The sequence below is a fragment of the Oryza glaberrima genome, chromosome 11 (genome assembly GCF_000147395.1).
Source record: "Oryza glaberrima chromosome 11, OglaRS2, whole genome shotgun sequence".
In the NCBI taxonomy this organism is placed as follows: Eukaryota; Viridiplantae; Streptophyta; class Magnoliopsida; order Poales; family Poaceae; genus Oryza; species Oryza glaberrima.
This window is the reverse complement of record NC_068336.1, coordinates 6,802,704-6,946,882: the sequence shown is the minus strand read 5'-3', so window position 1 is coordinate 6,946,882 and position 144,179 is coordinate 6,802,704. Positions and strand designations below refer to the sequence as shown.

General features: G+C 41.1%; 8 protein-coding genes, 2 long non-coding RNA genes and 1 pseudogene across 14 annotated transcripts; 8 read left to right on the top strand and 3 right to left on the bottom strand.

The window, feature by feature from the left end:
* Nucleotides 1–3,396: 3,396 nt before the first annotated feature.
* LOC127755217 (disease resistance protein RGA5-like) lies at nt 3,397–7,529 on the bottom strand. The gene is made up of 3 exons (XM_052280876.1): nt 7,279–7,529; nt 5,871–7,180; nt 3,397–5,591 (listed from the first exon to the last, which is right to left on the bottom strand). Exons 2-3 carry the CDS (start codon nt 6,779–6,781, stop codon nt 3,533–3,535), a joined length of 2,970 nt encoding a protein of 989 aa, XP_052136836.1. The 5' UTR covers nt 6,782–7,180; nt 7,279–7,529; the 3' UTR covers nt 3,397–3,532.
* A 12,512-nt stretch (nt 7,530–20,041) lies between these two features.
* LOC127755200 (disease resistance protein RGA5-like) lies at nt 20,042–26,549 on the bottom strand. Of its 2 annotated transcripts, none has more exons than XM_052280859.1 (2): nt 25,541–26,549; nt 20,042–22,118 (listed from the first exon to the last, which is right to left on the bottom strand). In XM_052280859.1, exon 1 carries the CDS (start codon nt 26,374–26,376, stop codon nt 25,753–25,755), a length of 624 nt encoding a protein of 207 aa, XP_052136819.1. In that variant the 5' UTR covers nt 26,377–26,549; the 3' UTR covers nt 20,042–22,118; nt 25,541–25,752. The 2 variants fall into 2 exon arrangements, with proteins under 2 accessions (XP_052136819.1, XP_052136818.1); XM_052280858.1 differs by having other exon boundaries at nt 25,541–25,756.
* A 24,675-nt stretch (nt 26,550–51,224) lies between these two features.
* LOC127754972 (probable sucrose-phosphate synthase 5) lies at nt 51,225–59,010 on the top strand. Of its 4 annotated transcripts, none has more exons than XM_052280583.1 (10): nt 51,225–51,969; nt 52,070–52,159; nt 54,340–54,707; nt 54,853–54,916; nt 55,028–56,041; nt 56,156–56,332; nt 56,436–56,489; nt 57,142–58,110; nt 58,201–58,328; nt 58,409–59,010. In XM_052280583.1, exons 1-10 carry the CDS (start codon nt 51,736–51,738, stop codon nt 58,677–58,679), a joined length of 3,369 nt encoding a protein of 1,122 aa, XP_052136543.1. In that variant the 5' UTR covers nt 51,225–51,735; the 3' UTR covers nt 58,680–59,010. The 4 variants fall into 4 exon arrangements, with proteins under 4 accessions (XP_052136543.1, XP_052136544.1, XP_052136546.1 ...); XM_052280584.1 differs by having other exon boundaries at nt 51,226–51,969; nt 54,391–54,707; XM_052280586.1 differs by lacking the exons at nt 51,225–51,969; nt 52,070–52,159 and adding an exon at nt 54,031–54,156.
* A 1,221-nt stretch (nt 59,011–60,231) lies between these two features.
* On the top strand, nt 60,232–64,337 carry LOC127753968 (glycerophosphodiester phosphodiesterase GDPD4). Its single transcript, XM_052279418.1, has 9 exons — nt 60,232–60,486; nt 60,597–60,683; nt 60,808–60,905; nt 61,878–61,938; nt 62,186–62,266; nt 62,459–62,551; nt 63,382–63,471; nt 63,583–63,710; nt 63,806–64,337. Exons 1-9 carry the CDS (start codon nt 60,253–60,255, stop codon nt 63,969–63,971), a joined length of 1,038 nt encoding a protein of 345 aa, XP_052135378.1. The 5' UTR covers nt 60,232–60,252; the 3' UTR covers nt 63,972–64,337.
* A 3,344-nt stretch (nt 64,338–67,681) lies between these two features.
* Nucleotides 67,682–71,305, top strand: LOC127755458 (uncharacterized). The gene is made up of 3 exons (XM_052281138.1): nt 67,682–67,970; nt 69,297–69,383; nt 70,465–71,305. The coding sequence occupies exon 3, from the start codon at nt 70,495–70,497 to the stop codon at nt 70,987–70,989; it is 495 nt and encodes a 164-aa protein (XP_052137098.1). The 5' UTR covers nt 67,682–67,970; nt 69,297–69,383; nt 70,465–70,494; the 3' UTR covers nt 70,990–71,305.
* A 2,610-nt stretch (nt 71,306–73,915) lies between these two features.
* LOC127754732 (xyloglucan endotransglucosylase protein 6-like) lies at nt 73,916–74,542 on the top strand (annotated as a pseudogene).
* A 12,199-nt stretch (nt 74,543–86,741) lies between these two features.
* Nucleotides 86,742–88,841, top strand: LOC127754816 (flavonoid O-methyltransferase-like protein Os11g0303600). Its single transcript, XM_052280414.1, has 2 exons — nt 86,742–87,780; nt 88,163–88,841. The coding sequence occupies exons 1-2, from the start codon at nt 86,944–86,946 to the stop codon at nt 88,460–88,462; spliced, it is 1,137 nt and encodes a 378-aa protein (XP_052136374.1). The 5' UTR covers nt 86,742–86,943; the 3' UTR covers nt 88,463–88,841.
* A 414-nt stretch (nt 88,842–89,255) lies between these two features.
* LOC127754817 (uncharacterized) lies at nt 89,256–104,108 on the top strand. The gene is made up of 6 exons (XR_008012898.1): nt 89,256–89,390; nt 89,745–89,809; nt 91,177–91,407; nt 95,877–95,933; nt 98,176–98,239; nt 103,365–104,108. It is a non-coding gene; the product is annotated as an uncharacterized LOC127754817 (long non-coding RNA).
* A 1,102-nt stretch (nt 104,109–105,210) lies between these two features.
* Nucleotides 105,211–110,552, top strand: LOC127754913 (protein NRT1/ PTR FAMILY 4.4-like). Its single transcript, XM_052280520.1, has 5 exons — nt 105,211–105,602; nt 105,731–105,948; nt 106,526–107,011; nt 108,743–108,867; nt 109,175–110,552. The coding sequence occupies exons 1-5, from the start codon at nt 105,470–105,472 to the stop codon at nt 110,085–110,087; spliced, it is 1,875 nt and encodes a 624-aa protein (XP_052136480.1). The 5' UTR covers nt 105,211–105,469; the 3' UTR covers nt 110,088–110,552.
* A 24,062-nt stretch (nt 110,553–134,614) lies between these two features.
* Nucleotides 134,615–138,261, top strand: LOC127754765 (PHD finger protein At1g33420-like). Its single transcript, XM_052280339.1, has 5 exons — nt 134,615–135,214; nt 136,035–136,155; nt 136,285–136,503; nt 136,626–137,213; nt 137,300–138,261. Exons 1-5 carry the CDS (start codon nt 134,794–134,796, stop codon nt 138,126–138,128), a joined length of 2,178 nt encoding a protein of 725 aa, XP_052136299.1. The 5' UTR covers nt 134,615–134,793; the 3' UTR covers nt 138,129–138,261.
* Nucleotides 135,693–141,722, bottom strand: LOC127754766 (uncharacterized). The gene is made up of 5 exons (XR_008012895.1): nt 141,557–141,722; nt 139,494–139,559; nt 138,783–138,842; nt 136,252–136,482; nt 135,693–136,113 (listed from the first exon to the last, which is right to left on the bottom strand). It is a non-coding gene; the product is annotated as an uncharacterized LOC127754766 (long non-coding RNA).
* Nucleotides 141,723–144,179: the final 2,457 nt, after the last annotated feature.

The following is a 144,179-nucleotide window of genomic DNA, read 5'->3' as shown; positions in this document are numbered from 1 at the left end:
AGTTAATTGCATATTAGACCGGCTTTCTTTACCATGGTCGCAGCTTGGACTAGGAACAAGCTATTATTTTCACTTTGGGCTAGTAATTTTTACAAAATGTTACACTTAGGACCTAGTGTTCTTCTTCCAGCTCTGCTTCCTCACTCTCTCTCTCTACCTTCAGATTGAGATTCACATACCTGGCTAGTTGGTTTTAGTAGAGATAGAGCTCAAGCTCTACCAGTACAGTCATGCTCGAGCTCTACTCAGCCAGTCAGCCTTCGCTGCCCCTGCCACATTCATTCGTGCTCAAGATTTAATGTGCAGCCTTGATTAAGTGCCCTAGCTCCAATTAAGCTAGTACTGCCATGGATGAACTTGGACTAGAATGGGACCTATTGACTAGTTGGTGGAGCATAAGTGTGGAGTGATAACATATGGTGTTAGAATTTCCCACCGTGCCACCGTGATTCATTGGCTATGTGCTTGAGCTCAAGCTGGAGATCTGCCGTGTGCCGTGTTGAGCTCAAGACGGAGACTACCACACACTCAAGCTCAGGCGCTGACGTAGGTCAAGCACGTAGATGGAACCTGAGGAAGTATGGTGAGCTCGAACCAAAACAGGGAAGAGAAGAGAAGAGGGGGAGATCTAGAGGAAGAACAAGACTGGTTCAATATGAAAATTTTTGCAAAGATTTCTGGTTCAAACTGAAAAGAATGTCCTACCTCTAGTCCAACATGCAACAATGGTCAATAAAAGTGGCCCAGGATGCAATTTTCTCTAATTATTATTGTGCTTTGATGAGGGCATCACTAGGTTAAATATGATAATGGCTAACTTATATATTCATTTCATCAACCAAAGTCTAAAGGTGTATGTTTTTTTACGTGAGATTTGCGTGCTATATATTTAAACAAATATTATTACACTTTAAGTTTTATCTGTTCTCGTTTGTAGAGGTATTTGCTTGAGTAAATAGACCAAGTGCAAGGACTACATTGGATGATAAAAAAGTTGAATGCTGACCAAAATAAAACCTTCCCTAAATCTACTCCAACATTATGACGTCATTTTTGTTCCATAGGGACCGGTTTAATTTATAACATAATGAGTGTTTTTGTATAGGTGTTTCCGTGTCGGATTTATTCCGGCTCATCAAAAGATGAAAACTATGTAACGGGCCGCAGGCCCTCGTCATAGATGTTGAGTTCTGTAGTAGTTCACGTGCAGACCACCAAATGCGACAGGGAGGGGGGAAGCTAGCGAGCAGATGAATTAACCGGCCGGCACCCAACAACGAATGATGCATTTGGGCGGTCACGCAGTGTGGTCGGCCCCACACACACACTACCACAGAACAGGCAATAGGTGCCGGTTGGGAACCCCACAAAGGTGCTGGATTTTCCAACCGGCACCACGAAGGCAGCATAGATTAGAAACACTCGTGTCGGTTTTGGAACCTGCACCTCTGTGGTATACGAATTGCAAAAAAAAAAAAAAAAAACCCAGCTCGGCTCAAATTGAGCTAAGCCGATGCATCATAGCAACCAAAAAAAAACATCCGCTGCTGTCGCCTCCTCCCTCCCGCCGCCGCGCACCGTTGCATGCTGCCGCCACCAACGCTCCGCCCGTTGCCGAGACCACCGCGCCACCGCCACCGCCGCCGACACCACCGCGCCATCGCCATCGCCGCCGGATCTTTGGGGGGGGAGGAAAGGAATCATCAGTTTCTGAAGATTAGGAAAGCAATCAGGTGAGAAAGAGAAAGAGCCTCCGCTGGGCCGCCACCTACCTCCTTCGGATCTGGTGGAGAAATTTGGAAGAGAGGGGAGAGAGGGGAGGGGGGATGAGTAGGAGGACCTTGACGACGTGGAGAGGCCATCCACGACGCCCGATGACGACGAAGGGTGGCGCATCGACAACGCCGCCATCAACGAGGCACTGACATGGCCGCGTCTGATGACACCCTTCTTGACCTTCCATGCCCGACGGCGCGGAAAAGGGCAGCGCGGCGCGGCGCAACGAGATCTGGGAGGTGGGAGGCCGGGAAAGGAGGTCTGGAGGGAGGAGAGGCTGAGAGAGAGAGATGCAAGAGAGAGGTGGGAGGCCGGGCAAAGTGGATATGGATCAATGTGCGGGCGAGTAGAGGAGACGATGATTGCGTGCTGGCGAGTGGGGCTCGCCGACTCGGCTCAATTTGTAGGTGTCGTTTTTTTAAAAAACCGACGCCTATATTATATTATAGGTGTCGATTTTTAATTAACTGACACAGATCTATAATTGATAGTATATCTATAGATCTAATAGTAGTGCACACCATACCATGTCCACTGTTCATCATCGTCTTCCTGCAAGCTGCATGAATGTACTGCTGCTGCTAACCATGCTGCAGCTTCTCACGGTGATTAGGGTTGCAAGCGGGCTTGCCCGCAAACCCGTTTATAGGTAAAATTAGTGGGTAACCCGTGGATTTGACTCGTGGATTACCTATTAATTTGACCTATAAATGAGTTTATATATTGACCCACTTACATCTCTAGATGCGGCAAACCGGACCACGACAAAAAAATCCATTAGTTATTATCTATTTGATCTATAAGTAAATTCGTGGATCGGCCCGCTTACATCCCTGCGTGATGCATTGGGGCTGCGTCTCCATTATTGCCGCGCAAGCAGGAGGAGGAGGATGCTCTGCTACAGGTTGCCGAGGCTGCAGTCGCCGACGGCAAACGCGTTCCAGAGGCCATTTCGTGATATACCCAACAATGTAAAGTCCGGCGGGAAGCCGACGACCAGCCATGACGACAGTTCACGAGTCCTACCATTGTCGTCGTACGAGTAGCTAATGAAATCCAGGTCCTTACCTTTTTTTTTTTTACATGTACTGTACTGCACTACTGCCGAGAGGCAAAATAAGTTCTCCCACAATTCCAAAATATAATAATTTTCAGATAAATAAGATATATATCCTATCACTATAAATCTGTACAGCAGGATATGTTTTATCAAAAAAATAATATATTTTGATTGTGGGCTATGTTATGTTGTGCTCAAAATCGCCCACGTCACTGAAATGTACTTGGAGACCTTATATAATTGTTAAATTTATTAATGTAACAATTTACTCTTGTTACACTATCGTAGGCCTCTCCTTATTCATTCGTGTTAAGTTCCTTTTTGTTCCTAAAAGCCTTTTTTTTTCGTCAACCGCGAAAGTTTATAGCACCCGGCCGGTGAATGAATGGCTAAAAATTAGCCGCCACAGCTGTAGGGAATTCTGAAACAGTTTCAAAGCACACTGTAAATATCGATCCGGTTTAAGCCCAAACTGAACTGAGGGAAAGCAACAGCCAAGAAGTCAACTATTAGTCTATTACGCATGCAGCACTAAACATGCTCAGTCCACAAATAAGAGAAGTGAGATAACAAGGTAATTTTGGATGGATGAACTGTTTAGTGATAACAAGGTAATTAATACCAAGGAGGATTATAGTACATTCCTTCCGGCTTCCAGTTGATTCCTCAAGCTCTTTGTGGTCGTCATTATCCATATCATGCATAATACATACAGGGATTTCTATTAAACTTCCTTTTAATCATAAACATTGGATGCTTGGGAAGAAGCTTGATCTCATTCTTGATGGCAGACTCTGCAACCTCCAACAAAAAGACAACTCTTTCATCTGTATAACAAATCTCGACATTGATACGACCGAGAGATGAAAGGTGTTGGAAACCGAAGTCAAAATCACCATATACCCGTACTGATTCGCATGCATGGAAACTGCATACAAGGACCTGAACGTTCGGCATAGCTCCTGCTTTAAACTTTATGCCTGGTCCATAACCATTATGCAAGTGAAACTCTGATAAATATTGGAATCCACCAGAGCTGACTGTGAATCCTTCTTCGGGAATTCTGTTTAAGAATAGATGGAGGACACGAAGAGAAGGCATGCCTCCAAGCATATTTAGCTCTTCCTCTGCGATCACCTTGACATCAATGTCCAAGTAGGAGAGCTCAGAGAGTGAGGAATTGATCCACTTTGGAAACCTAGAGAAGTAACAGAAACCATTCATCACAAATTTTTGGAGGAGACGTGGGGGAGGCCACCATGAATCCACCAAGAAATCTATTTCACCTGCATTGTGCTTAATATGCAGATACCGAAGGTTATGCTCTCCCAGTTTACAGAGGGATGACACCAAAGATTCTTGGTAGATTTCCTGACAATAGGAAAGAAATTGAGGATGCAAGATAATTTTCAGCACTCTTAAATTGCTCAAATTTCCCAAATCTTGTGCAAAGTTTCTAGAGATTTTACAGACATGAAGCCAGGATAGTTCCTGCAGAGCTGCCATGTTAGCAAACCCATCTGGAAGTTCAATCGAGTCTGATTCCAGACGCATCAATTGTTTAAGTTCAGTAATGCTTCCAGGCAGCTCTTGTACACAAGTACCTCTTATATCAATAGTCTGCAAAAACTCAAGCTTTCTGATTTGAACAGGGAGTATCTTGATATATGTCCGTCCGAGGCCCAGATACCTCAACTGACATAAATTTCCAATATCCTCAATATGATCATTCATCATATGGCGACAACCATGTAGATCTAATACTCGTAAAACATGTCGGTCCAACAGAGGGGGCATCCAGTTAACAGGACCGAAGAGAGTAAGAGACCTGAGATGAGAGAAGCTCATAGTTTCCTGTAGCAATGTACCTTCATCAAATTCAGTATCCCAGAAGAAACTGACCATGTCATTGTCATTAGTAAATATGGTTTCAACAATTCCTGGATCTACTATTTTTTTCTTCTTGCGTATTGAGAGCCTGCGAATCTTGCCACTTGAAGATGTTGAGAAGTCTTGACCATCCAATATTGTGACTAAATTTTCTTCAGTTGACTTGGTGATAATGAAGTCAAGAATTATATCATGAACTCGACAAGAGGTTGCCATTCCACCATATTCCATGTGCACTGGCTGGATCATGCTCCTGTTTATGAGCTCATTGAAGTAACTCTCCCCTAGTTCTTTCAAGCTATAACCATGTTTTGCTACAATAAAGCCTTCAGCTATCCATCTCCATATCAAACAATCTCTGCTGATTTCACTATCTTCCGGAAAAATACTGAGGTACAATAAGCAGGTCTTTATATTGCAAGGTAGATCACAATAACTGAGAGAAATTATCTTGTCTATCACTTCTAGTTCAATGTCCTTCTCACGCATAGAACCTATTGAATTCCGCACTCTTGTCCATTCTGCCTTTGTTTTTGGTTTATCGGCTAACAAACTTGCTATGGTAATTATAGCCAAAGGCAAACCATCACACTTCTGTAATATTTCATCCATAATCTGTTCCAGTTGAAGAGGGCATTTATCCTTGGAACCAAAAGTTCTTTTCAGGAACAAACTTTTGCAGTCTCTTTTATTAAGATGTTGCATTTTATAGACAAAATCTTCATCTGAAGAGCAACAACATTTAGCCACAGTATTGATGCGTGTGGTCATAATTATTATACTACCACAAGCATTCTTAGGAAATGCACATTGAATAGTTTCCCATGCTGACTTGCTCCAAATATCATCAATTACAATGAGGTACCTATTTTGCAAGCAAGAATTTACATGCATCAACATAGTTCAAACTTCTTAATACGATTATTCAACAAAAAAAAAGAACATAACAATATTTCTATTTACATATTCATGAACATTGTAAATACTACAAGTATCTTTACTAAATCTCTGTTAGTTAAATGTGTTTGCAACTCTGCATTTCATATACCAGAATAGTGTACCAGAACAGAATGGTAATAATGGTATAATTCAACACGTCTAGTCAAACATCCTACAAAGTTAAATAAGAACTTGAAACTGTCACCTTTTATTTACAAGGCATTCCCTCAATCTATTGATGAGTTGCCGGTCATTATATAACCCTGGCAACTGCCCGGTGCTGTCAACTTCAGATAACATTCCCCAAAGGAGACGATTCATGTCAGGCTTTCGTGATACAGAGACAAAAGCCGTACAATCAAATTGACCTTTTATTTGCTGGTAGACTTGATTAGCGAGAGTAGTTTTTCCCAAACCTCCAGGTCCAACAACAGAGACAACCCGGCATTGCTTCAATGGTCTGTTTCGCTTCTCAATAATCCGACTGATAATCTCTTCTGTGGGGCTCTCAATGCCCACAAGTTTGTCTTCTTCCACATAAAGAAACGCCAATCGGGGATCCACCTCCTTATGCATGGGAAAAGTAGTGCACTCATCAAGCCTGTATTTGATTCGCCGTTCATATACTTCATTTGCAAGGGTCTTCAGTTCCTGAATTTGATCAGCAAACTTATGTTTGTAGTGAAGTTTCTTCACCTTACGGATGTTCTTGCGGAGTAAACCCATGATGCTGGTGGCTTCACTAGATGTCTCATGGTTGATACGATAGGTGAAGATATCTATGCAGTCCTCGATATCATAGGCTAGTTCCTGCACCTCCTTCATCCATGCCTTCACCTGCATGTCTGGTTCCTCCATCTTCGTATATTTGTCTAGTGCGATGTCAATAGAGATCAACTCCTTGGTTAGCGATCTTGCCTGCTTCTGGACACCTTTGAGCTTGGCATACTCCTTGCATATCAGATCGGTGAGCTTGCTGATAAGATGGTTAAGTGGCCCTGCCAAAGAACCCATTATGACCCTGAGGCCGCCTCCTGCAAACTCTCTTGCACTCTTCTCTGCTGGCCTTTTCAAAGGATTAATGAACTTGCGCTGTAGTAAACATGAGCCATCCATTAATTATAAAGGGGATGGGATTGGCAAGACCAAGTGTAGTAACCAAAAGTGGTTTTGCATTCTAATTTTGTAATGGCCTCTTGCTTGATGTGTCATAGTATTCTGCATGGACTATCTCAACTGGATCCAATTACCTCTATTATGTAATCTATTTGTCTTCCTTGATTAGTTATGCCCAATCTTAACGTACGGACCGAGTCAGACTCCACCTAATTGGCTAATTCAACGAAAGCGCAAGCTAATTCACAATAATAGACAGCTTGAGGGCGAGGAGAAGGAAATCCCAAGAAATCCACGCATCATACTTCCCCCAAATGGCCAAATCAGCCTTTCGCCACTATCTTCTCCTACTATTTTGTTCGTGCTGATGCAGTAGTAGATGGAGATAGCTCCAATTTGCTGAAAAGAAAAAATTGGTCGCAACAAAGTAGGTAACAAATTGGCAGGAATCGCATCCGCAGGGAGGGTGTTGCAAGTTGAATAAACAGAATACTGACCAGGGCTTCGTCGGATGGCGCCGAGCGGAGCTGAAGCGAACGGCGGAGCGGGGAGGGAAGGGGAGGCTCGACGGGACGCCGTGCGGGGGAAGCCCGCGGCGGGGCAGGGCTGCGCCGGCGAGCGGCATCGCCGGTCTCGCACGCAGGCGGCAGGCGCAGGTCGTCTCTCCACGAAATCCTAACACCGGAAGCGACGACGCCGACGGAGCTCTCTCTCTCATTTCTTCTAATTTTTGGGGGCCCAGACGACGAGTGATGCGAGGAGCCAGGCTGAACTGAAGATGGCCCAAATGTCAGTTTGGTCGGCAAAGAGGAAATACGGCCCATAACACCAACAATGGAAGTTCGGAATTTTTCTTGGGAAATCATTCCTGTGAAAATTCTCCTTTTTTTTTTCAATAAGTACAGGACAAGATGGCACATCGCTACATACGTCACTGTATGCATACATTAGCAAACGTGCCCCCAAACACACACTCAACTAGATGGAGATCAACAGCACATCCTACATCACTAAAGTTCTTTTGAAACCCCAAACCACATGGGTGTAATATTAGTAGGCATCAAGATTTAAACCCTAATAAGTAAAGATTATTGAAAAGTTATGTATGACTTTTACATTAGATGGAAACCTTTAGAGCCCCCTTTGAAACACAGGATTAAGAAAACACAAGAATAGAAAAAACATAGTAATAAAATGTTATTCTTATTGGATTTCTATGGGATTTTGAAACAGGAAAGTCTCCAAACTATCATTTGATTAGCACATGGGAGAAACATAGGACTTAGGCACGTGAAGAGGAAAACATGAGATGATACCACATGCTTATTTTCCTCCAAAATTGCTCAAGCAAGGATCATTCTATGGGAATTTCAAAGGAATTGGTAAGAAACAATCCTTTCTACATGATTATTTCCCATAGGATAAAATCCTCTAGAATTCTTATGATTCTTCTTTTGTTTCAAAGGGGGCCTTAGAGTAAATTTCACAAAACCACAGGTTTTAGCATACCCCGTAACGCAAAACCCCATATATTTCAATTTGTTTCAAAGAACCCCAAGTTTTCGGGCAAATTATTCTAAGAAACCCGATGTTTAAGCTTATATTATTATTATTATTATTATTATTATTATTATTATTATTATTATTATTATTATTATTATTATTATTATTATTATTATTATTATTATGCAGACCAATTGCCAAAGAAAATAATATAAGATATGCCTACGTATATAAACGCGTTAGTCTCATTTTAACAAGCATTATTGCATCGATTATTGGTAGTATGATTAATGTTTATCTACATAACTAATCGGTTAATATATCGTTATTAGTAGGATGTGTTATATTTTTCAATAGTGCAATGTAAGGCTAAGGAAAAAGATGAAGTATACATGAGAGTTATGTAAAAAGGTTGGGGGTTTTTTAAACACTTTATCCCAAAACTTGGGGTTTTGTGTTACATGTGCTTTAAAACCTATAGTTTTTTGAAATTTACTCAAACCATTATTTTAAATGGAATGTATATTTCAATTCCAATGTAGATGAAAACCAAACACATTAATTATTAAAATCTAACCAAAGCAGATAATAAATATAAATGGGTTTGTTAAAAATATGGCGCTATATTTTTTCAGTTAATTTCAGTCTTTTTTTCCCGTCACTTTTTTTCATATGTAAGTATTCTCGCCTGTATGTTTCTATTTGTCATATCTCCTCTTACAAGTAGATATAAATTAACTTTTAATCCTAATTGTCTTATACATTATACATTGTGTGTTAGAAAAATTATCATGTAAATATTGAAACTTACGGTATAATTGTAAATTTACAAATTTACGTAAAAATGATATGACTTTCTTTATAGAAAAGGCGGCACTATAAAATATAGTTACTCCTGATATAAATACAGATGTAATGTACTTGTCATTAAAAAAAATCTATAGGTCGGATGCCCGCTCCTATCCTTTTGCAGGATGGTATATGAAGTGTGAAAGTTGCTTCTATCCCCTCTAACGACCTTTGTCAACACATATGGGCCGTCACTAAGGGGGAAACAAAGCAAATATTTGTTACGATGAGATGCATATGCAAGATGGACGATGTACTCCATCTCAAAATGCTAAGATAGTATGATTAATATATAAGTGAGTTAATTAGCACCATTTACACCCCTTCCAAACAATTTCCTATGCTAAACCCCTAAAGCACCGCAATCAACAACAAATCTGTGAATTCAAATGCCAAGATATATTTGAGCCCAGTGCTGAACTTTTCACATTTTGGACTTTCTGGTTCTTTTTGACTTGTGGGAGAAAGAGATGCTAAAGCCTAAGTGATGACATGCATATATACATATTAATAGAGATAAGTCAGTAATTGAGATTTGAGACTCTAAGGTTGCGTTCGTAAGTATAAGTTGGAAACTCATACCTCTTGGCACGCAAAATGATGGAATGTATTAGTGCATATTAATTATATATTAGAACAAACTAAAAATGGATTAGTATAAATTTTAAAACAACTTTCCTATAGTATTTTTTAAAAAAAACAATGTTAAGTAGTTTGAAAAATGTATGCGCAAAAAATAAGAACATAGTTGAAACATGGGTATAAGAATACAGCCTAGGCCTACAAGAGGGGTTGGTCCAATAGCTAGTGACCCAAGTTCGGCCCATAAAAATCAAATAAGTTGAATATGTGGTGATAGAAAGGCAAAAATACCCTGTAAAAAACGCTATCAAGAAGATAAGCATGCAAAATTATGTGTAAGCAAAACCCACGAGTTAGTTAGCAGGGTTGTAGAATTATAAAGGAAAAAGTACGAATTACCCCTGAACTATCGCGGTCGTCCGAATTACTCCCTTGAACCCGAAAACCAGGTATCACTCACCCTGAACTTCTTATACCAGACGAATTACCCCCCTGATTGTATCTGAAGTGGTTTTCGTCCCACGTGGTGTACATGTGGCAGTCTAGCCAGTATTTCTTTTTTTAAAAAAATAATCAGTGGGACCCACCTGTCAGCTTCTCTCCCCCCTCACCCCCTTTCTCTCTCTCTCCCATCATGCTCTCTCTCTCTCTCGGTGCGGCGAGGACGGTGGTGGACGGCGGTGTCGCGGGGAGGGCACGACGGCCGGTGGGCCGAGCCGAGGAGAACGATGGAGGCGACGGGCGGCGCCGAGGAGGATACTGGAGGCGGCGGGCGGCAGCGCTCGCAGGGAGGGCGGCGGCCGGTGGGCCGCGCCGAGAGGGACGGTGGGGGCAACAGCGGCGACGACTAGCTGGAGGAGGCGGGGTTCGAGGTGAGGGCGGCGGCCGGCGACGAGGCTTTGAATGGGGAAAGTGGCCGACGTCCAACCTTCACGTCCTGCGCCGCCGACCACCGCCTGCCCCCGCTCGCCGACCACTAGCGCCGCTCACCTGCGCTCGCGCTCGCCTCCTCCGCCACCATGCTCGCCTCGCCGCCGCCTCCTCCGCCTCCGCCTCGCCGCCGCGCTCGCCTCCTCCGCCGTCACCTCGCCTCCGTGGCGCGTGGCACGGCTCTCGATCCGCCTCTGCCACCGGTCGCCGTGGCGAGCTCCGCCTCCGTCCCAGCAGCCCGGTCCACCACCGGCCTCCGCCTCCGCCCCCTGCCGCCCGGGCATGCTCGGTCTCAGCCGCCGCCGCCACCGACCGCCCGCTCCGCCATTGGCCGCCAGACGCCTGGCGAATTTCCATCTCCGCCGCCAACCGCTCACTCCCACTGGCCGTCCACCGCCCAAGCGAGCTCCGCCACCTGCCGGTCCACCTCTGCCGTGCACGCCTGTTGCGCCCGATAGAGAGAGGAGAGAGAGGAATTGGGGAAGAGGAGAGGGAGGAATTAGGGAAAAGAAGGAATGACATGTGGGTCCCACCATTATTTTAAAAGAAAATGATGACTGGATTGCCACGTGTACGCCACGTAGGACGAAACCGCTCTAGATTCGGTCGAGGGGGTAATTCGTCCGGTATAACAAGTTCAAGGTGAGTGATACCTGGTTTTCGGGTTCGGGGGGGGGGGGTAATTCAGACGACCGCGATAGTTCAGGGGGGACATTCGTACTTTTTCCAATTATAAATGGACCTCAAGAGTTATTTGCTGAAACAGATTGTAAAAAAAATTTAATACTCCCTCCGTTTCAAAATGTTTGACACCGTTGACTTTTTAGTACGTGTTTGACCATTCGTCTTATTAAAAAATTTAAGTAATTATTTATTCTTTTCATATCATTTGATTCATTGTTAAATATACTCCCATGTACACATATAGTTTTACATATTTCACAAATTTTTTTAATAAGACGAATGGTCAAACATGTGCTAAAAAGTCAATGGTGTCAAATATTTTGAAATGGAGGGAGTATATCAGTTACTATTTTTATTAATATTTTGAAGCCAAGTGTTTGTCTTTAAACAACAAAGTTCTGACCATTGGCGAAGTGAGGCGTATAGTAGCTCAACGGCTAGGTGTTCGCATTTACGGATAATATCGCAGATTTGATATAGGTGATGCATTGCGGCGGCGCCATGGCCGCGCAAGCAGGAGGAGGAGGAGCATGAAAGGAGGATGCTCCGGGGAGGTGTGTACACGCTGGGGTCGCTTGAAATGTTCGATTCCACCAATCAAATTTCGTTGATCGTCGCTATGCTCCACCTTACGTCTATGTCCATCCCTAGACATCCTGTGTTAGTCGCTGTGGCGTGGAGCACCTCACTCGTACCTCTACCATGGATCTCCCTTAAGGTCTGATACCACTTGTTAGAGTGCGCAGCCTGGCCCATCAACCGTGGGCCACCCAAATCATTGGGCCTGCTCCACCATAGGTTCAACCAGAGCCACAACTTTAGGTTCTGTGCTTATACAACCCAAAAGACTAGTTTTAATGGGTGAGAACTGCCACCTCCTTTTAAGTCGTGCTCCCTATCATCAATTACCGATGTGAGACTAAACCCAACAATCTCCCTCGTCACACATCGGGCCCAACAATCTCCCCCATCATATCAACCTATGCGACCCCCGAAGACTTGTTACTTGGCCTCCCCATCATGTGGTCCATAGAAATTGTTCTAGGTTCTAAACCTAGACTCTGATACCACTTGTCATAAACCGGCTCCGAAATTACATCGGAAACCAAATGCGGAAGAAACGCCATACGAGATCCAAACACGATGACGACACCAAGACACGATATTTGGTAATAGAGTTCAGCCGAGGCCTACATCTCCGGGGCACCGATTACGGGCGCTCCTCTCCGATCCAGCATATTACAGCGTATCAGAGTTACAACAACTCACGGGCGGGTGCCGCCGGCAGCCGCTCCCTCTCGCTACACTAAGTCACCATGCGGTTACAATAGGCACGCCTCTCTATTTAAAAGGGATCCTAGTACAGAGTCCGACTCTTACTCTGGTCCTAACATCTAACATGCGTTGAGAATGCAAATGCTGAAATGGTGACACAAAAGGCAAATGCATAATCTCTGGAACCTCCATTTTGATACAAATGAAGTAAGCAGATGCATAATATACAGAACACTGTCACCTTACTAAGTGATATTTTCCGGAATTCAATCAATAATACACCTTCAAAATTCAATTAATAAAGGTGTGGATGAGCAATTGATAATTGCTACGAGTGAGAACTTCAGAAATTCAATGAACAATAGACAAGAGTGATAAACTTTCTGTCAGGGTTATGGATACCACATACCTAATAGTAGTTGACTAAATCTCGGCAGGACCCACCACATACCATGTCTTATACGGAAACAGCCTTCGGATATAGGAGGGATTTCGGATAAGGAAAGATAAATAGAGTTCTACATGGAAACGACAAGGACTACTCGGATTGTATCCATATTAGTCTCCCTAGTTCAACTTGGACAAGAGGACACTTATGGGCATAAATACAATACCCCCTAGGAGGAGGGGGACACGGAACAATAGATCAAGACACAAGATCAACATACAAGCCAACATACGTCAAGACAAGATGCCGAATATCGACTTCAGAGATAAGCATGGCTAGTCCCCTACGGTTTTTACGGATACTGTCAGGAGAGACATAGCGTTGTCTTTGATCTCGCCGGATGCGGATTCGAGGAGGAAGGCTACCCTGTTGTCGACTACGAATCGGCACTTCAGACTGCCAAGTCGACAACGGTTAGATAGGCTACCTCAAATATTGTACTGGTGTGATTATGATGAATAAGAGCAACGACCGGCTTCGGCCAACAGGAGTAGGGTTATTACCTGACAATTCAGGGGCCCGAACCTGTATAAAAATCCTCGTCTCCATCTCTTTTACCTCAATCTCGCATATATCCTAGTACCAACGATCCCCATACTATGTAAATACCGGAATCGCGACATCAAACGTCGACACTTTCAAAGTAGAAATATACACTATTGACCGTTGTTTTGTCTAAACAACAGGAAGTGACAGATCACATAATGCTATAAACTGTCATAGTGCAAGCAAATTAAACCCAAAGTACTAAAACTTCGTTAATTAGGACATAAAGGAAGGTGTCCAATCCGCCAACGCATGTGCAACATACATGGAGTTATATGAATTTAAAAACAGTTTTTGAACGGCTTGGAGATCAAATGCCTGACAGCCAGCATATCAGTTTTTATTCTTTTCGTCATCTGATAATAAAAAAAAATCAGAAATTAGTAAAAGGAAGAAAACATGCAACAATATATAATACTCAACATCTTACCAAGTTAGGAATATTATAATGTACTAACAAAATAGATTGCTTGAGCTCTACTAATCAAAGCTAAAAGAACGTTGTTAGAGGTTGCATCAAATATTTGTACATAGTCCGTTACAGTTTAGTGCTTGGAGTTATACTAGTGTTGACGAAAAAATCGAACACACCGGCCTGGGAGATCTGCTTAGCTCCAGTGCAGGTCCAAAGGTTGGTGAGATGCGAGCGTGCCAGTTAGTTTGATCCTGCAACTGACAAGATATGTAAACAGTAGATCAAACAGCGATCGGCTAAACAGCCGATGGAGCAATCTCAGCCGATGCCGATACCAGCCGATAGCGATAGGGTTTTGAGCTATCGGCTATATGTCCAATGTAGATTCTGATACTTGATGTAAATAATGATATAAAGGCAATCGACTGATGATGGTGTAATAAAATAACAATATAATCCAATAGAAACCAATCGGCTAGCAATGATATGATAGAATAAGCACTGATCCGAAGGTTAAAGCATACATCGGATGGAGGTCTGATGCCATAAAATCCACAGATTAGATTAAACAGTGAAACCTTTGTTGTCATCGGCTAAATCCAACTTGTATATATATGTAATCCCTATGAGCCGATGCAACGTCCAGATAACTTATCGGCTAGCACCCTGATAAAACATTAGCATGAACCTATCGGCTTCACAACACTTATATTATCAACAACAATCTAGTAGGTCGAACCTAACCGATGCAGCACGAGATTGTATATGATAATCTAATACTCGATGAGCCGATAGATCTGTCTAATGTGATGGATATAACAAATCTATTTATAACAGCATTGCGATTATAGAGATATATCGGCTAAGATAGAAGATCAGACCTAACCGAGACAGTTCCAACTAAATCGATGCGTCTCTAAACATAATGCAATTAGAGATAGAATTGAGATATCAGGTAGGCAAATATATTAACCAAACCAGAGCGATCCAAGAGATCGAAGCGATGCAGCCTTGAACAACACCAACGTAGCCGATAGATTCACCAGGGCCGGCGGAACGTAGGACTTACCCCTTCGCCGGAGATCGAAAGCCGATGCAGCCCTGCGTTAGGTGCCAAGTTCCGTCGGATGATAAATAAAAACCTCAGTAAAGAGGGTGGCGATGCGCCGAGAGTATTGTTGATCGATAGATTGATAGATTACAATGACTCCGGGTGTACATATTTATACCCATAGGGAGATACTAGTCCTTGTCGGACAAGAAAGAAACTAAAAAGGAAAAGATAAAGTTCTTATCGAACACTAAACACACTTTCCTAAAGATAAAAGGAAACTAACAAACTATGCCTAATTAATAGATAAACTGTCATGTCGCATCCTTCTTGAACTCGGACTCTTCTAGACAAGCTTCCTTTGATTGATCCGACTCCACCAAGAACACGACATCATTGCGACTTGACTCCCATCGGCTGATTCTAGAACTTTGAAGCCGATACTGACTCTAAGCCGATGGTAACTTTGCGCTTACCAAATTTTACTGTTAACAACTAGGTGTAGGAATAGAGTAAAAGTCGGACTCTATCTTAGAATCTCTCTTAAATGGAGAGGTACGACGGTGGAAACCGCAAGGCGACAGTAGCATAGGTGTTGTACGACTTGCTAATGGCCTAGTAGGTGGAGGGCCGTGGATAATCGGATGCACTGTAATATGATGGATCGGAGATGAGCGCCCGTAATCAGTGTCCCGGAGATGTAGGCTACGGCTGAACTCCGTTACCAAATATCATGTCTCAGTATTGTTGTCTTGTTTGGATCTCCTATGGCATTTCTTTCGCGTTTGGGTTCCGTTGTTATTTTGGTCTGATTTTATAACACACTTTGTCAAATGTTTACTGTAGCACCACATTGTCAAATCATGGAGCAATTAGACTTAAAAGATCTGTTTCTCAAATTAGTCGCAATCTGTGCAATTAGTTATTTTTTTAGCCTACATTTAATACTTCATACAGGTGTTCAAATGTTCGATGTGACATGGTGTAAAGTTTTGGGATGGGATCTAAACAGGGCTTCATTTGAGCTAGACTTTCAAAAAATAACTGTAGCATTGACAAATTCTATACCAGTCAATCCAAAGCTTTTGTAATTAACTCAAAAATTGCTTTATTCTGAAATTTTTGAAGTGGGTCCTCCTCAAATGAAAAAAATTGTTTTTTCTACAATTCAAATGAACAAGAATTCAAATAATTTTTTTTTGCTGCTACATTCGAGAATTTTCATTATATGCCATCCAATTCGCACCATTTTCAGGATATGCCACTTAATTCGTGTTACTTTCAGAACATGCCATTGGAAGCACGAATTCCTTCATTCCATGCGACTTATCTCTATTTTCCCAAATTTCTCAGATCTATAATACTTTCCTTCCTCTTTCTCATCTGACCGGACGGATTTACCATAGGCCCACCTGTCAGGTGAGAGTAGAGAGATACCCTCATCCTCCCAGGAAAACAGATCGATCCCCTTACTCCTTCCTCCTGGCCGACCGAGAGAGGGAGACACAGCGCCGCTACGAGGCCGCCGCCTAGTCCATATGCCGTTTAGGGATGCAAGCGGGTTGACCCACGAGTTCACTTATAGGTCAAATAAATGATAATTCATGGGTTCTTGTGTTGTGGCTCAGCTTGCCGTATGTAGATGTGCAAGTGGGTCGATCCATAGACTCATTTATAAGTAAAATTAATAGGTAACTCATGAATCAAACCCGCGGGTCACGTACTAATTTTTCCTATAAATAGGTTCACGGACAAGCCCACTTGCACCCCTAGCCCCACCCCCGCACCTCGCCGGCAACTCCATCCCCCGCCCCGCGCCGTGCCACTACGCCTCGTCGATAGCTCTGCCCCCGCCCCGTGTCATGCCACCACCCAGCAATGGAAACCCTACCTATCTAGGGTTAGAAGGAGGGAGATGGAGAGGGTTATCTAGGGTTTTACTAACACCTAGTTTTTTTTAAGTCAATCGACATTGGCAACAACTGGTGGAGAAGGATCAGTGAGGCAGATGACTACTCCTCCAAGGCCTACTAGAGCTGCAAAGATCACTCCAAAGAAAGGGCTAAAAACGAGTGCTCCTTGATAATATATTCTCAAATATGGCAACTACTCCCTCCGTTTCGAAATGTTTGACGCCGTTGACTTTTTAGCACATGTTTGACCGTTCGTCTTATTAAAAAAATTAAGTAATTATTAATTCTTTTCCTATCATTTGATTCATTGATAAATATATTTTCATGTAGGCATATAATTTTACATATTTCACAAAAGTTTTTGAATAAGACAAACGGTCAAACATGTGCTAAAGATTCAACGGTGTCAAACATTTCGAAACGGAGGGAGTATTAGATTATGGATGCTTTTGTATGTGAACCACACATGACTGTGCAAGTTGTGGCTTTTATTTTGTAATCTGAACTTCTATGACTGGGTTATGTATTTTGGATGGCATTTTTCAGACTTGCTTACTTGGTTATGTAATCTGGATAGTACATGGTTAGAGATGCTTGCCTTGGAAATTGTTTTACTTGCTATATATCGTGCCAAAATATGGGTACATGCTGTTTAAATTGGAAATTCTGGTATATGCTGTCCAAATTTTCAGTACGTTGCTGTCAAAAATTTCAAATGCAAATTTTGGGTATATGCTGTCAAAATTGCACAAATTTTAGGTATGTGCTGTCCAAAATTTTGTCCTCACATTTCACAGTTCTCACATGGCTCAGGTAAGCAAGTGCAACTTGAAAAATATGCTTTGATCTCTGATTGAAAAACATATGTAAATCACGATTGGGAAGATTGATAATTCTCTGCGCATGCTGTCAACATTGTCTGCTCATCCTATAGCTGAACCATCAAAACTGTCTCAGTTTACAACCAATGCATTGATACAAATAGCTGAACCATCCTACTAGCAAACATGCACTCCTGGAAATTTTCTGATTACAATCAAGTTTCAACACAGTACAGAGTATCATGCTTTTGGTAAAGCAAATTGTTTGCAGCGTTGGAGTGGATGGCTCGACGCGGTCTGGTCACAGACTTGAAGAGACCGACGAGACGCGGTGGAGCCAACCGGCGCAGGTGATCTTCGCGGCGAGAGCGTCGTCAATGGCGCAGACTGCCTGCGGGGCGCGGTGGCACGGCGCGGGGCGGGGGACGGAGCTGGCAGCGAGGCGCGGACTGAGCGGCGGCCTCGTAGCAGCGCTGCGTCTCTCTCTTGGTCGGCCGGGAGGAAGGAGGAAGGGGATTGATCTGTTTTTCTGGGAGGACGATGCTATCTCTCTACTCTCACCTGTCAGGTGGGCCCATGGGTAAATCCGTCCGGTCAGATGAGAAAGAGGAAGGAAAGTATTATAGATCTGAGAAATTTGGTAAAATAGAGAAAAGTTATATGGAATGAAGGAATTTGTGCTTCCAATGGCATGTTCTGAAAGTAACACGGATTGAGTGGCACATCATGAAAACAGTGCGGATTCTCACTACATTCAAATGAACAACAGAACAATTATCTTTTGTCAGTAAACATAAGTAAATAACCAGAAGAAACAACTTTTGTCAACCATCCCTTTCCTGTCATGTCAAGATCATTAGCATTACAAGTATATCATCATAAAAGAAGAGATGGTTTCAGTTCGGGGTTGGGGAGGGTTCTCATTGGCACAATGATGGAAGTCAAATGTCCGGCTTCTCCGTGTAACTCAGGATGCAGGAGGAGGGACTGGAGTTTGAACTCCTGCAAGGTGGCAGAGCAATGGCGCGCCGACCTTGTCGAGGTGGCCAATCTCCGGGCGGTGGTGGTGGAGCGCGTGAGGTGAGGAACCAGCAAGGTTAATTCTTTTGTTTTCGGTATTTGTATCGGGAGATGCCGATATGGCGAAATATCCAAAGTTTTGAAACAAAATTTAGTTAAATTTGAACAAATATTACCAATATTCACAAAAAATTGAAAAAAAAACAAGAGTTTTGGCCGGAATAATATCATATCAGGGTCCGATAGGACCAAAATTTCAGAAATTTCATTCCAGAATTTTGAACCCCCTGCGGAGCTGCGGAGCAGCGGAGCGTGTGCGGTAAGGAAGCATCGCAGGAGATGTCCACGGGGAGAGGGAGCGGCGCCAGAGACATGCGCAGCTGCACCAGCGCTTCAAGCTCTCGATATGGAGAAGCGGCGACACTAGGTCACGCTCTTGGTTCCTCCTTATCGATAACGTGTAATGCCCGATCTGGAGCGGTATCGGCGTTGTATTGGGCCGGGAATCGATTGTGGGCTATCCAATTATGGTCTATCTAAAACAAACATTTCAGATGTAAAGGAATCAATTCGCGCTGGTATCTGATACGGACCAAAAAGGCCCAACCAAACAGCTCCACAGGGGATATCCCTGCTACCATCCACAGTATTCCCTACTACACTCACCACCCAAGCCAAGCAGCGGCCATAGCTGCCACTTCCGCCAATGTACATGGCATAAAAAAACCCGTTAATGAACAAGAATAATATTTTTGTTTTTAGAATTACACGTTACAACGTACGCACACTCACACCTATGAACGCACGCACGCAAACCCTACTCCTATGAGCATCTTCGAAGACTGGACCGGCAAATCCTAGAGATTGACGAAGTCACCACGCTGTCGAGGGGTACGTCGCCTACCACTGAAAGCACAATGCCGATAAATCCCTACCCCTATGAGCATCTTTGAACTACCACTGAAAGCACAATGCTGATAAATCCTACCCCTATGAGTATCTTCGAAGATTGGACTGGTAAATCCTGGAGATTGACGAAGTCACCGAGCTGTCGAGGGGTACGTCGCCTACCACTGAAAGCACAATGCCGATAAATCCTGAAAAATCCACTCCCACGGGGAGTCGAACCCAGGACCTAAAGTGCTACTGAGGCTCTCGTAACCACTAGGCTATAAGCCATTTCGCAACAAGAATAATACTTATTCATAAAGATACGGCTAATACTTATATATAATTTGAATATACCATTGCAATATACTATACTTACACCTTGCTAGTACAAATAGTGAAATCCAATTCCCAAGGTGTGCCTTCTATGTGGATTTTTGAGCCTGCTGTGGTGGCTCTACACTACAAAATTTGATGTTGGCCTCCGGACGGTGTGGAAGAATCCTAACTTGTTCATATATAACAGAGTTGAAGTTCTTTATATCATTTTCATTTCCAGAGATCACATGGACAATGAGATTGATATATTTGAGAGAGGACATTTGCCGGATGCTAACCTCTAAACTGCCATATGTGGATTGTGCTCTACCTCCATGGAATGCGAGGCTAAGCCACTCGAGCTTTGGCATGCCTCCTTTAAGTACTAAACCAGGCCCATTTCTATTGTAGAAACGCAAGCGTTCCAAACATTGGAATGCACCATGACTGATCATGACTCCATCCCTGGGAACTTCGTCTACCTGTAGGTATAGGGCAATTAGAGCAGGCAGATCTTCAAGAATACGTAAATCTCCTCCTTCCATTCGTTTAACCTTGAAGTCCAGGTAGGTGAGACTAGAGAGCGAGGGACAAATCCACTTTGGAAAAGTAGAAAAGGAATGCTTACTGTAGCAAACAAACTTTTGGAGGAAACGTGGAAGAGGACACCATGAATCGGCAAAGCAATCTCCACTACCAATATGGTTGCTGATATAGAGTGCCCGTAGGTTGTTTCCCCCAAGCTTGCAAAGGGATGACATCAATGCTTCTTTTCTAGTTTCCAGATGATAATTACTAGTTCCTTCAGGAAAGAACCTTACACGCAGCACCCTCAAATTTCTCAATAGCTGTAGATCTTTACCAAAATTTACAAAATTTATTGAGCTTCTGTAACCACATAAGACCCCCAACTCGTGAAGGGATTCCATGTTGCCAAACCCATCTGGCAGTATAAGATGATTTCCAACAAGGCGCATCAATTTTTTTAGCTGAATAATACTTTCAGGCAACTCTAACACTGGAGTATCGGATAAATCGAGTGTTTGTAAACACTCTAGCTTTCCAATTTGAACAGGAAGGCTGCCAATTCTTGACCTACGGAGCCCCAAATATCTGAGATGAAATAGGCTTACAATGCAATCAAGATTAGAATTACAGAGTGCAATGCCCTCTAGATTCAACACGCGAAGGACAGGTAGGTTCAAAAGACGAGACATCATCCAGCCATCGTCATGGCGTATATCAATTGAACGGAGATTAGACAAATCCAGGGTCCCTTGTGATGTTGCCCTTGCATTTTCTTGCTTGTTCCAGACTAGGAGCCGACGAATCCATGAATGTGAAGATGGGAGATCCTGGCCATCCAACTTAGTAAAAAAATTTTCCTCAGTTGACCGAAATATGAGGAAGTTCAATACTATATCATGAACTCGACATCCACCTTCTCCATATGGCTTGATTTGTATGTGTTGGATTAAACTCCTATTTATCAACTCGTAGAAATAACTCTCTGCAACTTCCTCCAAAGTAAAGCCTTGTTTTGTAGTGACGAATCCTTCAGCTATCCATCTCCATACCAAGATATCTTTGTCAATATCATGATCCTCTAGAAATGTACTCAGGTACAGTAAGCAATTTTTCAAATGGTGTGGCAGATCGTTGTAACTCAATGACAATATCTTGTCCATTACTTCCAGACTGTTGTCCTTTTCATTGATAGAATCCATATAATTCACAACTCTCTCCCATTCTTCCTTTATTTTTGGTTTATCAGCTAACAAGCTAGCTAAAGTAATTATGGCCAATGGCAAACCATCACATTTATGGAGTATCTTAGTCATAATCCCCTTTAGATGATTAGGGCATTCATCCTCAGCTCTGAAAGTCCGTTTGAGAAATAAGTTTTCTGAATCAGCTTTGCTAAGTTGTTTCATCTGATAGACAAAATCCTCATTTGAAGTGCAACAGAATTCAGCTACACTTTTGATCCGAGTTGTCGTGATTATTCTACTTGCACAGGCACTTTTAGGAAGTGCACATTGTATGGTTTCCCATGCTGACTTTTTCCAAATGTCATCAATCACAACAATGTACCTATAAACAAGCATGTCAAGAAGTATGAACATTTTTATGCTAACAAATTATATCCAAATTCATTTTTTGCATGCTTGTACATGCTAATTGATTTTCAAAAAAAAAAATCTAATTGCGCCAAAATTACCAAATTTCGTCCCAAAACTGTAATGATTCTTTTAATGAATAGAACTACTTTCGTGCACCCGATACAGAACTGAATGGTTTCAGTTTGATTGCTAGTTAAAGCTGCCACCGGGTAGGGAAAGAATAACCCGTTAGCCTTATCCATATAATCAGCTAGTAAAAACCGAAAAGCTAGTTTTTCTCTTTTTATATTTTTTGTTATTTTGGGAAAAGCTCTCTATGTGCATATCACTACCACAAAACCCCTAATACAAGTCAGCACTAAAGGTGCCGGAACAGGTAAAACCGGCACCTATAGTGTTATTCCCACCGGAACAGGTAAAACCGGCACCTATAGTGTTATTCCCACCTCCACACACTAAAAAATATAAAAAAGGGTACCTTTAATATACTATAGGTGTCAGTTATAGAGAAAAACCAGCACCTACACTATAAGTGCTAGCTTTTTTTTAAAAAAGGTAACCTTTGATGTACTATAGGTATCGGATTTTTAAAAAACCGATACCCTATAAAAAGAGCCGAGCCGAGCCAAGAGAGAGCCTTTTTTTCTTTTAGCGCACGGGGCGGGCACCGAGATAAAATCGCGTGGGAGGTGAGGGGTCCTTATTCACTCGCTGGCAATAGAGGAGGCGACAGCTCCCGCGGGCTGGATCCGGCGGAGACGTCGGCGGCCCAGTGGCAATGCCCTCCCCTCCACCAGATCCAGCGGAAGGGTAGGAGGCGGCGGCGCCCTCCCTCCACTAGATCTGGAGGGAGGGAAGGTGGTGGCCGCCCGATGCGGGAGTCGAGGCGATGGCGGCAACGGCGGATCCTCGGGCGACAGCGGGAGTGTAGGAGGCGGCGGCGCCCTCTCTTCACCAGATTTGGAGGGAGGGAAGGCGGCGGGAGGGGAGGCTTTCGGGGGCAAATCCGGCGGTTGCGGCGGCGGCAGCTTCTCTCACGGCGGATCTGGTAGACAGTGACAATGAGCAGCGGTGGAGTCAGCCTTCTCACCTTCCGTGTCGGTCTTGTTCTTCAATGTTTGTGATTGATGTTGGTTGATTCAGGAGTTCATTTGTCTATGATTGATTCGGGAGTTCATTGTTCAGTGATGTTGTGGATTGAGATTTCAGGGCAACGCGGGGTGGATGTATCGAGCTTTTTTTTACTTGCGTATGTCTCAAAGGTGCCGGTTTTAAAACCTACAAACCGGCACCTATTACACATATAGATGCCAGTTTTGAAACCAGCATCGTGCCGCCTCCACGGCGGTTGGGAAAACAGGCACCTAAAGGGGTTTCCTAACCGGCATCAATTAGGATTTCTGTAGTAGTGTACAGAACTTCAAATGGTCCTCCCATCGTCTGACAACCCGTTTCTTTGTCTAAGAAGATAAAATTTTGCGTTTAGAGATTGTTACGCAAAACATCTATCCTTCATCCCAACCAATCTCTCCACCCTCCTGCTCTCTCCCAAAGATCAGAGATATCCAAATACATTTTGAAGAATAGACAGAAATACATATATTTTTAGAACAGAGGTTGAACTTTCTATTTGTATGTTTATGTGTTATAATGATTGTCCCTTTATGCACAGCAATATAGTTGTATTGTTCTACTCCATCCTAAATGCAGCCCTTTGTGTTTTACAAGTAACTAGATTTTTTTAAATGTAGATACTTGCACAGAAATAATGTACCGGGCAATTTCTTGTGCTATGTACCTTTGTTCCATAATTGCAGTTCTTTCTAAATTGCATAGTTCACTTCTTTCTGAATTGCACCATTTTAAGTTCGAGAGATACACTTGATAGTGCAATTGATTTCAATCCGAGTACGCTAACAATTTCTTCTTAAAAAAGTTTGAAACGATGTATCTCCCTCCAAATCTTGTTTTTATAGAGCTGGCGTCAACTCTGTGCTATATTCTGCACGATTTTTCTAAACTGAATTTCGTGCTACCAAATAAAATGTTCATTGATGTACTTATTTTACAGCGCAAGGATTAAACTCACGTGACAAAAAGTACGCGCCAGAAGGTCTGTTAAAACTGAAGTGTTGTGATGTCACTACACTAACCACGCCAATATTATAATTGAATACCATAATTAATTAGTGAGATATGACGAGAACAGATAGCTCTGCACATGCATCACTGTTAAATTGTCACTCGATAGCATCAGTATTTTCTCCCTTCAATAATCAGACATTGCAACTGAACTATGATTACTTTTATTCTTATCACATTATTGCGTTCATAAGTTGGAGTTTTGTCCAAATTTTCCTCTTTGTTTTTTTAAACAAAGAGGAAAAAATTACGAAGTGAGCATAGGTTAATTAGTTAGATTTCTGTGGTAGAACTAACCCACTCAGGATCAAGTCTTAGATTTGTACTCATATTTATGGCTAATTATTCTTTCAGTGTGAGACGACGTACCCATCGACAGCGATGCACTCGCGGTGACTTCGTCAATCTTAAGATATGCCGGTGTAGTCTTCCAGAGGTACTCATAAGGATAGTGTGTACTTTCATAAGGGTGAGTGTGTGCGAATTATGAGCGTTGCGTTTGTTTTGTGTTTAAAAAGAAATATTTTGAAAAAAAAATAAAACGTCTCAATTGATTCTGTTAAAATAATAAACTTCTATGAAAAAAAGATATTCACGTGTCTAGTCCCCAGACTAGCACAGGCTATAATTGCACAAAGTATAGCCACTAAATCATTTTTCTAAGAAAAGGCTCAGTTTTGACAACTTCTTATAGTGTGAGGATAAGTTCAAGATGTTTACGGCCGAACCTTTACTTCCGATGTAGTGGGCATGATATGATGAATTGAGGGTAAATGGGTATTACCCCGTACCATTAAATTGATAACTAATGGCATTCTTAATTTAAATTTGGCAAGTTCATGCATCTGTTATCAACCAATCAACCAACCCATACCACCCCCCTCCCCGCGCGACACACGACAAGCCACACACACCCTTCCTTTAAAAAGAATATTTGTGTCCGTGACATACTCTTTTCCTTCTTTCTTTTTTGTGAATTGCAAACTTCTGCCATCATGTATTAGAAATTGGAAATTCCAATGAATCTGTCTCTATAACGCCATACTAATATGGGTTTTGGTTAAAAAAAACGGATACAGTTACTTAAAACACTAACTAGGTAGAATTGCAAATCATTATCTTAAACAAGGAAACAAAATTCACGAATAGATCACAGGACGATATATGATTTTTTTTTTTTCGGGGGACAATGTTTGAATTGTTGCAGTTGTTGTGAAAGCTCATTATAACAAGTGAGTCAAGTGAACTGACCTTTTCTCTTTTAGCTCTGCTCTTAGTTTGTCGACGACTTGTTGATCACTATACGATTCCATTGGTTCATTACTCTTAATTTGAGATAGCAACTCCCTCAGAAGGTTATTCATGTTGGGCGTTTGTGATACAGTCAAAAAAGCTGAAAAAGAGAATTGTCCTTTAATTTTCTCGTACACCTGTTTAGCTAGAGTAGTCTTACCTGAACCTCCTTATCCAACAATAGAGACAATCTTACGCAGCCTTGTTGGTTCCTTATCCTCTCTAATGAACCAATCAATTATTTCATTACTTGGACCCTCTATGCCCACCAGTTTTTCCACCTCCACATACAGGGCAGGCAACCGAGGATCAATCTTTGTATGCAGCTTGCTAGAAGCGCCCTTGTCAATCCTGTATCTCTTTTGCCGCTTGTATGCTTCATTAACAAGAACATGGAGTTCCTTGATTTCCTTAGCAAACTTGTGGCGATGATGGAACTTCTTTACCTTGCGGAGAGTCTTATGGATGACCCTCTTGACTGCAGTGGTTGTGTTATCTGGTGGCTCATGATCAACACGGTAGGTGCAGAGATCTATGATGTCCTCCATGTCGTATGCGAGCTCACGTACCTCAGCTATCCAGCCCTTCATCTGCGTGTCCTGATTCTCCATAGCTGCATACTTGTTCAGCGCGATGTCGATGGCCATCAGCTCCTTCCTGAGTTGTTCCAGCTGCTTCCTCACGCCCTTCATCTCCTTGTACTCCTTCTCTATGAGGTTGGTGAGCTTTCCTAGCAGAGGGCTCATCACCCCCATTAAGGCGCTCACCAAGATCTTCTCCATAACTCCTCCCATATGCTTCCCAAGCTATAATCAGATCGGGTAAATACTCAGTCAAGTCTATTCTCTTGGATCGGAATCAGTCGAGGGATCGATTATGGTGGGGCGGCATATGCATGAATTGGGCAGCAGTGTGATACTGGAGTGGATGGTCTCTTCCAGTTCCAGGTGCATCTGCTGGTGGTGATGTGTAGTAGAGCTGCACACTTTCCTTCCCCTTTCCCATCTTTTAATTTGATCGATGATTGTCCAGAACATTATTTCTTGTTTCAAAAAATGCCAGGATTACTGCAAATCTTTCATGCACACAATTTTTCAGTCACATCGTCTCTAATTTTAACCAAATTCCAAACTTTAAGCTAATCTAAACACAGAGTACTACTAACTTTGTCCTTACACCCCTGACAGACAAACGAGCCCCACGTACTAGCTGAAATCCAGAGGTCCCTCTGTCAGCCAGGGATTATATTGTTGGGACCGACAGTGTCCACTGATTAAGTAGTCTAATACTACTCTCTCCATCCCAAAATATTAGACAGAGTCACTTTCTCCCATGTCTCATAATATAAGACATGCATGCATACATTAACTAGCACCCCTTGATTCAATAAAATTGATTTGTTTTAAATCTTACAATCGCATTGCTTGCATGCATGCATCAAGGTGATCCAACCAATAAGGTGACTAAATGTTTTTTGGTTTTTGTGTTATGAGTGATTGAGACTTATATTTTGAGATAGAGGGAGTACTTACGTTGTGCATGTACAGTGGACTAGTGAAGTATATAATATAATCCTTTCACTTAAACATACTCCCTCCATAAAAAAAAAGGCAAACCGTGGGTTTCCGTGCAAACGTTTGACTGTCCGTCTTATATAAAATTTTTTTATAATTAGTATTTTCATTGTTGTTAGATGATAAAACATGATTAATACTTTATGCGTGACTTATCTTTTAAATTTTTTTCATAATTTTTTCATATAAGACGGACGGTCAAATGTTGGACACGGAAATCAGGGTTTATTTTTTTTGGACGGAGGGAGTAGTTACGTCGCTGACTTTAGATAGCTACCGGTACTTTCCTCGAAGTTTCGTGCTTCTATTTAAAATATTATAAGGAAATCAATAAGCTAGATAGTGGCATGCTTCGTGCTGTTGGTCCTAATGTGTAACGGGGAAGATTCGCTACTACCAAATTTAAGAACACCTCGTAGACACCAGCAGGCGTCATAAGCGAAAAGGCTAACTGCGATGGATCGCCCCTAACGATCACCACCCTCCTCCACATGGTTTTCTTTTTATTACCACCGTATTACTTTTCTATTTTAGTAAATTTGTACACCTAGAATTTATACACCTCAAGTTTACACATCTAGATTTTATACACCTAAAGTTTAGAGATCCAAAGTTTATAACTCAAAAAGTTTATATATCCGATTTAAATTTGAATTGAATTCAAATACTTTTTATATATAGTATCTCTATACATCTAAAGTTTATACACCTAAAGTTTAGAGACCCAAAGTTTATAAGTCAAAAGTTTATATACCCGATTCAAATTTGAATTTGAATTCAAATATTTTTTTATATATAGTATTTCTATACATCTAAAATTTATACACCTAAAGTTTATAAACCCAAAATTTATAAGTCAAAAGTTTACATACCCGATTCAAATTTGAATTTGAATTCAAATATTAGTTTATAGACCCATTGTTTATAAGTCAAAAGTTTACATACCCGTTTTAAATATGAATTTGAATTCAAATATTTTTTATATATAGTATTTACATACATAATTTTTTCAAACTTTGTTTTCTTATTTTTTAAAAAATTTATGGTGTAGTAGTAAGAGAAGAAGGAGATGAGGAAAGGGGAGAGGAGTGTATAGGGGGGATGGGGGGTGATCGCTGTGGGCGATCACCCGCCCATTAGCCATGCCCCGTCATAAGACAGTTTTATTTGTTTGCGCGCGTATATACTTAACTGTATGATCTACTATTCAAGAAAAATCTAAAGTGTTTTCGCAGTCCGTAATAAAAATAAAAACCAGCGAAAAAAAGAGTTTTCGTCCGAGATTAAAAAAATCGCCCTGATAGTACTCGCGTAAAAAACCATCCGATCACGCACGCAGGCGCTCGCTTGGAGTTGGGCCCGTTTTGCACGTCTCCTGATCTCCTCTCTGGGCCAGCTGGGCCATCTACCCACAACCCTCTACTGCAAGTCTAAACAAGGTCCTCAGCCGGCGCGACCTGAGGCAAATGGGCCTGCTGCCCCTGGCCACACCACACAGCTTGTGCATGACGCAATTATCAGTTCATGTGCATGCGTGAATGCGGTGAAATGATACTCTTTAGATGATTGTTGACACGAAAAACATGTCCTGATCTGAAAGATCTACTTAACTCCAGTGCAGGTCTCAAAGAATTGCCTTCAGGTTCTGAGCGTGCCAGCTGGTTTGATTCTGCAACCAACAAGATAGAGAAAAGGGACAAAGAGTTAAATCCATCAACGATAGTCGATCGGCAGGATAGCCGATGACGTATTGTCCAAGGCCATGCCGATGTAACTTGCATCGAATCAGCAGAGGCAGATAAAAACTTGGAGATTGTTCGGTGTATTCGATCGGCTATAGATGTTAGCGATACATAATCCATCTAATGGGACATGCCTAGATCGAACGATTGGGATAGATCGGTAGCTGCACCGAGATAGTATAAAACGCTCTAATCTAAATGTGCTCTAGAATAGGGATTATGCGTGCTGACAGCATAGTGGCCGATAGAGCAAACCAAACCTGTATCGGTTAATACTCCGCTACCACCTTGTACTAAGATACCAGCACAGATAAAATATGTAAAACTAAGACCAATCTAGCAAGCCTGATGAACTAGCAGATGGACAGAAAGCTTAATATACTTTAAAAAGATGGGATCTTGATGTAAGGGGCAAATTTAGATGATCCAGAACCAAATAAGGAAACAAGACGGCTAAATTAGGTAAGATCGGCTGAAACTCCGATACTATCTCTATTAGCAATCAAAGAAAGAACTAGATAAAAACATTTCAGGACAGTACTTAACAGATCGAGCCTAACCAATGCAACATTAAGTGTGAAGAGAAACATAAGATCTAATCAAATCGATGAGAGCTCATTCAAGATGGTAGATATACCGCATAATCTAGCCCAATGTCGAAGCCTAAGCCTATCGGCCATTTTCAATGATAGAGGCTAGCCGATGAAGCTTAGATGACGAGATCAATCTAGATTAGGCGATATATATGATAACTCGGCGGTTGTTGACGGTCGTTAGTGATTAGTTTCGACCATCGATATTACCAAAATAGAGGAGAACTAGTTATGCTTGCGATGCATATCCATGTTAGAATAATAATATTCCACTAGTATTTGGTGAAGGACAATCGACATCAAATCAAACGATAAATCAATCGGACGATGTCGAGAATCAGACTTACAAATGAACGGGCCAAGAACGCAGAAATGACACGACTAATTGGGCCAAAGTTCAGAAGTCTGCGGAGTGGAGAAGTCCAGGAGGCCACCAGCCAAATTATGGTCTGGTTGGGCTGGCCCCTGGTTCGGCCGAACCACCCTCATCGCCGTTGGAAGCAGGGCTTCTTCTGGACGGTGTGGATTAGCTTCCAATAACGGTTGGAGGGTATTTCCGACCATTCCAACCGTCAGAATTGTCATTGGGAGGCTATACTTCTTTGTCACCCATTTATTTGCTTGCCTGATCTACACAAATTATATTCATCCACCTTAAAACCTTTAAAAGTTGAATCTTTTAGTTTCTAAAATTTATTGTCTCGTCGGGTTTCATTTTTATAATCTTTAGAAGTCCCATCAAACGTTGCCACTGTACTCCTCTATGGCCTGCCCGGTACCTTCATTTTCATTGTCATTCACTACTACGAAAACCATTTTTCATGGCGGCCATATTAGATTTTCGCTGGCGGAATTTGCAGCCGCCACAAAGCAAAGGCCAGTGAAGATATAAGATTTTCGCTAGCGGTTTCGTTCCGCTTGTGAAAATCTATTTTCGCAAGCGGACACACGATTTTTGCTAGCGGTTGCGGTCCGCTTGCGAAATTCGCAAGCGGACAAACAATTTTCGCTAGCGGTTGAGTGTCGCTTGCGAAAACCCATTTTCTCTGGTGGTTGCTTAAAGAGAACCGCTAGTGAAAATCAACCCACCCTGCCAAAAATTCCCTACCCGGCCAAATTCAAAACAGTGCATATTTAGAAATGGACATAAACATCATTCAAACACAATCCAAATCCAAATCTAGAGAAGCACAAATACGTACATAATATTGGCATCAATCCGAATACAACATTGCAGACACACAGATTAACCTAACAAACATCCTTACAAACCAAAACACACAAAAACACAGAGAACCCTAGTCGCCGAAGCCATCGGGACGAGCCACCGCCGCTGCCATCTGCCGGTCACGGAACCAAAACACACAAAAACACGCTTGCCGGCAGCGTCGCGGTCGTCGTCGTCAGCTCCGCCACCGTCGCGGTCATCCGCTGCCAGGGACGAGCCGCCACCATCCGCCGATGGGGACAAGCCGCCGCCATCCGCCGCCGAGGACGAGCCGCCGCCGCATGCTCCCCGCGCCACCGCAGGGGGAGATCTGCACGTCCTCTCCCCGTCGCCGGCGGCGGCCTCCTCCCCTCGTACAGATGGGAGAGGAGGGGATGGGAGGGCAGGGGCGGCGCGGGGAGCTGCCGGTCGTCGCCGCCAGAGCCGCCGCCGGTGCTGTCGCTGGTCGTCATTGCTAGAGCCGCCGCCGCCGTCGCCGGTCATCGCCGCCAGAGCCGTCGCTGCCAGAGCCGTCGCCTCCGTCGCAGGTGGAGAGGCCTGGAGGGAGGAGAGGGAGGAGAGAGAAGAGGAGGGGATGTGTGGTGTTTTAATGTGGAAAAGAGGATGAGGATGGGTAGGTGGGTATTTAATTGTCATAGATATTTTTAGTTGGATTTTCACTGGTTCTGTTTATTGGCGCCATAAAAAAAGGACCGCCAGCGACGGCGCACCTAATTGACCGTCAATAAAAGTAGACATAGTTTCGCTGACAGCCGCGTTAGATGGGCCGCCAGCGAAAATGCATTTTCGCTGGCGGTCGGTGCCCCTCACCCCCTCGTTACGAGTTTGATGGCGGTTTTCATATTTTTCCGCCAGCGAAAATAATAGACCAACGTCATGAAAACTCGTTTTTCTAGTAGTGATTGGAATTTTAAAACTTTAAAATGATTATTGTTGTGGTTCATTTTTTACTTCTTAGAAGTCCCGCCAACTGCCACGACTATGCTGCTTAACAACCTTCTCTTGATGTTTTCCATCTTAATCATTATTTGGATTTTAAAATCAAATCTAATCATTTATGAGGTTTCTTTTATAGTTTTAGATGCCCCATCAACCACCACCATCATATTTCTTTACGGGCTCATTACTCCTTTCTTTTTATTGTCATTTGCTACAACTGTGCTCTAGATGAACTGTTCTATCAAAATTCAATATTTTTCATAAAGGATTTTTGTTATTTATAAGACAATGTATCTGGACATGAGGAATACATTATCCTAGGATGGATGGGTCGGTTGCAGGGAGTAAATTTTATTCAAACTTAAACTCTTATTTTATTTTTTCTAATTTTTCTAATTTATTTTATTTTTATTCTGAATTTTAGTTAACCTCGTATTATACTCTAGCTATACTGTCTTCCGATAATCATTTTTTTAGAAATTTACTTATTTCAAAATTGTGAACTCTCTTTTTTATTTTTTCTAATTTAGAAATTATTTTATTTTATTTTTATTTTAATTAATCTCGTATTGGGTTCTATATAGACTCTTTTTTTCAATATTGCTTATTTTCAATTCCAAATCTTAGTTATTTTTAAATTATATTTCTACTGAAACTCTCTTTTTTCTTTTTGTAATATCTGAAAATAACTAAAATTTCCCTTTTTATACGTCGTTGCAATGCATGTGGATAACAGTAGTAATATAGATAATAAATCAATGACCATGAGAGCAACTGGCAGATTCATAAGAGAGGAACTAATTCAACTGTAACGCTGGCGGTTGATCGATCCAGTGTGGTTTGTCCGGAACCACAGCGGCCGGCCACGAGTTCTGACCATTGACTAGCGATTCGGACCGGACACCAACCCTCTAGCGCTTACCATTGACCAGCGAGACAACGATCGATCCAACTCTTTCGATCGAGACAGATCGATGCACATTACGCGCGTATATATATAGCAAGAGCTATACGATTTTATAGCTCCATCCCCGCGCGCAGAAGCAAATTAAAGTAGCTAGAGAACACAACCATGTCCACTCTTACGTTTGGTCGTCGTCTTCCTGCAGCAAGCGGCGTCAAGCTGCTGCTGCTCGCCGTGCTGCTTCTCGCGGCGGTGCATTGCGGCTGCGCCGTCGCCGCCGCGCAAGCAGGAGGAGGAGGAGGAAGATGGAGGAGGGTGCTGCGAGGGGGAGTGTCCAGGCCGGGGTCGCCGATGCCGAACGGGGCCCCTCAAACCATCATTCCTATCTGCTGCGGCGGCAATCGCTGATCTGCTACCTCCCGTGCTCGATCGGTAGCTAGCTCGGCTGCAGTTCATGCAAATTGACCAGCTGCTGAGAGCAAAAACATATATAGACATAAGGGTCAGGTTGTGGGCTGTGTTTGTGTTTGTGCTTGAAATCACGTCGTTGAGATGTTTAACCGGGAGAAATTCAGTCTTTGAGAGGGACATTGAGTTATCAACAAGAGTACAATTATCGTCACGTGCTAGCTGTGCGACCGAACATGGCTCCAAAAATTATGTATTTCAATTTAAGCTAATACGAGGTTCCAATATATTTAGGATTTTTAGATTATATTTTTAAAAATTTCACTCTTTCTACTCCATTGAATCGATTATAACGAGATATTTTCTTTTCAACTAAGATAAGTGTTATATCGTATTCGATGGTAATCATAACTTCCTTTCCCATAACACCAAATATATTTCTATAAAGTGGAGTGCCTAGGTCCATTGGAAAATGATTTTGTGTTAGGGCAAATATACTATGTTACTCTATTTGTTTCACATTACAATATGTTTTGATCTCTCCATTCCTAATCTAGATTCACTTATAGTTATATGAAGTTGGACACACATATATGAAGCAATACATGAATACGTGTATGAATCTATTCAACACCCAAAACATTCTATATCATAATTTGGCATTACCAAAATAATATTTTTATAATTAAAACATATTTATGCTTCAGTCTTTGATAGTTTATAAAATATAATTATATATGCATCAGCCTTTGATAGTTTAGTAGTCCACTATGGTCATTAATAAAGGTCTCTAAATAATTTTGAATTATCTAATAGATCATATAGAATCTCTACCATTGAACATGTCCTATATCTTCGATAGGAAATCTCAGAATTTTTTCATTTTTAATATTTTTGTTTTTAATATTTACAGAAATATTATACCAGTGAAAATATTTAAAATATAGACCTTGCCACCCAAGTGGAGGACAGCAAGGTGACGTGGCACACGGCGCCGTGTGCGCATTTTGCGCTAAAGTCCCTTGCCGCTCTCTGGGCGAAATGCAATTTCGCCGCATGCAAAATTCGCATACCCGCTCACGGCCTCCCGCGCTTGGTCACGGATGTCCGCCACGTCACCCCGCTGTCCTCGGGGAGGGCTACAGGGTTATTTCTGTAAATATTTTCGCTGCTATAATATTTCTTAAATATTAAAAAGAAATGAAAAAATTTCGGAAATCTCCTCTCTTCCCGGGCAAAGCCATTTATTCGGGCCTTGGGCCATCGGCTGCATGTCCCTGTTAACCTTGTTTCCTTATGAAAAGAGCCTTTCGTCTTTACACGTACAACGTGGTTGGCCCACTCAGCCATGTGGGCAACAATTCCAAAGTGCAGACCGATCAGCGTCCAGTCATATAGGCATCAATTAATCAATATGAATTCCATATCTTACCATGCTGCATATATTATTTTCACTAGAAAAAATATCTGTGCATTATAACGGATAAAAACATTTTTGGATCGTTATACATTATACTCTTAAGTTTTGGGAAAAACACATTCCTTCTTGCTTTTCAATTCTAGCCTAGCCCGCTACCTCCCCTACTTTGTCTGCCTCTATTTGGCCTAAGCCACAAGTTGAGTAGTGAGCCCAGCTCACATAGCTAACTGTCTTCTTCAACCTCCGTCTCGTATCCATACGATGACAGAACCGATCCTCCCCATCAAATCCGGTCGAATCTTTCTCAATCACCCAAAATTAGTTGAGAGCTTTTGATACACACGATCTCCTCTTTCCATTTTTATTAAAATTGGAGTGAATCCGCGAAACCAGGGATAAAAACAGTGAGTTTTAAATAGAGATTAAATCCGATGGATTAAAGCGGAATTCAAAGGAAAAATTATGAGGAAAATGATGAAGTTGTAGTGGAGAATCGATTTTTGCAATTAATTGGAGGAGTGAACGTGTTGAGGGGCATATTAACGTGGCGGCGGTGCTAGGGTTCAGCCCGGCGAAAAAAACCGGGCAGATAAAAAAGAATCCGGAAAAAAGAGAAAAAGAACAGATAAACGGCGAAAAAAAGGACCGAGGAAAAAACCAGAAACCTTACCTATTTTTGTATTACATAGGTATAGATGTTAATTTATGAACAATTACATAGTGTGCGCAAGTTATAATATATTTTTACTACATTTGGGAGCAATTACCAACAATAATGTCCTTTATAATTATAAAGATAACTCAAAAAATAAACACAACGTTCTTTCTAAATTAAAAGTTCTAGAAATTTATCTCATCAATCAGAGAACAAAATAAAATCTAGGCCATTAATTAGATCATGTTGTGATCAAATTATGAACGGTTGTATACAAAGTACTAGCATTTAGTTATAGAAACAGAAGAAAACAATTTTGTATATTAAATTCGATTCTACTATAATTTCTATTGTACATAATATATATTTGCATATATGGAAATAGAAGCCACAAATCAAGTTCAACTAGCCCACACAAAATTATGGCTGTGTTTAGTTCAGCGCAAAGTTTGAATTTTGGTTGAAATTGGAGATGATGTGACTGAAAAGTTGTGTATGTATGACAGGTTGACGTGATGGAACAGGACTGAAGTTTGGATCTAAACTTTGAATCTAAACACGGCCTACGCAGAGAATCACCAGTTCTATTGATGATATCAGCACAAAGGGCGTGTCTGTGTACGGTTAGACCCGCCCAGGCTCTGTCACTGTGGCATAGCATCTATAGAAATATTTTGCTAGAGTATGCAATTTTTCTTAGCATTTATAAATTGTTGTTCATCAATTTAGATTTAGAGGTGGGAATTTCTTGTGTAGGTTGTGTGTCTAATACTAATAGTACAGGCCGAGATATATACAGTTTCTCTATTATATGTAAAAAAAAACTAGATTAATCTCACAGAATTTGCTGGCTTCATTCTGTTAAAATAAGATCTACACACCAATACTAATAACTTGTGGGCAGAGTGAGCAAAATAGTGGAATAGGATTTTTGTAACCGAAGGTTGAAAGTAATGACTTAATTATAAGATTTAGGGGGATGATTCTTAAGTAAAGAAATCACTTGCAGGAATTAATTACATACATGAACTACAACAATTATGCGAATATTGATATGCTAACAAACTGCACAACATTCTTGACAGAGATGACATATAGATCTCTCAACACTCTAAGAGAGTGGTGGTTCCCAAGCATCAGCCCTAATTAAAGGAAAAGGGAGAATCAAATTATACTCCCAATACTTTAAATTCGACTTTTTTTTTCCCATCTCTTTCTCATAGCATATTATAAGCACATATTCATTTCCAGAAAAAGAAGGTAGTCACAGCACAAAAGTATAAACTATTCCAGTAGCTAGCAGTACAGTTGCGGCTCGATGATGAGCATTCTCCCTTTGGTGTGCAGAATATATCATCAGTTGTATTGTATTGATATAATTGGCTGAGTTCAGATAAAGTTTTTTAAAATTAAATGGTATAGGTTCAATTTAATCCTAATAAATTGTTTGTGATATGGACCCGGGGTACGCAAGATGGAGGGAAAGAGCGAAAGAGCCCTTCCGTCCGACCACGTGGCCACGCGGCCTTTTCCCCCTCCTCCCCCCTCCGGGGGAAAACAAGCGATCATGAAGCGACCAAGGGGCCTCGGGGTGCCCTGCCACACCCCTCGGGCCCTTGGGGCGAGCTGCCCCGAGGCCCTCGCTCGGCTGCCACGTGGTGGCCGAGCGGGCGGAGGGAGAGGTGCTCTCAAGCGCCTTAAATAAGCAGCGCCCCAACCGTCCCCCGCCGCATTTAATGTGGCGTGGGTGGACGTGGGACGCTACTTGATTGACGTGCGTCAATCAGGCTTGACCGGTCTGTGACTAGCCAAGCAGGTGGATGGGTCGAACAGCAGTGCACCCACGTCCCGCCCTGTGTCAGACAGAGTGAGGGCAAGTAAGCCTTGTCCCATCAACATGTCGCTGAGCGAGCGCTCCTGCATGGAGTCTACGAAAGTCTGTAGGATTGAATCACAAGAACTAAGCCAACCAGAGGGGGGTGAATGGTTGATATACCCAAAAACCGAAAACTTTTAGCAGAAATAAAAGTTACCCTCGAAATCGACGGAAGTCGGTCTGACCGAGATTGATCTGCAGATCTGACCAAAGCGTAGCCGCCGGTCTGACCGGTGTTGATCTTCCGGTTGGACCGCCCTAGAATCCCTGTCGCGCCTGTTGTCGCCACAGGTCACCCGCCGATCTGACCGCCGCAATGCCGCCGGTCTGACCACCGGTGTGTCGCCGGTTAGACCACCGAAACCTGGTGAAACACAAATTGAAGAACTCTTAAAGTAGATGACGACTTTATTACTTCTCTCTATGTTTACAAAGTGCACCAACAGCACTCCTTACAAAAATCTGGACTAAACTCGAAACCCTAACTCAAAACTCAACTCAATTGCTCTCAAAAGCGATACCGGGAAGCCTCACGCTCCCCCTCTATTTATACCCGAGGTAGGCAGCATGATCATACATAACCAATCGTACCAAATTTGGACTCCTTCCAAATTCGACTCCGCATCTCATACGCACACAATACCTCCATCATATACCATATGGAATCTCCATCAACCACATGCATCAACTCTAGCCTAAGTATCCCGCATGATCTCTGACCACCACGGACGTCGTCTTATCCCCAAGCCGACTCCCGGTCCATCACCTCAAATACTCTCCCGAGACATCGAGTCACCTACACATGAAATAAACAAAGAAACCATATTCCGAGACCAAGCTATCTCCAACTTGACTCATTAGTAGCAAACAACAGTATTACATATGTATAGTATCCATCTAGAAGTCATAATCATGAAATAATCACGGATATCCAAATAAACAACCCGAAACCGAAACTAACACAGCGTCGACCGGTCAGACCGCGGGCTGCGCTGGTCTGACCGTGCATATACCTCCGGTCTGACCGGCTACCAGAGCCCGGTCTGACCGGTCACATAAAATGACAAATCCTGCGATCACCTGTGAAATCCAATCATCTCCAAAACCACTTCGTGAATAGATTCCAAATAACAAAACCAATAATCTCCAATGCCCAATTGTTCATCACAGAATACTAATCAAAAACACCTTTGATTTTACAAAGTCACCAAGGAATTAAGAGGGAATGATAAGCGAGTCCCCCGTGTCAGGCGGAGGACGGCGCTGGGCCCACCAGAGGATGAGCGACCGCCTTGCTTCCGGTTGAAGGCAAGGACAGCGGCTTGACCCAAGACATGTGGGCCCCCATCCAATGATGGATTGTGTAAGGCGATGCATGTGGCATCCCCTTGATCTGTAAAAGGAGGACCTTACCTGCCGGGAGAAGAGAGGCGACTGAGAAGCTCGAGCCTCGGGTTAGAACTCCCTTGTAACAGCACGAGCTTAATCTCATACACGGGAGTAGAGTGTTACGCTCCCCAGTGGCCCGAACCTGTATAATCCCTTGTTTCTCACTCTCTTGCGAAGAATCTCACCAGCTAGATCCGAAGCGGAGACACGCTCTTGATCATTGCGCCTTATCCCCCGGCCGAACTCACAAAGGGGGATCTCACGACCTCCTGCTAGAGAGGACCACTCCTCGACAAATACCGCCTTGAAAACCAATGAGGATGAACCTCAACTTAAATAGGCTGCTAATTGAGAGCACCTATTGAGCGGTTGAGGTGGTGGTGGAACTGCCACACGCGTGCGCGCCGAGTTGAGCCAGTGTAATACCCTGTATATTAAAAGATATTTAGGTTGTTAGTTTGGGTTGACTTGTTAAAATAAAGATGTTAACAGAAATAAATAAAAGAAAAATACCTTAGGAATGGGTCAAGCCAACCTGGGCCAAAGCCCATCAACCCAATCTCTCCTACCCAACCTAAAACCCTAGAGGAGGGAGACCGAACCCATCTCCCTGGCCGGCCTCCAACAGCGCCCCCTCCTCCCATCCTCCTGTGTTCGCATCTCTCTCCCCATTACAGCAAATTGCTCTCCCTAAATCTCCACCTTCATAGCATCTCTATCCCCTCTACAGCAAATTGCTCTCCCTAGATCTCCACCTTCATAGCTTGGATCAAGAAGCGAAGTGGAAAAACAGAACGAGGAGGAAGAGAGGAGTAGAAGGAGGGGTTAGATCGGAGTCTCCCCTATTGTCTCCTCACAAGTTCTCTAAAGAAACCCTAGGTGAGGCTTATCCCCTTGTTGTATCAGTTGTTCTAGCATTGCTTTAGTGCTTTAATTCGTGGTTAGGAAAGGTTAGAGAAGGACTTTGGTTTGTTACGGTTCGGTTTGTTGCAGTTCTGCATGTGGGCAGATTTGTAGTGCTTCAGTTTTTCGATGTTTCAGGGCTCTAAATGTTATTTTCTGCAAAAGTGTATAACTAGGAAATTGTAGATAATATTTGGATCTATATTCTGACAAAAGGGCGCGATTTTATCTCAAGTGTTTTAGGAGATATAATTTTTTTTGTGTATGACTATCGTTTTTATGTTGTAATCTGGATAGTAGTAGATTGAACTATTTTTGGAGGGGCTAAACAGCGGAATCAGTCAGGCCGCCTATAGACAAAGTTGTAGAGGTTTTTCTTAGCTTTCCATATTGGTATGGTACACCCTGATTGGGCAAGTAGAACTCCAGTTATGTTTGTTTTATTGTGGACAGTCTGAATTCTTGGGCAGATTCTGAAGCTCGTTTTGATGTGCGCATTAGGCCTTTTAAATGGCAAGATAAAAATATGGTTTCTACATGGAAGTTGTAGGTCTCATTCTGTAATTTCCTAAAATGAATAGTGAAGTAATAGTGATGTTTATAGATGGGAAAGGTGTTTACTGTTTGGCTTGAAGTTGGGATATGGCCGTAGGAGCGTGCCACTTAATTTATTATAGTCATATTTGAATGTGTTTGCTGAGGTTTTGTTTGTGATTAGGTGGTGGTCCTTCAGATCGTGCATGATACTAACCCTTCATTGGAGGCAGGTGCATGACGAACTAATCGTGTGATTCATAGATTATTGCTCTATCTATCTATTTCCATTATATTTCTATGTAATATGTGACTGCTTATGTTCGGACTATTGTTCATGCCATTTAGATTTCAAATTTAGCGTATGTTTACAACATTATTCTTGCTTCAATATTCCGGATTCTGGTTATGGTTAAATAAATTCAAGTTCCATGCTTGCCATGGATGTGCAATATGGTTTCAATTTAGTTTTTGTTTCTGGTTTAAATTATTCAAGTCCCAAGCGAGTCATGGATGTGCTATCTGGTTTTCTATTCATGTTCCTATGGGTAAGCGCTGATCACGCTTACTCGGCTTTGCTGGCAAATGTTAGGATGTATTCACAATTGTCCGAGATGGAAAATACTATTTCAATTCATGTCTACCCAGGATGGAACTACTATTTTTCTTTGACTTGGTGTTTGAAAATGTGTTTCCTATCAAAGAAAGGAAGCTTTCTGTTCCTGCTTTATTGACAATGATGTGTATATATGTTTTCTAGTTTCATATTGTACATGCTAAGTATTTTTATACTCACTCTTATGTTTTATTTAGTTTTAGGTATGCATTGAGACCGACATGCATGGGTGGGAAGTACCACCCTTATATACACAGTTATCTGCACACTATCAAACTATATTGCGTAGATCCATAATGACACTTAAACTATATCATGGTTTAGTCTTGTAATAATCTTTTAGATATCTTTTAGTTTATTTTCATGGATTATTGATGGATCACATTGTGGGAATGATATTATTATTATTATTTTAATTTATAATTACCTGTTGTGGATGTCCATATTTATAGGGGAGACGCTGTCGAAATTCTTAATGAATTTTGGACTTGGTAGTTTATGTACTGTAGTATATAGCATTTTAGGTAAGAGAATACCTGGGTGTTACAGCCAGCTGACGTGGCGAGCGGTATCGTCTTCTCTCTTTCCCGATGTTACGTTGACAAAAACATCACTCTGTGCTGCTTTGGCCTCCCTGATTCTCAGTACCTATGAGCACGGGTACTCCAACGCAGGAACGGCGCAAACGGACTTGGAGACGAGAACAGCACGTCAACAACAACAATGTTTCATTATCGAGAGTGTTCTCTAGGTATATCACTATTTAGGTTGTGTTCTCACACCCCAGGTTTTCCAACTCATCTCCCTCGTTTTCCGCGCACACGTTTTTTAAAGTACTAAACGCTGTGTTTTTTATAAAAAGTTTTTATACGAAAGTTGCATTTATTATCTTAAAAAACAGTACGAAAGTTGCATAAAAAATCATATTGATCCATTTTTGAAAAAAAAATAGTTAATACTTAATTAATCACGCGCTAATGGACCGTTCCGTTTTCTGTGTGAACCATTCCAGATGGGAACACGTTGGAGCGAACACAGCCCTTACTTTAGTGTTATTATCTTTAGCATGGATCATTCGTTTATTCAGATGTCATGTTTAGTATCTGGTTTTTCTGGATTAAAATATATCAATTATGACTATATTTCTATATTAAAATATACAGACTTATGATTATATTTCTAAATTAAATACATCGAATTATGACTATATTTCCAACATCTCTCATTAAAAAAAATACACAAGCTTGAGACGCTATCTTGTACTCCCTCTGTCCTAAAATATAGTAACTTTTACCCCACAAGGTTTGTCCCAAGATATAACAATTTCTTCACCATCATCCTCTTCTCAACAAATCACAATCTTCCACCATTCATTTTTTTATCTACCTCATCTACTTAACCAATCATAACCTTCTTTTATTTAATTCTACATACTTTCTTAATATCCGTGTTTAATCATCAAAATCCATTTTCTAGGACGGAGGGAGTAGCAGGTACAATGGCAGGCTATAAGACAGCTGCAAATATATTTTAAGGAGATAAATGAGAAGAGAGAAAAGCAGCGGGCTACAGATTTGTAGCCAGCTGTAGCACGGACTCCAAGACGCAGTGTGTGTATGACAGGTGGGACCAAGTATTAATAGTGTAGTATGTAACTATTGTATGAATGAGCTATTAGATTAGCTACAGATGAATTGGAGATAGTAGTTAGCTATACTATTAAACTTGCTCTTAGAGATCATTAATCTTTCTGCTCTTCTGCAGTAGAGATGCTGCCAATCAGTACGAATCAATCAAGGGGTCCCTTGATCATCATTTGATGGTGAAATTACGTGTTGACCGGTCAGGTGATGACAGATGGAGAGAACTAGAGAATCTGGAACGCGTGGCCTGTTATTCGGCAGCCTGTATAAAGAAGATTTTGCAGGATACAACTCCATTCTACGGAATGCAAATAGGCGCACGGCAGAGCTGAAAGGGACTGACTGTTCTATATATTCTGAAAAGAAAAACCTTATGTGTATGAACCATACTTTTGGTACACAACTTTGTCACGGCAACGAGATCCCTTTGGTGGGACGATCCTCTATAATTACTGTTGTGCAGCAATTGCCACTGAGATGTTGGCCTAGAAAAGAACAGAATCGGTAATGTTAGTGTGAAGGTAACCGTAATGTATGTTGACAAACTCCGTAACGATGTAGGGCAAAAGGCCCAAAACAAGTGGTGATAGTCTACACTTCACAATGTATTTGTGCTGATAGTAGAAAATAAAGGTGGGACCCACTTAACAGAAAATCATCTCTATTACTCTCTTCTCATGAGTCGTGACCATACACTACTGGAGAAACCATCTTTGCTGAGTTGGCTAAAAACCACATTAGTCCCGGCTTGAATAGGAATCGAGACTAAACATCATTTTTTTGTCCCGGTTATCATTTCTATTCCCAATTCAATAGTTGTCAGGCTGTGTCAGGACCCCCAGGAATTTTTAGTCCCAGTTGTTATCACCAACCGGTACTAAAATCTCTCTCCCACCTCTTTAATCTCCCATGCCTTTCTCTCGATCTCCTCGATCCTCTCTCGCGCTCTCTCTAGCTATCTCTCCCGATCCCCCTGTCCTCTAGCCCCATCGATCCCAAAATATCTTCTTGATCAATCTCCTCTCACTTCTTGCCTAGCTAGTTAGCTGAGCTCTGCTCTCTCTTCTCTCGGAAGAAGCGGCGGCCCGGCAGGGGAAGCGGCGGCGGCTGTGGCCTTCCCTCCGCCAGATCCGGCGAGAGGGGAGGCAGTGGAAGGGGAGGCTGGCTGGCGGTGGCCTCGCCCTCCTCTCTGTAAGATCCGGCCAGAGAGGAGGCGGCCGGATGGGAGGCCGGCCGACGGCAGCCTCGTCCTCCCCTCTGCCAGATTCGGCTGGAGGGGAGGTGGTGGGATGGGAGGCCAGCGGCCAGGCGGCAGTGGCGATGTTGTGGATGTTGTTGATTTGTTCTAGAGTTCTTGATTTTTTTTTATGATTTGTTTTAAGTTGTAGATGTTGTTGATCTGTGAATGTATATGTGTGATTTTTTCTGATTTGTGAATGAATTTGTGATGATCTGATAATTTGCTTTTGCTGTGAATGAATTTGTGATTATCTAATAACTTGCAAGTAAATTAAAAAAAGAGAAAAAGGACCTTTAGTCCCGGTTGTTGGTCCCAATCGGGACTAAAGATGACATTACCAGTTAAGTGGCATTGCCATTTTTAGTCTCGGTTGGTGGTACCAACCGAGACTAAAGATGCATTTTTACTTCCGGGTATTTTAACCGGGACTAAAGATGGGCATTTTAGTCCCGGATTCGTAGTTTCGGTTGCATAACCGTGACTAGAGGGGGGTTACGAACTGATGGTAAAAGCCACTTCTCCAGCAGTGATATTACCCTAGAGTATTTTACCAAAACATAATTTGTTCATGGTTGCTGGTAATAAGAGTCATATGACACCGTTATTATTGTTGTTGATGTTGGTTATCACTTCACAATATACCTTATCGGGCAGTAAAAGTCTATTTAATGATTCTTACATGGTTTATATATGTTGTGGCTCTTAGGACTTGTTTAGTTCACGAACGAAAATTTTTGCCGTATCACATCGGATATACGGACACACATTTAAAGTATTAAACGTAGACTAATAACAAAACAAATTACAGATTCCACCTGGAAACCGCGAGACGAATTTATTAAGCCTAATTGATCTGTCATTAGCAAATGTTTAATGTAGCACCATATTGTCAAATCATGGCACAATTAGGCTTAAAAGATTTGTCTTGCATTTTACACGCAATATGTGTAATTAGTTTTTGTTTTGTCTATATTTAATACTTGATGCATGTATCCAAACATTCGATGTGACAGAATAAAAATTTTTTGTTTGGGAACAGGATCTTAGTAATTGCACAGCAATAACTGCGGAGGATGTATATACGTGCATACGTTGTATATCTAGAAATGCACACTACTATAAAATTTGTTCATCCTACATGTTATACATATCATGTGCTTTTGTACCATTAATTTCCTTATGTTTATGATCATCTATACTAACGGCTCTATATATAAGGAAAAAAAGACGCTACAGACAATCTATAATTGAACCAATAATGGTTTCAATTTATCAAGAGCAGTAGAAGACTCATTTCTAAAGGTTCTTCAGAGAGAACTGTCAAACATTGCATGATGTCTCGAACCAATTTTTATAAAAACAGTTAAGAGTTATGGAGCAATGGCCAAATAGGATGAGATATCTTGAGAAGAACCGGCTTCAGTTTTTCCATCTCTCTTATTCTTGGTTTTTCCTATAAGTTTTTACACGGAGGAATGCTACAAGCATCATACCGTCCATACTGTCCAGGATATATAGTTCGAGGCTCCGACGTTACATTTTGTCTAATACCCACACGCACGGATAGAAGGCGACGCGCCGCTGCCACTTGGGTGACTAGCGAGTCACCTGCCATTGGCACCTTCCCCTTCTTCTCTCTTTCTCTCCTCGGCTCCTCCCTCCTTCTTCTTCCTTCTACACACGGGCACCACTTTTACCACTGCACGACTGTGCTCCGCTATAAGATGGTGGCTGTGTTCGATGACACTCAAAGTGAGCACTTGAGCAGCTCTCACCAGATCTCAATCAATAGAGTTGTGTTACTTTATTTTCTGATCTATGTTGTATAGTGGTTGTCACTTGCTTGTAAATACTCTGTTTAGGTCGAAGTCCAGATCATAGATATACTTTTACTATGCCTAGTACCCATATGTAATAGGCCTGGTATGGATATACTACCTTACAATTGCAGCATCTTTTAAATCAGTTCTTTTGTCTGAAGAACACATAAATTTTCAACATTCTTTTGCGTGGAGTTATAGATGTTTGTTCCACGGGCGGTTATATGCGAATAACATCAACAGGTGTACGTCTGTTTTGCAAACGGTTTTACCGTTTGAGATGACTCGCTTGATAACTAACCTCTGCTCATGAGTCGTGAAGGCCATGCCGATTGAAACGACCCTTTTTGTGTGGCAGTGACGGGCATGGCAATTGACAAACAAACTGAATTTCTCCAGAAAATTGAGAAAAAATAAAAAGGGAGGGAGTGATCCGTTATTGAGTTATTGTTTTTTTTTTGAAAGGAATTGAGTTATTGTTTTTCTCTACATCAAGAACACGTACTTCTTGGTCACCTTATCTTCCTTCTTGAAACATGTACAAATTACAAGGTCGATTGGTCGTGGCATGATATATGACGATTCTGTATTTTTCTTTCTTTGGTCATATGTGTTTCTAGTTGGTGCAAAGGACGTGAGCATTAATTTTTAGTGGCCCCCTCAAATACACACAATTAAAATTGACCCACCACAATTTTGTCCTTTTACTGATATTATAAAGGGGTTGCATGCTTCTATAATTAATTTCTTCCTTTGCAACAAGGGAAAAAAACTCTACCATTATCTTGATTTTTTTTTTAAGTACGTGGTACAGACGGGCACATCACACTCACGGCCATACACAAATGCATGGTTAAGTTGTCCTAGCATGTGTCTAAACAATTACCCTAATTTATTAATTCGGATTGTAATAATTCAGGAAAAAAACGACAAGTAGATGACAGTAGTACATAACCCAGAAAGCACGCGACATCACGTATGAAGAACATCACATGACCAACAATTTCATAGATGAAGATCGAACATCACAGAAACAACATCTACTAATCAAAAACATCGACAACTCATGAAGAAGTCAAGAATACACAAAATAAAGCCACCGTCGGCCACACTCTATCCCAATATTGTTGTCGTCGCCCAAGCTAGAAGAGGGATGAGAAACCGCCATGAAGAGCATGCCATCGGTGCGCTCAATCTTCCTCTACACTCAACAACGTCGAGGGGAGACTGCTACCTTTGAGGTCATAGACTGTGGATCTGGCCATCGTTGTGCTCGTGACGGTCGAATCTGGCCGTCCTTGAGCCGCACCAGTTGTTAGAGCCGGAGCCACAACATTACACAACCTAAAATTTTAAGTTGTGCTCTCCCTCATCAATTACCGATGTGAGACTAAACCCAACAATCTCCTCTGTCACACATCGGGCCTAACAATCTCCCCCGTCACATTAACCTATGTGACCATTAACCTATGTGACCCTGAAGATTTGTTACCTGGCCTCTCCACCATGCGAATCATGAAAATTGTTTCGGGTTCCAAACCTGGGCTCTAATACCACTTGTTAAAGTGCGCAGCCCGGCCCAACAACCGTGGGCCACCTAGGTCATATTGTGTCTGCTCCACCACAGGCCCAACTGAAGCCACAACTTTAGGTCCTGAGCCTACACAACCTAAAAGACTAGTCTGATGGGTGAGGACTGCCCTCACCTTTTAAGTTGTACTCCCCCATAATCAATTACCGATGTGGGACTAAACCCAACACCGGCCGAATATGACACGTCCAACCTCATGGGATTGTGGCGGCTCCTAAGGTGAAGGGATACCACCGATTGCATGGGAAGGTGAGAGGAGCCCATAGGCAAGGGAGTTGAGATCGGTGCCACCGATATACCGTGCACCGTAGCCGGAGAAGGTGGTGGCAAAGGAGGAGAGGACGAGGTACTGCAAGCAAGGATGATGATTGATGGCAGCGGTGGTGAGGAGGGCTAGGGAGAGAGTGAAGTGGAGAGGCGAGCGAGCGAGGGGTGGAGAGGCAAGGAGAACACGAGATGGAGAGAGCGTGCTAGGATCGTCATAGATAAAATAAAATAAAAACAAGATGGCTTGCTGTTGGTTGACTCGGCTCCATCCCTAAAAGTTCCATTCAAGACCTATAACCTATGTTTATGAGCGGCAGTTTATTAAAAAAAAACTGACATAGATAAACCAGCACCAATAAATTAAATGTTATAGATATTGGTTTTTAGTTTTATATACCCGCCTATTAGGATGAGAAACGCATTATATCGATGTCTCTATTAGAGGTTTTGTAGTGGTGTGCTTTTATGATTTATTAGATAATGGAAAAATCTGTAATTTACACGAATAATTAACATCCGTGTGTTGCTCTGTCACGAGGGTTACTTTCGCTACTTAAGGCTGCAACATGATGAGTTATTTATTTATTTTATTTATTTATTTTGGGGGTACATGATGAGATGTTGAACGTACGATATTGGTCGGCGACAACTGAAGATCATGCGTCAAACATCCGGTAACAGTCTCTTTTCAGCTCGTTCATGTATCTGGCTATAAGTACGACAGAATCCACAGAACGACACACCTGTACGTCTCGTTGTCAAAGATCGATCCATGACGTTGTTGCCACTAAGGCTAAAAGTTCTGAACATCTTTTTGGTTGTCCTGCTCGAACTTTTTTTTTAACTGTTAAATGATAAATTTCATTAAAAATATATATATGAGAGTCTATTTAAAAATTAAATAAATTTATACTAGCTACGTCCGCCTCGAAATATAGAGAGTTTTAGACTTTGACATAAGTATTAAGAAAGTAGGTATATAATTGAAGTGAGAGAAAGTTATGATTGATTGAGAATAGAAGATTGGTAAAGAATTTGAATGATGGTAGATCGTGATTGGTTGAGAAGAGAATGTAGGCGGTGAAGTTGTTATATTTTGATACGGATAGAGTATTTGAATTTATAATAATTACTATTTAATTAATAAATAAATTATATGTCTTTCTCAGTTGAGAATCTCAGCCAAACTCATAAGCTAACGCCACCTAAGAATAAACCAGACGGGTGTACGTCATCGGTAATTACCATCTGGGACACGCATCAAACTAATCTGGCAACTTCAACTGAACATCACTTAATACGTTATTAGAACAGCTGGCAAATAATTAATTTAGGAACGACGACGCACCGTTATGTTCCATGCACGTGTATTTGTGAAATTATTTTTTGTGATTATATGAAAATTTATTTTCCCGTCGGCGAGTGTTCTTTTCATTATCACGATCATGAGAAACATTAATTTCAGGAGAAATAGACATGTATTGAGCCGAAAATTTAAAAATTGGATGCCAATATTCTTTTGGATCAGTTGACGTATGAAGGGGCTGTTCAGATTTACGATTGTCAAAATTTTAGTAAGTGGAAATATTGCTAAGTTTTGGCGGGATTCCTTATATGTTTACCGAAGTTTGGTAAAAAAAACACTAAATGTATGCACAATCTTGATAACTTAAAAAAAATGATATGGTTTGAAATGGCATCAATTTGACAGCTCCTGAAATCATGCGATATCTTATTATTATTTGATTTTACAAATATAACACAATAGAAATTAGCGTTTGAAGTTCCATTTTACATAATCATGCCAATTGTGGTTGATATGTTTTTTTAATCGAAAGAACATATTTTCATGTTAGGATGATAATTAGCATGTTTTGTCGTTGATCAGAATATTTGAATCAAATAATATACCCCTTTTTTCAAATTACTTATTATCATTTTAACTTTATCGTAGTCAAAAGTTTCTATCTTTAACCATTAATATTATAACTCATATAGTTTGTAGACTATATATTATGAAATTATTTCTCATCACAAATTAAAAATATCTTACTCCCTCTACTAAGAATATAAAGTTTATAAGTTTTTGCACAGTCACTAGCGTAAAACATTAAATTAGTTCGCAATATATTATGAACAACTGTAAAATCTATTATTATCTTATCAAAGTAATAGAAAAAGAAGTCTTCACGTTTGCTCTCATAGTCTAGAAATTCTCACATTGATCGAGAAAAAAGAAAATAGAGTCCATATAGAAATACAATTTATAAATAGCAAAATTCGGAATTAAAAATCTATTAACTTAATAAAGTAATATAAAAAGAAGCCTCCACGTCTAAAAATTCTCACATTAATTGAAGTAAAATGAAAAATATATAAGGAGAATTCGTTGTAGATAAGAACTCTCTCTTTCCTTTTTAGAAAAAAATTGTGTCCGACCGGACAGCTGCATAGAACGATTAGCCTTTTGCTAGGAAAGAAAACCTAAGCAGGCTATAGTGACCGTGTACAATACAAATCACAAGTATGCATACTTAATAGGTTGGTTCTATTGCTTTTCTCGATCTATTCTCTCCGTTACAACAAACCAAATCTCTAATGGCAGGTTCACACGTGCAAACTCCTGATGCATTTATTTGTCTATCTATACTAGAAAAGTGCCCGTGCATTGCGACGGGTTAAGGCTATTTTAATCTTATTATTGTTATATGGATTAGTTATTAAGGTAAAATTCACTGTAGGAATTCGCTTCGATATATATATTTTAAAAAAATCATGAGCTGTAGTTAAGAGTTCGACCGTGCAAGTTAGCATGCGAATTTTTTAAATTAGATTTCTTATACGACTCCTGTATTTTCAAAAATGAATGAACTTAAAAACCTATTCAAATACGGATATCTATTGCCAAAAGCGAACGAGCTTAGAAATTGACTCATACATGAATGACGTACCAATGTACCGGCAAAAACATCTTTAATTTTTATAATAGTAGAGATTATCTTAATGTAACAGAAAAAATAGCCGCCATATTCGCTTCCACTTTCTACAAATTTCCATGTTAATTAGAGAAAAAAAATAGTTCAAATGGCAATATATTTCAACATATTTAAAATTCAGAATTAAGAATTATCTCCAACTACCTAGAGAAAAAGAAAACTATTTAGAAATTAAAATACAATTTAATATATCTAAAATTAGGAATATAAAATGAAGAAAATTTTAAGAAGAGTCTATGTAGAAATATAATTTAGAAATATCAAAAACTCGGATTAAAAATAAAAATAGAGTAAATATATAATTATAGTTTTAAATAGCTGAAATTCGGAATTAAAAATAAGAAATATTGAAAGAAAGGATTAGAGTCCATACATGTATGTAATTTGGAACTAATTAAAATTCAGAATTTAAAAATAAATAAATTAGAAATAGACGTTGGAGTCCATATAGAAACACAATTTATAATTGAAATTTAAAATTAAAAAATAAGAAATATTGAAAAAATAGTTTAGAATCTATATAAAAACATAATTTAGAAATAATTGGTAGCTAACCGCGCAATTTGCGCGGGCCACCATGCTAGTTAACTGTAACAAAGAATTTTTAAATACGAACCTAGTGATGTCACATGCACGAAACAGAAGATATATATTGTTATTTAATTATTCGTAAAGTTTGTAAATGCTTTTTTATTACATCCACCTTGTATTTTAATATGGGGAGTATTATGTTAGATTACATGAACTAAAATAAATATATGGTAAGAATATAAATGTTTTACTTAAGAAAAACTAGATTGATAAGTAATTTGAAAATAGATGGAGTAGTTGGTTATGTTGTTTCGGAGTCTCCATTATAAGAAAAAAACCTAAGCACGAAATAGGCCCTCTTGTTTGATAATCCCTGTCGTTTTGACAAAGGTTAAAGGCAAATTATTAAAGCTTTAACTATCAACAACTTTTAAAATATTTTAGTTTGAACACACTATAACAATATGTATGGATTAGTCTTTTAAAAAAGTACTTTAACAAAATTAAAATAACTACTTGTTTTATATATATTGATAAAACTATAGTCAAAGAAGGACCTCCGAAACGATAAGAATCGTGGAACCGGAAGGAAGGAGTAGCAAGATGCACCCAAAGAAGACAATAATCAAAGATGGCATATGCTAGGGGCATATGCAATTCTACTCCCATCATGTCCTTGGTTGATACGTGTGCCAATGCCATGCACGCACCTCGCCAGCCCATCCATTGGCCGACGGCCCACTAGTAGCCTTCTAGTACTGTTCCACTACTACACACGGTCATATCACAGCATATGCTATAGCTACCACGTATACTAGCTACGCACACGCACAAATGTGAAAAAATATATATATATTCTCCCTTTTCTTCTCTTTTTTTGCCGCGCTTTATTCCTCTCCTCCCGTATCCCTCCAAGGAGATAGATTAGATAGCCAACACCATAACCGCCGTAGAATCCAATAGACTCTGAAAAAAATAAAAAACAGAGCAATAATACAGGTATTTCCTCTTACAATATAATTAAAATTTGTAAAGAAAAACAAGGAGAATAAAAATTTGAAAAGATAAATAAATTCAGGAAAAAGAGATAATTTAGAAAAAAATATATATGGTGCTAGCTCTGCCTCTGCTCGAGGTGGATATAATGGCGGGAGCCTTTCTTCCTCCTCCGTCCCCTGCACCACTCCTCGCCGACGCCTAATCTAATCTGCATAAGTATATAAGGAAATTATAGTTTCCGATTAATTCTTTCGCCGGCGGCGAGGGAGAAGAAGGAGGAGGAGGATGGCGGTGGGGAACGAGTGGATCAACGGGTACCTGGAGGCGATCCTGGACGCCGGCGTGAAGCTGCGGGAGCAGCGAGGGGCGGCGGCGGTGCAGCTGCCGCCGCTGCTGCCCGCGCCGGAGGACGCCGCGTCGGCGGTGGCGACGGCGGCGACGTACAGCCCGACGAGGTACTTCGTGGAGGAGGTCGTCAGCCGTTTCGACGACCGCGACCTCCACAAGACGTGGACCAAGGTATGTGATAATCTCGTATCGCCGCCCTCGCTCGCCGGCGATCGATCGTGTCCGGCGCCGGCCGGTTGTTGTTCACTAATCGGCGGCGGTGGGGATGCAGGTGGTGGCGATGAGGAACAGCCAGGAGAGGAACAACCGGCTGGAGAACCTGTGCTGGAGGATCTGGAACGTCGCGAGGAGGAAGAAGCAGGTACGCCCCCAATCGCCATGGATGCTGCCTTCCAACCTCGCTTCGCTTGCTCTGCTTTTCCTCCAGCTTTTTCTCGCCTATACGATATGATTCGCTATTTCTTTTTTTTTTCAATCCCTTTCCTTTTTTATTAAAAAATTCTCGGTCAGTGCCGACCTTGACAGCACTTGTAGACCATAAATTCCATAATAGCTATGGTTAACACCGAATGTATCCGTGTGTGCGTCTACTATGTAATCCACGATTACTTTCAATTGATAAACAACGCCACATAAATATACCCGTACACATGCTAGAAAATCGAGAGGATGTTGACAATCGAGCATACAAAGTTTCCCACCGCAAGAGAATTTTCAGAATATGTCACTCAATTCGCACCACCTTCAGGATTTACCATTCAATTCGTAACACTCATGTCACCAAACACGCGTTGTTTTATTCCGTGCCACTGCATCTCTCCGAAGTTACGCGCCGTCGCTCGTTCGTATCGCGTCGTCTGTTGCGTCATTTTGCCACCGCCGGTGTGAGGGAGAAGGAGCTTGGCCAGCGTTGGGGAGGAAGAGCTCGCCATTCCAATGCGGGGAGGAAGAGCTCACCAGCGTGAGAAGGAGGAGCCGCCGGCGTTGGGGAGGAAGAGCTCACGTGAGGAGGAGCTCCACCGGGGCAGCAAGCAAGAGCTCGCCGGCATGTGCGGGAAGACTTGCCAGTGTGGGGAGGAAGAAGAGCTCACCAGGTGTGGGGAGGAAGAAGCCCGCCGACGTTGGGGAGGAGGATCCGCTAGCGCGGGGAGAAAGAAGAACTCACCGGCGTAGGGGAGGAGCTCGTCGGTGGTGCCCAGATGACTCAGACGGACGTCGTGCCACGGGCGGGCAACGACGCTCAGCTTCGGAGGGATGGAGTGGCACGGAATGAAACAATTCGCGTTCTTAGTGGTATGTTCTGAAAACGTTGCGAATTAAGTGGCAAATCCTAGAGGTGATGCGAATTGAGTGGCATATTCTGAAGATTCTCTCAGAAAAGATTGAGGACCTTATTGTTTGCCCTACAACTTATGAGATGTTGCTTGAATTTAAGTTTGAAAAAACTTGATTTTTGAAGTTAATTTTTATGTTTTTCAATGCAGTTTTTTCAAGCGTTAACTTTTTAAAGTCGCTAAGAACACATATATAAAGTTTTAAGCGTAATTTGTTTTTAATAAGCTATTACAGTTTATAATCAATTCTAGGCGAATCGATAGGGACATGAACTGTTTCCTGTGAAATTCCGGTGTTTCGAGAACAGGTCGAGGAGTGCTAGTAGTGTAGGCTGATCAAAGTATGTTGTCTGCTAGTTAGCCTGGCCCAAAGGGAAATTTGACACGTCCATTTAATTTTCTGATCATTTTTTTTTTTCATCCTGGGCCGAGTTGGAGTCTAGTCAGTTTGAAAATGTGGCAAATATGAATTATGGTCTATGGCCAACACCAATGGTTGCCTGCGTGCCATGTCGCCGGAATGTTCCTCTGTCCGCTTGGAGAAGGCAGGCAGTGCCAATTTGCAGAATTCGAATGGATAAAACAGAGAGAAACAGAGCTGCATCAATTGTCACTTGGTTATTACAGTACTTAGCTTCTAGTCATTATGAGCCATGCTTTTGACAATTTGCACATGGATTTATTGCTGGTTAGATCAACACTAAGCCTAATTGGATGCGTGTAAATCAGGGATTCACTTGCTGCAAAAGGGAAAAAAAATGCATTTAAGGTGCCCTGCTTGGCTTCTCGATATGCAGCTGCATCCATGTTGAAAATATGACCAAATACCCTGTCAAACCTGTTAACTAGTTTGGTGTTATATATATATATGCTGATATCCAGTTATCCCAGAGGCAATTGCCTTCATTATCTGAAAGTTTCAAGTCATTTTTACACAAGAACATAAACAGCAATCTCCAGTTTTTGTGTCACCATGGTTCACCATTATAGCATGAGTTGTCCAGATCTCGAAGCGATCGAACAGGTAACCTGTTTGGGATCAATCATACCTTTTCTCTGTGCTTTAAGCCTGGTTTAAAAAAAAACGCGCGAAACTCCGTTTTTTTTCTCCTCATGAGATTGAACTGTTTCATGTAAAATTCACAGTTTTCAAAAAACTGTCTAAAATCACGTTGTTCCATATCATCTTCTGTCTTGTGTTTCGCAGCCGTTGATGAAACCTACATCTGGAAATGGACGGCTGATATGGTATTTGCAGGTGGAGTGGGAATTCTCGCGACAGCTGTCTCGCCGGCGGCTGGAGCAGGAGCTTGGCAGCCGGGAGGCCGCCGCCGACCTCTCGGAGCTCTCCGAGGGTGAGAAGGACGGCAAGCCGGACACTCACCCTCCACCGCCGGCGGCGGCGGCGGAAGCGGCAGCCGACGACGGCGGCGGCGGCGATCACCAGCAGCAGCAGCAGCAGCCGCCGCCGCATCAGCTCAGCCGGTTCGCCCGGATCAACTCCGACCCCCGGATCGTCTCCGACGAGGAGGAGGAGGTCACCACCGACCGGAACCTCTACATCGTGCTCATCAGGTAAACCCACCAACTAACTCAACTGTCACTGCCACGTCACCGCAATTAACTGACTTCCTCAACGCTAATTACTCACCGCTGACTCATCGCTGATACCAGTATTAATTATTGTGAAATTAATTTGTATTTTTTTTTTTGTGTTTAGCATTCATGGGCTCGTGCGGGGCGAGAACATGGAGCTCGGCCGAGACTCTGACACCGGGGGCCAGGTCAGTCACACCTGCTTAAAATTTTGACAAAATTTGTCAGAAACGGTTTGATTCTTGTAGAATTTGACGAAATTTGTGACGTTTGAAAATGGGGTTTGTGTCGTGTGCCAGGTGAAGTACGTGGTGGAGTTGGCGCGGGCGCTGGCGGCGACGCCGGGGGTGCACCGCGTCGACCTCCTGACGCGGCAGATCTCGTGCCCGGACGTCGACTGGACCTACGGCGAGCCCGTCGAGATGCTCACCGTCCCGGCTGCCGACGCCGACGACGAAGACGGCGGCGGCGGCTCGTCCGGCGGCGCGTACATCGTGCGGCTGCCGTGCGGGCCGCGCGACAAGTACCTCCCCAAGGAGTCGCTCTGGCCGCACATCCCGGAGTTCGTCGACCGCGCTCTGGCGCACGTCACCAACGTGGCGCGCGCGCTCGGCGAGCAGCTCTCGCCGCCGCCGCCGTCCGATGGCGCGGGCGCGGCGGCGCAGGCGGTGTGGCCGTACGTGATCCACGGGCACTACGCGGACGCGGCGGAGGTGGCGGCGCTGCTGGCGAGCGCGCTGAACGTGCCGATGGTGATGACGGGGCACTCGCTGGGGCGGAACAAGCTGGAGCAGCTGCTGAAGCTGGGGCGCATGCCGCGCGCCGAGATCCAGGGCACGTACAAGATCGCGCGGCGGATCGAGGCGGAGGAGACCGGCCTCGACGCCGCCGACATGGTGGTGACGAGCACCAAGCAGGAGATCGAGGAGCAGTGGGGGCTCTACGACGGGTTCGACCTCAAGGTGGAGCGCAAGCTCCGCGTCCGCCGCCGCCGCGGCGTCAGCTGCCTCGGCCGCTACATGCCGCGCATGGTCGTCATCCCCCCCGGCATGGACTTCAGCTACGTCGACACCCAGGACCTCGCCGCCGACGGCGCCGGCGGCGCCGGCGACGCCGCCGACCTGCAGCTGCTCATCAACCCCAACAAGGCCAAGAAGCCCCTCCCTCCCATCTGGTCGGAGGTGCTCCGGTTCTTCACGAACCCGCACAAGCCGATGATCCTCGCGCTGTCGCGGCCGGACCCGAAGAAGAACGTCACCACGCTGCTCAAGGCGTACGGCGAGAGCCGCCATCTCCGGGAGCTCGCCAACCTGGTACGTGATATGACATGACACGACATTTTCTTCTAATATATTGGCGTGTAATCCTTTTGCGCGTTCGTGAAAAACATGACACGAACATGACGGGGGTGTGCGTGGGTGGTGCAGACGCTGATACTGGGGAACAGGGACGACATCGAGGAGATGTCCGGCGGCGCGGCGACGGTGCTGACGGCGGTGCTGAAGCTGATCGACCGGTACGACCTCTACGGCCAGGTCGCCTACCCCAAGCACCACAAGCAGACCGACGTGCCGCACATCTACCGCCTCGCCGCCAAGACCAAGGTCAGTCACTGTCTCCATCCTCTGATCTGTAGCAATGGCAGCGTTGCAAAGCAGAGGATGCATAGCTGATGATTTCATCAATTTTGTTTTTTTTATTTTGCAGGGTGTGTTCATCAATCCTGCTCTTGTCGAGCCATTCGGCCTCACCATCATAGAGGTAAAATCCAAGCACAACATTCAAATTTGCTTAAGATATTTAATGTTGAATTTTATTGTTTGAATTTAAATTTGCATGAATAATTTGTTTTGGGTAAATTTCACAAAACTACATATACTTTAACAATACTATCACAAAACTATGGATTTAAGACATAATATAAAAAATAAAGATTTAGAAACTGATTTATCAGAAAAGTAAAGATTTAAATAAAAACTACAAATTAAGTGTCATATTTTTTGCAAAACTACAGATGGAGCATTCAATTTCTCACTGACCTACACATTTTAAAATTTTATCTTGGTAATAGGTGTAGAGATAGCACATCAAAAATCTATAGTTTTGTAAAAAAAAAAGACGATACTAAATCTATACTTTTTAGATACAACACTTTAAATCTATAGTTTTGTGATAAAATCATTTCTAAAATTTATAGTTTATGATATTATAGTTTAAATTAAATATATAATACTCTATCAAAAAAAGACACGCTAGCTACGAATCTAGACACATATGTGTTCAGATTCGTTATTAGGATTGGACTTTTTTTTTTTTTGAACGGAGGGATAGTTCTATGATAATTTTATTAAAGTATATGTAGCTTTGAAATTCACTCGTTTTTCTTTAAATTTTACTGGTTGTGTGTGTGAAGGCTGCTGCATATGGGTTGCCGGTAGTGGCGACGAAGAACGGCGGGCCGGTGGACATCCTCAAGGTGCTGAGCAACGGGCTGCTGGTGGACCCGCACGACGCGGCGGCGATCACCGCCGCGCTGCTCAGCCTGCTCGCCGACAAGTCCCGGTGGTCGGAGTGCCGCCGCAGCGGCCTCCGCAACATCCACCGCTTCTCCTGGCCGCACCACTGCCGCCTCTACCTCTCCCACGTCGCCGCCAGCTGCGACCACCCGGCGCCGCACCAGCTGCTCCGCGTCCCGCCCTCCCCGTCCTCCTCCTCCGCCACCTCCGCCGCCGCCGGTGGCGGCGGCGCGGCCGCCTCCTCCGAGCCGCTCTCCGACTCGCTGCGCGATCTCTCGCTCCGCATCTCCGTGGACGCCGCATCGCCTGACCTCAGCGCTGGGGACTCCGCCGCGGCAATCTTGGACGCGCTCCGCAGGCGCCGGTCCACGGACAGGCCGGCGGCGAGCTCTGCCGCCAGGGCGATCGGGTTCGCGCCGGGACGGCGTCAGAGCCTCCTCGTCGTCGCCGTCGACTGCTACGGCGACGACGGGAAGCCGAACGTGGAGCAGCTCAAGAAGGTGGTCGAGCTGGCGATGTCGGCCGGCGACGGCGACGACGCCGGCGGGAGGGGATACGTTCTTTCCACCGGCATGACCATCCCCGAGGCCGTCGACGCGCTCAGGGCATGCGGCGCCGACCCGGCCGGCTTCGACGCGCTGATCTGCAGCAGCGGCGCGGAGATCTGCTACCCGTGGAAGGGGGAGAAGCTCGCCGCCGACGAGGAGTACGCCGGGCACGTGGCGTTCCGGTGGCCCGGCGACCACGTGAGGTCCGCGGTGCCGAGGCTCGGGAAGGCCGACGGCGCGCAGGAGGCGGACCTCGCCGTCGACGCCGCCGCCTGCTCCGTGCACTGCCACGCCTACGCCGCCAAGGACGCGTCCAAGGTAAGCAGAGCAGAGCGCCACCGTCACCACGACAACGAACACCATTCGACGACGAACACCTCTTGATCCGTCGCGCCGCCATTGTCGCAGGTGAAGAAGGTCGACTGGATCAGGCAGGCGCTGCGGATGCGCGGCTTCCGGTGCAACCTCGTCTACACGCGCGCGTGCACGCGCCTCAACGTCGTCCCGCTCTCCGCCTCCCGGCCGCGCGCGCTCAGGTGACACGCCGCCGCCGGCGACGCCATCGCCGACACCACCATCTCGTCGTCTCTGACCGTTCGACGCGTTCACCTTTCAGGTACCTGTCGATACAGTGGGGGATCGACCTGTCCAAGGTGGCGGTGCTCGTCGGCGAGAAGGGCGACACCGACAGGGAGCGCCTCCTCCCGGGGCTGCACAGGACGGTGATCCTGCCGGGGATGGTCGCCGCCGGCAGCGAGGAGCTCCTCCGCGACGAGGACGGGTTCACCACGGAGGACGTCGTGGCCATGGACTCCCCCAACATCGTCACCCTCGCCGACGGCCAGGACATCGCCGCCGCCGCCGCCGACCTCCTCAAGGCCATCTGAGCTAGCTGCTCTGCTCTGCTTCACTTCACTTTTGCAAATTAAGCTTGATTGCTTCCATGGAATATTGGAATGGTAGTATAATTAATGGTTGCTTGATGCTGTTCTTGCATAATTAAACAAGCAGACGTGTCACTAATAATTTTGTGATGTTTTGTGTATATAAAAGAAACAGTGATAAACTCGATGTTCTGTTCCCCAACGGGGATTTTGAATGGCTACAATAACCCATACTTGAAATTTGTACAGTTTTTGCAAACGTATGTTTATTTGATGGGAGAGATGTGGGTGTATCTATCAGCTGGGGTTAAAATTTGAATGTGGAAATTATGCATATCTGAGCGTCCGCCGATGTTTTATTCACCATTTTCAGGAACAATTTTTGAAGTGATTTTACAGTAAGGGATTACAATATTTTTTTTGTGATATCTACTGATACTTTACACTACGGATCTTTAAAAATCAGCACTAAAGAATATGCTATCTCTGATATCTTCATCAAGACAGTAACATTTCTGTTTTTAAAAATAGACACCATTGAAATGTATTGCTCATAAGACGTAACGCTTATTAGTGAAAAAAAATTAGGATAAAACTTTTAGATATATGTTAACAATGATTTAAAAGTCAATGCTGAAAAATATTTATAGTGAAAAAACATCAAGATCAACTCCAAATTTAAGATCTAGAATGTACTAATAAGCTGAAAAGCAAACGTTAGAGCTATTATAAATGCTCGTTTTAGCAGCAAAGCAAGAGTCCAAATTGATGGCGGGCCAAGTAATTGTTAAAATTTTTATGAGAATCGCAATTAGCATAACCACGTTCACAGGGCACGCCTTTCTCCTAAAAGCTTCCAAACCAAAAACTTTCATCCGAAAAATTTTCATTAGAAAACTTTAATGTGAAAACTTTCATCTGAAAAAAGTGTGAATTGAAAATGCAGCTGCGTTGAATAACGATTCCGAATTTATACTCCCATTGGCAGTAAATATAAAATTCTAGAGAAACAAATGGTTCATCTCATAAACAAAATTTACGCAAATTGTTTCTCAAAAAAAAAAAATTACGCAAATCTATATCCGATTGAAAGAGAATGTACTCGGATAAACCCATTATCCAAAAAAAAACTCCAAATCTAACAAACGTAATAAATGTGATAATGCATCAATGAGTTTAGAAAATGCTAGAAGAGCATTGTTTTTATTTAGCCTGTTTAATATTATAGCCACCTACTAACTCTAAATCATTTATAGTTAATCTAATAACCAATTCATATAATAGTTTACTACAAATATATATACTACATCATTAATAATTGGTTCCATCTATCATACACACATAAGGTCTTAGTTCGTGTTAGAAATATGTAGCCCACTTCTCTCTTAAAGTTCTTGTTTGTAGCTGACCCTGCTCTTGGATTAAGAGCATTGGGTTGGGCCTTCCTTTCTTGTATTCGGCTTCTACAGGGCCACAGGCCCAGGCCCAGGCCCAGGCGAACAGTCTCTTCGTCTTGAGAGAACAACCAGTGGTCGAATCCCCCACTTGGCAAAGAGAGACTGACGAGAGAGTAGCAATGAGAAGGCTTCTCGGGCTCGGGAGGCGCCGCCAGCAGCAGCCGCCGCCGCTGCCGCTCTTCCCGCCGCCGGCGACGAAGAGGGCCTCCCCGCCGTCCTCCTCCTCCTCCTCCTCCGCTCTCCTCCGCCGCATCCTCCCCACCAACCGCCTCCTCCGCCTGCTCCTCCTCCTCGCCGCCCTCTCCCTCATCCCCCCGGCCTTCTTCCACTTCCGCCTCCGCCGCTTCCACCGCGTTCGTCCTCCCCCCCTCTCCCATTCCTGAATCCCTAATCCGCTCTCCGATTCCCTTGATTTGGAGCTCATACTGTTCGCTAACCCTTCGTTTTTTTTTTTTGTGTGCAGATGCGGGAGAGGAGGTGCGGGTGGATCGCGAGCCCGCCGATGGTGTGCGCGCACGGCGGCGACTCCACCAACGCGTTCCCCAACTCGGTAGGGTTTCCGAGATGGTCTGCGTCAATCCGCACCTTTCGTTTGCTGATCTTGGAGAGCTCTTGGGGTGAATGTGAATTTGCCTGACTTGTTCTTTGGTTTGATTGGGGGATCTCGTGCGCAGATGGACGCCTTCCGCCTGGCTCTGGACGCGCGCGTCGACTGCGTGGAGGTGGACGTCTCGAGGTCCTCCGATGGCGCGCTCTTTGTGCTTCACGATAGGTAATTGATTGGACTGCTGCTTGGGTCATTGGAGCATTAGATGCATTTGTGCTTGGTTGTTGAATGCAGCTCTTGATTGTCGCATACGCGCGTGCCGCTTAATTTTAATGGAACTAGAGGTTGAAGTTATGATGCTAATGGTGGTGAGTCGACATATTTCCGTTGTGTCCTGGGTTGATAAGGGGACAAGGTCTGCCTGATTTATTACTCATTTTGGAGATGTACATCAGTTTTAATGGAACTAGTGACTGAAGTTATAGTAGTAATGGAGTAATGGTATGTGTTGTCATAGTTCTGTTATGTAGGATTGAGCATTGTATCCCTTTTATGCAAGTGGATCGCACATAGGCTATCTAATTGATTGATTGAGGTCCTTGTGCTACTTGAAACAATATTTCTTGGGAAAATTAGGCATTTTTATTTTGTCCGCATTGTAGCTATCTTCCATATTTCGGTGCTCATAATTATAGATAGGTGGTGCATGTATGGATATGTTGACATTTCTGTGACCAAAGTGGTGGACTATGATGTATAAATTATATTTATTGATAATTCTATGTGCCTCGTACTGCATAATGTGCAGTTGCATTTCTTTCATAATTCACTCCTTGCCACATAATGCATGGCATTAGCATCTATTTTCATTATTCTTATTCTCATTACCTTGTATCTTACAAACTATCAAGTGGCTAGAGCTCACTTTCTATGTTTGGCTGTTAGCATTTCAGTTATAGAAAGCTTGAATCTCCTATTCTTTAATAAATAAAAGTTTTTTTTTTCGAATTTATATAGTTGGGAATGATTAGAGGCACCCACAAGAAGCAGCCAGTAAATTGTCGCAGAAATAAACTGAATCACTTTAAGACAGTTGCAAGAGATGTTTTAAAGAGAGAAGCAGCCATTTTACTACATGCTAATATTTTTCTTTTGAACAATATGTCCTGTTACCTAATTCAAAATTGACACAGGCAGGGATCTGCAAAGAATGTCTGGTAATTCTACAGCAAAAGTTGGCTACTGGAGCTCGGATGAGGTGATTATTTGGTTTTAAACTTGTTGCTGCTTGCTCCTTTTTTTGTCTGGAACTCAGGATTCACAAATTATTTCTCTTTATTTAGTTGAACTCAAAACAAACAGTTCGATGATGAATGATATTCTGAAGTGCATGGCTGAAACCAGCTAATTTTTTCCAACACTAGTTTCCTGATCATTGATTGGTTCTGTGTTAATGTCCATATGTTGTCAGGATGCTAATGATGTATTCTTTTAGTTTTTTGTAGATTAAAGCTCTAAGCACAAGGTTTCAACTGTCAAAAACAGTCCAGAACCAGGAAGTCCCTAAAGCACAAGATGTTCTAGCGGTAAGCCTTAATACACTCAGTTTTAGGTTTTGTATGGTTTTATTTTTGGGAGAGGTAGCAATACTCATAATCACTTAAGCTTCATATGACGTGTAAAACCTCATCCCAATTGGCTTATGTTTTCTGGATAGATGTGGAAAATTGTTCTTTTTTTGTTTTTTTTTGTATTGACCTTTCTCCTTCTTTGCACAGTTGATATCGCAATCCGTAAGGCAGGTTATTCTGGATGTCAAAGTTGGTCCTCCTTCATTTGAGAAAGATTTAGCTGAAGATGTGCTGTCTATTGTAAGTTCAATGTTCCTCGTCTTATTTGGCATACAAACGGCACATGCTTTTTTTTTCATATGTGACTAGTTTTTAACATGGAGTTGGTATGTCTGGACTCTAGTGTGTATTTTCTAGGGGAATATATCCTATGCACACAAGCTTCCCGTGCACACTCTGTGCACACCAACTAGCAAATGTCACAGAAAATTCTAGAAAAAAATGGACACATACTTCCAATAGTATTACACCTATATGTGAAATCTTATCTTCAAATTCATTATATTTTACCTGTAACGAAAAAGACAAAATTCTGACAGATTTTTACCCTTAAAACTGTCAGATTTTTTACTTTTTTGTTATGGCTAAAATATAATGAATTTGAATATGAGGCTTTGTAGATATGTGTAATACTATTAGGAGTAAATGTCCAATTTTTTGTAGAATTTTTCGTGACATTTACTAGTTGGTGTGCATGGAGTGTGCACGGGAAGCTTGTGTGCATATGGTATGTTTCTATTTTCTATAACTAAAATTAAGTTGGTGACTATTAGCTTTTTGCTGTAGTAGTGTTACCATAATGTTCTGATTCTTATGGTGGCCCATGTGCTGATATGTCACCACTGGCAACGTTATATCATTTTTTAGTTAATTGCATGTTGCTTCATGCAGTTGTACGCTAGCATTTTTATCATGTCAAAAATGTCTGTCATTGGTCTCCTGTCAACTTGTCTACCATAATTCCGTATTAATTTTTATTTTTCATTTCCTAGAGTACAGCATGAAATATAACACATTCTCCCAGCAAGTTTTGAACTTCTCCTAATTCAAGGCCACTTGTTTCTTTGCAGATAGGCAGAACACAATGTAAAAATTGTCTTGTCTGGGCAAAAAGTGACAATGTGGGAAGGGATGTAATTAAATTGTCTAAAGATATAACGGTAAGTTTCTCTGTGTTAAATTCTTTATGTAAAAAAATGAGGTTGTCATCCTTGCCAATTATTACTGCTGATTAGTGGCTTGTAACTCAATGAGTGATTTATCTGCTATAGGTTGGCTATATTGTTATGGTTGATAAGTCCACTGGTAGAACTACTGAGTTAGTAAGGATAACAGGGTCCAAAGTTGCTGGTGTATATCATCGCCTGATCCACGAGAAGCTCATGAAGGTTATGCACAGGTAAGAACATGTAATTAACCTACATTTGGATGTCCATCATTTTGCTACTGAAATAAAGGAATACTCTGAGTTTATGTGCTTGGTTTTTGAAACAGAAATGACAAAAAGGTTTATGCGTGGACTGTTGATGATGCCGACTCCATGAAGAGGATGTTGTATGAACATGTTGATGCCATTGTCACAAGCAACCCTTCCCTTCTTCAGCAGCTCATGCAGGAGACTAGGACAGAATGCATGGAAGATGGTTTTGCCTTGCCATAGTTTTGCCTTGCATATCATGGTTGATGCTTTATACCTGCCATGGTAGGAGAACATAATGAGTGCATGGAAGAAGGTTCTTTTTTTGCCTCTCCACAGAGATGACCAACGACTGAGTTGATTTCTGACGCCTTTTTTTTTTGTTATAGTTCAATTAACATGCAATTTTCTAATGTTCTGTTGTGTTTCTACACTTAGATCAGATTAAAGCAAAGAAACGGATTGTCATAGCTGAACCTTTCTGTAATTTTTTTCGAGGAAGCGAACCTTTCTGTAATCATGTTATGCTACCTAAAGCACCGTTCTTTTCATCTTTCGTGAAAATTGTATGTGATCTTGGCCGTGGAGCTTTACCCATTTTATCGTGAACGACTTGTGTCTCTGTGTGTGTGTGTGTGTGAGGCATATTTATACATTGTGTGTATCTGTGTGTGTGTGTGTGTGTGTGTGAGGCATATTTATACGTTGTGTGGTGTGTGTGTGTGTGTGTTGGGGGGGGGGGGGGGGGCATATCTATACATTAGGAAATTATGAAGTGATTTTTAAGCTTCAATACCTACTCGTTGGGTATTGAAACAAATATATATTTTTATTATATTATTTAGAATATTCCATACCTACTTTCCACATTATGTGTGCAGGTCTTTTGCCCCTAAAATATATAGATATATAACTCTTCAAGCACATATCCCTTGAAATGAATGCGTAGCTAGCAAATGAAACATTGCATTAATTGATATATACCAAAATATTGCAATCTATGTTGATTTCTATCTCGTTTCCAGCTAAACTTTTCAAGATGAAACACACACCAAAATTGACTACCATTCAAATATAAACTGTCTTTGTCATTCCGTTGCTTACAAAATCTTTCAAATAACCAACTGAATCAAGATATGCCCATGAAAACTTACTACTATCTCTGACCAACAACATTTTGCTTGTATTGTTTGACCATTCGTCTTATTCAAAAAAAATTTAGAATTATTATTTATTTTTTTGACTTACTTTATTATCCAAAGTACTTTAAGCACAATTTTTTGTTTTTTATATTTGCAATTTTTTTTAATAAGACGAGTAGTCAAACAGTGCAAGCAAAATGTCTAAATCTCTTATATTATGGGACGGAGGGAGTACCTATAAACATGAAAAGTGATCTATCTAAATTCATAACAAAAAATGAAGCCTTTTTAAAACGAAGGTATAGTACATGTCATGCATCCACTTCTTGCATTACAATATCCTTTCAAAACTTCAATATCATCCATTGACCACTGTCAACGCCAAGGTAAGCCTGACACGACAGCCAGCTAGACCGAAGGATCTAAGGGGTGTGTTTAGATTCAAAAAAATTTTTGGCCAAAAACGCTACATCAAATGTTTGGACACATACATATGTAGCATTAACTGTGGACGAAAAAACCAATTGCACAGTTTGCAAGTAAATTGCGAGACGAATCTTTTGAGCCTAATTACGCCATGATTTGACAATGTGCTATAGTAAATATTTGCTAATGACGGATTAATTAGGCTTAATAAATTTGTCTTGCAGTATACAGGCGGAATCTGTAATTTGTTTTATTATTAGTCTACATTTAATATTTCAAATGTTAAATGTGTGTCCGTATACTTCAAAAATTGGACGTTGAACTAAAAACGGCCTAAACTTTTGATGGCATTTTTCGTTGACTCGTCCTAAAAATATCACCAACAACTCTCCTTCCAATACCAGGGTCAAATAAACAGCCTACTCCAAAAATTTAAGGTATTAAATTCATTGCTCACGCCACCAGGATTCTGCATTAATACCTCTAGTTAATGCCTTATTGATTTCTACTCTCCATTTGCTTTTCTGTGCATATATGTAATCATATTGCAGAAATGAATCTCGCCTATATATATTGACTTCAGAGCCTTTCATGTTACATTTCATCGAGAGATCAATGGAATAGCAGCTCTTGAGCAAAGGTATTCATGCTTGATTATGTCAAGTTGTGTTACTTCTGTACCTGCATGTTTGTGTGCTGTTTTGTTCCTTGAATTATTCCTCTCCTTCTCTTTTGTTTTTTTTCTCTTTCACGATTTCGTCTGCTAAGATTTTGCTTTGGGGCTAGATAGAGGAAATTTTTTTTTTATTTTGGATTGATAGAAAAAGAGGAAATTCAATTCTCTAAACAGTGAGTTCGGTTTAATCTGTTAGTTTTTGTTGCTTACTTAATCTCAAGGTAAATAATTTAGAAGAACGGTTCTGTATATATAATATTTACCAGCATGCCCTATGATATGTTTTCTCTTCCATGTCTTGCAAAGCATGGCGATTACAAGACACATAATTTTCCGCATGTGTGTATTTCTAGTGTTAAAATCATTATATACTTTAGAGTTATTAGAACATGTCAATCAGAAATTTCTGGTCAGTTATATTCAGAGGTCGGCACGGTTAAACTGATCTATCTGGATTGTACTAATTAAATCAGTTCATTAACATCCTCGACTTGACTTGTTCTGCCTTTGCTTTTCTTCTACTCTTTTTCCTTCCTTTCGTTATGTTCTTCTCATCTCTGGGCTGTCCTTGATGGACAAGAAATCTAGTCAAAATGGTCGTTTGCTTTTGCTGGACTCCAACTTCCTAGTATAATTTGGCATCTCTCTCTCTCTCTTTCTCTCCAAGCTAGAGTCCATATTGCCTTAACCGTATTTGATGTGATGTTTTCTTAAATTGTTACTCCATCCGTCTCAAACTATAAGTATTTTTGCATCCTGACACGGTCTCTGATATGCTACTTTGACCAATGATATATATAAAAATAAGATATTTTAAATAAAAAGAGTTGCATATTTGATAGTTTGTTTAATGATAAATCTAGTAACATCAATTTTACATGATTGATCTTTTTATTTTTTTGCTATTAATGGTTAAAGTTAAAATTGTTTAACTTGTCACTGTGCTAAAAAATGCTTATATTCTGGAATGGAGGGAGTAGCTCTTTGAGCTTGACTTGATTTCTGCCTGCTTTAGGGAAGGGGAAAGAAAGTCTTCAAGACAATGAAAACATTAAGACAAGTTTTAGTACTAGGCACTAGCTAGTACCATATTTCTTATATTTAATTGCAATGAAAATCATTAACTCGGTATGTAGTTTGTGGAGAACACACTTTGCAGTACACTTTGGTATGATGAAGAAAACACAATTTTCAGCTATATAAATGATCGAATGATGTCACACTCAAACTAGCTTGGTATAGACCATGTCTACCTACCCAACTTAATTTCCCTCATGACCAAGACTCAGGATAGTCAAGTCTTGCATTTATTTTGTGTTTCCAAGGTCACACAAAAACAACATTTTCAGTTACAAAACTGGAGATATATATATACTCCATCTGTCCCACAAAAGAGACATATTCTATCATCCCAATGCAAAATTAAAGGGAAGGATAAATTACCAAACTATCCCTTATTATTAGTAAACTAGTATTGGTGGGTAGTTAGGTAGGGGTATTGAATGAATAATTTTTTTGATTTGCGAACCGAGAGTAGATAAGAAGGTAGAAGTTGATTTATTTTGGGTCAAAGTTTCAATTCTATAAATTGATTTATTTTGGGAAGGATGGAGTATGAATCAGACAGACCTGCTAGCTAGCTTCACAAGGTAGGTCATGTGCTATATATGTTGTCTTCCTCTCTGAGGAGTCAGGAAGGATGAGATCTTGAATTCTTCATTGACCTGACTGACTTCAGTTTCTTCTCCATTCTCTTCTCTATCTCCTGATTACATCTGCTGGATAGATAGATAGATATGCACCAAGTCATCTTCTCATATATTTGTATCTATTTATGCTCTGCAAGTCCATGTCTTGGCCTTCATCTTCTTCACAAGCACTTTGTCCATTTACATGCTACAGGTGAATAAGCAGCTGAAGAAGGTTTTGCAGAGAATCATAGGTAAATCATCATCATCGAAAATCGAGAAGTCAAAAGAAGGCAAGGGAGGATCTGAGGTAATTTTGCTTGCTTGGTATAATTGCTTCTGGTTAGGATTTGTTCTATTTCATGATTGATATGCATGATTTTTTCCCCTCTCTTACAACAATTTTCATCTTATCCGGCTAGATGTTCAGTTTTCAATTTATTGCTAGCTTCTGCAGTTTCTTTCAAATGGTTGTCCATAGAAGAAAATTTTGAGTTATATTAGCTGCTTGCAGATTTTTTGCATGATCACTGTGTATGTTTTCTGTGTACTACTCGAGTGCTAAGTATGAAATAAGAAAAAATGTTTGTGCATTTATAACCAGAACTTATATATGATATTATTTACTGTTAATTGTATATATGATATCTTTCTTGTTTAGCTAGTATATGTGCAAGTTGTTACTACAAGTAGTAGTTTTCAAGAGCTTGTGTGTATGCAAAATTTGTAAGAAAAGAAAAAAAAAATCTGTCATATGTGGAGGGTGTGAGTTTATGCATGAACAGATGAACTCCCTATAATCTCTTATATAGTAACTAAACTATAAAAAAGTATCATTTGCCCTGGTGATTAAATCATGGGATCTATATAGTTTTTTCTGAAGAGCATAGTTTCTCTATACACTGTTAAAAAAATAGCATGAATTGCACTCCTGATCCTTTTGCTTAAGCAACATGATATCCAAATTGCCAATGCTTTGTTAACAAGAACTCAAGAAGCATCAGATAAATTGTACATACATGCATATTCTGTAGTGCAAGATATATCAATCTGTACATATATATCTTCACGCTGATTTGATACGATGCTGTTTCTTGAAGAAAGATGCTCAATATTCCTACCTTTCCTAGCTTTGCCATATCACTGCACATTAAATTCCATCATATGTCATTTGTACTTCTACGTACTAAAATATTGTACCTATAATTCTCTCTACATGAAATGCTTACTTCTAAGCAACTGCGAAAGAACATTTGTTTCCTGTATTACCGTTTTCCGATAATGGAAAACAGCATTGTTTTTCTATATCCTAGAAAACTCAGTTTAGATAAATTATCTAAATTGCTTGATATTTTCTTCAACAATTTTATTACCTACAGTCATGTATAGATTTGTATAATTGCTCCATTATCTAAGAAAAGATATATCGAATTATAGAACGCATGGTAGCTGTGTATATATATATATATATATATATATATATATATATATATATCTCAGCTCGTTTTTTAATTAGATTCAAAAATTAGTGCAAGGTAGATCTATGATGTATTTCAATATCTAGTGGTGCCTTGATGCTAGATGCTATGCTATATTACTCATCTATTTTTGGATTTGATTGTTTATAATTAATCAGACTGCAGGCTCTGGTGCCCCGGTTGCAAATTAAGATCAGAGTTGATAGTCAGCTTCACCTGGAGATAGGATCAACGTATTGAACCAGGTGATTTTATATGTATAGCACTGAAAAATCTACTGTTAATCTGTATGCAATCCCACTTATTTAAATAGATAAATGGAAATTGGGTCTTAGATGTTTTTTCATTGCAGCATGCCTGATCTGTTTATGCGTACCCATAATTTATCTACTTTCCACTGCACACACCTTTGCTACCATGAAACAATTGATGGCCTGCAAGTTGCTTCTAAGATATATCCTAATTAAACTTCTTTGGTGTTTTTTTTTCCCACTTAGGATAGATCAGATTATAGATGTTTGTCATGAAAACAAAACCAGAGATGAAATGATAAAATGCACACATATGCATGTATTACTCAGTTTTTTTTTTTGGAAAGGAAGGACATTTGGTCCAATAAATATTTGTCAAGATAGAAAATTCCGAGTTCATATTAATTACCTACATTTATGTTAGGCACAACCTACACTTGAATGTATGTACCAATACAAGTTTTGAGCTAGCTTCATTGTTGACTGAATTAATGAAGTGTGAAAGAAACAAATTCTTTTCTTGTCTAGATCACACTATGTCCAGAACAAATTATACTTTCTTTCAATGTACATAGCGTAGTCCACTCCAGCACACATGGTATAAACACGCCTTGAGCTTTAATCCGTTGAAATTAATCCCCCACGCTTGCTTGCCCATGTCAACAAACACATGTAGTGCATTATCAAGCCAAAATTTTCAAGCAATCGATTCAACCTAATCGTGTACAATTTGCATGGAATTCTCAAGTAGTTATCATTTGATCAATTGGATATTTGGATTCAACCCAGTTATAGCAAAATAACAAATATAATTGTGAATGTACGTTAATTTAATTTATTATTTTGTTGTGGTCTGTAAAAGTCAAGTTTAGCATTGCATATTTGTAGAGTAATATATTTCATATTAATATATGTTGCCGAATTTCTATTTAGATAACATGTAAACAATAAGGAGATATCTCTAGGATGAAAATCTATCTCCCTCTTGCAATGATGATGCATTCTGAGTCAACTAAACCCTAACCATGGCTTCTTCTTCTTCTTCTTCTTCTTCTTCTTCCCCATTCTTGAGCAGTTCGAGCGAGCTAGTTTGGATCAAGCTGCCATGGACACCACCAAGATGTATGTTGCCGACAAGTCGACGTTCAAGGAGCTGGTGCAGCGTCTCACCGGCCAGCCGCCGGCGGAGGCCGCTGCCGTCACCGCCCTGGCCCCAGCGCCAGTCGCCGGCGCCCCTCGCCGTGGCAGACTCGGCGTCCACAATCCGCCGGCGTTCAAGCCGACGCCGCACCGGCCGAAGCTGCCCATCATCAGGCCTGAGCATCCTAGGCTGCTGGCCGGCTTCGCCTCGCCGCCATCGCCGCCGTCGCTGTCACCATGGTGCTCGGGCGCCGGCCAGTGCGTCCAGAACATGCAGGACGAGCTCCCGCCGTCGCCGACGTCGGCGTCGTCAACGCTGGCCGAGGAGGTGGTGGTGGGTGAGACGGTCTCGGAGGAGGGGAAACCTGATCACATGCACCAGCCGCCGCCGGTGAGGACAGGAGAGGCAAAGCTGCTGAATTTGTTCCCGCTCACGGCTTCCTGCTCCGAGGATCGTTGAGAAATGAGAAATTGAGGAAGACGAAGCAGCATATGATGTTCATCTGATGTTGCTTCGTCTTCCATTTCTCCTGATTCTCCATGGGCCAATGTTCTGTTAACCCCATGAAAAAAAAATTGGAGGGGATTTGCTCTGCGTCTATTCTAGTGTAGAATTATTTTCCGTCAATTCTCTCCAAACCGAACAGGTCCTTAGCGAACATGCTAAGAGAGGAAAATACATTTTGGATACTAGAGTGTCACATAGACTAGTTGGAGTTTGTTTGATTGATTAATTAGTTTTTCAATTAGCATCTGGAGGTTTTACCTTTGTTGAACACTTGAACTAGAATATGGAAGGGAATAATGTCTTAACTGATGATTTTTCTTCACCGGAGTTCTTTTCATCGTTTCCCATGTTTCTCTAAGATCGAAGAAAATTTCGTCTGAAATTCCAGACACTATCGGAGTTTGAACCTATCCTGTGAGATGAAAACCTTAGAAAATTGCATTTACGATATTGCGAAAGATCTATCGTGTGATTTTTTACCTCCAAAATTATCTCTCTTTTTTTTTTACCCAACAGATGTGTAGGGTACTCTTTGGTCTCTAAACAATAGATGTGTAAACTTGAGGTGTATAAACTTTAGATGCATAAATTTACTAAAATAAGAAAGTAATGCGGCGCCAAAAAAGGAAACCAGGTGGAGGGATGGGGGGAGGGGGGGGGGGGGGGGGGGGGGCGGGCTACCTGATCGCTATGAGCGAGCGAGGGCGATCGCTCGCCCAGTAGCGTTTCCGGTGTACCCAGATTTGTGCAGGTGGGAAAAAACCCTCGCTCGCCCAGTAGCGTTTCCGGTGTACCCATATTTGTGCAGGTGGGAAAAACAAAAAATCATGTCACGCCAAGATTCATGCTAAGCGGAGAAAACAAAATCATGTTGTAGCCCGGGGATCCTCAAGTCACGCACAAACACATCTCTCACTGAGTTACGGGCGTACGTGAGGTACTAAGAATTAAGCTAGTTACATTATACATTTATATGTGATTTCAGTGAAAAAATATATCGACTATTACATAATACTCCGTTACACTTACTCCGTAGGTTCAAGTGAAACTACTTATGGAAAAAAAAGATGATCTTGGTTATAGAACCAAATAAGAGATACGGAGTATATAACACTTGCTCAAGTACCTAGGTAACTTGGTACTCATATCATAGACAAATGACTATAAGTGGTCAATTCATTCAATTGCAACTATTTAAGAGTACAATCATTAACATTTTTCAATCAAAAAATAAATACTTGGAAGCGTTATATTTATCTTTTTGTGTTGGCAGTCTATGTATACCGTTTAATTATTACATTGCACTGAGAACTTCGAGATTTCTGGCGATTGATTAGTGAGGGAAATACTTTCTAGAGCCCTATAAAAATCAATTACTACCTCTGTCACAAAATGTAGTAATTTTTTACTAAATTAAAACACTTATATTTTGAGACAAGTGAAGTACGATTTATGTGTTCACTGTGAAAACATTGTTATCAATCTTTACGTGACATTAAAATTATATTTCATATTTGTGCATAAAACCTGGGTGACCACCCAGGGTAGCCTAGTGTTAGATCCACCCCTGCTAGAAACTCCCCCAATTCTAAAATATAATAATTTATATCATTTAAGACTTGTCCTAAAATATAATAACTTCTTCATCTATATTCTCTTCTCAACCAACTACAACCCTTCAACCATTCAAATTTCCCACCTACTTTCTCTTCTAAACTAACAACCATCCTCTATTTAATTCTACCTATTTACCTACTTTCTCTTCTAAACTCACAACCATCCCCTATTTAATTCTACCTACTTTTTTAATACCCGTGTTTAACTCTATAACTCCTTATATTTTGGGATGGAGGTAGTAATTTATAGGCAAATTTTGCTACAGACATCGTGACTTCGTGGTTTTAGCTGTAGGACACCGCATGAAGTGTCTTTTAGTGAGACACTATCAAAAGTTGGATATTTGCTGGTGCACACCGCACTTATTAAAATAATAATTTCCGGTTAGAGAGGAGAGAGAAATCGCGTGAAATGTCAAAAATAAGTTGGATATTTACTGGTGCACACCGCACTCATTAAAATAATAATTTCCGGTTAGAGAGGAGAGAGAAATAGCGTGAAATGTCAAAAATACCCTTGAGCCCACATGTCAGCTCTCCTATCTCTCTTCTCTCTATCTCCTCTTTCCAGCGTCGCCGCATCAGAGCCTGTACAGCGACGCGCTCGCGGCCACCGTGTCGCGGCTGGTTGAGCACCTTGAGAGCCGCTCGTCGGAGGTGGTGGAGGGCCGGCTCGCATGCTGCTCGCTGAGAGCGAGAACCCGCTGCAGCTCGAACTGCTTCCGGAAAGTATTTTCTACACCTAGGTGTCATGGCACCTAGGTGTATGCATGTAATTTAAATAGTTGGATAAAATTTTTATTAAATTTGATAAGATAGACCATGATAATATAAGACACTATACAAACATGCAAGTCTAAATTCGATCGATATATGAAGAAATAAAAATAACAAATTTTATCAGCACTGAACGTGTGCATTCACTGTATGATTTTATTATTTTTGTTTCTCTAGTTGTAGATCAAATTTAGTCCTGCATGTTTGTGTATAGACTTGTATAATCACAAACGATGTTTCTAATTTTTTTTCAATTTTTTTATAACTATTTGAGTCGCATGCAAATAATGGGTGCCATGGCATTTAGGTGTAGAAAATCCTTGTCCGCTTCCCAAAAGTATTTTCTACACTCTTCTTCTTGCCGGAGCCGGGTGGGCCAGCTGCGGTGCTTGGCGTTTGGATCGGACGATGGGCTGCTGATGGAGAAGCCGTGCGGATGGTGGCCGAGCGGAGGCGGCGGCGCGACGCGGCTTGACGCGGAGGAGATGGTGGCGAGCGCGAAGGCTATGCTCCCGTCCGGCGAGGACAAGCACAATGAGTTCGACCTCGAGTTCTTGGGCAACGTCACCGGAGAGCCTTACCTGGTGCAGACCAACCTGTACATCGACAGCGTCGACAACCGGGAGCAGTGCATTGACCTGTGTTTCGACCCAATCGCCGACTTCCACACCTATGTCGTGCTCTGGAACCCCAGTCAGGTCGTCTTCCTCGTCGACGACACCCCCATCCGCGTCCACAAGAACAAGAACGCCACCGCCATCAAGGTCACCACCGCCACGCCGTCGCTAATGGCACCAACAATGCCACGGCGGCGGCATCCGTGCCTCTGTAGCTGATGTCGGTGTACAGCTCCATCTGGAACGCGGATGACTGGGCGATGCAGGGCGGACGCGTGAAGACGGACCGGTCGCACGCGCCGTTCGTGGCCATGGTCTGCGAAGTCTGCGTTGAGGGGCGCGTTTGCAGCGAACGCCACCGACTCGGACGCCGACGAGGTGGCGCAGTGCACGGGGAGCTCGTGGGGCAAGGAGGGGTTCCGATGCGGCGAAACTGGAAGGAGGAGAAAGAGAAGAGATAGGAGAGCTGGCAAGTGGGCCCACAGGTATTTTTGAAATTGCATACGATTTTTCTCTCATCTTTAACTGGAAATTATTATTTTAATGAACATGGTGTCCATTAGTAAATATCCAACTTTTGAGAGTATTTTTCCCCAAAAGTTACTTCATGCGGTGTCCTACAGCTAAAACCTCTTGCCCAACCGAGGCTCGGCTCGTGGCCAGCCGTGGTGGAGCAAGCGGCGAAGCGGCGGCATGTGCGCATGGGGAGGAGGCAGAGGTAAAGCTTGGAGGAGGAGAGGGAGGAAGAAATGGAGAGGTGCAGGGGTGTCGGATTGGCGGCGGTTTATATAGCATTGTGGCTGCTGGTGCATGGGGTGGCTGTTGGAGCACATGAGGCAAGGTGAGTTTCATTTTGTGATGAACTCGGTGTTTTGTTCGGTGTGGACTTCATCTCACTGTGTTGCATGTGTTTGGGGAGTGTTCTGTGAATGGTTTTGGTGGATTGGGTGTATGTATTACTGTTGGGGAGGGACCCTGGCATTTGATGGCCGCCAAAGTTAGTGCAGTTCGCTGTAGCGGCTTGTGGGCATTTCATCGAACAGCTTCTGTGCATGCTGCTGTGCTGAGGGAAGCAAAACAGACTTCTGCTGAGATGATATGGGAAGAGAGGGGTGGGCCTGCAGAGGGGATAAAATGGACTTGTGTGGTGGAATGGACTGGGTTGGCAGAGAGAAGAATGGTCCAATTGTAATAGGAGCTTTTGTATTTTTGCAGGGATTGAATTTAGATGACATGTATAAATGAAACTTATAATTTGGACTGTATTTATATTTTGGAATGTATAATTTGAACATTTGATTTGACTATGTATAATTGAACTATATAATTAATGGGACTGTATAATCTGGACATTTAATTTGATTCTGTATATTTGACTGTGCTTGTATAGTCAAATATGGGCTGCATATGTGGACATTTGAAATTGAAATTTGATATTGAGTTTCTCTGTATTTAGCTTGGATGGGTACACCATGTTACCAATTAGAAATTTAGGATCAATGCCAGATAAACGGTTTCATCGGTCGTCGTAGGATTTCTTTGTGAGCATTTCGCACGAATAAACGACGATAACAAAGAAGCGATTTTAGGGACGACGTGTGGCATACAAATCCAATCGTCGAGGTAGAAATAAAATCGAGAATGTTCGAATCGACGCACGATAAATAAATACGTCGATCGATTGTAAATATTCGAGGGAATTATCGAGTTCGAAACGACAGAACGGTTTTAAAATAACCATGGGATAACAATTTGAGAAAGTGATATTATTGCGGTGAGGGCTTCAGGTCGGTGATTAATTTCGCACCGAAGCGCTTAATCAATAAACGGAGACGATGAGGAAAGGAAAGGATGTCGCACAGGGGACAACCTTTTAGGGAAAAGAATTTAATAAAGATCTTTTGGCACAATACCTAAACACACACACAAAACACAAATCTTATTATACAAACTGGGCTAGGCCTTTCCAGGAGAAAAACCAGACTTTATCTGAGAATGCCATTTCTTTTAAAAAAGCCTTGTTGGGATTCATTTGGCAAATAGAATTCTTATAAATAATTTACTAGTAGATATTATTTGCAAGTTATTTTTCAAAGTACTTAACCCTTTACGGTGATTCTTAGAAAATAATCAAAACAATATTTCTTTTGTAAAATAGTATTTATTTTTATGAACTATCCCATAGGGGTGTCCATCCAAAATAGTAACAGATAACTTTATATACAGAGCAAATATGTCAGAGGGGTTCTATATATTATTATATAGAGAAGGGTTTTAAAGAAAATAACTAGTATTAATATATTTCATAATCATGGTTCTTTAAGTAAATAATATTTGAAATCAAAATACACGCATATTCTCAGATGTTCGTCCTTTAGCCCATGCATAATAGCAAAACGGGAAGTAAAATCAAATAAATTCCAGTATGCAAGGGAGTTTAAAAAGATTTTTGGTTATTCTGAATTTTTAATTCGGTATTTAAAAACCAAAATTTTTAGGGTGTTACAGTAATATAGTACAAGAACTTGAGAATCAAACGTCCAAGTGTAACAACAGCAAGTGGGTGGTATGTTCTAGTATAAGAAATTGACAATTTAGTTTTATGGTATGACAATTTGGCTAAGTATGCGTTGTTCTCTTTGGTTAATGGGTGCTAGGAGAGATGCTTTCACGTAATCAATATGCCGTCATATAACAATCCTATGGATATCACCTTAAAATTTTGAATCTAATATTTAAGAATTACGTTGCACATCCAATTTGCGCCACCCGTTTGGATTTTGTTTTCTCCACCTTCTCAAATCTCAACAGAAATATAATATTTTCTGCATGGTAAACTTTAATTGACTTTCAGTTATGAAAATGAAAAAAAATACGCTTACACAAATCCGCACTAGTATGTTGGCAAAATAAGTATAAAAAAAATTGAATCCGTATTAAAAAAATGAGTTATCGCATCACTTCTCAACTTATTATACCAAATCACACACATCTTGCAAGTTCTTCCACTCGTACGCTCACATATAAAATTCTTACAATAAATTGTACTCACCTGCCAAGTTGTTTTACAAGGATGCTCATTTCTCAAGTTTTTGCACCAAATTACACCCACCTTCTAAGTTTATGCACCATGGATACAATTTACTCTAATCAAAATTTGAATGTTTCTTGACATAAGCTTTCCCCTAATTAACTGAGAAGCTATCTGAAATAACCTTATAGAGATTAGGTATAGTGGAATGAGTTGCTATCAAGTCTTGTTCATGAAATCAAACAAATATTGCAAAACTGTTATTAGCATTTAGTATGTAACATGTAACATGAAACTAATTTTACCAACTTGAAACTGTAGGAGGACAATTTATAGTAAATTAAAATATGTTTGTGCTATCCTATACAGTGGTTCTATGTCTCGTTTGGCATGATGATTGAGTGGACTATTAGTAAAACTTGTTCCTGTATGTGTATAGGTAAGATAATAAACAAATTTGATAAAATTGGACCAAGGGAGCGCTTGAAATTTGCAAATGTGTAGAAAATATGGGAACGGAGACAGTGTAGCACTACCGTAAAAACAAAAAGAAACAGTGTAGCACTTAAGATCAATTTTCTGTCTAGGCATAACACTACAATAAAAACAGGTAATGTATCCCTATAGACTATAGATAATCAGCAAAACTGAGGTGTTCTCTAGAAAATGAACTGGTGGGTGACTCTTCATTATCATCGATCGGGAAGGGATGAAGGTAATATTCTAGCTCTCAAGATGGAGGGCAACGATGGTGTGTGAGGACTGCGGTAATTGTAGGAAGAATTGCATGAGAGTTTTGAGAGAATAAATTGGGATTAACCACGGCGAATTGTATAAACAATTATTATTGGCAGTTTCTAGTGGCTTTAATGGCTAGGTGACACAGGACTGCAAGAGGTAGGCGATGAGGTGACCAACAGTTTGACATCTTTTAGACCTAACAGTGTTGCTGTTAGAGTTTGACATCGATTGATATAATTAATGGATTAAATAAATAAGGTGATGTGGCTGCCTAGAATCGCAGCTATAATGGTGATAATTATATAAGAATAGTAGATATAGGATTACAACAGTTTCCAAGTGAAATCCAGTCAAGAAAAATCTTGTTCATTATTTTCTATCTACAATTACAACCTCTTTAATTCCTGAAACTTCTTTGTTATTTACTGAGTTGAAGTGTCAAACATCACCAGATATACTGAGCTCACAAGATAACATACTTTATGTTATATGGGCCAATCATGGCCCACTCTGATATGAGTTGCTAGGAATTAGATTTGGTGACAGCCGTATGACAAAGAGAAACAAATGTATCATATTGTCAATGAGTAACTGATAAGGCAATGATTTGATACGACAAGTTTTGGTAATTTCACCTGTTTTTGCTGACCACTTTATAGAAATAAAATAGAATTAAACTTAGTGCAAATCCCACAAACTTACATATAAATAAAGATAAATGCACAAGGCAAAGACAACCTAAAATGTGAGAAAACCTCACTGACGACTAATTCCAAGTGGATAACTTTAAAATATTGGTTCTCCCGTCGTTGCCAATTTGTACCTACATAATAAAAACTGTATGGGCTTTGTAAAGAAATTAAATGACAAATATAAATACAAATAGCAAGTGATGTTGGCTACCCTAAATGCAAGCATCTTAAGCCTTCCATATCTCTGTTAGGTGGTAAAGTTTTCTCTGATTTTTGTACTTTTTATCCTCTTTTCAAAATTTATTTTATAAATAGACTCTATAGAAAACTCATCACGGAAATTGACCTCTATCTCGGTGCTAGCTTCATTGACACCAAGGTATACTTGGCGCCATTCACGCTAGCGCCAAGGTGTGCTGTTGGCAAGACCCACCAAAAAGATTACAACAAAAATAGTACCATCACAATTAATGCAAGGTATTTTGATTTTATCTGAAGTAAAACTTCGTTAAATCAACTAAATTTATATGAAAACGTAGCAACATTAATTTTACCACCAAACAAATATGTTAAAAATAATATTTAATGGTGATTTAATGAAATTAATTTGCTGTTGTAAGTGTTTCTATACTTTTATATGAATTTGATAACTAACCAATGACAAAAATAAATATTAAACACCTACGTTCTGAAACAAAGGAAGTACGTACTATCTGTTTTACATTCTTAAATGTGATGGAAGAAAAAGACAATAGTCGGGTATATATACGCAACATTGTTATAGATCAAACATAGGCACAACTGCAATTGACAATACAGGCATAGCTTTCTATATTTTCTAGTTACAGAGAAATAACTTAAACCTAGCTAAATTTGAAACTGGCGTTCAGAGTTTTAAAAATGAAGTTAAATTATCAACCCAATTGGCCTTCTTGGAGTGCTCTTTCTAATACCATGTTACAATAAATTGCCTTACGTAGGATCGAACAAGAATAACCAAATTTACCAGAGGAGGTAAGTGGTAGGAGCAGCAAAAACCTAAAACTTTTAGGGAATAAAAGACACCCTATAACATGAATAGAAATGCGGTCCAACCGCTTATGCGTTGCTGGTCCAACTGCCGTAAGGCTATCGGTCTGACCACTTGCGTGCCATCAATCTGACCACTGTGAAGCTGTTGATCTGACCATTGGAAAACAAAAAGTACAACTCAATAAAAAATCTCTTCAAAATAGATCAACTTTATTATACCAAGATGTATTTATAAAGTGCACCTACAACACTCCTCTCAACGTAGGCCAAAACCCTTTTTTTTCTCTCTCCAAAATTTATTCTCTTAAACTCATTCCGAGAACCTAAACCTCACATCTATTTATACCCTCATATGGCTGTCCACAGCCACAAATCCAACATGGATTAGTAATTCGTATAAATATCCAACTTATCCCTTTACATATTTAAAGTTCAAACTTCCCAAACTTAGATTCCTGCTAAATTTGACCCTGCTTTTCATACACACAATTCCTATTGTGTACCATATGAAACCTTCACCTGCACATGTATTGTTCATGAGCCTTAGTAGCCCGCATGAGCTCCTTGATCGTCCGGATATCAACTTCTCCTAAGTTGACTTTCGATCCATAACCGACAATACTCTCCCGAGCCCTCAAGCAATACTTACATATGAATAAACAAAGAAACTATATCCGAGCATAAGTTCTTTCTCAACATGACTTACATTAGCACACCAGTATATCTTACTATATAAATCATCTAGAAGCCTTGAATATGAAGCAATTACGGGTATCCATAAAAACAACTTGAAACTAACCCACAACAAAAGTTTACCAATCAAACCGTCAAGCTGGCCGGTCTAACCATTGCTATATCTGCAGTCTGACCGTCATTACCTTAATTACCCAGTAAAGTGCATCTCATCAAACCCAATATAACCAGCTCACAAGCCAATCGTTCATCAAAAAGGTTAATCAAGACATTAATTTCACACCTTCATTTAAAATTAATCCAGCTGAGAAAACTTAGCTTCGCTTTTTTTTTCTTTCCTACAAGTAATACAACCCCGGCCCTTTCCTGAAACTCTCCATTTATGTTTCTTAGTTGAATTGTCTCACCATATTTCTTGGTGAGCTCATAAGATGATAACATTGGTATATATATACTCTAATGGTAATAGACATGTCACTGAAGATCATAGGAATCTCTCTCATTGGTACACTTCAGTCCTTGCAACCGATGTTAGCATCCAGCTGCACATTTCCCTCTTCATAATAATAGTAGAACTAAAACATATGTAAGCTTTACAATTCTATCAACACAAGCTCACAAGTGTATATGCTAAGGGAACATCAAGTGCTTCCATTGTTTCAAACAAATAACCATGTTCTAGATCACAACCAAGAATTTGCACGTTGGAGACAATCTGAGTTCCATGGCCATGAAAGCACTGAAAAACAGCAAACAGTCCAAGTCCCAGCGAAGCGCTGAAAGAAAGATACAACCATATGGTCAGTGACACAATCCACATTAATACGAAGAGACAATCCTTAGTCAAGTTTCAAGTAACAGGGAAAAAAAGTTAAAAGGGAACAGCTTGGAGGATTATTAATGACATCCTGCATCATGACATTCTATAGGAATTAATCCTATCTTTCTATAAAGTTAAAGCCCACTACATCTTAAAGCTCAACATGCAAAGATGCCACATCATCCACTAACATTTACTACATCTCAAATCTCATGCAAGCATGCTAATTTATTAAGTTTTAGAACTTTAAAATGCAAGCATGTTAATTAAATTATCATCCCACATAATCCACATAATATTTCAATATACCTCTCCTTCACTTTTTATAATATCCTATATGCTTATATAGTTTATCCTCACTTAAAATTTTAGAGCTTACAAAAATCCAAGCACGTTAAATCATCATTTCACATAATTCTCAAAATATTGCAATATATCTCTCCATCATTTTGTATAATATCTATATACCAATACAATTCATTCTCACATAGTTAATGTTATTTCTTGCTTCTCTCATTAAGCTATATCACCTCAATTATTTCTAACGCTCAAATGATTAATTTATGGTTGGAATTATCTTCCTCATTTTCTTCTTCCATAAAGCCACATCATATTACTTTTAAATTTGGGTCATCATTCTGTGTACTATTTAAATTATTATAAACCACATCAACTTATGCAAGTTTCTATCGTCTAGCTATCTTACACATTATTTATATTTCTTATTATCATACCAAACTCCCGCAGCAACGTGCGGGGTTTCATCTAGTATAATTAATAATTAAGAGCAAGGGAACACAGCTTGGAGGATTATTAATTACATCCTACATCCTGACATTCTATAGGAATATAATTAATAATTAAGAGCAAGGGCCGCAGCAGCAATCTGTGCATTCCTCCTGCCGTCGAAGAGCACAACAGAAGCCTCTGCAACAAATAGCTCCAAACGACTCCCCAACCCCGCAAACAGAAGAAAGAAACTCATCTCATGATCGCTGCTCAGCATTCGGCATCGACGAGGAAAGGGATTTGGAGGCCTTTAGAGAAGCTCACCGCGGGATCGCTGGTGCAGACAAAATCCATCTGGCTAGCGGAGCAAACGATTTGTCGTCGTCGCCGTCGCCGTCGTCGCTGCCTCCTCCTCCGCCACGCCTCCTCACTCAATCCCGCGACTGGTTGGCCGGTGTCTCCATCGATTAGCCTCTCTCCCCTCCCCCTCTCCCGATTGGATCTGATGATTCAAAAGGAGCTGTACCAATGTGGGGTTGGGAAAAAAACAAGATGGTGTATGTGCAAAATGTACATAGGCTGGTGCGGGGGTCATTTCATAAATGTAACAAGGAGATCTGGGATGTACATTTTGGATCCAATGGTCCACAATCTGGTTTCCATGTTTGCATCATAAGTACAGTTTCCACTACATATATTATAGTATATATCTAACATTGGGCCCGCTTATTTCATATACTGATCTCTCTCATTGATGTCATGTTATCGTGAATAGCTACTTCTTACGTGAGACACCATGTATCTCTCCTCGCTTTAGTTCTTTGCCAAATCAGCACAAGTCCTATGGAAAAAAGAAACTCCTCTAATTTACTATCCTCTGATGTGGGTCGTTGACATATGAACCCCCAAGCTGTGAGGCCCATATACCAGCCACTTAAATTCGGAAGACACTAAGTTTAGAGGAGCTGGTTCCAGTGCTATGCATGTGTACGGGGGCATCCTATTCACTGTCCACGAGGAAGTATATATATATTGGGAATGCAACCTTATACCCCTATGATTGTCAATGTTTAGGGCCCCTTTGAATCGCAGGAATGGAAAAACAGAGGAATAGGAAAAACGCAGGATTCTGACAGGAATGCAGGTGTAAAACAGAGGATTGTAAAATACAGGAAAAACACAGGAATGATCGTTTGATTGGACCACAGGAAAAACGCAGGAATCGGATGAGAGAGATAGACTCAAAGGAATTTTTCCAAGAGGTTGGACCTCTTGCTAACTTTCCTCCAAAATCCCTATAGGATCACCCATTCCATAGGAATTTTAAAGGATAGTATAGGATTCAATCCTTTGTTTCAAAGGGTTTCATAGGAAATTTTTCCATAGGATTGAAATCCTTTAAATTTCCTACACTTTTCCTACAAATCAAAGGGGCCCTTAAGTTGTGTCAAATAGGTGTCCACGAGGAAGTATATATATATTGGGAATGCAACCTTATACCCCTATGATTGTCAATGTTTAAGTTGTGTCAAATAGGCAAGGTCACAGGTAATCCCAATCACGGTATAGTACTACAGGTGTAAAATATATTACATGCCAAAAGCATGCAGAAATAAACAATGCATTTTTGTCAACTTTTTTAGTTTGAGATTTTCTTGATTTATCTATCTTCTCCTTGTCTTATATATAATGTAATTTATGACTGGAAAATTGTATATGTGCTTCTCATAGTTAATTTTGTTGACATATATATTTGACACGTTAGTGCAACACGTACACGTCCCCGCTAGCGCATTGCTGCGAGGACGGCGTGCATGCCGAAGTTCATACATGTGCAAATTGTACTATAAATTGGTATGACATAACAAATGGCCTAGTGAAACAAATGCCATATCATCCCCAATGCGATATTGTAGAAGTTTCAATATTCCTCGATAGCATATATATTGTAGAACTAGGTAAACGCCAATGATAAATTATAGTCAAATGAATTGCCATGCATATGCGTGCATTTTTTTGTACAAACTTGTAATGTACAAGACATTAATCGGAAATTTCATATCTTGATAATTATAACCAGTAGAAGTTAGAACAACTAGTTCCCATACTTATTACTGTACCAAGTTGTTGATAAACACAACTAGTTTAACATCTATATATGGAATAAGTAAATGCTAATTATCATAATTGTGCAAAATCGTGCAACTCCTCGCCATCCTTGGAAGAGATGTACATATATATAACCTATAAAATGACTATGATCCATACTATCATTTTTTGCTGTATAATCCATCTATTACTTTGGATCTAATGGACCTGATTCTATTATACAACACCCAGTAGCATAGGTACTAGAAATTTTGAACAGGTAAAATTATAATTGAAATTAATTGTTATACTCCCAAATTAATTCTGGATTTTTTCTAAATAATTAATAAATATAAGTTAGAAATAATTTGATTGTGTAGTTTTCTTCTTTTTTTTGGCTGTTGTTAATTGGATTTATAAATCTCTATGAATTGAAGAGGAGATACATAAGATAGTGTTGAAGCCATACCTATTTTAATTTCCAAGGGGTGTAATATAATATTTTCCTAACTATGTTGTAGTTTGCAGGATAAAATGTTTTTATTTGATTTGAAATTTGTTGTCGATAATTCATTTATGATATTTTGAAGTTTTAACGTTTCGCAGTGGATCAATGCTTTGTTACTCCATCTCCAAAATCTTGCGTTTGCTAGACAACCGCTTTGTGTAGTAACTCATGAAGTCAAAATATTATAAATTCGCTACAACCTATTAACTAGTCTGTCGCCTCTCATATAGAACTTACTATATAATTAAATAGAAGATAGTAAAAATTAAAGTATGATATAATTTATATTCGATGATGCTTGAATTTAAATTAAATATTTACCATGTGATATTAAAAAAGCTACCACGTGCAGGTGCTTAATTAATTAGGTGGAGCATGCATGTCTACGCTCCTGACAAATTTTCTTTATTAGTTTACTTTAGGTGACATGCAAAGTTTCCTCCATAAAAATTTTGCCCATATAGGAGCATGTCTCTACGCTCCGGAATCTACTTTATTAATTTATCCCCATAGCAGTAAATTTAAAAATATACTGTTCATTCAATTTTTTCTCATGAATATTCGGGATACAAAATTTTTTTGTGTAAATATACCGTCGATCTCGCACAACCGTTGCGCGAAACCGAGGTGGGTATGACGTCATGGACGGTATCGCGCGTAGTAAGTGCGAGAGCACGCGGTTTCGCGCAATGGAAGAGCGAGACCGTTCAGTCTCGCGGAATCAAACAGCGAAACTGTCCACTGGCTCCATTTAATTAGTGCTTAATTACTTAATTAGCAATTAACTAATAATAATTAGCAACTGATTATCCTAATTAGTGATTAATTATTAATTAATTAATTGCTAATCAAGATAATTAGTCTCTAATTGAATCAGCATGGCACCGGTCTCGCTCAGTGCTTGCGCGAGACCGTTCTATCTCGCTGTACCATTCTGCGAGACCGCGCGGTCTCGCGCTGTTGTCCCGCGAGACCGTGCGGTCTCGCGCTTTCGCCGTGCGATACCGTCCACGACATCATTCCCACGTCATTCTCGGGCAACGGTTGTGCGAGATCGACAGTATATTTACGCAAAAATTTTTACATCCCGAATATTTATAAGAAAAAATTGAATAAACAGTGTATTTTCAAATTTAATTCCCTAGAATGCATGCTCTCAAAACAGGGATGTTACCATCTTGCTCTCCCCGGTCATAAGCGAGTGATGTTTTGAACGGCAACATGGTCACTAAAAATATTGGTTTTTATAATTAGTTACTATTATAAAATCTATGAAAAACATAGTAAAATTATAATATTTTATAACTAAGGACGAACCTAGCCATGAAAATCTGAATCGACACAAAAACATTGATGGTCAAATGTTAGATATATTTAGTTATATATATGCACGGTATCTTATCTAAATCTAAAAGTAATGGTACCAAGATATCGTGTGATGCCAAATATTATATTTATAGGACTCAAATATATAGAGAGAGGTCTCAAGCATAAACTACTCATGGATTTTGCTGCCCAACCATAGCATATAAAATATACCTAGTTAGCCGTTACATGTACTTTTATATATATATACACACACACACACACACACACACACACACACACATATATATGTGTATATATATATATATATATATACATACATATATGACTGGTGCTACATGGAGTATGAGCTCCAAGATTCAAATTGAGTATATACCCAATTTGAATGAGTATGAATTTTTTTTTAAATGTTTAGGTATGAACATTAACTTCTTTACTAACAAGTTCAAACAAGTTTGAACTGAGTTTAAACTTTTTTTTTTGTTATATTTTGGTTCTAGGTATATAACATCCAAACATATAATTCGTTAGGTATATAATAGTGCATTGTGAAATAAAGGTTAGTTTGAGTTATTTTGCTTTTAGGTATTAGTATGAATCAAATTCATATACCTAGTTATATACTCACAATTTGAGAACTTTTAAAAATTTAAGAGAATTTATGTGTTTTATACCTTGAAGCCCGGGCACCATGGAGTCCCATACAGACATCCTCTCTATATATATATATATATTAGGACTGGCTGTATCACAAGCATACAATGGGAAAGTATTTTGGTCCTAGAGGAAATGTCCGCTCGTTTCTTACGTATCATCTAGTTATGAAATATTTTTTTAAAAGAGTAACAAGGTATATTAATATAAGCATACCACTTTATAGATATGCAACAAGTTTAAATTCAAGTTATCCAAGCTCTAAGAAAAATAAGAAATGTAATTGTGAATATACGTATACTAGTTCCTTTTTATTTATCTTTTATAACTTATAAAAGTCAAATTTGATCATACATGTTTATGGAGTAATATATCTCATATAAACCTATATATGTTGTCAATATGTTTTCAAAACAATTACAACTGTTTAGCTGACATACAAGAACTGGACATCACACACACACACTTATATCCACACTATTTAAGAACTTGCATAACACACACTAACAAAGGCATCACACTACACACACTTAGATCGAGCAAGAAATATAGAGAAACAGAGAAGCTAGCTAGGCAGCAGCAATGGCGGGTCAAGCTAACACAATACAGGTTCCCACCGACGCTGAGCTGCTGCAAGCACAGGCCGACCTATGGCGCCACAGCTTCTCCTACCTCACGGCCATGGCGCTCCGCTGCGCCGTCAAGCTCGGCATCCCCACCGCCATCCACCGCCTCGGCGGCGAGGAGGCGGCAGCATCCTTGCCCGATCTCATGGCGGCCTTGTCCCTCCCGGCGAGCAAGCAACCGTTCGTCCGCCGCCTCATGCGGCTCCTCGTCGCCGTCGGCGTCTTCGCCGCCGACGGCGTCGCCGACGAGCGCTACCGCCTCACCCCGCTGTCCCGCATCCTCGTCGACGGCGTCGCCGCCGCCGACGACCACCACCACCACGTTCTCCAGACGCCCTTCGTACTCACCGCGACGTCGCGGCAGTACGTCGAGGCGGCGCTGGGGCTGGACGAGTGGCTGCGGAAGGACGCGCCGCCGGCGCCGGCGCCGGTGCCGTCGCCGTTCGAGGACGCGCACGGCGCGCCGCTGTTCGACGAGGCCACCGCGGCGGCCATCGACCCGGAGTTCGCCGCGGCGGCGGACGACGCCCTGGCGGCGCACGACAGCCTCGGGATCGGCGCCGTGCTGAGGGAGTGCGGCGACCTCCTCCGCGGGGTGGCGTCGCTGACCGACTGCGCCGGCGGCGACGGCGCGACGGCGAGGGCCATCGCCGCGGCATTCCCGCACATCAAGTGCACGGTGCTGGACCTCCCGAAGGTGATCGACAAGGCGCCGGTGGATGATGGCGTGGTTAACTATGTTGCAGGTGACCTGTTTCATGCTGTCCCACCTGCTCAAGCCGTGCTTCTCAAGGTATAAACATGGGAGTTAATTAATTATATAACTTGCCATTACCCAAATTTTACTACAAAACAAAGTTAATACTTCTTCTGTCCCTAAATATTTGACGCTGTTAACTTTTGTAAACTTGTGTGCCAAATCGATGCAAAACCAGCACAACGTACTATAATGTAATTTGCACATTATAGTTGAATCAAATGAAGCTCAAAATTAATTTTAAGCCAACAAGTGAAATTTAAATAGTCTCATTATTTAGTTGAATAAAAATGGGCCAACTTTTACCTGTAGGCTGATTCTTGCGCTTCTCTCCCCAAATATTATATTACACTATTAATTAATTAAAGTACACCCTTCCATAATTAACATTGTCCAACTATATTATCTATACTTTTAGCTTGTACTGCATTTTTGGAGCGATGACGACTGCGTGAAGATCCTGTCCCAGTGCAAGAAAGCCATCCCTTCACGAAAGGAGGGAGGGAAGGTGATCGTCATAGACATACTGATCGAGCCTTCGCTGGGGCCAGCGATGCTCGAAGCCCAGCTGCTGATGGACATGGCCATGATGGTCAACACCAGAGGCCGACAGCGGGACGAAAGCGAGTGGCGAGACCTGTTCTTCAGAGCTGGATTCAGTGACTATAAGATCGCCAAGAAGCTCGGAGCTCGAGCTGTGTTCGAGGTCTATCCATGAGATTTCATGCTCGAGCTAGCTCCTGAAAAATGGTACTGTACGTTCTAGTACATATTATGGTTTGTGTTTGCATTATGTGCGTGCTGTATATGTGCATTAGTGCATATGAAGGTAAATAAATGGAGTGCTCTGAAGGGAACAAATTAAAAGAGGTTTCAGTGAACGTAAAGCACAGGAGGTGTTTGGCTTTGGGTACTTCATGGTTTGTGTAAGTACTCCTATTTACACATACAATTATTGTATACCAACAAGGACATGTTATGTACATGTGCAGTGTGCTTGTACGTGGATATATTGTGTAAAACCACTGTATATATGTTATATGTGTGCTTCGCAATTAAGCTCAGTCATGATATATGGAGAGAAGAGAACTTGTGATTTCTTATGCATCACTGATCTTATTCAACTTATTATGGCTAGCTATATGGAGTAGTTGGTACTAACCGCCATACCTTGGCCCTTGCTAGTTCACGGACGCGGTATATAAAAATATTCTGCATTTTCAGTTTCACCAATAAGAGGCACGGAAAAAAAATCTCCAATCCAATGTTTTCAAATTGTTAAGAAGTTCATGTCATAATCTTGTCAAATTAAACTAAACACCCACAGAATATAAAAAAGGCCCACCCCACTTAACCCAATCAAATCAGCCCATTTTCCGTTTCAGGGTTCGGGACATCAAGCCTGTCCACACATTAAATCCAGCCCACATTATTGCAAGAGCCCATTTGCCACGCCTATATATTGCCCGATTCGGCCCATCCATCCGTCGGCCCATCAGCTGTGGCAATCATGGAGGACGGCCACCTGCTTCTCTCCCCCAAGGCGGTTGCCGCCTCGCCGCCGTCGCCGGCCGGCGGCGGCGCGGCGGCGAAGGGTCTGGAGCGGCGGGATCGCGAACGCCGGGGCCGGTGGATGGATCGACACGGTTAGTTCCCGACTGCTCCCGTTCGTCTGTACCCTTGTGCTTAATGCTCGAGATGCCAATCTTGGACTGATGAATAAATGAATAATTTCCCCCACAAAATAATTTAGAGGTAGGGTTTTAAAATGTTTTTTCAGTGTCAGGTTTTGGGGGGTTTGTTTTTTTTCCTGTGATTTTGGTGTGGTCTTGTCATGCTCTTGTGGTAGGGTTCTGATTGTGTAATGTATAATGCTGTCGATTCTAATTCTGTAGGTTGTGGTGTGCAGTAACGCATGATTTGTTCCTCTTTTCTTTTCTTTTTTTGGATATAGTCCATGATTGGTAACTGATGGGTTCAAATTGGTTCCTGGATTGCAGGATTTGCGTAATTGTAGGTGTCGCAGAACCAGATTTCAAGCAATTAAAGCTTGGCTGAGCTCATGGTATTAACCTTTCTGAAATGCTCAAGTTTTTACCTTTGCTGTCCAATAATAATTGAGTGGCCAATATACTAGATGCATCACCTTTTTGGTTCATTTTTGTTATGGTATATATTTTTCTCTCTGCATACAAACAGTGTATCTGATGATTATGGAACATACAAAGCTGAAATCCATCACCACCATGCACCATCTTTCCGAATGTGAAAAGAGTATTGATCAACACACCTCCACACTAAGTGCTATTTTCCGAGACATAATGATCCTCAAAGTTATCTCATGGTTCATCAGTTCGCAGGGTTTTGATTGACAAAAAGGAAGTGTTTTAGTGGTTTGGTCACATGATGTGCTGTCACTGCATGAACCAACGGCCCTGCTGGTTGATGGTAGAGTTTGTTCTGATCATCTTGTTGTTCTGCCTAATCATGATCTTCACTATGGAGACATGTGAGGGCCTACCAAATTAACCTACCATCTAAACATGATTTTCCAGCATATTTCCCTAAATCTATATGCTCCATATATGTAGCTACTAACAAGCATTTTTAAACGAAATATCAGGCTTAATTGCTTTCTGTTGCAACCTCAGTTTGTTTACTAGTTTTCTTCCGAAGGAAGTTTATTTACTTCATGAGTTTCTGAAAAAGGATAGCCGCTGAATAGTTATGATCTGTTACCACAATTCCTGCTCTAAAGGAATACTATATAATTAAAGACAAGTAGCAGTTTACCAAGGTTCAGCAGACAACAAAGAAAAAATAGTACGAATAGAGAACAAATCAAACTACACGAAACCAACATGGGATGATTGTCAGAACTATTGTGGAAGAAAATGTGATTCAGTCAAGATTGGATGAATTACACCAAATGCCGTGGAAACTTCGATAGAGTTTTATGATTAAGACCCCTATCAAGTATGCTTTTACTGGTTGCCACTTATTTGCTTTGGATCTATATTACATTTCAATCAAATAATGCAAGTATCCTCCTTGGCAATACTAGTGTGAGTAAATCGATACGTTGTTTCAACCACACGTTTGTACCAAAGTTTACCTTTATGGGCACTTGGGTGCAGCTCAGTAGGAATTCTGTGAGCTTCACAGATTTACCCTTGGCCTCAGTCTGTTTCGACATGTGCTAGGGGGCATACCCACAGGTGTGTTGACAACTAGGTTTCAAATTCTGTTGTTCACTTCAACGCATAAGTGCACATCAAGGATTTATCCCTGGCATTGACATATTTAGGTATGCATGCGAAGGAAGCCACACATAAAGCCATTAGGGATGGTTCAATAACACAATTATAGACAGTTATCAGAGTCTGCTCAAGTCTGATTAAGTTATGGCAATCTTTTTTGTCCAAACAATAGCAAATTCTATCGAATTTTGGGCTTCGAAAAGTAGCATGGACGAGGAAGCATGGAGAAGTACATAATGGAGGTCATCGGGATGCATTTGTCGCCCTGGCCACCGAGTTGTGCGCACCACCTATGGCTACAAGACGGGTGCAAAGTGACAAGAGAGAGAAGAGAAGGAGGGAAGAAGAGGAGGAATCAGCGGAGGAAACGAAGAAGAGGAGGCCTGTGCTGGCAGTTTAAAAGGTAATTTTCACTTGAAGAGTAGGATACTCAACTTTATTTGAGTGATAATGTTGAAATATCATTAAAAATGGATCTGAATAGAACTCCTCACATATACTGCATTAGTGGTGGTTCAGAAAAATCCACCTGCAACAGTCTACTAATCATAGACAGTTTAAGAAACCATAGATATCAGATATGGTTGGCAAACAGCACAATCTTGGGAGTATCTAAGACAGTCATTTAAAAAAGGAGTAAATTTCATAAAACCCCACCTATTTGGTCCAAGTCGAACAAAACAACAGGAATTTTGGTATGTGACACATAATCCCAGGTATTATGATCCTAAAGTTTCACGAAACCACATTGTTAACTAATTTTTCAATACTCTTGTATCAAAATTTTAAAAGGCTATACTTACATGAATGCAACAAATATATGATGGATAAAGAAATCATAAAATTGAGATGTGATTGTAGAACTCAGAAGTATGGTAGATCAAAGTCAAAATGAATAATAGTGTGGTTTTTGCGAAACTTTATAACCATAATATTTGGTGTTATGTGCCACGTGCCAAAACCCCTATGGTTTTATGCAACTTAGACCATAATACCCGTAGTTAGGTGAAATTTACTCTTAAAAAGAACAGTTTCTAATAGCATAGTTAGGAAAGGCGGTTTTGGATAGGGCTTTGAAATGGGGACTTGTCTATGATATTCTTATGGCAGATAGCTTGTTCTGAACCATCTCTGATAGCCAGTACAGAATAGGCTTCTTAGTAGTAGTGCTTCCTCATAATCATAAGAAAAGTTACCTCTATTGGAATTTTTTGTAAGTGAAAAACAGAGATCTATATGTTATCTACTTCCTCCATTTCACAATGTAAGACTTTCTAGCATTATCCATATTCATATATATGTTAATGAATCTAGGCATATATATGTGTCTAGATTCATTAATATCTATATAGATGTGGGCAATGCTAGAAAGTCTTACATTATGAAACGGAGGGAGTAGTTGTTAACGACCAAAATTGTGTTTTTCTACGTCGACACTAGTAAAGCTAAATCGTTTCTAACCTGAAAAAGAAATTTTCCTTTCTATACATGACATTTGTGTACATTTCACCAAAGTTATGTAAAGGTATAACAAACAGTTCTATACTTGAGATTGGATATTCCCACACACAAATTTGTCCATAATAATAAAAAACTGGTCTGATGCCTCCCAAAAGATGAATGAATTAAAGGCATGAAATGAAAAAAAAACTACGATTGCTACACTTTTGGGGTGCCCATAGACCAAAGGATGACCTCTGTTAGTGACCAAAGCAATATATTGTTACCACAAGTGCTCATGGTCGGCAACAATTTATTGTGTTTCCCAACAACTTTCTCTTCTCCCTTTTAAGTTTTCTTCAATTTTCTTGCTGGCTGAGTGGAGATGATTGTACCTCCTAGTAGACTTTGATGCCCTAGTGACATGAAAAATTGTACAAAGGGAAAAAAAAGTGAATTTGTTTCGTAGAGGAAAAAAAAAACCCCTCAAACAGTGGTTGACTTCAAGAGCCATGCAATGATGCCAGTTAGCACACAATAGGCAAAAGGGTAGAGCCCCACAAATTGGGTTCATCTTTATCCTATTGTTGCACAAGAGACAAGAAATGCATCTCTTTAAGCCTAACACACTTAACGGAAATGTTTATAAATTGAAGCTGCTCTTTTGTTTCTCTTTTTGCTGATTATTACAGGCATATAAGGTGTAGGTGCGTATATCTGGTCTTGTGTGCATGGATACATGACGATCCAGTGGTCAACTAGTTGGATAGAACATGTCAAGCCTAGCATATCAACGAACTTATATATTTAATAATTAGAATAGTAGAGCAAAAAAAAATCAAACTTCCTCCATATGTTTACATAAATTCTATGATAACAATGCACGGTAATCTCTATAGCACATAACCATGGAATCTGCAGTATTTCAGCTTGCATATATGTGCAGCATGATACCATTTAACATCTTATTCAATACAATGTAATGCTTTTTTTATATCATAGCTTTATTTTCCAGTGTAGTTGTGTCTGATGTCATTTATATACTGAGAAATCAGCTTATTACTAATTGCATGTGAACGATATATCAGAATGTGTGTACTAGTAGTATGTGCTTCTTCAATTTCCACAGAATTTATCATATTCCTATATTCCACCCAATTGGAATGAGGTGGTGGAAGTGGAGGTGTGGTACAAGTGGATGAAGGCAGGATTATTTTACAAAGTATTATATCGCTACCAACACAATGAATTGTTTTTTTATGGATTGTTTAAAATATTAAACATGTGAGATCCATCTTAGCAGCTTTAGAATGATCTAGGCATCAAAGATGGAAGGTTTGCTTATTTGAGTTAGAGAAGTCTTTAACTTGGTGAGAACACCATAATTATCTGTGTTGAGTGTCTATAATATTTGCAACAACTGCGAAAACTGGAAACAAGTATGTATAGATGGGAGTGTTTACCGAAATTTTAATATATCACTGTATAACAAAATATAGTACCAATCCTAGAAGACATCATAATAGCAAGAATTTGAATATGTTGATCATGTTTATGGTTATAATTATCAGCTTGGTTAATCACTTGTCCTAGTGAATTTCTGCTATCATGATCATAGAACTGGCTGTTCCCAAACAACAATTGCTTTAATTTTTCGCATTAATTAGAATTAAAGAAAAGGGAATAATCTAGTAAGTGGTGCTAATTATGTACCCTACTGAATGTTTTTTCTTTCTATTATTTCCTGATTAATCGCTGATTGCTTGATTTATCTTATCATGATAGCATTTATTGTCTTCTCAAACTGTTTTCAGTATGCTCATTTGTCCGTTCACGCCTCATTGACAGTACAGGCTGCAAGCACAAATTTGCATCTAGGGAGGAAAAAGGCAAACTAGGGCAAGCACAAGTTATATCTTAAGCTTGTAGTTAAGAGTAGTAACAAGACAAGGTGATGGAACTTAACATTAACGTGCTGATAGTGGGTTTGGTCTTGAGAATATTCTGAGTTGTGATTATGTCTTGGGACTAAACTTCTCGAGTGCTCGCTTTGTATCTTTTGGACATAACTGTGCAGTTTTGCTGTTTTTTTTCTTCTGCATAGATAACCTAAACTAGCATGGATCATAGCAGGCAATAATTTTGTTCATCAGCATCTATAGGTACTTTTAGGCGCTTCCTGGCTTAGCAGAGTGTTCCAGTTTCCACTCATATTAAAAAGTCAACAATGAACGGCATACATTGGTCTATACTGAACGCCAGAATATGTCAATTTATTATACTAATTGTTTGTGTAAAATAATACTTATACCCTTCTTTTTATAGTATGGTGCTTCAATTAATCAGAAAGTTAAGATTGCTTGATAAACTAACTGAATCAAATTGTAGCAACTCACAGTAATTTCGTAGTTCACTTGCTGAAGAATGTGGATATAAACTATATATATTTCACATGTTTGGGCAACATAGTGTTTTCTATTAGTAATTACAAGATGGGCCCAGGCCTTACATATCTTTTTCACATGCGATGGTATTTCAATTTGCATTACTTTATGTGACACTTCCTAATTTTCCCTATGATATATGCATTTAGTTTATTCAAGTATTTCATTATTAAAACATAGAGGTAGTTAGCTATGTTTACAGTGGAATTTGATATCCTTTTTACTGTTAACACCACCTTTGATGATAGAATTGGTGATACTTTAATTTGCCACTTACTAAAATTGATGAGTGGGTGATCTAATATATTTTTTGTTAGAACATTCAACGGTATTAAGTATATAGCAAATCCTTGTGTCCACTATGTAGTTTGTTTGCTGAGCAATGTACTATCTTACCTTTCCCTAGTTTTCACATATTTCGCTGTCATTGAAAAGGTTGCATTATATTGATGTGTTCATTACCATGGAAATTATGTTACAGATCACAGAAATATTGACTAAACATCCTGAATGCAAAGTATGCTCACTTCTTTTTAGCTAGTTTATGGCCTTTCTTTTGAAATTTGAGTTTGAGTTTTTCTTTTTTAAAAAGGATGTGTTTAAGGAAGTATCCTGAAAAATTAGGACACAGATAAAATTGGTAAATATAGGCATAAATAAGAAATAAGAATAGTCTAAATATATCATTGTTAAACAAAGCATTTAGAAATATTCGACTAACAATTCTAGAGTTAACCAATAGCTAGCGCCCAGCGCATAAATCTATCTTTTTCGTGGACTAATCTATTCGTATTAATTGATTAATTATTGAGATCGTGATAGTACATAATTACAGGATCTAGTATAATTTGGTATTTCTCGAGAATGTGGTTTTGGCATACAAATAATTACCATTTTCTTATATTCAATTAAGCACTTTAATCTGTTACTTTTCACATTAATGCTAATTGGGAGTAATATCAATCTACTGCTTGTTTTATCTATGCAGAAGTAAGCTGACTACACTAGAAGGGAAAGGTGGAAGTATGGACCCAGGTTACACAAGGTAATTGTAGTGTGAGTGTGTCCACCCAACCAGACTACTTTTCCATTACATTCAGACTTATCCGCAAGCTTAACCCTAATTGATATTACATACTACAGAATATGTTTGTCATGGCATGTGCCGAGATATATCTCATAACTCAGGAAGCACTAGAAGATGCAGGATAGTAAGAAGGAAACTGGTACAAATTTAAGAGATAATCTATTCTATACCACTGAGTTTGTTCGAGTTCAACAATTAGCCATCGACATTGTCTTTTTCCATAATATACCGACGACTTTATCAAATGTTCTACAATACGCCATTGGGTTGGGCTTTCTTTTCAAAAACACCCTTACGAATATACAAGGTTAACAATTGATTTATCTCATTAGAAGTTTCAAAAATATGAAAACTTTTATGTGGCCTCCTTACACAACATGGAAATTTGTATAGAAGTATCAAGTTTTTTACATTTCTATTTTTTTAAAGAAAATATATAACTTATCCACTATATGCTATATAAAATACTTTTTCATTTTTGTTTTTAATATAAATCATCTTTCATATACTATATAAGATATTTTTGTGCTATTATCTCTTGTATAAGCAAATTTTCTCTCATATACCACATAAAAATATTTTTTTCTAAAAACTAAATATACTAGAAAAACCTTGAAACTTGTATACAAACTTTCATGTTGTGTAAGGAGGCCACATAAAAATTTTCATATTTTTTTGAAACTTCTAATGAGATAAATCATTAATCTTGTATGCCTCTAAGGGTATTTTGGGTATTTTTGAAAAGAAGACCCAACTCAATGGTATATCGTAGAACAATTGATAAAGTCGTCGGTATATTATAGAAAGAGGCAATATCGATGGTAAATCGTTGAACTCGAATAAACTAAGGGGTAAGGAATAGATTCTCTCCAAATTTAATTAAGATGAGACAGGCACATAAATTTGAGCTGAATTGTACTCGAACTTAGGCTTCATTTGATCCACTCCTTTGGAGTGAGATTTGTAGCGCACACAAAATGAGAAACCTCATTAGCATATGATTAATTAAGTATTAACTATTATAAACTTGAAAAATAGATTTATTTAACTTTTTTTAACAACTTCTATATAGAAACTTTTTTTTTGTAAAAAACGCACCATTGAATAATTTGAAAAGCATGCTAACGAAAAATGAGGAAGTTGAAGTTTGGAGTTAGAGAAAAGAACGGAGCCTTAGGCAGTGAAGGGTTACACCACATCCACCAACTAGACCTAGGTTCAGTTTCTTCTCTTGTGAAATTCTCAAGGGAACGGTTTAGTTATTTTTTTTTTCACTTCTTGTCATTTTTAGATTTAAGGTATGCTTATATAATTAGTAATTCACATACCACTTTGTGCTACCACTATATGCCTCCTAATGCACAACTAGAACTGAAGAGGACAGTTATAAATTTGTGACCCTCTCTAACCTTGTGTATTCTATGCACTTTACAACAAAGTTGCACTTGCATGTGGTAGCCTTCAAGGTCAAACCAGAAAAATGAACAATATATATGAATGCGGTTGGTTTAAGCAACTCTTACCTCCATGAAGATGTGGTTATTATTCTTAAGTCGATAAATTCACATTTTGAAACCTATCATGGGGTCATAATTTGGGACATTTAACTTTTTGCTACTTTTAAGATGTGGCAATTAATTATTTGTCACTCGTTGTTTATGACATGTGGGTCCTCATGTGTCTATGACATGTGGTTCCAGTGGCAAATCCTTTATCACCATCCGTAAGAGTGGCAAATAATTAATTATTCCTCATAATTCACAACTCTATAAATAACTAACCAATATGAGGTAATTCTCAAATTAGTATATTCATATTTTACAACAAATTTCAACCCTATGAATGAGTAGTGCTACCAAGCTCTTCCAACCCAGTAAGGCACGGGTTTCTCGAGTCAATAGCATGGTCTGCCTAAGCCAACAGTTCCAAATTATTCCACTAGTCCACTGTCTAATGAAAAGCGTGCACTACTGCACCATGCACAAACAGCTACATTACATTCCCTGGGAAAATAATTGCTACAGTACATTACATGTTCATATGTAAAGCGTGCACCATGTACAGTGTTTACTGTTTAAGTTGGACTATGAGCCCATCATCGACTTATTGTATGCTGATGGAAAACTAACATCATCAATCAGTCGAGACCGTGTTATTTGTGCAACTCCTTACTATCATTACTACTATGTGACATTTATAGGGGCAAAGCTAGAAAGATTTAACAGAGAAGACCAGGCAATCAGAGCCAAGTTATTACTACAAAGGTGAGTAGAATCATTCCAGGTACATGCTGAATTAAGCATATTAACAGCTGTTCCTTAATACCTAACATTACTTGAATCCTCACTTGTTTACAGTATGGAACAAACACACAGTTTACTGATTAAAATTGAAAAAATGATCAATTTAATTGAATTTATTGCTGGTCCCCCTCAAGTATATATTTAATCTACACTCAGGTTGAGCAAATTGTCCCTTTAATTTGTACTTATAGCCCGTCATCCTAATCAGTGTTGCAATGCAGAACGTATCCACTATCTTGGTTGACCAAATTGGGAGGCACTATGCACATACATTTTAATAAGTCAAAATCTGACTAGATGGAAAGTTGTTCATGGTCTACTTTCCACTTGGCAGCCTTATCTCACATCCACCCTTACTTTATCTGCATGCTATAAGATAATATCGAATTAATCAACAGACCGGAACATCGGTTTGTTTCTCTCTGGTCACATTTATAGTTCTACAAAGAGGCTGAATATGAAAACCACCCCCTGATTTCCTACTTGTACTTATGCAGTTTTCTAGATTGAAAAGAATTAGTTTTGGAAATATATGAATATTTTAGTCATGCAAACATGTGTTAAAGAGAAGAATGTATAACACTACTAGCTAGAAAAAAAAAGTTATGGTGTGGCAAGCATTTGACCATGCCACCTGTGTATATTTTTTTTTAGAAAAGGGATTTAAAATTGATTTGGAACATTAACTATGGGATCTATCTAAAATAATCTTCCATAGCAAGAGCATTTGAAATATAACCTTGAAATCTCACTTCCCTGTTTGGCTTACTCCATCCTGATATTGTGCTGACTTTGGACTGCATATGCATGGCACTTTGCTACTCCCTCCATTTTCAAATTATTTGCCATTTTAGCTTTGTACTAAGTCAAACATTTCTAACTTTCACCATCAATTTCTACAACTTTATACAGTTTAACATTATAAGATTTATGTTTTATATTCACCATGACAAATACTTTCATCATTTATATATAGTTCACATGTTAAACTATACAAGCATCTAGAAATTGATGGTCAAAGTTAGGAAATATTTGAATTAGGATAAAACTAAAACGACAAGTAATTTGAAACGGAGGGAGTACTAAATAGTGATGCCTTGTTCGTAATAAGGCCCTTATGCCAATCTTAAGTCTGATGAGGATGGGTGGAGTGGCTGCGCGAGCCAGCTACCACACTTTTTGGATGAAGAGGTCCTAGCAATGTGCCATTGCCTCCCATCCATTCACCAGTTAATCCTTGCTTTGATCTCCATCAAGGCCTTGAGATGGAATAATTGATGGAGGGAGTAGCTAGTAGATTCAACAAGTACAAGTGATAGACGACGCTTGAAGAAGGGTGGGGGGGGGGGGGGGTGGCATCATCATCTGGTTGTAGATGGGTCAAAACCACTAGTTAGGGAAGTGAATCTATGATGGCTAAACTATATGGTAGCAAATCCCACCAGCACATCATTCCCTATCATGGCTCATGATCATGAGGCCACACATCTAAGAGCATATTGTGGGACTGAGAGAGATGATGATGAGGGCTTAGATTGAGGGATGTCTGATGTTGTTGGCGATGGGATGGAGTTAGTGGCAAGTCAAGCCTGGGGCAAGCTTGAGAGACCTTGAGTTAGCACCTTCAGCATTTCGTTTTCTTTCACTAATGTGGACTACAATACTCCCATGTGGCAATAGAAAAAAAAATGCTATATTGAATCTAGTTGCTCAGGGACTAGTTTTAATGGCTGGGTTGTTTTTTTTTCTTAGACCATCTTAGAGCTGTATGTTGAGACATAGAAGCTAGTCTTAGTGTTCTTTTTTCTCATTGTTTTTGGGTTATAAAGTGATTTTCCCATTCTTTATCAAGCCTAGGTATAAGTGGCACAAGCATCACTCTTATGGCATCAATATTAATTGCATGATTGTACAAGGGAAAACAAACATTTATTTATTGAAAATCAGACACATGCCAAGATCACAGTAAATCCAAGATCTGCCATTATAAAGTCTAGGCTTGGAGATATGCAATTGTGAAGCAAATTGAGCCATTGGCCCTTTTCTTCCCTCCCCTTCCCCACATCTCCAAACCCTTGCCACAGAGTATGAGCGACCGGTGAGAGACATTGCAGAGGTGAGACCATTGTTGTTGTGATCAATATGCAAGATGTTGCAATGGAGACATGAATTGTAGCTAAACAGTGTTTGAATCTAGCATGCAATGCAATGATGAAGAATTAAGCCAATGCCATTGGAAGGAGAATGGGAGGCATGGAAGTATGGAACTGACAGTAGAAAGGAGGGGCAACCAATAAGACTATGAAGAGTGGGGGTGAAGACTTTTAGTGTGGCATATTTCTGAAGTGCAAACTTACAGTGACATATATCTAATCTTTCCTTTATTAATAGATGGAATTATATATTACATGGGTTGTCCTTAAACTCAAACTTATGGCTTAATCGTCTTAGCTAAAAAATCATGCTTGACCAGAGAGTGAAAACACCATATATATGCTCCCAATTAGATGATCCATGGACCATGGTGCATAGGGTTGTTGTAGTGGATGAGTTTGGTGGTCTTTTCTACTCTCTTTTGGGTGTCCCCACCATGTCCCCAGTTTTCACCTTCCTACACTGTCGACGAGTTGAATTCTATCCATCTATGGTGGAAAAATCAGTCATAAAAGTTTTACTGCCACTCGACACGCAAAGCAGTCAAAACAACGATGGTGGTAAACAAAGGTAAAACATGAAAAAAAAAAAAGAACCAGAGAGATCATCGCGATCGACAACCAACCAACTAGCTAGCCCATCTTGCCATAGAAAAAGATAAATTTTAAAGTACTGAAGAAAGTATCTCAATGTACCTAAATTTTATAGTAAACTTTTTTTCCTCGAGGTATTTAGTATCTGAAGGTACCAAATATTGCATTTGAGAATGTGATACCTCTAGGTGTCTTTTCAACGATGTTAAAATTACTCATAGAAAAAGATAAATTTTTACAGTACTTGAGAAAATACCTCGAGGTACCTAAATTTTACTAAGGCCGGTAGCCACCCAGCCAGCCCTAGTGGTGAAAAGTAAAACCAAAGCAATGGCATTCTAGTGGAGGGTTAGTGGTGGATGGAGCATGTGTGTGCTCATGGCTTCCCTTCTCATTGGTAGGAACTAAGCAGAGGAGACAAAGCATGAGGTGATTGCACTAGCTGACTAGCACTATATCCACAAAGTCACATAGACTGGTAGATATATATGTAGCTAAGGTTATAGCTACTCTCCAAAAAAAAACACTTCCTAAAATACAGGGCAACCAGACCCACTTCCAGTAGGTGCTATTTTTGGCCACACCATGCATGATCACAAGCTATATCTTCCTCATGAAAGCAGCCAGTGTGCGTGCATGCGTGCACTCGTGTGTACGTGGAAAAGATTGTGCTATGTTATATATCATGCTACCTTTAGACTTTACACAAAATATGTTTTTTTAACCCAAAAGATGGAGCGTTGTCGATCCAATATTGAAGAAGAGGAGAATGCAGAGATGCCATCTTCAGATGTGATATATGAAATGTTGCGGAAAATAGAGTTTCTATACTAAAATAATTTAGGAGTTGGAGCTCAACCAACTCCTGACCTAAATTTAGGAGTTGAAGCTTTACCAAACATGTCCTATATTTTTGACATTACTCTGACTTATGAAATGTTGCGGAAAATAGAGTTTCTCTACTAAAATAATTTGGTTTAATCGTCTAATTTTAGTCTAAAATGTGAATGGGATGTTTGACCTTAATAATGCTACTCTACTCCAGCTCCAATTCAAGGTTTTTTAACTAATGGATATCAAACTCCAAAAAAGTCTTCAAGAGTTGGATCTGTACCAAAATTAATGGTCCCTATGATGCACCAACATTAGCACTTTAATTTAGGCGATATACGAATGGATAATTAAGACCTTGTGACTTGTCACTCCATCGTCTTTGTGTGCGTGTTCAACATGGTTGTTGAGGTGGAGAATTTGTGTGTGTTTACAGCTCTAAAAGGAGTCATTTGTGTGCATTTGTTACTGGCTGCGTCTTCTAACGTGTATGCCTGTGGTCCTCTTCTTGTGTGATGGCTTTCAAGCACAAGACATTAAACTAGTTTTGACCCATGCATTATATCTTTCATCACAAATGCCCCATCAATTGCTTGATTAATTATAACTTGTTGCAATATTCAAGTGATGGTCACAGGGAACATGCACAATATGCAATATATTATCTGTTTTTACAAAAGGAAATTAACTGCATAGATCCTAATTAATTTAGTTGTCACTCCATAAAGAAGTGTTTGGTTGTTTTGGATTTGTGCAAACTTTTTTTTGGTAGTAAACACAAGACAACTAATTTTATCAAAGAATGCCACAGTAGTGGACACCACACTGCACTCAGTCAGGGCTCGAAGAACTTGCCCCTGGTTATGCTTGGTAGGAAGGCAAAGAGAAAGCAAACTTTATGCACATCAAGTTTTCTAGTCTCTTGCATAATCATAATTGTCTAAAGGCTTCTTGCTTTTTTAGACAAAATTAGACAGCGTGTTCCTTGGCAAATGCACTATATGCAAATGCATGCAAAGCTAGGCTTGTGATTCATCATTGAAGTTGACTTGCATGAGATTGGAGGACAGATCATCATGCATTTGTTCTTAGCAGGCAAAGAAAGCTATGTGTGCAAATGGAAAAATTAATGTAGGTTATATTAGGGCAAGTTCACAGCATGGAAATGGCTAGCTGAGTTCACTACAGGATATTATAATGGAACCAATCATTCTTCATCCCTCACTCGAATAGTTAGATTTGATGTGTAGTTGATCGAGTAATATATATCACAATGCAAGGTCATTCAACATTGACCGATGGAGAGAGAACTCCCTAAATGGTTATGTATGTATCATTCTCATGAGAGTCCGGAACAATTGCAAGATACAATGTCAAACCACTTATAATTCTTTAACTATGGATATTGTGGATAAATATTTTGCACCGACAAGTGGCTACTACATTAATATTGTTTTCACCCACAATGGTGAATGCTGATCATGTCATCCACATGGATCCAAATGCAGGCTGCCAGTTGCTATGGGGTGTCCAAATCAAGATCCAATGTTTGGATCCTGATCAATCTGGAGATAACATGCATCTTCACATAATCGTCAAAGTAACCAGCAAAAAGAGCACACAACGTGCAACTAGTTAAGCAAATGTGTGTTTGTGAGTCATGACAATGTAATATAAATCATTACTTTGCAAATGTATATCATCATACCTAAGATTGGCTATGCAATATGTCGATTTCAACAGATCTAGGGAACTTCACAAATTAGTGTCGTCATTAGTTCTCTACAGAGTACCATAAATATATATGTATCAAAATCTGTTTGCATATACACTATCACATGTTCATTTCTTATAGAATTTCAGGCATAGATTTAAGAACACACTCTCCAAAAGAACTTGAACAATCACACAGCAACTAAATCAATCATTAAGCTTATTTTGACCTGATCATTAATTCTGATGTTAACTACTTTCAGTATATACCTCAGGATTGCTTAATTGTGAGAAATTACAAAAGGCACTAAGTAGTAGACCAGTAAGCATTGACCATAAACAGAAACCATTCAAGCACTGCCTCTGGTCAACATCATGATTGATATCAAATCTTCGCATTCTCCAAACAATGAGCATAACCAGAGATCTTGTGTACTTCCGACAGCAACATTACCCCAATTTAGTACATTCCGAGTATCATATCCTGTTTTGTCGAGAATAATTAAGCATTCAACCGTATCTTCGAGATAAAATTAAACAACTGCGATTAACAAGTGATGCTGTGGTACCAATCTAAGGTATAGCCCAATCTTTGTGCCCCCCAAGCCTTGCAACAACTTGCATCAGCAGCACATATGCCATTAGATTAACCACTATTTAAGGAGAATATTTTGTTTTATGTGTGTGTTGTGTGTCCAGCATCAGTGGGAAAGCTGCATGATTGGCTTTGCTAGATAGGAATAGATTTTAATTAGAGGTGTTGCCCACTTCCCATTGGAAAGTTGTGTCTATGGTCAGTGTTGGTTTCAGGCCCATGCATTGCCTTCCTGACAATGCACCCCCACATTGCACTCCTCAAAGCAGAACAAAGCCCTGACCCTTTAACAGGGACCTGCACTGGACAGCAACTGTTCACCACAGCCAATTCCATGCCTTCTTCACCACAGATAAAATCCACAAGCAAAAGTGGCAGTGTGGCACCACATTCCACAAACCACAACTTGTAAATTTTGATAAGCATTGCTTCTGTAAAAAATAATCTTATTTTTGTTTCGCCGTATGTTGGATTCGGAACGAATTCCACTAGTAGTATTAGTGATTTTAGACTAGACAGTACCATTGTTTAGAGGAACTTGTATGTCTTGTAGTTTGGTTCAGCCTGAATACAAGTAACAGCAACATATACTTAGTGATTCATACTTGCAAGTTACAGCTGCAACCTCTGCAAGTACTGCATGATTATACTTGAGAACTGTCAAAACTAGAATCCTATCTACCTCACGTTTTCTCCAGCTGTCCAGATCAAAGTTCTAAAAGTTATAATGAAAAAAGAAAGAAAGGAGCAAGATGCTCTCTCATCTCATCTCATCGGAGATGACGTTTGGCATATCCCCTTCAGGTTGCAGAGACTCAAACTCTCAACACCCAAAACAGTAAAACACCTCATTCATATCAGTGAAAAATGTCATCTCAGTTCAGATTCCAAAATGAGGAGGTTTATTCCAATGAAACAAAAAAAAACTCATAATCGACTAATGCGTTTCAGTCTATTTGTCGGCGATTTTTCGCGCTTGCATGTTTAAGCACTAGGCCATGATAATTGGCTCCCCACCCCGGGGCCCTTATAAATAACTGACCATGTTGCCTGAATTTTACCAAGGCCAGCACACACATCACACTACCACTGATGATAGTGTGCTCTTGGTGAGGCCTCCAAGAAGTTGCCTGACCACACAAGCACAAAGCAAGCACTATCACCAAAAGGATCAGAGAAGAAACTGATATCACTATCTGATCAGTGTAGCATTGCAGCCTCTCTTCTTGGTAGGAGTGAGCTAGCACAGTGAAGAGCTAATTAAGCCATTTGTGTGAGCTTGCGTTGAGTGAGCTCTGAGCTAATATGGATGTTGAGTCAAGGCAAGGCCCCAAGGGTGGTGACACCATGGCTGCCTCCGAGGTCTCCGTGGACTGGAGGGGCAGGCCTTGCGGCTCTCGCAAGCATGGCGGCATGAAAGCGGCCGTCTTTGTGCTAGGTTCGTTTAATTAGTTAGTTACTCTCTTAATCCATTATTTCTTGGGTAGAAATATGTTGCTTGATCTGATTTGTTCTTGTTTGTGTTTGTGTTTTGTTGGATATCGTTTGCATTGATGATGATTGCAGGGATCCAGGCGTTCGAGATGATGGCGATCGCGGCGGTGGGGAACAACCTGATCACCTACGTCTTCAACGAGATGCACTACCCGCTGTCAAAGTCGGCCAACATCGTGACCAACTTCATTGGCACCGTCTTCCTCCTCTCCCTCCTCGGTGGCTTCCTCTCCGACTCCTACCTCGGAAGCTTCTGGACCATGCTCATCTTCGGCTTCGTCGAGCTCTCCGTAAGAAATTGATTCATCCATCCTTCATCGTCGATCTCTTCTCTTTGATATCGCACTACGATAAAATTGACATTCTTTACACCTAGATGCAACTTTTTGGGTCCTTTTTTAGACTGCATTTCTTGGCTCCTTGCAAGCAAGAACAGCTGAACAGGATCGGATCTTGTTTGTTTGTTTGTTTAATCATGTAGGGATGTTGTTTCTAGGTAGGATTATATATAAAATTAACCAGATAAGACACGCGAAAGATTCAGCGACTGTTCATCGTGCCGCGAAAATGATGAGGTTTTGAGGAGGAGGCAGCAAGTTCAGCGTAAAGGTGAGAGAGAGAGTGGAAGAAAATCATGGCTGCCTCCATCCAATGCGGCCATGCTAGCTAGTGCGCCGCCCAAAACGCCACTCGACTCCACTATATCATTTCTTGGCTTTTGATTTTAATTTTCGAGCAGGTTCATTGCATCCCATCCCATGACCATATCCATGGCGATAATTAACCATTACTGATTAATGCGCCGCCAACTTTAGTTAGTTTAGCTAATAATTTTTGTTGTTTTTTTATTTTTATTTTTCTTGGCAGGGGTTCATACTGCTGGCCGTGCAGGCGCACCTGCCGCAGCTGCGGCCGCCGGCGTGCGACATGATGGCGGCGGCGGCGGCGGCGGCGGAGGGGGGATGCGAGGAGGCGAGCGGGGTGAAGGCGGGGATCTTCTTCGCGGCGCTGTACCTGGTGGCGCTGGGGAGCGGGTGCCTCAAGCCCAACATCATCGCGCACGGCGCCGACCAGTTCCGGCGCGGCGGCGGCGGCGGCGGCGACGGCGATGGCGACGATGGCGGCGACGGGAAGCGGCTGTCGAGCTACTTCAACGCGGCCTACTTCAGCTTCTGCGTGGGGGAGCTGGTGGCGCTGACGGTGCTGGTGTGGGTGCAGACGAGGTCGGGGATGGACGTGGGGTTCGGGGTGTCGGCGGCCGCCATGGCCGTGGGGCTGGTCAGCCTCGTCGCCGGCGTCTTCTTCTACCGGAACAAGCCGCCGCAGGGCAGCATCTTCATGCCCATCGCCAAGGTACGTACGTTACGCCGTACAATACAATCGTCGTACGTGTACGGTTCGTCATGTACTTTTATACGCTTTCTTCTTTTTTTTTAGAGAAAAATATTTCTTACCCGGCCTCTACATCCAACCAGATATATGCAGACTTTTTAAATTGAAAACTTAACTCTCAAACAATCTAATCTGAAACTCGCTACTACGATTAAACTCTAGATCTTTAGGATACGCTTAGGACATTGCAACCACAATTGCATCTTCTTTTCTTTTCTAGTTGGCACATTGAAATATCTTTTGATATAATTTTGACAGCCATCTTTTTTTTAAATGAACTCTCTGTTTCTAAAATATAACAACCTAGTATTCCATTCCATGTAACCTAGTACTACGAATCTATGTTTATTGAACTATGAATTTAGTAGATTTATAGTACTGTGTTGGTGTCTATTCTAGTACTACGAATTTATCTCATTCTGTTTTAGCATCTTATATTTTAGGAGAGGTAGGATTATTTTTAATCGGACGGAGTATACAAGTTGGAAACAAATACTACATCATTGTGTTGCATTTGCAAAAGCAGAGCCAACCAACTCTGTTTTTGTGCCAGCTACTATATTCCCCTAAAAATATTGTTGCATTCATAAATATTGGAGGTCAATTTTAAGCTAGGTCTATGTTCTCTCTTCCTGCATATGGTAGTTACTTGAAAAATCCTGAAAATATGATAACGTGCATTATGGTGCCATCTGTCGCTACACAAATATATAGTAATATATAAGTATAAAGATTAGAGAAAACATGGCCGTGGGCCCTAGCAATGCGTTTGTGCACTAGCTAAATATAATATATATAATATGTGACAAGACTAATTAATATTAAGAAGCACCATAGGTAGATCAAATTTAAAAATGTAAGGATGAAAAGGCATGTGTATGTACAACAAATTAAACAACAGCAAGTTTGACCATACGTATCATCCTGATTCCTTGTTTGGAAAGTACTACTCCAGATACGCTGCTTTCATATACTAGTATAAAAGCAAAACCGCCTATTTTCGTTAAATATAATGCATAATCTTTATTTGATCCAAAAAAGCTACATGATCAAACAGGAGTTTGGTAAAGGGACTATTTTATCCTCATAGTCACCTCGTGCACTACCACATAAAAAGCACACGAGATCATGGGTTTACAACCGTTTCTACATTAAACAAAATGAAATGCTACCTAGTTTATTGCCAAATGAAGTATTTAGTCAATAAAGGAAAAGAAAGCATATATATGATTTACTGAATGAGATAATAATGTATATGTATGTTGGGATAAAAAAAATAAAACTGATGATTTTAAGTTACACACTGGCTGGCCTCCTCTGCCTTTTCTTTCTTCTTTCTGGGACAAGTTGACAAGGGCTAGTGGCTCAGCTTTATTTCTCTCTTTTGTGTGGGTCAAGAATTACCACTGTCTGCTGGGAGGTACCTTTGATTATTGATCACAGAAATGGAGGCCCATTCTGTTATGCTTGTGATACATCAATCATGTTTGCATGTGTGGGGAGAGACATGTAACATGACTGACAATGATCTCAGGACAGCATATATATCTTTCCAGCTTAATTTTGTTTTTAGTTCTTGACTTAGATCGGTATAAACCCCCTAAAACTCAATTGCACGTGAAAATAACAAAATCTCACTCGATTGCTGGCATTTTGAGCTGATGGTCGGTACATGTGACTCAATATGTATAGGTTTTCGTCGCGGCGGTAACCAAGAGGAAACAAGTGTGCCCATCATCATCGTCGACGACAGCTGCCTCGCATGCTGTGATCTCCGCCACCGGTGCCGCCCCTGTCCACCGCATCAACAAATTCAGGTAGGTAAAAAAAATATTTGTAAGTGGCACTGTAATATACTACTTATTTTTAAAATATATGACACCGTTAACTTTTCGCATAATGTTTGACCATTCGTCTTATTCAAAAATTTAATATAAATTCATAAAAATATAAGTTAAGATTATATTTTATTTGATGATAAAACAAGTCACAACAAGATAAAAATAAAATTTATATAATTTTTTTAATAAGATTAATAGATAAATATTATGCGAAAAGTCAAATGGCGTGATATATTTCGAAGGAGTATAATAGTTTACTCATTCCATGTATGCATGCTTACAGGTTCTTGGACAAGGCGTGCGTGAAGGTTCAGGACGGCCATGGCGGCGGCGGCGACGGGGGGAAGGAGAGCGTGTGGCCGCCGTGCACGCCGGCGGAGGTGGAGCAGGTGAAGGTGCTACTGTGCGTGGTGCCCATCTTCGCGTGCACCATCGTCTTCAACACCATCCTGGCGCAGCTGCAGACGTTCTCCGTGCAGCAGGGCTCCGCCATGGACACCCGCATCGGCGGCGGCGGCGGCGCCGCCGGCTTCCACATCCCGCCGGCGTCGCTGCAGGCCATCCCCTACCTCGTCCTCATCGCGCTCGTGCCGGCGTACGAGGCGTGCTTCGTGCCGGCCATGCGCCGCGCCACGGGCGTGGACACCGGCATCACCCCGCTCCAGCGGATCGGGGTCGGCCTCTTCGCCGTCACCTTCTCCATGGTCGCCGCCGCGCTCGTCGAGGCGCACCGCCGCCGCCACGCCGGGCTCCTCTCCATCTTCTGGATCGCACCGCAGTTCCTGGTGTTCGGCGTGTCCGAGATGTTCACCGCCGTGGGGCTCATCGAATTCTTCTACAAGCAGTCGCTCTCCGGCATGCAGGCCTTCCTCACCTCCATGACCTACTGCTCCTACTCCTTCGGCTTCTACCTCAGTTCCCTCCTCGTCTCGCTCGTCAACAAGGTCACCTCCGGCGATGTGGCCGGCGGCGGCGGCTGGCTCAGCGACAACGACCTCAACAAGGACAGGCTCGACCTCTTCTACTGGCTCCTCGCCGGGCTCAGCCTCCTCAACTTCTTCAACTACCTCTTTTGGTCGAGGTGGTACTCCAAGAGTGTGGAGACGACCGTGCAGGTCGCCGGAGTTGGAGAAGAAGGCGGCGGCGGCGAGCAGCAGGAGGAGAAGAGTGTTGACGAGGTCAATATGGGTCACTGACATGTGGGTTCGAACCACACGTCTAGTATATTAGGTGGATTATTAATCATTTAACCTAGTCTTAACCTCTTTTTTATGGTTTTTCCTTGGATGGAAAAATATTAGTAAGGGTGGATGTATATGAGTCCCCACCTAATTAAGGAGAGTGTGTGTGATGTATAAATTAATTAATCAAAGGGGATTAGGTGATTACTTAGTAATGATCCCTGATTAGGTCAAGTCAAAAGGTAGTAGTTCTGAGTTTGACTCTGCAAGGATGCAAGAGTAGTAGTATTTGGGTAGGGATCAAGTGATCAAGTACGTATCTAGTCCTTTTCTTTAATGATAAGGAGCTAGTATATATCTATGTACTTTATATATGTAGCTATCATGTAAATGACAAAAGGATTTGCCATAAAAGCAAAGTACTGATAATAGTTGGTGCAAAAAATACTTTCACTGTTGATCAATTTGGACATCCATTTCTCTTGGGAAAAATAATGTTAAATGACATCTTCTTTGATAAGTTTCTAAGCCATTTGATATTATGGACTTCTTTTATATCGTAATCTGGTCCTGACTGGTTGATTGACAGACAGAATTATCACTTTGGGAGTTTGACAGGGTGTTGTTTTCAAAAGAAGAGGGTACCATACTTTTGCAAGAACACACATCTCAGTGCAGCCATAAGTACACGTGTCATGTCCCTGTTGGCTACTTTCCTTCTGCCTCTAATTACATGCGTGTTAAATTGAATCACTTATGACATGGTATGACACATTGAGAAGCCTTCATACATAAGTATATCTTCATGAATCTGATGATAGCACAGGTGATATTTAATCAAGTTCAAAATTTCAGGAGAAATAAACAGGCCGGGGGAGTTCTTTTTTTTTCTCTAATTTATGTGTGGGTTGGCACTGTTAATTATACTAATAAATCGAGTTAGAAGAAATACTCACATGTAACAAAAATGCAGATTCTAGTGAATATTGCCGTTTCAGTTAACTGAGCTGTCCCTCCTAATGCGCCACACTGACTACTGGTTTTCTTAAATGGATAAAGTAAACATGCATATTTGCTTGAAGTTTCTTATTTGTCAATTGTAATATGTATCGTTGTGTTGTTACATGTATATTGATAACAAAAGCTTATGCAATTTATAAGGAGCAACAAGTAAAAAATAAAACTCTGCCTGAACTTTAAAAAATATGCTTGAATCCTTCCATTAGTTCCAACTATGAAATAACTGAATTTACATACTGAAAAATCAAACCCTGTTAATATCGATTGGCATCATTCGATGATAATTGAAGAAAGTGTGCCAATATGTGTACATAAACTGGACACTTGTCTATAGGTGCATCTAATGCAACGTAGGGATGAAACCAGTGACACGCCATCCTTCTGTGGAACATTGCAATTTCTTTGTGGAAATCAGTGGCATGCCAATCACCGAGAGAATATATATAGCGCCTTTTCCATGTGGGGAATATTACAAATTTTGAGTTCAATCCACATACCCTAAAAGTGATCTCTATTAGATATGAGCAAGGCATAGTACTAAAGCAACATTGATTAAAAAAATTGCCATTTTTTGCTCCTAAAAGACAGGCCAATCTTTAGCCCTTGCAGTGCCCTACCTTTGTAGACATGCAGGAAAGACACCATATTGATGCTGCACTCTAGAGCCAAACCTGTCTTTCAATCTATCAGCTCCAACAATAAGGTGCTTTTAATAAAGCAAGTTAGGTAAATAAGGGTCTCTGACATGCCAGCCCAAACCATTTTACCTTGTCTTTTACATCTTTTCCTTTGTTGTTTCTCTATTTTTTGTGGTTTTTCCTTGAATGAAAAAAAAAGCGACGGGGAGTATATTGGTCTTCACATAATTAACGCGAGCAAATGCGATGGATAAATTAATTACTCTCTCATCCTAATGTGTACTTCCTCCGTTTCATATTATAATACTTTCTAGCGTTGTCCATATTCATATATACGTTAATGAATCTAGACATATATATATGTTTAGATTCATTAACACCTATATGAATGTGAGAAATGCTAGAAAGTCTTATAATATGAAACGGATGGAGTAGCTAAAAAGGCACTCTTTTAGAAAAAGAGGAAATAATTAATTAACCACAAAGGTTTTAGGTGATTACTTAATAATTAGACCCAGCTGGTTCAAGTAAGAGGTAGTTACAGTATGACACTGCAAGGATGCATTAGTATTCAGATCGACCTCACAAAAAAAAAAAGTATTCAGATCGAATAAAGTATCTAGTTTTGATGATAGGGGGAAACTCTTCTGTAAAGGAGACATCATGATCTCTTTATCTCAAAGTAAATAGTTATGAAAAATTCTCAAAATATTTGATTATGTTGATGCACTATCTGACTATAAAATACCCAAAAATAATTTGAAGCATAAACTCAACTCACATATATATAGAGAAAGCAAAAAAAAAAGAAAGACAAATTTAGTTGTGAATAGTAATACGATAAATGGAGTTTAGATTTAAACTTTTTGTTGTGTGGTGTATTTTACTACACTCTATACGGTAAATTTTTCATTATTCGTGACTATTTGTATAGTGTTTAAGAAGTAAATACACGCAAGTAGACATACTCTTGAGGGATTATAATCCATCTTCGACGCGAGGAGATAGTATGCAAACATCGTTATCATGTAAATGCGAAAACATTCACTATTTAGTTGGTGCCACAAGCCCATAATACTTCAATGCTCGAACAGTTTCTACTTGTGTTCCTTTTTTTAAGACAATCATAATCTCCACAATGCAGATTTAACCATGCATTCATTTCTCTTGTGAAAATTGTATTAGAAACTTCCGGTAGATCGTTTCATATATGAAAAACTATATATGTGCATGTATAAATTATATAATCATAATCATCGCTTCATGGCCATGTCTAGCATGAGACAAAATTGGTGATACACCACCTTTTGGAAAATATTACAGATTGTGGTGGAAATCAAATGGCATACCAATCCCTCCGGGTATATATATAATGTAACACTTTTTTCAAGTAGGGAATATTACAAATTGAGATTGATCCCACTTTCCCTAAAAGTGATCTCTATTAGATATGTGCAAGGCATAATAGAGTAGTAACATAGTAACATTGATTAAAGAAATCACAATTTTTTGCTCCTAAAAGACAGGCCAGTCTTTAGCCCTTCCTTTGCCCTCCCCTCCTTTGTCTGGATATGGGAGCTGGAAAGAGGCCATGGGTGCTGCTCTCTGGATGCCAAACCTGTCATTCAATCTAACAGCTCCAATAGGGTTCTTCTAAGAAAGCAATGCAAAGCTTAGGTGATAGCATCCATCACCTTGTCCCCCATCTAGCTAGTCACCTTTTGTTGTACCTCCTAGCAGCTAACATCAAGATCATAGTTAGTTAGAAAACACAAACTCTACAAACCCATGAGCTTTGCATCTAGATAGCTAGATGTTGATTTTTCTTGGACAGTAACAAAGATATGATCGTCGACAATAGTATTCTCAATGATTTTGCCTCCTTTCGGAGTGATTTGCATCGAATTAGCTAATTACATCGATAAAACTAGCTACGGGGAATATTTTCGGTACAGTTACGAGAACCAAGGAATATTGCATTCGTGTCGCATGAAGCAGGCTAAACATGTGGAGTAAATAGTATATACATGATTCCGGTGATTCCCTGTAGGAGTAACATGCTAAAGGATGGCATTATTGGCGTGGTGATTGGACAAGTGAAAGCATGCTTTGTGGGCAGCAGGAAGGAGATAACCATGCGTTCCTGTCCCTAGAAAGCAAGGTTGGTTTTCCACAAATGAAAGGCTCATGGATCATGGCATTTCTACCTGCAAACCTAGTGTTTTGAATTTTTATTTTTAAGTTTAAGATGTTCTCTATCTTCTCAAGATTTCATGAAATTGGCAAAGAAAAGCAATGTAAAGTACTATCAGAATGTGAGATTGCATCCCTTCTTTGTTTTATTTAGCAGATATGCTCTGCTTTGGAAAGTGTTTCCAATACAATGAACAGACAGTACACATGGCACATAAAAAAGTGATGTTATATATAAATATTAACACACCCATGCTCTGCTTTGAGTAAATTGTTTCTATATAATTTAACTTTTAAAAAAACAGTAAGCCGTCTGCATCCATGAACTTAGCAAAAAGTCCATTGTGCACCGTACACTACAAAACCTGTTATTTAACAACCCTAGACTTATAAAACTTTTCAAATTTGCTTGATACTTGTTTTTTAACAATGTGATAATTGTTTTGGACTGTGATTTTACTTACAGGGATCTAATTCAAAGCTATTTCCATGCAGGCAACTCTATCATTGATTTTTGTGCTAACAATAGAGAAATGAGGATGGAGAGATTCGAAACAAAATGTAGAGATGGGGGGGGGGGGGGGGGGGGGGAGAGATGGAGAAAGAGAGATCATAACAGGGCACTTTTGGAACAAACGATTTGTGGAGGAATCATGTACTAGCATTCAAATCCTATAGAATTTTTCTTACTTAGCTTTTTGGAATAAAAGATGGGAGCTTTTAAAATCCTGTAAAATTCCATTGGAATAGCTCATTGTATAAAGGTTTCAGAAGAAAGTTAGGATGAGATCCTAGAAATTTTCCTGTCAGCCTATATCTCTCATATAATTTTTCCGTGGGCTATCCAGACGATTATTCCTGCAATTAATTTTTATGCGTCTTCTTGTCGTCTATTTCGAATGGAAGACTTGGCCTCATTTTTCTTTCAAAACCAAAATTGTTCGATTCTGAATGGAAGTTAGTTTCGCCGGGCTCGATCGAATCGGCTCTTGTTACGAAAACTAGTCTGAAATGATAGATGAGATCATATTAAACATCAGATAAATAGGCTTCAAACAAAGCTGGACAACACGCGGAGCCCGCAGGAGAAGGAACATAATGGTTCCCTGACAGCAAGCGAGAGCTAGAACAGAACCACGCACTATCAGCAAAAGCATATTGCAGGGTATGGTATGGTCGACAGGTCGATCGAGCGAGCAAACGAGAAGATGAACCCATCCATCCATCCATCAGGATATATATATCAGATGAGACGAGATAAGGACATTGGCTTTGCCGAGATCGAACCTTAATCAGCTGTAAAGCGATCGATCGAGCAGCAGCAGAAGCAGAAGCAGCAGGAGGCTAGCTTGGATCCTTCATGGTCACTACTGTTGAGCAGCAATGCGATGGGGGAGAAAAGGGGAGGCGCTAATGGCGACAGGGGGAAGAGGCTTCGTGATCAGGCTTCTCCTGATGCATGCATGCGCTTGTGCAGGAAGACTGGCTGACTGTCTTTCTGACCGAGACCATCATGTTCTGCTGGGTTTTCTTTTCTGATCCTCTTAATATGTCTCGTGTAAACGCTTGGGCAAGTGATTGCAGTTTCGGTTTGAAATTTCTAAAATTTCGGTTCGGACCGCCCGGCAAACAAATATCTCGCCTGAAATCTTCGGGTTTCCTTTTCCTTTTTTTTTGAATTTGGTTATAATTTATTTAAATTCAGTAAAAATTGGTTAAAATTTCAAATAATTTCGTGCCAAAAAAAGCCCGAAATTTCGCCAGAACACAAAAGTGCAAACCCTAAGTGATGGATGCTGCTCTCACTTAGTATTTCATTCGACAAAAGAAAAACAAGGATCTAGCTATGGGCTAAGCCCTGAGTGTTACTTTGTATCGAATATATCAACAAAGTTAGGCACAAAATAGGACTAGTCAGCCTAATTAGTAATAACGCATTGCTAAGTTTAAAATGTAACAAAAATGTGTAGATCGTCGTAGGTCTATGTAACACCCTAGAAATCTACACAAGCTCAGGATGCCACTAAAGAACCCTTTTAAAGTGCCAAAACAAAGAAATTTTGACAGCACCTCTTTAAAAAATATATAAATATAGCGGAAGCATCAATATATATTTATATTTCTTTTAAAATAGGTGCTGCCGAAATTTCTTTGTTTTGGCACTTTAAAAGGGTTCTTTAGTGGCATACCGGGCTTGTGCAGATTTCTGGAGTGTTACAATTGGTATCAGAGCGTAGGCTTTAGATTCTAAGGGAAAACAATGATTAACTTGACACACATACACATATAGGATGGGTATGGGTTTGCAACTTGCATCTAACAATTATTTTGTATTGCAAATGGTTATGATTCCCATATTTCTTTAATGCTTGTTGTAATATGTTGCTTGTCTTTTTTAATCATAATCTTAATCTATATGTTGATGCTTCCACGATGTTTTCTTGTCTAAGGTAGTTGTTGCCGAAATTTGCTTGTTTTGGCACTTATGTGTGGTTGTTTAGTGGCATCCCAGGCTTATGTTGTTTTCTGGGATGTTACAGTCTATAGGTGGCCTCGGACTGAGTTTGAAGAACTATTCGTTCATATTGTTTTACACATCTCTTTTTCTGGTAGCATTTTCCATATGTTTTGGTCATGGCTGCAGGGCACAAGCAAAAGAACAACTTTTATCATTTTAACGGGCATTAGTACTCTACATAGACTATTTGGCTCTAGCGAAATGAGTTGAATGACGTTGTTTTTTTATATTGAGAAAGCTTTTCTAACTCTTTTAGGGTGTTTTTTCCCATGTTTTATCAACTGACTATACACCTACACTACACAATTGCGTACTCAGCTTCAGGTCCAGCAGGCTTTTACCCGTGAAGCAGGGGCGGAGCCACCGTCTGGGCTCACCGGCAAAAACTCCATTAAATTTCTATATTGTTGAATAAATTGATGATAAAATTTCTATAGCAAATACTAGTTATAGTGAAGTTTACTTGGGCTAAAAAACTTTCTAGTTCCGTCACCACCATGAAGTCACATGGTTATGGTTTGAGTTAAATAAATTAGAGGACTCTTTAATTTACCTGGTTTGGGTGGCAAACTAGGTTAAAGCTTTGCGGGTTTGTCCTGTCAGCTACTTCTTAATTTACACTTGTAACTACTCCCTCCGTCCTAAAAAAAAAAAGACAAACGCTAGGTTTCCGTGTCCAACGTTTGACCGTTCGTTTTATTTAAAAAAAATATGAAAAAAATTAAAAAGACAAGTCACGCATAAAGTATTAATCATGTTTTATCATCTAACAACAATGAAAATACTAATTATAAAAAAATTTCATATAAGACGGATAGTCAAATGTTGGACACGGAAACCTAAGATTTGTCTTTTTTAGGACAGAGGGAGTAAGCATTTTAGAAGTATGTCCTTGGGGCAGAGGCTAGGGATGCAACACATCCTGTGGTTTAATACAATATCTCCTTCATCTAAAAAAAAAATACTAGCTTTTGCTACACCATATTGTGTGTTCTCCTTATTGACGATGGTGTTCTTTTGTTAGTGGTGTCTTTTCTCTATTACCCGTGTTTAGTTTTATGTAGGTTAATTAGAACATGGTGCAACCAACTATTGAAAATCGATTTTATCCTTTAGTAGTTGCCAGCTAGCTCTACGTGTAGGACTGCAGAAAATATTTTTTTATAAATTATCCATCTATCTATTATAGTATTAAACTAAGAGAGGACTTCAAAGGAGTCGCGGCATCCACTTCAAGAGCCTATGAATTTTACTGTACAAAATGGAGAAAAAAGAACATTAACCTACAGTGCCTGATATTGGTGGATCCAAATATATTGTAGTTGTATTCAATACACAATTCCATTTATTTTTAAAAAAACAATGCAAAGTTGTATATAAAAAATAATTCTATTTTAAGTAGATATTAGGACAGTCCTAACCTTACATCTAGGATGGTGTCTATGGCATTAACTACATTGCCATGTAGGACTTTTAACTTATGTGTCACTATATTAATTAAGAGAGAGAGTGAAGAGAGCAAGAAACTGGGTTTCATATAAGACACAGCTTCAACACGAGAACCTATGCACTAGACACTATCAAGTTTTGCATTGGGAGATAATAGTGTCTTCATAATAGATGAAGAATAAATATGATTGGTAGAGAAGAGAGATGATGTATTTATTAATGGCCTACTTTAAAAAACCATGGGTTGTAGTGTGTAGTTTCTATTATGATGTCTTATTGACATGGCACCATAGACACTGCTTATGGACATCATAGGTTGGGACTGTCCTTATTCTAGCTCTACACAAAATATTAGGCAAGAATTTTTCTAGTCATGTACATTAATTGCAGCCTAACTCTTAAATCCAACCATAAAAAGAACACTTAAATCCATTGCACAATATATATGTGAATTAGAAAATATGAAATGATTCGAAATTGCCAAGCTCATGCTTTGGCCTCAAACTTAATCACTGTATTATATTACATTATGAAAAAAAAAATCATAACGAAGTGTTAGGCAGCGGGAGTATCCTAGATTCTATAGGTAAACGAGAAGATTTTTTGAGAAGTTCATTGTTTGGTGGCCCCCTCCAATGGGATCGCGAATGCAGAATTAAAATTTAGAGGTGCAAAGAAAGCGCAAGGTTAGAGACTAAAATAGGAGACAAAATATAAATCAGACATGAACCGTATACGAACGTTGTTGTATGATGCAGGGTCCTACAAACCGATAAACATATATAAAAACAGTTATTATATTATCAAAATTAGTGATGTAGAATATTATATAAAAAAGTGTGATCTAGAATATTATTTCATAATTGTGTAGAATCAAAGTGTAAAGAAATAGAAAGGTAATGAGAAATGAATTATACTAAAATAATTCTTGGTTGCATGTTTTCATAGCATGCAAACTAGTATTATATGTCGTCGGCTACTCACTTGCCCAGGGTGGTCGTTTACAATCTGCATTTATAGGCATGTAAGAGCATGCCCAACAGATTACTTATTCTATTCCCTATCCTTAAATTAAAGAAATTTTAACCAAAATTCTCATCCAACAGATTCCCTAACTAACATCCCAATAATCCAGGTTCCCATATCCGTATATGTCATTACTCATTTGCAGGGAACCATCCCAATCGCGGTCGTCGCTGCCTCGCGCGCGTAGGGTGTCACACCCCAATCCGGCACCGCTGTACAACGGCACCTGATAGGAGCGTGTCGTAGGAAAAACAGCACGAGCCGCTTCCTACGAAACCGCGATCTCAGTACCAGTCCCAGGATGTAGCGCTGGTACCCACGGTGACAAATATGAATCATTGCAATCCTTAAAATAAATAGAGGACTTATTTACCTTAACTTAGGTTGTAGCTCAGACAGCCCGAGAATGCAACCAACGACACGGACGAGGCAAACACCAACAACAGCGGCAGTAGCGGAACCAACGGTCTAACACCCAACACCACAGGCAGCAGCAGGGAATTAGGACGAAACCCTAATCTTTACTTCACTTCAACTTCATCTTCAGAGCTGGCAGAACTATATTTATATAGAGCAAGGCTGAGTACTTACGTACTCAGCAAGCCAGGGGAACTTAGGTGGTTAATGCAAGCTTCAAGGGAAGGTTGGTTAATTTAGCAATCAATTTTGTTTTCAAGATTTTCAACAATCTAAGTGTGTGCTTTCCACAACCAGAGCGAGACAAGTCTCAGCTCGGTCGGGGTGAGAAGTAACAAATTTACTTATCAAGATCTTTCAAATATGGTTTTCTCCAAACCAAACCAACTTTTCCAAACTTCCCGATAATAGTGGTCCCCAAACGACCAATCACTTCCAGGGACTCCCGGTCCCGCTGTCTCCCGGACAGCTAATTGCTTCCCAAGCATTAGGTTTCCCTAACCTTAACACCTTTTCATAAAACAGGGTCAAACAAAAACTACGCTAAGGAATCACCTCACATCCGCCCATGACCGTGGGCACGGCTGTTCGAACAGTTTGTTAACCTCTGCAGAGGGGGTACACTTTACCCACACGACATTACTAACCCGAATCATCCAGCCCGTGTAGAACGGCCACGTCTGGTGACCTAAGGGCTTTCATGACAAGGCATTTCGAGAGCAAACACAGGGTTGCCATATGCCGACGAGAGGGGTCCCAGACCAACAGCAGGTTAGGTCCCAGACCATACTGTGCCAGGAAGCCCAGGGGTTCTCCCCGACACCACCCCGTTGAATCCACATGTCTCTCGGCATCAAGGCTCCCCCGATTAGCAATTTACTCAGCCAGGGGTGTCCCATTCCACCCGTGTGGTCGCACTATTGTATGCTCGGATGTAATTCCGAAGGAATCGGTCCTCAAATGCGACCACACATGCATTCCGCCCAGGAATGGCCTTGTGTCGCGAGTTTTATTTTTAAAACTCATTTTCTTTCACAAGGCACCGACTCAAGCGTCGGGTTTTCCAATCCTTTTGTAAACCAAGATTTACCCAAGAAGTTACTTAAATTTTAAGTTTGAAGGCGACCGTCGATACTCGCACAGAGTGCACAAATATCGAGGCGCAACTAGATGGTTACAAGGGAACATGATATAACAATCACAATGGAAGGATCAAATGCAACAAGTTAGGTAGGCCCGCCAATCTGCCTCGCAGACGGGGCAAGCAGATTGAGTGCAATCTTATCAATGCATAATATTTTTCAAGCAATATAATTAAGTTCAAATATAGGCTCAAGATGTTCAAAGGTGGCTTGCCTTGCTCAGGGTCTTCACGGAGCTTCGCGAATCTTCGAGATATCCACGATTGACGGAAAATCCGATAACCGCAACTATACGCAAACAATCAAAAACCTAAACAAAAGACCAAGAAAAAGATCATATTTAGACTAAATAATAGTGCCATTAAATAGATCTCAATTTTACGGAATTATTGGAAGTGGAACGGGGTCAATCGGAGTTACGGATCGGGAGATATGGATTTTAGAAGTTTAATTGGAATTTCTAGGCAAAGGATATGATTTATTGGAATTTATAGAAATAATATTCTCAAGAATATTATTGACAATCACTAGTGTGCGAGACCAAGGAAAATGATTCATGGGATTTTGGAATAGAGAATTGATTTATGGAGGCAAAGGAAAAATGATTTAATAATTTATTAACCCTTTTTGGAAAGAAAAAGATGGAGGGAGGGAAATCAGACTTTTCCCGTGTGGCTTGGCGCGGCCCGAGAGGAAATGCGCAGCTCGGCCAAGTTTAATGGGCCAGCCGGCCTGGCGAGGCGGCCCAAGGCGCGCGGGAGAGAGAGGGGGAGGGGAGCCGGGTGGACTGGGCTCACCTCGCGGGGTCTCGAGCGGGCCCACATGTTGGTGGCACGGCTCACCGTGGGAGTGGTGCATGCGGCGCGCGCTAGGGTTCGGTGAGGAGGGGCGGTCCACAAGCGGCGCGCGGGTGGACGCGATTAGCGGTGGGCCCACGCGTAGCCTCACGGCTCGCGGTGGACAGTGCGCGCGAGCGAGCGGGGAGCGGAGGGAGGCGGCTGACCGGCTCGGCTCGGTCAAAGCCGAGGTGGCGCCGACGTGGCGCCTTCGTGGCAGCCACGCAGGCCGGCGGGAGGAGGAAGAAGGGGAGGCCAAGATGGACGGCGGATGGCGGCAGTGTTCACCGGAGCAAGCGCGACGGATTTGGTCTTCGAGGAGCACACCAGAGTGACAAGGGCGTCGAGAAGGAGCGAGCCAACGGCTCGGATTCGCCGGACGGAGTTCGACGGCGGAGGGATTCGATGGCGGCGGCCGGCGGCGAGAGAAAGGGGAAATCACCGAGGGGCGACGAGGACTCAATTAAAGGCGGCGGGAGCATCTCCGGTGTTCAAGGAACTCATTTCCGGGGTCGGATGGGGCTAAGCGGCGCCGTGGAGGTCCGGCGACGAGAGGCGGCCTCCGGGGGTGGGCGGCAATGGCGGCGGGGCCATGCCGGGTGGCGGCGGTCCTTGGGGCGGCGTCTACGCACGTTCGGCAGGGCTACCAAGCTACCACGCAAGCTAGAGGGGGCGAGGGTGAGCGGGGAAGGGGAACGGGAGGGAGGCACTACCGAGCCGGGACGGCGCGGTGACGAGCAGCCAACGGCGCGGGAGCGAGCTCTCCGACGTCGGGCCGGGGAATGGGAAGAAGATGGGCGCCCAGAGTCCCGCGTCCTGCGTCCACGCACGCACCGGCTCCCCCGGTGCTCGGCGACGGACGGCGACGGCGCGAGCAGGGCGGAGGCGACAATGGCGCGGTGGCGACGAGAGCGAAAACGAGAGAGATTGGGAGATGGGGCGGCTCGGGTTTTATAGAGGTGGGGGATGTCGGTTTTGGGAGGGAGGAAACCGACCTCGTGGGCGGTCAAGGAGAGGCGGTCAAGGGGAGCTGGCGGCAGGGCGTGGTCACGGGCGGCAGAGGTGGGGGGAGGGGTCGATGGTGCCGGTCGGGGAAAAAGCAAAAGGGGAGGGAGGAAAAGGGGGCTCTGCCCATGCCATTCTGGGAGAAAGGTGGAGGGAGAGAGGGCTCTGCCTCCGGGAGTTGGACGCACGCGGCTTGGAGCGGCCGGGCACGCGTCGCAGGGGGTGCAGGGCCGACCGGCACAGGTGGCGCAGACGCGGCAGGGCTGACGGCGGCGGCGACTGGTCGGTCGGCCACGCGCGAGCGCGCGTGAAGGCGGTGGTGGTTCGAATCGGCGAGGCGCTGGCGCGGCGAGGAGCGAGAGCGAGCGAGAGAGAGAGAGAGAAAGAGAGAGAGAAAGAACGAGAGAGCGATCTCTCGGCTCGGCTCGGCGCGTGCGACGCACGTGCGAGGCTGAGAGAGGAGATAGGCAGGGGGAAATGGACCGAGAAGAAACGGCCCACAAGCCAGAGGGAGGCAAACTAGACTTTTTCAGATGTATTGAATGCGGAGACAATTTGAATTGGAGGGAATTTGAGAAGGATTTTGGAATTTAACCTTGATACTTGGACTCTAGGAACATAAGGAAGAGTCGAAGAAGGATTCAAAACGGGAATTGAATATTTTTGTAGTCGGAGCGAATATTTGGCAAGGATTCAAAGGAAGGGATTGACTTTCTGTATTTGAATTCAATTTGGATATTTGAGCTCAACAAAGTTTGGAGAAACCAAGGAGGGGATTCAAAGAGCGAATTTGATACTTTCGGAAATGGGAAGGAATTTCGATGAGGCATGATTCTCGATGTTGATGGGAAGTTGGAGTTCAAAGCGGGAATTGATATTTTAGGGATATATTTGTATTTGGTGGCTCAAGGATTATTGAGAGGGGGGGTTTCAAAGAAATCTTGTACCTTGGGACAAATATTTGGGAAGGAGTTCAAGGATAGATAGACAGACAGAGAGATAGGTTGATAGGTAGAGGAACGGATAGACAGATGGATAGATAAACAGATAGATAGGTATAGTAGATAGATAGATGGATCGATAGATAGATAGATCATTAGGTAGATCGATGTATAGATAGATTGATAGGTAGATAGGTTGATAGGTCGAGACTCAGAGAGAGACGGGATGGAAGAGAAGGAAGAGGTGGACCGGAAAAAGGAAGAAGGAATCCAATCTATGGGGGAGGTTAAATAGACTTTCACAGAGAGATTTAATTGGGAGGTTTTAGGGTTGGAGTCTGGATTCGAATTTCGAGGTTGATACTCGGTCTCGGGAGAATAGGAAGGAGTCAAGGAAGGGAACAATATTCAGAGACGAGTCAAAGGGAGATGGATAATTTAGAGAGAAAGAGAGTGTAACTTGGGAGCTTGAGTTTGACTACTCAATGAGATATGTGGGTAAGGATTTTGGAGAGAAGTCTGAATAGAAGGGTTCGGACTTTGAGATTATTTCAGAACGGAAATCATTTTGGGGAGAACTCAAGGCGAAAGGGATTGAATCTTGGGGTTTAGAGTTCAAGGGTGGAAGTGTTCTCGATTTGCATACTCAGACTTGGGTCAGAAGTTCGAGAAAGAGAACTAGGGTAGATTGACGAACCAATACAGAGAGAAAGATAGATGAATCAAAACCTGAGAGGTTGAATTCGAATTTGAGAATCGGTTTGAAGGAACCAAGGAGAGAGTTTATGACGCGAAGGTGAATCCTTGGACGGAGTTAGGGTTCGGGCATTCGATGAAGTTCACGGATGGGGTTCCAGGAGGGGATTCCGAATAGAAGGAATCGAGCTTCGGGACTATATTGGGATGGAAATTTTGAGGAGACGATCTTTGATAACAGGGTATCGAGACAAGGGAGGGATTTAAATTGAGATCTTTGGCACAACTTAGACTTAACACTCAAGAACGAAATTTTCGCAATTAGGATTTTCAATAAATTAGCTTTTAACGTCCCGCAGAAAGCGGAGCGTTACATAGGGGCAAAATTGTTCCCGCGCTCCTTTTCTCGCCCTCCTCGCTAGTCGCCAGCAACAAAATTCCTCTTCCTCCCAGGCGTCGGCAGCGGCTTTCCAAGCGGCGAAGCAACGGCCAACCCCTTCCTCACAGGCGTCGTCGACTGAGTTCCACACGGAGATGCAGCGGTCGTCCCCTTCCTCTCGGTCGCAGGGGTCGGCGTCGGTGTTGCTCTAGGCAGCGATGCAGCGGCCATGCCCTTCCTCTCAGGCGCAGGCGCCGGCGTTGCTCCAAGCGGCGATGCAGCCGCCGTCCTCTTCCTCGTAGGCGTCGGCGTCGGCGTTGTTCCAGGGGGCGCCCGCACGTCGACCACTGCCTCCTCGATTTGGGGCCGACAGCCCTCTGCGCCCCGCACCGCCGCCTTGCCGTCGTCTCGGTCTGCCTCATCCTCAACCTCCCTACTTCGGCGTGCAGGCGACAGAGTCCATGGAGGGACATGCTCCATGGGAGACACTGAATCCCCTCTCACACGAAGCTCCTGGCGTCGATTTCTCCACAGCTTATTCTGTGAGTGATGAAGAATTCCTCCATAGGAGCAATTTCGGTAAGGCTGTCCCTGATTTGTTCGATGTTTAGATTAATTTTCAAAGTGTTGCAGCCTGATCTGATGTCCATTCTGTGACTGACTTCCCTGGCTAGAAATTCAGGAATTCAGGATTCAGAACACTTAGAGGAAAATGTCAGAAAGTCTGAAATTTGTACTGTATTGAATGAAAGTCTGAAATATGCAGGATATGCTCTAAATTTGAAAGTCTGAACACTTAGAGGAAATCAGGTTTCAGAACATTTAGTAATGAAGGATATGCTCTAAATGTGTGGTATGCTCTGAAAGTCTGAAATATGCTGTGTCAAATATTTTTGCTATGTCAAATGTACTCCCAAAGTCTGAAATATGTTCTGAAAGTCTGAAATATTTCTCTCATCACAGCATCTTTGAAATATGCTCTGAATTTTTGCATTAAGATAATGTTGTTAGATAATTTGACAGATAATGCAACAAGATGCAATCCATAGTCTATTTTTCAAGATAAAAGAACCACCTGCTTTTGCCAATCAGACTTTCAGTTTCATGAAAGCTGCAACTGCAGAATTCTAAGTACAACAGCATAGGTTCAGTAGGATTATAATAACTTGTACAGTTCTTAGCTCTAAGTACAACAGCTGCTTAATTGAAGTGATCATCTGCATTTAGTATGCCTCACTTTTTAGATTAGCAGATGAACAACCACATGCTTGTGCCAAATATTGAAAATAGTGTCTGAAAGATGCAATTTCAGTATGTATGTGCCACTGACATACATACTAACAAGGTTCACTGTCACTGAAAGATGAACAATCACTCACTGTCACTGACATTTATTCTTCTTTAGTTCCCTTCTCTGATGCCATCATAGACAGTATGTGCTCTGAAATATTGAGAAACTATTTGCTCTGAATTTTTGCTATGCTCTGAAAGTCTGAAACCGAAAGTATACAAGTCTGTTTTTTTTCCCTCAAGTACATGCTAACAAGGTTCCCTGATTAATTACTGTATGACCTATAACAGATTCACCATGCTTTGGAACTTCATCATCGTCGAACTCTTCGTGCACTATATCAACCGCCGAAGAAATAAATTCTTCATCACCATCCGATGAAAACTCATCCAATAGCATTTGAAGGAGGGTGCTTCGACAACTCATCTCCTCTTTTTGTTTGCCACGGGGTTGGAGCGTTTACCACAGGGATAAAGTGCAATGGAGGGAACTGATGGCAGGAATAGAACAATAATCAATCTGCAAAATTAATTATCAGATCAAACTTAATATTTTCCAACAATATATATCCACATATCAAAATACAGACATAGAGATTGACTACGGCACAAGAGATCAATGGGATTTGCTAAGGATTACCTCCTTGATGACACGAATTGCTACGGCATCTCCTTGGTGTTCCGTTTTTTAACAAATCGCAGCAGTCAGGACACTGGTTGACTGGCCGGTGATGATGGCGCTAGGTCACGGCGGCGCAGGTCCGGGGAGGAAGAAGTCGATCGGCGCTGGTGCGGGAGGGAGAAGACGTGCACAAGTACCGAACTGGGCCCTACCTTGCTTACATGGCAAACTAATAAATGATAGGGAATTGATTTTTGGGCATCTCTTGGAGGAGGGGGTCATTGTTGGGCCCAATTTTTATTTTGGTATTCCTAATTCAGATTTTTTGGGAATCAAATATTGGGTGATTGTTGGGCATGCTCTAATGGACTTATATACTCCCTCCATCCCAAAATTTTGACGCTGTTGACTTTTTTAAAAATATTTGACCGTTCGTCTTATTCAAAAAATTTAAGTAATTATTAATTCTTTTTTCTATTATTTGATTTATTGTTAAATAGACTTTTATGTAGAAATATAGTTTTGCATATTTCACAAAAGTTTTTGAATAAGACGAACGGTCAAACATGTTTAAAAGAATCAACGGCGTCAAACATTTAGGGAAGGAGGGAGTAGTAGGCAAAAGCTACGACTAGGGCTCGTTTGCATTATCTTGTTCTAATGTTGTACTAATCCACACAAATTTTAGAATTTAAATGAATTTTACAGTTAGGAACCTAGGCCTAGGGCTTGAGCTCTAGCTGCCCTAGGCCTAGATCCGCCCCTGGTGGTAGGGGTGCTTAGGCCCTTCTCGTCTCCTAGTGTTATTGTTGGTCAAACGGGTCGTGCCAAGCTGAACCGGCCCAAGCATGATCTTACTGTAGTCAGCTCAGGTACGGCACGACACGGTAGCCTATGTGCTGGCACAAACTGTTTGCTTGTGTCATGCTTGGGTCGATGCAGCCGCTCATGTGCACGGCATGGCACGATTGCCGACAGGTCAGCACGGCCGGCCCATCTGGCGTATCTATTTTTTTCCTAAGAATTTTCTAACTTCCCTTTTTTTCCCAATTTTTCTAATACATTACTCATATTATTTTCCTATTTCCCCTTACCGTTACCTTTTCATTTTCCATAGGTTCTCTCATATTTTCCCTATTTTTATTTTTTCTAAAAAAAATTCCCAATATATTATTCTTTTATTTTGTTTTTCTCTTTTTTTTCTCAAATTTTAATTTATATAGGCCACAGTATTGATGGCCACCAACCAACGTGCTGTAATGGTATCCATGGTGGCCTAGCACGGCACAGTACCTTCTTGGCCGTGCTTGTCCCTGGACTTGACACATGGGCTAGTACGGCATGGCCTACTACAGGTGCCTTGTCTAACGGGTTGTGCAGTAGTAGGCCATGCTACCAACAGGTCATGCCGTACTAGATTGGGCCACCCATTTGACATGCAGTGTGTCGATCCTTCAAGAGAATAGTGTGTCGATCTTTTAAGAGAATTGAAATCCTCTTACTTATCATTTGACTTTGAGTTAGGTGAATTCTTTTTTTTATAGACTTATGTCATACTCTAGAGACAGAGAATCTCGATCTCCTCCGAGGAACCCGGGCGAACAGTTCACCAATCGCTGCCTCGCTGGGTAGCTCTCGAAACCCCATGGGGTTTGGTTAGTTGATGTACCTTCTGTCTACGTTGCAAAGTTCATCGCTGCATCTGTCTACATAGTCGAACTAAACAGGCCTGCTCATGCATTAATTTTGACAATTTGACCCTTTGCAAAAACTAATTTTGCAAATGAACCGCCGCCAAAACTTATTTCAAAAGTGATCCTTTTTTCAGCACCAAATCGTGTGGCGCTGAACTTAGACACCTCAGCGCCACGTCACCTGGCGCTGAATGCCGTGCCACCGTGGATGGAAGGCTGAGTCAGCGTGCCAACGTACATTCAACGTCATGCTATTTGGCGCTGAGGTGTCTAAGTTCAGCGCCACACGATGTGACGCTGAACAAAATGGTCATTTTTTAAATAAGTTTTGGCGGCGGTTCATTTATAAAATTAGTTCTTGCAAAGGGTCAAATTGTCAAAATTAATGCCTCCTAATGGCCCAAACTTCCTGCCAAGACCAATTTGCTTTCTGGGTTGTACAGTTTTGTATCGAGGCCTAATTTAAGCATCATTCCATGAGTTCAAGCCTGCATGCAATGGTTCTTTTTGAATTTAAGTTGGGCTAGTATTTTCCTAGGATTCCACACCTTGGGCATTTGTGTTCATAATGACGTCATGTTTGCTTTTCTTACTCCAGAAAAACAAATATTGATCAAACCTATATTTGCTGAATGGATACAATCGGCTCATGGTAAGACGACATATGGTCCGACATGCACGCGTGTTCAATTGGTGCAAGCGTGCATACGCGTATGCGTATGTGCATTGCTTCCCTCCCTTACTTGAATGATTCCCCGAGAAACTACCTTTGGAGAAGGAAGGATTCCTCAAGTAATAGAAATCGTGTGCCAGCGGGAGATACAAAATTCACTGGTTTTATTATCAATCCACAGGTGGAGAGACCTGGGGGGGTGATCATCACCACCTGCACCTCATATTTCAGCACAGCGAAACGTGTAACCCGTCTGTTGTCCAAGTCAACCACTTATTTCCTGTAATTAGGGGCAGATCCAGGAAAAAAAAGTTTGGGGGGACTCAACATACCGAATACACTGGTATAAACACATCATCTCAGATTAAATACATCATCTCAACATACCAATATGTGATTTCTTCAACCTCCAGGTATTCAGAGACCTTTAGCACATCCTATCTTATCAACTATAGCAAAAAGAAATTGAAGGGGGGACTCAGGGGGTATCCATGGGTCCAGCGGGTGTAGGGGGGACTCAAGTCCCGCCGCACCAACGTTGAATCAGCCTTTGCCTGTAATTCATAGCACCTAACATAACATAGCATTAAGGGATAACCCACCCATACAGACAACCAAACGGGAGGATGGCACTACTAGCAAAGACCATCTAGCGAAAACGCCGCAGGCGTGAAGCGTGGTGGGCCTGTGCAGGGGGAGCATAGGGAGGAAAGGGTGCCCAGACAGTGGAAGAGCCAGCGGAAGCCAGGTCATTAGGGGTGGCAATTTCCCTAGTGGGTCCGGGGACCCACCCCTACGGGGACAGGGGCGGGTGCTGATTTCGACCCGCGGGTGAACCGTGGGGCCCCGGGGATGTATTTTAGACTATTAACACTAGCATATTACACACAAAAAGCCCATCTTATATAAAGCAAAACCCTAAATTTCTCACCCATTCCACCCTATCTTCATTTCCTCACCCCCACCTTGGCACCTAGCCGCCACTCTCCATCGGCGTCGGCGCGTCTCCCTCCGGCAAACCGGCAGCGGCCAGGCACGAGCGGTGGTGTGTCGGTGACTGGCATGTGCATGCGGTTGTGTCGACGGGAGGGGGCAGCGCATCCGCGATGGTGGCCAGGGGCGGCACATCCGTGTTGGCGGCGAGGAGCAGTGCATTGTCTCCCTTTGGCGAATCGACAGCAGCCAGGCACGTGCGGCGGCGTCAACGGCCGGCCATGCGCAGGCGGCTGCGTTGACAACTGGGGGGCGACGCATCCACAACGGCGTCCAGGGACGGCGCATCTGCATCGGCGCGAGGAGCAGCACACCGACGACGGCGGTAGTGGCACCTAATCCCCAACCACCCCACAGCTGCCGCCCCTAGGCCCCATCCCCAACTGCCGGCCATGCATCCTCAATTCCTCATCTCGTGGGCCACCTTGTCGTCGTCCGCCATCGTGGCTGCCCTTAGCTGTTGTGGACGCGTCGATGCCTCGAGCTGTACTCACCTCGTTGCCGGAGCTCGCGAGACGCCCATCCTCACTGCTCCTTGCTCGTTTCCCCAGTGGCCAAGCCGGGTGGTGCGGGCCCTGCTCACCCGCCGGGTCCCCTGCGGGGGCAGGGACAGGGGATGTTTTCCACCAGACCACCTCTGCGGGGCTGGGGCTGGGGGTGTTCCAGCCCAACCCGCCCCCGCCCCGCCCTGTTGCCAACCCTACATGTCATTTGATGATAGAAATGGAAGGTCCAAGCGGTTCATTCATTCTTGAAAAAAGAGGGGGCCGAGCCAATTATTCGTATCAACCCAAAAATGATTCATACAAGTTAAATCTTCTAATCATGTATGTACGGCAAAATTAACCATTATTTTCCTAATGAAAAGGGCTGCAAAATTGACTGTTTACCTATTCCTCTCATGTTTTGTTTTAATTTATGTCTCTTGGAGCCCGTAAAGGGGTGAATCTTACATATGAGAGCCACGAATCAGGCTTAGGTAAATGCCGTAATGGTGCTCTTTTTCTAAGCTTGCTAGATGTTAATAGATGAAGATGGTTCTCAAGATAGCTGGGCAAGTACTATGTGTAAATGCGGATGTGTGCAGGGGCGAAGACAAGGCTGGAACAATTAAGGCTTAAGCCCTAAACTTGCATCCTAAATTCCTATTAGATTCTCTCAAATTTAGTGAAATTTACTAGTGATCATGCACGTGCAATGCACGTTTTTTTAATATATGTTGTTACAAAATAAAAATTATTGTTGGTTCATTTCTATCTCTATTGAGAATGATAGTTACAAAAGTGACAAATTCCTCCTAAACAACTCAATTTTACGTGATAAATAAATGATAAATAATAAGGGTCTTCATTCGAAAGTCAAATCTTTTATGTAAGCAAGTTCGGCCCTACGTAAAGATTTCCTGGCTCTGCCGCTGAATATGTGATATGCGCCCATGTCACATATGGCCCAGGTTGTAGTGACACCCACTTGGGCCTCCTCACTCCAGATGGGCCTCCAGGTTGAGGGAGACGAAGGTCCAAGCTTTCTCCCATCTCCTTTATCTTCTGATTTTTCTTCATTTTCTTGTTTCTGAAAAATCATGGAACTTTGCACAACCGACCTCGTGAAGCTTATCAACAACTACGTGGTCGATTAAGTTTTAAGGCTTTGTTCGACAGCCATTGCTCCCAACTTACCTTCCACGTTTTTCACGTACACGTTTCCTAAACTATTGAATAGTTGTGTTTTTCAAAAAAAAATTCTACAGAAAAATTATTTTAAAAAATCATATTATCTTTTTTTTTAAAGTAGCTAATACTTAATTAATCATCATGCTAATGAATCATTCTCTTTTACGTGCGTGAAGGAATAGTTCCTAACATCATCTACCGATTACAGCCTAAGCCTGCCATCCAGCATCTTGCTAGACCGTGGTTCCTTGAATTATCCGATCCAAAGTTGACTCAAAAGTCACACACCATGAGACCAAATAAATAGTTTCTGTGCACATATATCATAACCTAACCGGTCATTAGTCAAATATGTGCATATGAATAGGGGTGGGCATAATAAGATCGAACGAAAAAACCGAGACAGAGAAATTTGGTCATTAGTTTAGTCTCAACAAGCAAAAGACCGAAATTCATTCAGTCAATTTGGTCAGTGGCCTCGGTTAACCAAATTGACCGATGTATCTAAATTGTAATTTGTGATGTACTGCATGTCATGTGAAGTTGACAGCAAGTGTATGATGCTTGTGATTCATGCTACCTGATCATATCTTGTGATATATTTTTTGGTGTTTGATGTTACCTATTATCTTGTATTTTTGTGATACTAGAAAAATGCCCGTATTTTAATCGTATTATTGTTAGATTTTTTTTATCTAAAAAGATTTTTATTTGGATAATATTTATATCTAATTCTGAACCCTTATTGGGATGATAGCCATATCTTGTGCGTTGCTTTCTTATGTCTGACAAAAATTCTAAAGCAATTAGGAGCATGACTCTCGTTCTAAGATAGCATGCGAGTTTTTTAAAGGATTTCTTATATGACTCCTTATATATTTTCAAAAACAAACAAACTTAAAAACCGACTCAAATACAAATGACGTACCAAAGTATCGGCAAAAACATCTATATTTTTTATAATAGTAGAGATATAATTGACAAAAGTTGTCTAAAAAGAGGTTAAGTGCTTCCAAAATTTATCATTGCAAATTTTATCTCTAGAAATTGGCGTAGTTTGGTCAGGGTCGAGACCGAATTGGCTGGTCTTAAAAATTTTGTGTTGTTATTTGGTTTTCACTTTTCAATAACCGAACTAACCAAAAGACCGAAAGACCGAAGACTAATACCGTATTTATAACTTCATGTGCTCCTTATACAATTATACAAATAGAACCATAGAGTCTAGAGATAAGATACGAATCCAAGCAGTCTTGGTTGTCTTCGTGTAATACTCTGTCTGCCCTTTTTAAGCCAACATCTCTATTTGGGGTTTTGTTTTCCTACATGGCATTATATGTGATATTATGTGCACTCTATGAGGTAACCCATATTTTCTACATTGATAGCGTGCACAGAGCTGTTCCACGTATATTCTACCCAATTTCACTTAAAAAGTTAAATCATTGACAAAAACTTTTTATGGTACATTAAAACATATACTTTGGTTTTGAATATTTGAATTCATAAATTATAATTGAAACTTTATTATAATAGAAATTTGGAAAATTCTACTTGAATTTAAAACTTCCAACTCAAAATTTTAAACTCATTGCTGTTAATTTTAAACACAACTCAAAATTTAAAACTTTCGACATAGATTTAAACCTTTCAACTGAAATTCTAAAAAATTCTACACTAATATTTGAACTTTCAACTTAAATTGTGAAACTTTTAACTCATATTCTAAAACTTTCAACCTAAATATTTATCTATTATCATATATCCTTGATGGTTTAATCTGAGATGACCGATCTAATCTTCGAAAGAAGAAAAATAAACCAAACCTCATCTTCTTTTTTTTTTAAAAAAAAAACACCCAACCTATCCCCCGTTAATAACAGAACCTATCGGCATTACTAGTACTACAGCGCACTGAACCGGCTTAGGGGGTGTTTAGATCCATGGGTGTAAAGTTTTGGCGTGTCATATCGGATCTATGGACACACACATTTAAAGTATTAAACATAAACTAATAACAAAATAAATTATAGATTTCGTCTGTAAACTGCGAGACGAATTTATTAAGCCTAATTAATCCGTCATTCGCAAATGTTTAATGTAGCACCACATCATCAAATCATGGCGCAATTAGACTTAAAAATTCGTCTCGCAATTTACACGCAATATGTGTAATAAGTTATTTTTTCGTGTATATTTAATACTCTATGCATGTGTCTAAACATTCGATGTGACAAGGTGAGGATAATGTCAAGAGGCGAGGATTTACAATATGTTTCCTTGTTCATATCCAGTTTTATTTCATTAATCCCTGTTTGTATTCAAAGCTTGAATCCTTGTTTGTATTCAAATTTTTTTATAAATTGCTTATAACCAAGATCGGATAAATTAATAATTATACGGATTTATGTTGTAGCCGATGAAGTAACTCGGGTAATTTAATATAACATATCGGTTATAGTTCCGATACAACCTTATATATAGAATATCAAGTTGTAGTTAAATCTATTAAACAAATTATAATCCCAACAGATCAAACCAAATCGAGACAGTGTGAAAATTTTAACAAGCTTAATATATTTAAAGGCTTGATATGCTCGTATAAGATGATAGATATAACAGATTAAGCAAAAGACTACATGTAATCTTAAAGCAAAACAGTTAGGGTTTAAAGGCTCAATCGTTGTAATATATTTTCTAAGAAAATTGTGGACATCGTATTAATAATAACATGGTAAGTATCAAGTTTATCACTATTTTTAACTGTACCAAATTTTATCATCACTAAAATGTTTGGTAGGCTAACAAGCCAAACACATGCTTACCATCGGTACAAACCTAATTTTGGTAACTATAGAAGTTTCCACTCTTAAATCTCTAGTCTACCCCCATTATGGTTTCCCCTTTACAAATCTAATTTTGGTAACTATAGAAGTTTCCAAACTTAAGTCTCTAGTATACCCCCATTGTGATTTCCCCTTTACAAATTAGGTAATAAAAAATATGCCAAAAATTATCATTACCAAATTTCCTAAGCCCATCGTTACTCGCAGGCTTGCATACCAACGGGACCATTCCACGGCCCAGCCCGCTAACCCCACATTAACACCCCAGATCCAGCCCGTACACGCAGACGCGTAAATAAATGCAACGCAGCCATGTGGGCCCCACCACCCGCCCGCGAGACCTTTCCACTTTCCCAGTTCACACCCTGCAGCTGACGTGTTCACTTTCGCTTCGCGGGGGCAAAGTCGTAATTCCACACGAAACCCGAACCGACCTAGTTGGATTAACTTACGATATCCACCTCGTCTATAAAAATACACGCCCCGCCTCATCCGATTCCAGATCCGAAACCCAAACCCAAGAAAATTTCCGCCGAAAATTTTACCAGATCCCGCGCGCGCGCGCGATTTTCGCGCGCTTTCTCCTCTCACCCTCTCCCCCTTCCCTTCTCCTCCCCCATTCGAAAATTTTCAAACCCCCTCGGCGACCAAAGCAGAGCGCGGGGGGGAGATGGCGGTGCGGAGACGGGGGGCGTCGGCGGTGGCCGTGCACGGCGGCGGCGGCCGGGTGCCGAAGCGGGCGCGGGTGACGGCGGAGCCGTCGCTGCTCGACGTGCGGGCGTTCCCGGGGCAGAAGGAGGAGGGGGAGAAGCAGCCGGCGCGCGGCGGCGGCGGCGGCGGCGGCGGCGGCGGGAAGAAGTCGTCGTCGTCGTCGTCGTCGTCGTCGACGTTCCGGGCCCAGGTGAGGGGGTTCCTGGCGCGGTGCGCGGTGGCGGCGCCGGCGTCGGAGGCGGGTGAGTTGTCGCCGGGCATGTCGTCGTGGCACGTGGGGTTTACCACCGCCGGCGGCGAGGCGGTGGCGGTGATGGAGGTGGTGGAGGAGGAGGTTGCCAGGGCCAGGCGGGTCTACTGCGAGCACTGCACTGTTGCCGGTGAGTTGACTCAGATGCTGCTTTCGAGAGGGGATTTGTTGTGTCGCTAATCTCAGATCAGATTAGGATTACTTGACTTCTTCTTTTTTCCCTTGTTTTTGGGTTTTTTGGGGTGGTGGAATTCATGGTGGCAAAGGCAGAGTTTCCATTTCTGATGTCTGTAGTTTGCAAGTTTTTCTGAGATGAGCGAGAAAGATATGCATGTTTGGTACTTTCTTTCTCTTGTGAAGTTATAGTATGTAGAATTTGGTCAATGCAAATAGCAGATTTATATTGGTATCCTCTGAAATAACATAAATCATGTCATATTATGTTTGAATGAACTTGGATTGCCTCTGCAATAAATTGGGAATGTATTTAGGAGGATGAAAAAAAAAAGATAAATTGAAGTGGAGGAAGAAAAAATTTACTATTTGGGAGGATGGAAAAAAAGATAAGAACTTAAGTGAAAAAGAAAATTGATGAAGGAGCAGTATTTTGGGAGGAGAAAATGATATAATTGAAGTGCAAATGAGAAAAAAAAAGTTTGAGGGAGGTGAAAGCCCGTTATTCATGTATCTATATTTCATTCACACTTGAACTAAATTCGTCGGAATGCATTAATCTCTGCAACGTCTGGATTGAACTACGCAAATTGCTGCCTTACATACATTGTAATGTTTGCATGCCGGTTGTGAACTGAACAAATCTAGATGTTATTATAACTATTCCAGCGCTATAAAATGAGCTGGATTGATTGATATATAGATATGTTTGATTGCTTATTATTGCAACTCAATTCTGGATGAAATCTAAATTTACTTGCCTTATTGTTACATAGGCTGGAGCAAGCACCCTGTTTGCTCCAAGAGGTACCACTTCATAATTCGCAATGAGAATGAAATTGGCACCTCCAAAACCTGCAGGCGTTGCGGGTTCATGGTGGCACCGCAGGAAACAAGGTTTGGTTTAATCGGCTTCTAATTCCATTGCCAATTTTCATCAATCAGGAATTCGCAAAAGTTTGTATGATTAGGGAAAGAAAATAAATACTCAACTGTGTGGCCTCATCTTGTGAATGTTGTCCTCAGATGTCCGTCCTGCAACCACGTTGGCCTCTCACGGGATGATCCGGAAGATTGGGACTATGTGCAGCTGGAGAGTCCACGGCATCTGCTGCATGGCATAGTCCATGAAAACGGGTTTGGCCACCTTGTTCGGATTAATGGCCGTGAGGGAGGCTCCAGCGTCATGACAGGATCCCAACTGATTAACTTCTGGGATCGGCTCTGCAGATACCTCAGGGTCAGGTAAAGTGATGACTTATGATTAATGAACTCAACACAAACAAAGCCAATATCATTCAATTCAACACTTCTAATTTATAATCAGCAGATGATACTAACATGTCAAAAAACTTGATAAATTGCAGAAAAGTCTCAGTGATAGATGTTTCGAAGAAGTATGGAGCTGACTACCGAAGCCTCCATGCTGTTGCCACTGGCTGTTCTTGGTATGGCCTGTGGGGATTCAAACTTAGCAGCGGAAGCTTTGGAATCACACCTCAAGACTACTCCAAAGCTGTAGAAAGCCTATCCTCAGTGCCACTCTCTAACTTCTTCCCTCACACCCGATCTCCACGAAACCAGTTACAAAATACCATTGCATTCTACCAATCTCTCTCAAGGCACCCTCTCACCACAATCCGTGAACTGTTCGCCTATATAATGGAGCTTGCCACCGGCAAGAGTGTGCACAAAGAGAAAATGGCATATGATGCCAATTATCAAGAGGAATTCCCTGAAGAGGAATTACAGCGAGCAACAAACATTGCTCTCAAAATTCTCCGTGCTGCAGATAGATGGGTTGCTACACGGACACTAAAGGCAGTTACATCCCATCCAATTGGTTCGCCACAGCTGGTCGATTACTGCATCAAGACCCTTGGTGGTACAAGAACCGACGATGGGATGGTTGTTGCAATTCGATGCAACAGTGAGATGAACACTGTAGAGTACAGGTTGGTGGCTCATATCTTTGTTACAACTTGCATGCTAACTAAGTGCTTGTTTCATGATCCAAATTCTAACTACTATCTCACTGCAGGCTTACGACTGAAACCCTCTTCCCAGCAAACAACGTGTGCACCCTAACCCAAGACCACCTATTCCGTGACATCAAGTTCTTGTATGATGCGCTTCTCTACCCATACACAATGCATCCTTATATGCCAGAAGAAAATTATCAGCATGCCAAGAGGTCTGCAATGATCCTTTTGGACTGCAAGCAATTCATCAAGCATTATGATCTGGAAGAAGACTTCTTACCTCAAAACCCATCCCAGTTGCACATTTGGTGCCAAGTGGAACTAGCTGACCAGGTTGATGATCCACCTTGTATCCCAACAGAGCTCATAACTCTTCCACAGGCAGCAACTATCGCTGATCTCAAAGGGGAGGCTGCGAGAGCATTTCGAGACATCTACCTAATGTTACAGAGTTTTGTAGCTGACCAGCTTCTTGATTGTGCAACTGCAAGCGACACAACACAAATCAAGCTCTTGTTTGGAGCAAAGGGGGCTGTCCACATCAAAGGCAGGTGCATTGGTGGTGAAAGACGGTTTGCAATTTACCGGATGGAGAGGGGTGTGGACAAATGGACAGTTAAATGCTCCTGTGGAGCAACGGACGATGACGGTGAGAGAATGCTATCCTGTGACACTTGCCATATGTGGATGCACACTAGGTGTGCTGGAATCAGTGATTTTGATAGGGTTCCAAAGAGATATGTATGTAAATCATGTAAACTAACCCACAAGCCAAAGAGCAGTGGTCCTAGGCTCATGTATAGTAGTGCACCTAACAAAAGATGTAAGACTGGCACAGGTTCCTTTAGCAATGCGGCTGAAGGATTACTGTGGCCTCACATCAGCTAACATGTACATAACGATAACAAGGATTCATATGAGCCATGCCAGTTTTTCATGGCTGCAATTATGTAAACATTTGTAATGGTAAGTTGCCTGATGTCTCATGAACTTAATTGAGAAAAACTTTATCAGCACATGCTTCATGACTGGTTTCATCCTCCTGTAATGGATGCCATACAGATTAGCATCACTGCAGTTTGTCACATGGTGCTAATAAAGGGATTGGAACGGTTAAATCTACTCTGCAACTTCCACTTGTATCATTCAAATAAATAATTGCAGCAAGAGGTAGAAAATTAACAGAAAATATCTCAATGAACAAACAAGACAAGATAAATGGCATATACTGTGGCTGCATCCAGAATGCCAATGACAGCACTACTGCACTTTACATTCAGTTGTTCATAAATTATTATTACCAAATAAAATAGAATAGAGATATCACCGATGGAAGAAAATGTCATAAAAAATATAAGCTTTTACTTTCATGTTTATTGACTACCCTGTTGTGTAACTGTAAATTTTCAAATGTGAAAGCAGACTGACATAAAACTCCAACTACAACAGTTGCTCAATTTGAACTGTACAAATGCTGTAAACATTTGGTAACTGGTTTCTATAATTTGCTCGGTTAAGTTCATGAAACATCAGATTACTTACCGATATGATCCTTAGCATCTGCTTCATGAACACTTCATCACTGGATTCATCCTCCTGTAACTGAAACAATCCAGATTAGCATTGCTGCAGTTTGTCACATGGTGCTGATAAGGGAGTGGGAACTGTGCAACTTCGATTTACTTCTATACCATGCAAATAAATAATTGCAGCAAGAGGTAGGAAACAATCAGAAAATATCTTAATAAACAAAAACAAGACAATATACTTGTCATATGATACTGTGGTCACAACCAGAATGTCTAATGACAACAATTCAAATCATATAGCCCTGAACTTAGCTCATACTCCTAGATGCATCCAGTAACTGAACTTTGCAGAATATGTTCAGAAATTATTATATTATTAAAGAAAATAGAAACTCAACAATCCAACAAATGCCATGAAAAATTATAAGCTCGATCTTCAATGTTTATAGATTATCCTGTTCTGTAAATATAGAAACGTGAAAGTAGACTGGCATAAAATCCAGCTACGACAGTTGCTTAAATTGAACTGTACAATGAATGAAGTAATAGGATAGTGTGCGCTATATTCTCTAACAAATTCTAGATTCACAATCTCCAGACTTGATTAGATTTAAAGAAAAAGACAGATATATACTGAAAACAAAGTAAGAAGTTAATCTGCACAATCCAGGTAAGCTATATTTTTCTAAAAACAACCTGAATAAAATGAGATGGTTGTGCATACCTCCATTCTTGAAGAAAGCGTTGGTGATTGGAAATACTAACCAGCACAGAAATGAAGAACATGAATCTGATATATAAACAAGCAAACGATCAGGAGCTACAAAAACACATGGAATACTCAAGTAACAAAGCTTGAATGGCATACATTTTGATATATTAGATTCTGTCAAAAAATTAATGGTGATACATTACACACTAAAATATACTAAAATAAAATGGATTAGCATAGCATGAAGCACAGCTGCAGTGCATATGCACTCGCACTAGCAATCTTAGAGCGAAATAGATTAACATAAGATGGTGGGCATGCCTTTGCACTGCGAGAACTAACCAAATACATATCAAAAGAAACTTGAGCAATCAATCATTAAAGATCAAGCCATCATGTGATTCTTCAGATACTGTATGAATTAGATAAAATAGGCCCAACCCTGTTTCCTATCTACTTAGACTTTAAACTTCTAAAATTCAGTACCTTAAAGAGTCACAGACAGTGAAATGTTGTAAAGGAGAAACCTTCTAGCATCAAAGTGGAAAATTGAGGAAACAGCTTAAATATCATGCCTAGGGTGCCAAACTGCCAATGGATTGGAATCCAGGCCGAACCCGCCCCGCTCCATATCGTCGCACAGCGTGCTTCCAAATCAATTCATCAGAGATAAAACCCAAACCAATCCAGTCTAACTGTAGGATCAATCCAAACCAAAGGCAGAAATATGGGTTCAACCCATTCCAAACCAAAACGAATCCAAAAACACTGCTCCACCCATACCGCCGACGAGGATTTTCCATCTTGCTCAGTGCTTCGGTGCAGCTGGTTTCCTTCGCTCTCCCATGCTGCTAGCTTCAGCTGCCATGGCAAGCAGCACTTCACCAGAGATCGCAGCAGTCGACACCGACATGGACACGGATAGGCAGCACGCAGAAGGTACCTGTGGGCTGTGGCTGGCGGAGCGGCTCCCTGCGCTCTAAAGACCCCCACCCAAGGAGAGGAACGAGCGGAGGGGCAGAGGCTGCCGCGGCCACCGCGTGGAACCGGCCGCCGGCGTTGAGATGAGCTGGAGGAAGACGCGACGCTCGGCGTGCATTGATGAGGAGGCGACGTCCAAAGCAAAGGGGAGGGTGGCAGCACAAGGAGTGGAGCCTGGAGCTGTGGACAAGACGGAGACGGAGACGACGCTACGATCCAATTTGGCACCCCTAGAGAAAAAGGCATAATCTAAAACATTTGACAGGTTCCATTCAAAAAAAAAAACAGGTGAACAGACTAGAACAACTTGCAGAGTACACCCTTGTTTGGAAGTGCAGATTTCACAGAACCAGTCGTTTTCCTTTGAAATTACTGTGGAATTCAAGGGTTCTAAACATGACCATAAAAATTGTCAAAAACACACTTGATCCCAATTCCTAATTCACTGCACACCCTAAACCTATATTGCCTACATTATGAAGAAAGGAGAAGCCCTGTGAACATACACAAGAGCATGATTAGAAGCAGACCATTCAGCACAAAATCCACCACTGCTTGGTAAACTAGAATAGTATCTATCCATACCCAAGACATGCAATTTAAACAAAAACATCATCAGCTAACCTAAAGCAACGATGTTTTGTCTCCCCTCTTTCTCTTTCTTCTATGCCAACAAGTATTCCTAATTAGCAACGCTAAGAGAGCACCACTATTAACAACCATTGTATATGCCCTAAAACTTCCACAGTAGCCTCCATCACAATTCACACTGCTTCCTTGTTTGGAACGCAGGAAATCATGCCATATTTCCAACATAACTGAACAAATGCCCTAAACCTATATCGCCCTTGGAAAAATACTTTGGGAATTCATGGGTTCCTACACAGCAGGGGAGGATCCAACTTGGGACATGGGAGTTTGGGGGAACAACTTGTATTAAGAGAGGTTAAGATTCTGAAATTAAGGAGGAGAAGAGCTTCTTCCACAGATCTAGAAGAGAAGCTAGGGTTAACGAACGAACGCAAGCAAATTCCGGACAAAAGTAATCCCGGTGGGAGAGAGAGATGAATCGGAAAGAGGATTTGGATGCTCACCAGGATCTCCTCCCCTGCTCTGCTCTGCTCTGCTCGCTGCTCGCCGCTCGCCGGATGGAGATCGCCGCCCCTCCCCTCCCCTGTTCCGCCGCGAGATGGCGCAAGGAGCGGAGTAGACGACGAGACGGGAGATTATTCTTTTGCGCGAGAAAATTGCAATATTAGGACTCCGTACGCTGTCATTATAGAATGGTTAATTTTTACCGTGTCACAATTGCAAATCCCTTTTTGCGCCGCCTTCATATTAAGGAGACGAGCCAGTATATTATTATGTCTTGTTCTAAATAGAACATGATATGGATTTTCTTTTACACACCTATATTACGTCCCGTTCTAAACTGCAACGTGATATGGATTTTCTTTTACGCCGCCTTTATCTCAAGAGATGAGCCATTAAATATCTACCCTACACATCTATGTTACGTCATGTTCTAAACTACAACGTGATATATATATTTTTTTACGCCGCCTTTTTATCTCAAGGAGACTAGCCATTAAATATATATGTCATACATTTATGTTGTGTCCTGTTCTAAATTGCAACGTGATATACATTTTTTATGCCGCCTTTATCTTAAAGGAGACGAGCATTAGTATCTATGTTATGTCACGTTCTAAACTGCAATGTAATATAGATTTTTTTCTCGTTTCTTATATTTCGTGCGAAAACTTTCTATATAGAAGTTGCTATAAAAAAATAAATAAATCCATTTTTCTAGTTTTTAATAATTAAAATTCAATTAATCATATATTAATGACCTGTGTCGTTTTGGATGCGCACTTAATCTTTATCCTTGTTGAAGAATCAAATGGGACGTTATACTTTAAATGATGCTAATGGTGATGTCCGAGTTTATCTTCAATGTCACAAGGTAACATATGGGGCCATAAGATCCCTGCACGTGAATACTTTTGTTTTGTATATATGGCATTGCATGCCTAATCAATTAACAATGTTATAAACTTATAATTTTTGCTTTTGCTTTTATCTCTGTTGCAACGCATAGAACCTTTAGCTAATTCTTTATAATGATTGGTGACCCACATGTCAATGGTACTCAAAGAAAAAAATACGATGAACTTGATAGGGAATTGTATCGATAGCAAACTCCTCATGCCACCGGCAACCACTAGTTGCCGCTCTATGCACCGCCACCACCCCTCTTTCTTCATGAACCACCATTGTTCCTCCTCTCCACCTTCGCATGCTCAATTGTCATGCCCCGATTTTCGAGTGAGATTAAAAATCATTAAATAATGCATTTCTAGAGTTTATATTAAAGTTATTACAATTAGTCAAATGAAATTAATGAGGGAATTAAAATTTCCTTTAAAAATCATGGCTGAAAATATTTTTTTAATATTCTCCATGTCCTAAAGTAATCCCTGAGATTTCCCGTAAATTTTCTAAGCTCAAGAAGTAATTTTAATAAAACATACATCATTTAATCGATTAAATAAAATAAAAATCAAATTAAAATTCTCTTCCTTGTCCTTGGGTGAATATGAGATGTCCATGTGGCCACCTTGGTGCCGCCCTGTGTGGGTGCCACCATGGCGCGGTAATGGACGAGGAGATTCCTCTCCCTCTCGCCCACTATATAAGTACACCACCGGGATAGACAGACACGCATATGTTCTTCCTTTCGCACATCTTTCTCCTCGGTTCTTTTGTTCCTGCGCTACCACTCTGCTTAGTCTGCTTCCCCGGTTCTGAGCACTTGCGTGAAAGAGTGCTTGGGACGAGCAAGCCTCCGGAACTCCGCCCGCTTGCGCTACTTGCATGAGTAGGCAGGTGATCAAGTTTTTGGGAGCTCTTTTGCGCGACCGCTCTCGACTACAACGTCTACTTTCGGCAACCTCTTCGACTGCAGTTTTGCACTACCACGTCTTCTTCCTCTACATCAACTTTCTGTATTGTCTACTTTCACTACATAGGCATGTCAACTGGAGGAGGCGTTAACGGAGGACGTACAGGCAGCAGGACTGGAGGAGGCAAGAACGACAACACCAACAGTGGCAACAACAAAGTCTCATCCAACAACGGGCCTTTTCCGGGTATGTTATACTGTTCACCGCATTGTTAAACATGTTGTTAGATGATGTTTATCTTGTTATTAGTATGTTCATGTTTAGCATTATCACTAGATCATTCAACTATACACATGTCATGTTTAGTATAATGTTTTTTTTATTATAATATGCCGAATAATGACCATATTTCCAATAATTATACGATGAACTTATGATTGAGAAGAAATCTGGTCTGTAAGCTTATTAAGTACAAAGTATGATTCGGTCACCCAGAATGCCAGGTTAGTGTTCTCTATCTATAAACTGTAACCTTCAAGGACACACTATCAGCTAGGAAATTATTAAATATGCATGTCTGTCAACTTGAATCATTAAAATTTGGATTTTAATTTCTCTGATCATACTATGACCAAGGTGTTCTTGTTGGACATCAGAACGAAACAGATTTGGATTCTGGCTCCTCTAATCATACTATGGCAAAGATGTTCTTGTTTTTTTATAGGAATTACTACCAGGGCTTTGCCCAGTAGTTAAATTTTATAAAAGAAAACAAAAGTTATTTACAAACAGATAGAAAACCTTAAAAATT

Coding starts and splice junctions, on each gene's coding strand:
- LOC127754765 (XM_052280339.1), top strand. CDS start 134,794: ATGGCGGTGCGGAGACGGGGGGCGTCGGCGGTGGCCGTGCACGGCGGC. Junction 136,504..136,625: donor TGCAGATACCTCAGGGTCAG/GTAAAGTGATGA, acceptor GATAAATTGCAG/AAAAGTCTCAGTGATAGATG. Junction 137,214..137,299: donor ATGAACACTGTAGAGTACAG/GTTGGTGGCTCA, acceptor ATCTCACTGCAG/GCTTACGACTGAAACCCTCT.
- LOC127755217 (XM_052280876.1), bottom strand. CDS start 6,781: ATGGATGGCTCATGTTTACTACAGCGCAAGTTCATTAATCCTTTGAAA. Junction 5,592..5,870: donor GAATGCCTTGTAAATAAAAG/GTGACAGTTTCA, acceptor CTTGCAAAATAG/GTACCTCATTGTAATTGATG.
- LOC127755458 (XM_052281138.1), top strand. CDS start 70,495: ATGGACACCACCAAGATGTATGTTGCCGACAAGTCGACGTTCAAGGAG.
- LOC127754972 (XM_052280583.1), top strand. CDS start 51,736: ATGGCGGTGGGGAACGAGTGGATCAACGGGTACCTGGAGGCGATCCTG. Junction 56,042..56,155: donor TCCGGGAGCTCGCCAACCTG/GTACGTGATATG, acceptor TGGGTGGTGCAG/ACGCTGATACTGGGGAACAG. Junction 56,333..56,435: donor GCCTCGCCGCCAAGACCAAG/GTCAGTCACTGT, acceptor TTTATTTTGCAG/GGTGTGTTCATCAATCCTGC.
- LOC127753968 (XM_052279418.1), top strand. CDS start 60,253: ATGAGAAGGCTTCTCGGGCTCGGGAGGCGCCGCCAGCAGCAGCCGCCG. Junction 61,939..62,185: donor GCTACTGGAGCTCGGATGAG/GTGATTATTTGG, acceptor AGTTTTTTGTAG/ATTAAAGCTCTAAGCACAAG. Junction 62,552..63,381: donor CTGAAGATGTGCTGTCTATT/GTAAGTTCAATG, acceptor GTTTCTTTGCAG/ATAGGCAGAACACAATGTAA.
- LOC127754913 (XM_052280520.1), top strand. CDS start 105,470: ATGGATGTTGAGTCAAGGCAAGGCCCCAAGGGTGGTGACACCATGGCT. Junction 105,949..106,525: donor TCGGCTTCGTCGAGCTCTCC/GTAAGAAATTGA, acceptor TTTTCTTGGCAG/GGGTTCATACTGCTGGCCGT. Junction 108,868..109,174: donor CACCGCATCAACAAATTCAG/GTAGGTAAAAAA, acceptor GCATGCTTACAG/GTTCTTGGACAAGGCGTGCG.
- LOC127754816 (XM_052280414.1), top strand. CDS start 86,944: ATGGCGGGTCAAGCTAACACAATACAGGTTCCCACCGACGCTGAGCTG. Junction 87,781..88,162: donor CTCAAGCCGTGCTTCTCAAG/GTATAAACATGG, acceptor CTATACTTTTAG/CTTGTACTGCATTTTTGGAG.
- LOC127755200 (XM_052280858.1), bottom strand. CDS start 25,653: ATGAATAACCTTCTGAGGGAGTTGCTATCTCAAATTAAGAGTAATGAA. Junction 22,119..25,540: donor GCAGAGCTAAAAGAGAAAAG/GTCAGTTCACTT, acceptor GCTTGTTTATAG/GTACATTGTTGTGATTGATG.